This window comes from Adiantum capillus-veneris, chromosome 6 (genome assembly GCF_014529385.1).
Source record: "Adiantum capillus-veneris isolate H3 chromosome 6, ASM1452938v2, whole genome shotgun sequence".
NCBI classification, from domain to species: domain Eukaryota; kingdom Viridiplantae; phylum Streptophyta; class Polypodiopsida; order Polypodiales; family Pteridaceae; genus Adiantum; species Adiantum capillus-veneris.
In genome coordinates this window covers 108,264,963-108,409,141 of record NC_140936.1, presented here as the reverse complement: position 1 = coordinate 108,409,141, position 144,179 = coordinate 108,264,963, and the positions used below count along the sequence as shown (strand labels likewise).

The window sequence follows — 144,179 nt, the reverse complement described above, 5'->3', positions numbered from 1 at the left end:
ATAGTGCCCCATTTGATTGCAGCCATAGAACCTCACGTTTGGGAAGGTCTAATCCAAATTCACTACTGCAGCTACTCCACGTTGTTGATATCCTTGGTTGAAAGTTCCCCTGGATCTTCCCCTAAAGTTATTAAATCCATTATAGTTCCTTATAGAGTGAGTTCCTTCACCTGCAAGAGGCTTAGCCCTGAGAAGGGCATCCTGTATTGATGTAGGCCTCATGGCTTCGAGATGTGTACTCAGGGGTTTGTTGAGGCCTTGATAAAAACGGGCAATTTGTTGCTCCATGGTCATCTGAGGAGCATAGCGTCGTAAAGACACAAACTTGGTGTAGTAATCCTCTAATGAACTTCCTAGCTGGCGTAGACCAAAGAATTCGTTCATCTTGGTAGCCTGATGTGCAGGAGGGAGATAGCGTTCTTCGATTGCCTGCTTCATTTTCTCCCAAGATGGACTACTCGTGGGATTATCTCTGCAATGTTGCTTCCACCAAAGTTTGACATCCCCGCTGAGACGGAACATACCCAACATTGTTTGGTTTTTCTTGAGTAGTTTCTGCAGTTTTAAAATAGTCGTCCATAGCATCTAACCATTCTTCGGCATATCGCTCTAAATTGGGTCCCTCTCCCTTGAAAGTAGGGAGTTGAACTTGCTTTAGTAGTAATTTTTTCTCTTGAGCAACAGTGTAAAGGCTATTTACACGAGTACTTCCATGAGATTAAATTAGTGGAACTTAGTACCAAATGAAATATCTCTTACTTATGCTTTTAAACTTATTTGCACACAGGATGAAGACAATTGTCAAGCCATAAATAAAACTGCTTATAGCATACCCATGAGAACCATAGTATGTACAAAAGTTAATACAATCCATGAAGGTCCTACTATGTACAAGGGTGAAGACAATCCTATACTAGAATCTTGTGGACTTTGGAGGGATCAGATATAGGATCAAAATATACAACATTAAAACTAGGGCCTACACCTATGGACCTAATTCTATTGAGGTAGATTACTTTAGACACCTGATGAAACACCCCATTTTGTGATACATGGACATCATCTATTACAAGGGTTTCCTCTGGATTCTCCGTTCCAATGAAAAAGTATATTTCAATCACTTGAAGATCTTCGTCCCATTTGAGTCTCTTCATCTTTAGTTCTAAACCTTCTAACTCTCCCGCATCAATGAAGAAAATTCCACTAGATCCTGACAAGCTGATCCTTCAAGTGGAAGGAGAAAATCTCTTATCTAGCCATTTCATCATGCTTTTTTGGATTGAATAGTGTCGGGATAGGCAAGCTCTCATAAACCTAATGTTAAAATCCATGGATTTATGGTAGACCTGATGGAAATATACTTGCAAAGATGGGATCCTTGATAGGTCTCTAGGTCTGATAAAAATCAGAGTCTCTAAACAAGAAAAATCCAAGGAATAGACCTTTACCATTGACAATGGCTTGGGTCTATAGCCTTAGAAGAAGACCTTGTCCTGTCTGGCAGTGAAAATGCGACAACGTATCAAAAGTCCAAAAACTATTCCGGCCCTATAACTTCCACAAATTTGGCTAAGGTATCCTCAACCAACGCTTTTTTCCCCCTAACATATGTGAGAGCACAGCCACTGGTGGACTCCTCGTCCAAGTGAAGATGTTTTCCAAATGTTTTTAGTACGCGGGGATGGATAGTGAACTGACTAATCAAGTCCACCCGTCCATGATTGACAACCTTAGTCAATCCCCACTTACCACCCCGCACTCACACATGATTCTTTTGTTTTCTAATTACTATCACATTGTTTAAACACTTAAAATAATAGTTTCTTTTAACTTTCCGTCACAGTAATTCCTTCAATCAATTCTTAAAGACAGCATTGAAAGCATTCTTTAGAAAAACAGACATCTTTAAACTTAAGATAGGGTAGTGTCAATCAAAACATTGTCCATAATAACCATGACCAGTACTCTTCTTGTCTCAAGATCACCTAAGGGTGAAAAAAACGGCACCTATTCCTTATTCACAATCTGGAGTGGATAAACCCCCACCCAAGGTTCCGAGTGCCTATACACTAAATCAGTTGCCCATACAACCGGGCGGCTGTATCCTAACTTATGTAGAAACATCAAAACATGACACGGAGTAGAAACTCATTGTTCATGGGGGTAATCGACTTATCCATGGCTAAAAAGCCATCATTATCATCAATTTATACCAAGGAGTGGGAGGTGTCTTGAGACAAGTTGTCTTAAGGATGATCAATCATATCTTTCCTAATTCAACCAATTTTAACCCAAACAATTCTTTTCTACATTATAAACAAATGCACGTTGGAATTTACCTTCCGTTTTTGGTCAATTATTCCTTTTTTGATTCTTACTCACTCCTTACGTATGCAATGCTAACTTATAAAAGAACTTAAACTATTTAAAGACTTAATTGAATAATGGGAAACCCACCTGGGGTTGATCGGCCATCTGTTGTTGCGCTGGCGTCTGAAGACTCTCCTCCATAGGCCTACTACTAGGCCTAGCTTCATCGTCGTGTGATGCTCTAGTTCTTTTTAGAGCTCTGCCCTCATCATCAAATGTAGGATTGGCTCGGGTCCTTTTAGGTGCCATAACTTCTTATTCCTTATAAAAAGGACGTCTAATCATTAGGTAAATTATCTGAAAGCTAGATTTAACCTTTGTATCCAATTTTACCCAAATCTAGGTTAAATTTATAGTTTTAATTGGTAAATTCTTGACCTAGTAATTTCTTATTTTTCTATATAGGCATGATAACTTTTTCCACAGCTTCCCTAAAGGTTTTCTAAGCTATCCTAATTTTCTTATAATTTTGTATATCTTTTTCTTGATTTTTCCATGAAATTTTAAGCTTGGAATCTGCTTCTATTTATTTTCTCTCAAAGATTTTATTTTCTCAACTTCAAATCATAGGTTTACACTTACTATAATTCTCATAAAAACTTTTGACCGCAAAGTCTATTTATTTTAATTAATCTTTTGCTAAAAATAGAACTTTTGGACAATGATAATTTCTTAAACTCACTAATTAACTATGGTATAAATATCACAAGTAGATAAGGATGTTTGTGGCCTTTGGTAATTATTGGATAATTATATGAATTTATTTATTAATTTTCTCTTCTTGATTTATATGCACAATTGGTTACTATTAGTTAAATTAATTAGCTAAACTAATTATCTGAGCTTAAGATAATTATCATGGGTTTTGTAAGATGTATTTTACCTAGCTATTTTTCCCTATTTAGTTTTCCTTAAAATTAGTGTTTTTTTGTTGAGATAATTAGTTAAAATAATTATCTGAATTAAGATAAATATCACGAGTTTCTTAAGATATTTTTCACCTCTAATAATTATCTCAAAGCTTTTTGGATTAGTTTCCTATTTTTCCCCGTTTATTTTCTCTTAAAAATAGAGTTTTTTTGTTGAGATAATTAGTTAAACTAATTAATTAAGGTTAAAATATTTATCATGGGTTTTGTAGGATATATATTATCTCTGATAAGTATATTTAAGCTTTTGGGATTAGTTTGTTATTTTTTCCCTTTTATTTTCCCTTCATAATAGTGTTTTTATGCTCAAATAATTAGTTAAACTAATTATCTCAGGTAAAAATAATTATCACAAGTTTTTTAAGATGCGTTCTACTTCTGATAATTATCTTAATGCTTTTTGGATTAATTTGCTATTTTCCCCCTCTAAGTTTCTCTTAAAAACAGTGTTTTTTTGCTGAGATAATTAGTTAAAATAATTATCTAAGATTAAGATAATTATCACGAGTTTTTTATTATGTATTTTATCTCTGATAATTATCTCAAAGCTTTTTGGATTATTTTGATCATTTTTTTTTTCTTTTCCCTTAAAAACAATGTAATTCTGTTTAAATAATTACAAAAATTACTCAAAAAATCAAAAGATAATTTTCCTAGCATATTGAGAGTTTAACACAGCTTTGATAATTATTTCATCTTAATCTAAGTTTAATTAGTATAATTGTCATTAAGTTATGGTTAAAATGAGTAATTTCAGTCCTAATATAATATAATAATTAATTAAATTAGTATATCTAAGCTTAATCTTGATAATTAGTAGAGAATTTAGAATTAGGAGAGAATTTTAGAGTATAAATAGGTTTAATTTTCAATTAATTAAGAAAATATAAATAGATTAACATGGTTCTACTAATTAAAAAGGGTTAGTGCTAATTACCATTGATTAACCAACTAGAGCTTTGCTCTGTACTGATTTTTGAGTAGAGATCCCTCTAGATGAGAGAGTATTTGGCAAGGCTCCGAGTCTGCCTGAAATTGTGAAGCAAGGGGTCCTATTTATAGGTTTTTGGCACTCACAAGCTCTCATAGGCTGAAAAAGGCAGCCCCCAGGCTCAATATGGCATCCCCTGCTACTAATTTTGTCTTGGGCAGGTTCCACACAGCTCCACAGAGTCCCCCCAGCTTCCAGAATCGATTTCTGCTATTTTTCTTGACTTTTAATGATAAACTTGAAAATATCTGCAATTTCTAGAATCTTAGGATAAAAAGTCTTTAGCAGTAATAATTACTGAAACCATTCAATTTTACTTAACTAATTAAATTCATAGTGTAACCTTTCAGAGCCCGTAACTTTTTCAAATTTTATCGAAATTCGGTTCTAAAAAATTCTAACCGGAGTAAAGCTCTAGTTACGGTTTCAAAAATACCAATATTTGCCATAGTTGAATCATTCTACAGTTTTTTCTTAACAACCAACTTAATTTGATCAGACTTTGTACAATTTCTAAGGTTTCAAAAACTGGAAACCTTACATTAAAGAACATTACAGTTAAAGGATTGCAAGTAGTTCTAAAATTTAAAAGCAAAAGTAGGTATCCTTACATACATAGAATTGTTTTTCCAAGATAGCTTCAAAAGGAGAACAATCACATATTTTCAAAATGAATGGGATTGTTGCTAGTAGTGGTGTTGACTTGGTCAATAGTGGGTAGACACTTGGAGAACATGTGGGTGTGCTTTGACCATGTTCATGTTGTCAATGGTTGGAAAACAATTTCTGGTCATCTATATGATCCATTTGTGCATAAATTGATGACCATAGCAATTTGTGAATTTATGTGAAGAGCTCAAATTGGAAATCGTATCGTCCTTGACCAATGAGACGGCAACGGATGGACATGAAACTTTGAGGGGCAATAAAATCACCCTACTCCTTGCCCCTGCAAAGTTTCATGATCATCGCAATCTGTCTCATCGGTCAAAGGCGGCACAATCGTCGATTTTTTATCGTTGTGTCACCCTTGACCATTGAGATAGCTTGCGATGGCCATCTAGCAAGCAAGAGGGTGCTTTCCCCACCCCTGCACAATTTCATGGCCATCCGTTGATGTCTCATTGGTCATGTGTGCACAATCACCAATTTTTGGTTGTTGGACTCGCAAACAACCCAGCGGCAAAAAATTTGCGATTGTGTCCTCCTTCACCATCGAGCTAGTTTGCAATGGCCATGAAACTTTGCAGGGGTGGGGAGTAGGGTTCTTTTATTTTCCTTGCAAAGTTTCATGGAAATATGTTGCCATCCCATTGGTCAAGGGCGGCACAATCACTAGTTTATGTCATTGCGCTCGTCAAGGATCCAACGGTAAAAAAATTACAATTGTGCCGCCCTTGACCATCAAGACGGATTTCCATAACGATGAAACTTTGCAGCAGTATGGAGTAGGGTGCTTTATTTGCCCCTACGAAGTTTCATGGCCATCCATTCTCCATTTTTTTGTCATTGGGCTCGCCAAGGGCCCAACGGCAAAAAATTTGCAATGGTGCTGCCCTTGACCATTGAGATGGGTTGTGATGGCCCTGAAACTTTACAAGGGTAGGAAGTAGGGTTTCTTTTTTGCATGCAAAGTTTCATGGCCATCCGTTGCCGTCTCATTGGTCAAGGATGACACAATCGCCAATTTCCAGCGAGCCCAAAAGTTTTAAAAAATGACAATTGTTCCGTCCTTGACCGTCGAGACGGCTTGCAATGGCCATGAAATGTAGCAGGGAAAAGGAGTAGGGTGATTTCCCCACCATACAAAGTTTCATGGACATCCATTGTTGTCTAGTCGGTCATATGCGGCACAATCATTTGCCAAGGGCCCAACGACAAAAAAGATTGGCAATTGTGACGTCCCTGACCATCGAGACCGACTGCAATAGCCATGAAACTTTGCAAAGGTAGGTACTTATGTGCTTCCCCTATCCTTGCAAAGTTCACGGCATTCCATTTTCGTCTCGTCGATCATGCATGGCACAATCACCAATATTTTGCCATTGAGCTCGCCAAGGACACAACGGAAAAAAATTTGCAATTGTGCCATCCTTGACAGTTGAGACGGCTTGCGATGGCCATGAAACTTTCTAGGGACAGGGAGTAGGGTGATTCCCCCACCCCTCAAAAGTTTCATGGCCATCTCAAGTCGTCTCACCGGTCAAGGGTGGCACAAATCACCATTTTCTTTCGGTTGGGCCCTTGGCAACCCAACGACAAAAAATTGACGATTGTGCCATGCCTAACCATTGAGACGGAAATGCATGGCCATGAAACTTTGTAGGGGTGGAAGAAGCACCCTATTCTATGCCCCTGCAAAGCTTATGGTCATTGCAAGCCGTCTCAACAGTCAAGGGTGGCACAATTGCATTTTTTTTGCCGTTAGGCCCTTGGTGAGCCCAAGGGTAAAAAATTGGTGTTAGGCCCTTGATCGATGAGATGGCAACGGTGGCCATGAAACTATGCAAGGGTGGGGGAAGCACCCTACTTTCCACTCTTGCAAAGTGTCATGGCCATCTCAATACATCTTGATGGTCAAGGGCAGCACAAATGCAAATTTTTTTACCGTTTGGCCCTTGTGAGACCAACGGCAGAAAATTGGCCAACGGCCCAACGGCAAAAAAATTGGTGATTGTGTCGCACTTGACGGATGAGATGGAAACATATGTCCATGAAACTTTGCAAGGGTGTGGGAAGCACCCTACTTCCCATCTTTGCAAAGTCTCATGGCCATCGCAAGCCGTCTCAAGGGCGGCACGGTTGCCAATTTTTTTACTGTTGGGCACCTGGCGGGCCCAACAATAAAAAATTGGCGATTGTGCCATCCTAGATCGATGAGACAGAAACATGTGATCATGAAACTTTGCAGGGGTGGGAAAAGCAACCTACTCCCCATTCCTACAAATTTTCATGGCCATTTCAATCCGTCTTGACAGTCAAGGACATCACAATTGTAATTTTTTTGTCGTTGGGTCCTTGGCAAGCCCAACGTCAAATTGTGTCTCCCTTGATGAATGACACGGCAATGGATGTCCATGAAACTTTGTAGGAGATCTAGGGTGGCACAATAAAAAAAAATTGCCATTGGATCCTTGGCAAGCCCAACGGCAAAAAATTGGTCATTGTGCCATGCATGACCAATGAGACATTAATAGAAGGCCATGAAACTTTGTAAGGGCAAGGAAAGCACCCTCCTTCCTACCTCTGCAAAGTTTCATGGCCATCGCAATCCGTCTTGACATTCAAGGACGGCATAATTGCAAGGTTTTTGGCGTTGGACCCTTCGCAAGCCCAATAGAAAAAAATTGGTGATTGTGTCGTCCATGACGAACAAGACGGCAATGGCTGGCCTTGAAAATTTGCAAGGATGGGGGAATCGATAGAAAGCTTGGGAACGCAAGCAACACTCTAGAGGAAGACTATGTGCGGATTTGTTGCAAGAGCCCATTACTCTCCCTATGATCAAGGATGATGGGGATGTTCACATGCATGTATCACCATATGAGGGTGACACTTCTTCTCTCCCTCTATCGCCTAGCTATTCACCTTACTCCCCTTCCTCGGTCCTTGTACCATTGAGCTCAACATCTAAAATCCCACCAGCGACACCCGTTGGCAAGCTCACATCTCCCATGATGGATGCCTTTGGCGAGTCTCATATGGTATTGTCAGTTGTGGAACACTTCAGCAATCCATCGATGCAGCAGTCACCTCATTTCTTTGAGGGGATCTCCCTCAATTTCTCTTGGGGCACCCTCTAGAGTTGGCATGGAGGCATGTGTGGACCCTACTTTAGCTTTGAAGCTTGGTCCTTTGGCAATGGGATGGTCACTTAGCACATCTAGAACCAGATATCGTGCAGGAATCATTGTAGAGACCTACGAGTCGATGACATCAATCTTCCCTCACATAGTCAGATGCTTGAGTATTTGTTTCCACACCCTTGTGTCATTGAGGCCCACACGTCTATCAAGATTTGTAGTCCAAGGACCCATCAGGCTACAATGGCACTTGTAAATATTGTCAGGTGCTCTTACATTAAACTGTCCCGACAAGGCTCCAGGGATGTACTTGCGTCACCATAGTGGTGGCAACTACATCTGTTATAGGTAGTTCTCGGGCCACTTCTTGTGTGTTGTGCATATGTCGGCCCACCTTGTATGCTCGATTCCTTAGGAGATATCCACTTCATTCATTAGGAAATTTCGGAGGTCATTTGGAGGGCCTTCTAAGAAAATGTATTTTTTGCACTCTCTCTCTAGAAAAAATGACAAATAAAAGAGCTGGGTCTTTCATAGTAAAAGTTCAAAAAGTGTACTTTAAGTAGATTCCTTACTCTTCTGAACATTCGTTCGTAGTGATTGAGGGATAATCCTCTTTTCAGTTGCATTGAATGAACCTCGTCAATATGGAGGGAATGAGGCTAACATGGAGGGACGAAGGCGCAGCCGCTATTCACTTTCCATTAAACCTGCACATTTGGCTAATGGCGCACTCCTCAAATGGCACAAATGTTACCCAGAAACGAGCCAAATATCACCTTCACATTGATTTGGACAATGAGTACCAACCATTGATTAAGCGCAGTAAAACAAACACACATATACCTCCCGCTTCCATAGACACGCTCAGAGCTCAGGGAGCTAAACACATAGATATCTGGACGAGAGGCTCTCTCTACCCTAAGAATCCAATGACTAATGCGTCTCCACCGTTTGTCAATCCTACAAGCTTATTGACCTTTGCTGGTGATGGAGAAAAGGGCCTTCTGGGTTATTGTAAATCTCTTACAAGAGAAGCTAAAACTTACAAGAGCATTCTCCAAGCTCAACAATGTGAGATTGTTCGCCTTTCACATTTACATTCTACAGATCAGGTTACCATTTTGCAACATAAAACAGAGGTACAAGAACTGAAAGGAAAGGTGCAAAGTTGTCAAATGAAGGACACCATCTTGGGTGGTCGTATCCGAAAGAAGAAATTGCGCAATCTTGAAACATTGCAGGTTGTATCAGGAGGTCTCAAGAAAAGAATCCGAGCATTAAGGTGATGCTTCTTGGTTGGCTACATTGTCTTAGTTAAGTAATCTTTTTGTTTTTTCTTGTTATGCATTGTTTTCATGTGCCTAAATAGTGTTAGTGAAGTAAATTTTCTGTTATTGACTTATGCATTGTCTTCATGTAGAGATTCAATCTATCGTGACAAGGAAAACATTGATCCCAAAGCCAATATAGGAAAGAGATTGAAGCCACTTATAAGTAGAAGCCTGGCAGCAGATATAGTACATGACAAGAAGTTTAAGGTTCACTACAACGAAATGTAGTGGACCGCTTTATTTCAGAGAACTCAGTGCCTGCAAAAGAGATACAAGGCACACTTGATTCACTTGGTGTAAGCAAAAGAGGATATTCGGCTATCCAAAAGTCTGTCTCATCCATCTTTGTTAGGAAGGGTATAAAATCCAAACTTCTACCATCAGCCTCAAGTGTTTGGAAAGAGAGGCTTCAGCTTAACGAGGCACAGGGAGACTATCTTGGACAGCCCTTTCATATTAAAGCAACTTACAGTGGCCATGGAGCAAACATGGCATATGATGAGTTCAACAATATTTTTATGGACCTACGGATATTACAGAAGAGAATGGTGGAGTTTTACAACATCACATTTGAAGAGTCACGAGGGGTATTACATTTTGTGTTAAAACTGGATGAGTGTGAGCTTGTTAAAGAGAAAAAGCTAGAGCGTGTTACTATTACTTTAATGAATAGAGCCCTCTCAAAGTGTCCCAATGATGATCCTTTATATTTTAGTGTTCAATCAAAATCTAACATATGGTGGCTCGGTGCGTTTGAGGTAAGCGAGATTCTCAGGTAAGCTCAAATGTTCACATCTACTTAAGTCTCATTTATTTTGTGTTGCAGGAAAAGAAAGAAGATCATGAGATTCTATATTGGGTGTTCCATCGAACTAATATTCCGGAGGTGATTGATCGACAGACTAACGAGGGAGAGGTACTACGTCTAGATGGAAGGGGAGACTTTCAAGTTTAGTGGCATCTTGCAGGTGACCTCAAAACATTAAAGTGCATGTATAATTGTGGAATGGGTGCAATGGCAAAGTCGCCGTGTTTGTTCTGCATGGAGCCTGCAAAGGTCATGGACCCAAAGTGGTGGAGAAAAGCTCCAACACGTCACATTGAGGATCCTGCTTTTTGACCGGTTTTGAAAATACCACTTGTGAATGTCCACATTTGTACAATGCATGCCCATTGTAGAATTGTGGAGAAATTGGTCTACTTATACATTGGGTTTGCTTGGAAGATTAAGAACTCCGCAGAGCAACAAGTAGCCCTGCAGTGCTTAGAAATGGTACTGTCGGATATGGGGCTTCATGGTGGCAATGTGAAAATCCAGCGGGATGAAAAGAGATCAACTGCTGAGAAGGATGTCCCATGCAAACCATCCATCGGTGGGGTGAAGGCACGGAGGTTTTTATCTAAGCCCCAAGGTACAAGAGATCCGAAGCTAACAAAACATGGAAAAATATATAACACATCTTATGTTAGCAAGGTAGAGTATCAGAGCTGGAAAAAGCTACATATTGCAGTCAAAGACCACGAACCAACTACTCTTAACCCGAAGGCTGAGGTTTGGCGATCAATAGACATCCTATTTTTGATATGCAACAAAGATGACTGGTCACAAGGTGATATGAACAAGTTCAAGGAAAATCTCAACCTTCTGAAAAAATCATTCAAGACAGCATGGACAGACACCCAGATTACTCACTACATGGTATTATCATGTATTTCTTTCTCTCTTATGTGCAAATATGTGACTGTAAAACATTCTAACTAATCTGTTTTCATATCCAGCACATCATCTTCAATCATTTACCATATTTTATACAAAAGTATGGGAACCCGGCAATATGGAATACCCAAGGGATGGAAAAGTCTCATTACATGGCGAGAAATGCTTATTTCAAGCACACACGACATGGTGGCTCTCGAATCAAGGCTAATAGTTTGAGAGAACTATTTGAATGGTTCTATCGTAGAATCATTCATCGAATGCAGGCAAAAGAAGTCTTGGCAAATTCAGCAACAGCACAAGCCATCAGACATTTACAACAACAAAAAGTTAAAAGATCAATGGCATACAACAACTCCGGAGCTCGTGAAAGTCAACGAAGGTGGAGAGAGACAATGGTGTATGTGAATCACAAGTGGAGAAAGATACTCTGAGTGGATGACATTGTACAAAATTTATGTAATACATGATCTTATACAATTGCTACTTGAAGTGTATCAAGATTTTGAAGGTTCAATTTTGTTTTTTGGCACATCACCCTTGTAACGAATCATGAGATGTTTGCCATACTCTAAAAGTTCATATGGGTTTTGTCTACCAAGAGCTAGTGCCATTGCTGTGTAGGTGTAGTAATACGCTGCCCAACCACCTGTATAGCCCGGGCAGTAACCAAAACAATCTCTAGCAAACACTTTGTCCACAAGAATGACTTTATCTGCACTTTTGGGCAGCACCGGTCCACCCAAGAAGCGTGATAGTGTCTGGAATGTGTAAGTTGCTATTGAACCCTCTTGTGACATGGAATTGTGAAAAACTACTATCGGCGACTCGCAAAGCTTTGAAAGGTACTGTGCTAGGGCCGCATCCCTTCCTCGATACTCTCGAGTCCGGCGCCGAAGGAAGTCATCCTTGTCAGCAATCCAAGACTGCACATACCATGTCAGAAGTGACACAAGAGAGAGAGAGAGAGAGAGAGAGAGAGAGAGAGAGAGAGAGAGAGAGAGAGAGAGAGAGTTACCATGAAGCTCTCATCCTGTAGAAAGAGGTTTTCTTGCCACAGGTCTACAGATGTAGTTGACCCCTGACCTGAATGGTTAAACCAATCCTCCACTTCTTTGTTACTTGTTGATGGTCTTAGGCTTTGTCTTATTGCTTGGAAGGTGGCTTCATCAGGTAGTGTCTCCTTGTATTTTTCAGCTTTCTCAAAGCATCTTCGAAGGCATTCCATTGGATTGCTAGATGTTTCCATTGCCTCATCATCACTACTATCCTCTGAAACAAATCCACTCCTCTCCTCTTGGACTTTGGAAATAATAGCCAGGGAGAAATCCTCCCTTAAATAAAAGATACTTTGCACATCATGTAAGAAGATATAGGTCCTGTCTCCAATCCTGAAGTCAGGCACATCAAGCAACATCATCTGAGCATGCTTCTCAGTGAAGTTACTGACATCCAATGGAAGTTTGATTTCTGTGGTTTTCACAGAGAGCATCTTACTTCTTTGTACTTCAATTGCCTCAACCTCAAGGTCGACTGTGTCTTCAACCTCCTCGACTTCTTGTATATGAGTTGTCTCCTCGCATTCTTCATCTGGTGCTGCATCCTGCTCCTCTAACACCTCATCAGGATTCTGCATGAGGAATCCAAACAGGCTGTTCAGGTAAATCATAAAGCCAAAGGCTTCCTGAATGAGTTTGCATTCTTTTTGATGCAAAGGGCAGGCTGAATGTCGGCAAGAAGGTGGTAATTCCCTATACTTCTTCAGTCCCTGTCCCTTTCCACCATAGTCATTTAAATGCACAAGAGTCATAGTAGGCAGAACAACCCTCCCTACCTGCACCACCAATTCAAACTTATCTCTGTAGGACTGCAAGAAATTACTGTGCTGACCTAACAGGTCTTCAATGTCAAACTTTGGATTAAACATAGAATGAACTAGATCAAACTTGTCCCCAGCACCACAAGATGCTGCAAAATCAAACAGCCTCTCATCAGTTGCAGCTGGGTCTTCCAGAGAAGACACATCCTCTTTGGCTTTACATTTAGTTGCACAGGGACTACTTTCTAGCACATCTGCATCATCTGAGAAGTCTATATTCCTCTTTCTTGTATTTTTCTTCAGAAGTACTGTACAGGGCACCACAGCCTTGTAGGGTGAGGGATCCTCTTGCCCTGGTGACCTCTCTGATTGATCTTCACCAATTGAATTTTCTTCAAATATGTCCTGACAAAAGTCAACAGTTCTTTTGGCAGAAACATTAAGCAACTGAGCCTCCAAAGGTTGAAATCCTGACACAAGCTCTGGGTCTGGTTTCAGCCTCTTCTCCCTACTGGACCTTAATCCTATTCATCAGGAAACATGACAAGTCTCACTCTCTCTCTCTCTCTCTCTCTCTCTCTCTCTCTCTCTCTCTCTCTCTCTCTCTCTCTCTCTCTCCAGATAGATATATATATATATATATATATATATATATATATATATATATATATATATATGTATGTATATATATATATATATATATATATATATATATATATATATATATCTGTCTCTCACCAAAGCACAAACAAAAACACACATAGTCTCTCTCTCTCTCTCTCTCTCTCTCTCTCTCTCTCTCTCTCTCTCTCTCTCTCCAAAGAACACTAAAAAAATACACATAGACTCTGTGTGTGTGTGTGTGTGTGTGTGTGTGTGTGTGTGTGTGTGTGTGTGTGTGTGTGTGTGTGTGTGTGTGTGTGTGTGTGTGTGTGTGTGTGTGTGTGTGTCTATTTGTACTAAAGGCACGCAAGGACGAAAACGTGCTTTTTGCAACTCTCTACGCGTGCCTTAAGTGCAATTGAGGGAAAGGCGTGTAAGGATGTAAACGTGCCTTTTGAGAGACTCATAACGATACTATAGGCGCGCGGAGAGAGCTGCAGCCAGTGTTTGGTTGGCTCTGCGCGCCGTTAGTAACGGGGACAGAGAGGGGAGGGAGAGAGAGAATGTGTATATCTCTGTGTGTGTCTGTGTGTGTCTCTGTCTATGAAAGTATGTGTTGAGGTGTGTGTGTGTGTGTGTGTGTGTGTGTTGAACAACAGTCTGGGTTTTTCTTTGTTTACACACACACACACACACAATTTGTAACAACTGTTGGAAATACAGAGAGAAAGAGTGAGAGATCACCTTTTGTTGGTGGGGTTTGCAGGAACTCCAAGGGAGGTGTCTCCTCCATTGCTTTTTGTGTGTCAAACTGACTCTGTCTCTCTCCCTCCCTCTCTCTCTCTCTGAGAGTAAGGAGTCCCTCTCTCTATCTCTCTCTCAATCTGTGTCTCTCCCTCTCTCTATCTCTCTCACAATCTGTTCTCTCTTTCTCTCTCTCTGTCTCTCTATCACTCTCTCTCTCTCTTTATCACTCTCTCTCTTTCTATGGCTCTCTCTCTCTCTCTCTCTCTCTCTCTCTCTCTCTCTCTCTCTCTCTCTCTCTCTCTCTCTCTATTGTTCTCTCTCTTTCTCTCTCTCAAAATCACACTTATAACGGATACACACGGCGGCGCCCCACGTGTCACTATAAATTAGAGTATAATTGCATGTTGTCACACGTGCGGTCATTATTGAGACCGTATACTTTTGTACGTCATATATAGAGGTCAAGAGAGAGAAAAACCACACCTCGTGAAAGAGAGTGAGTGAAAGAGAGAGAGAGAGAGAGAGAGAGAGAGAGAGAGAGAGAGAGTGCAAGAGCCGTCGTCTGCGTCTCCGACAGCAAGCCGACCCATCGACATAACGAAGGTCTGCCTCTCCCTCTGCCTTTGCCTCTATCACTCTATCTCTGTTTCTATCACAGTACCAAGCTCAGTCTTAACAAACAACACACACAAACAGTCACAAGCACAACACACACACACACACTCTCTCTCACAAACACACAGACACACATATAAAACATACACACACACACACACAAATATAACTTACACACACACACACATAGCCTCTCTCTCTCTCTCTCTCTCTCTCTCTCTCTCTCTCTCTCTCTCTCTCTCTCTCTCTCTCTCTCTCTCTCTCTCTCTCTCTCTCTCTCTCTCTCTACCAAAGGCGCGCGTAGAGAGGCATAACCGGTGTGCATGTCTCTATGCGCGCCGTTAGTACTGTGCATTTACCGGTGTATGTCTGAGTGTTATAGAGAGAGAGAGAGAGAGAGAGTATTTCTTTTACCTTATACTAACGGCGCGCGGAGGTGTTTGTTGAGGTCAAAACGTGCTCCACGTGCGCCTTTAGTAATGGGCTCTCTCACTCTCTCTCTCTCTCTCTCTCTCTCTCTCTCTCTCTCTCTCTCTATTTAAATATGCTAAGCTATAGAAAGGAGAGAGAGAGAGAGAGAGAGAGAGAGAGAGAGAGAGAGAGTGAAAGAGAGAGAGAGACTCTTCTTTTTGTGTACAGTGAAATGGCTAGAACAAAAGCCACTGCAAGGAAGGCAGGCAAGGGACCAGGATTAGCATCTAAAGCAAGTAGCAGATCTGCAACCCCAAAGAAAAGACCTGGAAAACCCAATAAAATTCTGAAAGGGCCAAGGGTGAAGAAGTTACAAACCTGCATGGGACTTTTCAGAGAAATCAGAAAGGCACAGAAATGTGTAGATTTATGCATACCAAAGCTGCCCTTCCAGAGGATGGTGAGGTCCATATGTGAAGAAGCTACCTGGGGCACCAAAAGGTGGAAGGTGGTGGCATTAATGGCTCTACAAGAAGCAACAAAGGACTTCCTACTGGAGTACTTCAGTGACATGACCATTGTTGCAGCCCATGCCCACAGGGTTACTATAATGGACAAAGATAGTGAGACACTAAAAAGAATAAGGTGGAGGTATGACAAACTACTGGTCCCCAATGTCTGCAAGGATAAGAAAATGAGGGAAATTTTGTTATACCCCCTGGAGCTAGTGCCACAACTCACAGTTGTAGATGTCACACATGATGTGAATACAAGGGCAAGGGCAGAGACTATTGCTCGCCAAACAGAGGACATGAGGGAAGCAGAGCTTAAGGAGAAAGCAAAAGTAGCAGTGGAGTCCCAGAGGCAAACAGAATGCAATGTGACCCTGTCCATAGAGGCAACCAATCAAGAAACTCTACTTTCAATGAAGGATGGTTTGCTTGCAAAGATACCATTTGTAGATGGAGCCAAAAAGCTAGCTCTGGAAAAAGTGGACATTAATTTATTGCAGAATCCAGATGCTCAGATTTCAGACACAATTATCTATGCTTGTCTTAAGTAAGTGTTACTATCTTGCTAGCTTTGAAAACTCAGATAATAGGTTTGCTAACTCAGGTAAACTCTCTGCAGCCTGATCAAAAGTCAACTCCCACTGCACACCCACACAGAGGTGTTTCTTCTTGATCCACAAATGTCAGTGATTATTAGACAAAAGAACAGTCCATCTGGGACCTTTGAGAGTTGGTTTCTCCACTGTGCTATGCTGGAAGTTACTGTCATCATCTTTCCATATGAGAACAACCATCACTGGAGTCTCATATGCCTTGATGGTAACCAACCAGCAGTGTGGGTGTTCAATTCAATAAAAGGAACCCACCCTGAAATTAGGTTGTAAGTGTGTTGTATCAGAAAGTGTTTCTTATAGATATCCATGTAAATTTGAAGCCTCATGCTAACATCTTGACATTGCTTTGTGCAGTTGTATAAAGAGGTTTTTGCTTGCCTATGGCAAGCTATGTGGAAGGTATGAACTATACAAGGCCCCAATCAAAGATGTACCTGTCCCAAATCAAACCGATGGAAATTCTTGCGGCTGGAGATGTCTTCTCCATGCAGAATATGTCCTGCAAAGCTACTTTGCATTAAAACCTTTCATGACTAAGGTACCCATTTGGCAATACATTCAGTTAGTTTTGGTTTAGTCTATAAAAGAATTCTCACCATGTGGTCTTTCAATTTTGCAGAGTGCTTTAAAAAACTACACATATGATTATTTGCAAAGATACCGGGTAAGTTTAATACAACACCTGCTTACTATGTCTAGCCCCAGAGAGCTTGAAGATAGTGGCTTGGATGACCACACTATTGATCTAACAAAACATGACGTGCCACCACGACAAACCCCTGCATCCGATACAGTGGAATCACAACGGGCCGAGGGGGTCATATCAGCAGAAGATGAAAGAGCCGAGGATGAGGAAAGGTCAAATGAGCATATGGAAGGTGCTAGTGTACAACCAGAGGAGACAATGAAAGAGCCAAGTCAGCCAGTGGAGGAGCCAAAAGAGCCTATGGCTGAAACCCAAGATGAGGAAAGCAGGCCTATAGATGAGCAAAAGGATATGGATGAGGAAAGCAGGCCTAGGGATGAGCAAACTGATATGGATCAGGCAAGGATGTATGAGGCAAGCCGATCAACCGAGGGAGAGGAAAATACCTTGGAGAAAAACTTGAATGAAGCAGAAAGAGCCATGGGGGAGACCCCTGATGAAGATGTGAATGATGACTATGAAGATAAAGCAGAGGAGAGCAACAACGACATGAACACTACAGAGACCCAGTATGGACCCTTGCTACCTGTAGATACGGTTGTTCCGGTAATGTCTATTCAAGTATGGCAAAATATGTTCAGCTTCTAACTACTTATATGTACTTGTCAACTTTTACAGAGGTTGATTATCTTGGACGTCAATGGATTGCTGCTGATGCGGGTGCCTCTCGGTGACAAAGAACCCTTTGAGGATTTGCAAATGTTTCGGATGGGAACTTGTCGAGTCGTGGTTCGTCCAGGAACCAAGGAATTTATTCAGTTTCTTCTTCCGCGCTTCAGAGTTTCCATATGGTCTTCAATGCAAAGGCAAAACTTGTTGCCACTAGTTAGAATAGTTTGCAGTGTATGCCACGCTCACACGTCAGATTTTGCCTTTTTGTATGATCAAAGAAAATGCGTTACCGTTGAGGGCCACTACCACCCTAAAAACCACACTTACCTCTTTTGTACAAACCGTTTAGCCAAGTCGGTGTACCCTTTGATGCAACTAATACACTACTGATTGATGATACTCCTGAAAAGGGAGAACTAAATCCGCCGGGAACAACTATCTGACCACCTTCTTTCGAGGGGCATTCCTTCGATTTTTACCTTGAAGACATTCTGATTCCATACTTACAGAAATTGTATCTCAGTCCATTGTTCACGGACGAGTTTGTACTTTCTAATGAATTAAGATGACTCTTCTATCATGTCTTTGTCTTGTCTAACATTGAGAGAGAGAGAGAGAGAGAGAGAGAGAGAGAGAGATTTGACATGGTAAAGAAATGTATTTCAAGCACACTTTTTCACAGGGCACAATTGAAAAATGAGCTCAATAAACTTCATGTCTTGAAAGTCATTTGCATACACTTGGGTTCACAAGAATATCTGTTACATTGACACTACTTCAACCCGACCATCCAACTCTTTGCACAAAATATCTTTTTCCCTTCGCCGCATCACCTTACGGCCAGCTAGGAAAAAGGAAAAATATGATAGGTCCTTGTCCATTGACTCTTCAATTATGTCATGCCGAAAATGCTGAAGACTGCATAGCTCCCTTATTGTAACCACCAACAGTAGGCCATGCTCTTTATCAATCACTTCCACATCCACAACAGGATTATCTTCCAAACCTGCAGAAACCTGGTCCATAGGAATGTACTTACCGTTGAGCATTTGTGATCGCATATACCAAAACGAGAGTAACAGTGATTGGCTTGCAGTCATGTACTTGACAACTAGAGTATCAAGCGCGACCTCGCACCGTAAACCAATCTCTTCCTTTGCATACCATCCTCTGTCAAGAAGTTTGTCACAGGATGACTGCTGAAATGACTTGCACATGAACATAGTTTTCGTAACACGGATGTTGTACCTATGAAACAGCTCTATGAAGAGTGCAACAGGACAGAAGTTTGCAATTCTAACCAGTTTGGTGGGAATAGAGCTACGTAGAGACCTTTGTACATCCTTGTAGAGCTTACTTCGCATTGCCTCCACCATTGTTTCCTCGGGAACTGGCCAGTCCACACTGTTCCAATCCGTTGGTAGAGGCACTTTCACCAACATGCCATTCTTATTCCCTAAGCTGAGTTGGTAGAAGTGGTCATAAAAAAATATTCCCTCATCAGCCAGTCTTTTGCTGCTCCTCCCTGAATACTGTAGAGAACCAATGTGGGCATGAACAACATGGAAGAGGCCTATTATGCACTCCACAGGCTCCCATTGCTCATAAGAAGAGGGATAAACATCTGCAATATATATAAGAAGAGTTAAACTAAGAGTATCAATAAGTACAAATGACAAATCTAATGTAATTGAGCTGTGAAGAATGGAGACATTGCTCATAACAAGCGGGAGAAACATTGCAAAATATATAAGAAAAGTTATAATGAGAGTATCAGTAAGTTCACATGTCAAGAGTACTTACAATTGCAACGTGGTTGATGTATATCTGATACATTTCCACCGTTTGCTATCACCTCTGGATGGGTAAACACATGCTGAACAAGAACTTCCTTTACAGATCTTTTGCCAATTTCAACTTTGAAATCCAACACTCTGGCCTTCCATGCTGAGCGGTAAACGTTGATACCACTAGACCTCTTGGGTCTTCTTGGTTGCATGAGGACCCATGAACCTTTGTTTATCCTTTGTCCAACCCATTGGTTCTCTGCACTTATTGAAGCTGGTATTGTAATTGAGGATATGCTACTACTTGGCCTTCTAGGCAAAGTGCAGTTGTTGGTTGTTGGTGTGAGAGACAGTAAACACCTGGAGCCTCTTGGGCGAGAAGACGTGGAAGCCATAGCTCTCAGAGAAAAGCTTTAGTGGAGGGAGATTCACTTTGAAAGCATTCTAATGGAGGGAAAGTGTTTTAGAATTCCAATATCTTGTGCAAGCTTAATGGTCACCCTCCAGTACGTTAATGACCATAAGAGAATATCAAAAGTGGGACCACATGCAAGCACCTAAAAGCTCGGTAAAAGGAAGGAAATTACGATGCTACAATCCTAGATTCGTGAAAGTTTTATGCTATTTTCTTATTTTTTGAGTCTTTCCACGTACTTTCCTACGTAACGTAGCCTTCGTGCTCATTGGACGCGCTCTATTATTCTCTCTCTTCATATGGCCCTCCAAATGACCTCTGAAATTTCCTAATGGGGACATAGTGAGGAGCGTTGGGCGAGCAGTGGGAATACTCCACGATGATCACACATTCCAGATTCACTCATGAGGGAACAATAGCCATGCAGCTTTACAGGGGCAGGTAGGAGGGTGCTTAACCTATCCCTACAAATTTTCATGGCCATCTGTTGATGTCTCGTCAGTCATGCGTGATATAATTGCCATTTTTTTGTCGTTGGGATCGCCAAGGGCCCAGTGGCAAAAAAAAAGTGCCACCCTTGACCGTTGAGACGGCTTGTGATGGCCATGAAACTTTGCAGGGGTGGGGATCAAGGTGCTTTACTCATCCCTACAAAGTTTCATGGACATCCATTGCCATCTCGTCGGTCATGCATGGCACAATCACCAATTTTTTGCCATTGGGCTTGCCAATGGCACAACGATAGAAAAATTGACAATTATGATGTCCCTGGCCATTGAGACGGATTGCGATGGCCATGAAACTTTGCAAGGGTGAAAATTAATGTGCTTTCCTTGCCCATGGAAAGTTTCATGACCATCCATTGATGTCTCATTAGTCATGCGCCACACAATTGCCAATTTTTGTAGTTGGGCTTGCCAAGGATCCAACAACAAAAAAATAACAATTGTGTCGTCCTTGATCGTCAAAATGGCTTGTGATGGCCATGAAACTTTATAAGAATAGGGACTAGGATGATTTGTATACCTTTGAAAATTTTCATGGCCATATGTTTCCATCTCATTGGTTAGGCATGGCACAATCGCCAATTTTTTGCCGTTGGTTTGTCCAAGGACCCAACGATTGTGTCGTCTTTGATCATCAAGACGGCTTGTGATGGCCATGGAACTTTGCAGGGGCGAGGAGGAGGATTTTTTCCTACCCGTGAAAAGTTTCATGACCATCCATTGACGTCTCATTGGTCATGCATGGCATAATCGTCAATTTTTTGTCGTTGAGCTTCAACAACATAAAATTTGATGGTTGTGCTGCCCTTAACCATTTAGATGGCTTGTGATGGCCATAAAGATTTACAAGGATGGGAAGGAGAGTGATTTTCCCACCCCTGCAAAGGTTCATGGATATCCGTTGCTGTCTCATTGGTCAAGGGTGGCACAATCGCCAAGTTTATGACCATTTGGATGGTCCTTGGTAGGACCCATCCAAATGGTCATTTGCCTTTTTTGTCCTATACATTAATAAATTAAAAAACAACAATTTCATTGCACAAAAACTTTGGGCCAAAATCAAATGTTTAATTATATTGGAGAAACTGTTCATTACAAAATTGCCCAAATAGGCGATGCATGGCGGCTATACAACTATGGCCAAAAGAAGAATTTGGGCCAAAATCAAGTGTTTAATTATATTGGATATTACAAAATTGCCCAAATAGGCGATACATGGGGTATATACAACTGTGGCCAAAAGAAGACAAGCCCAAAAACACTCGGAGGATTGAGCTACTCGGATCTTGGGACCTCTCGAGGGACTCCCTGACTCTGGAAAAGAAAAAAACAACAAAACCTTTATTAATACAAATGGATACATAATTCTGCATGCACTCATTTTTTTTAAAAGTTCACACTTACAGGCTGTAGTGTACGACATGAATTTTCAAATTCTTCGCGATTGATTTTGTTGTTTTCATACAGCCAGCACCATGTCTGATATTCGGAGTGGCTCTCTCTGTATCTCTGGATCTCTCGGCTTGGACGGGTCATAGTAATATTTTGTTATATATCAATTAAAAAATATCACAAACCTAACCATATTACCACAAATTAAATCAATTCAAATGAAAATACGCGCACTCATAAATTTATCTTTCCATGCTGCTTTTTCACCCGAGCCGTAATGCGTGGGCGTTTGCTGCGCCCTCGCCTCCACCTGCCGAGTGTGCGTCCTAGCACCTGCCGCTCTCTCGTCCTCCAGCTCGCCCTGGGCTTTCTCCCACTCCTTGTCGTGAACATTTCCAGGGCGATAGTTGTAACCCTCAGATTCAAATGTTCGCTTTGCCACCCTCTGCACACTGGACTTCTTATTTTTCAAGAAATTCTTGACGTACTCCTCGAGCCACTGCCTGGAGAACTCTTCCACTTCCGGATTAGGGAACCGCATGAGCAATGTCGTGTGAATGTACGTCAAGTCGGCTGGGTCCTGATCTTTGAAAGATTTAAAGCAATCTTGGTATGTCGATTGGATCAGCTGGTTAAGGTGCCCTCGAAATGTCCTTCCCAAAGAGGAACCTAGATCCACCTCCCCCCCTCGATGTATATAATAGTAGTAGCCACGAGCGTCCGGGGCGGGCGCATCGCAGTCCTCATCCTCATGTGGAGCTCCAAGGGGTGAGCGAGGAGGTTGGGGTGTAAGAGGAGGTGAATCTGTAGCACTGCCCCCTCCACCACTAAAGCAGCACGAGCCACTACCTCGACGAGAGCGTGAGCCACCACTACGGGAAGAGCTCTAGCCACCCGAAGAGCGCTAGCCTGAGCCTGAACCGTTGGGTGGTGTAGGTGACGGATAACTCGACGGTGCGGGCGTGGATCCCTGCGAATGCAAGGTGGAGGGAGGTGCGGGTGACGGGAAAGTCGAGGGTAAGATGGAGGGAGGCGTTGTGGGAGGCACACTCTGCACGATCGGAGTGCCGGCGCCCGGTGTCGCAAGCGGTGAGAGCCCATAGGCAGCCAACTGTGCGGATATGTACCACCCTAGAAGACTCTGCTGCGAGGATAGCCACTCTGCCTGGGCGCGGTATGCCCTCTCGAGGTTGGAGTCGTGTATTGCATCTCGGAACCATCGAAAGCCGAAGGACGATTGTGGCTGGTGGGAGGAAGACTGCGAGTAGTAAGCATTACAAGCATCCTCGTAAGAGAGGCCCTCGGCGAGAAAATCCTCTATGGATCGATAGCCGGGCATGGAAGAGGATGCCATATCCTACAATTTCACAAAAAAAAGGGACCCTAATTAACATTGGATTCTAGTCAAAGTGAGATTCTTTATTGCATAGGATTCCTCCTTGCATAGTATTCCTCCCTCCATAAAATTCCTTTTATCTCCTATTTAAGAAATGGTTTGTGTGTTTATTTTTTTTGCATCCATTTAGAGTGTGTGTGTGTGTGTGTGTGTGTGTGTGTGTGTGTGTGTGTGTGTGTGTGTGTGTGTGTGTGTGCTTCTAATTAATCTATTGTGTGTGTGCGTTAGTGTATGGCAAAGAAATTAATCTAGTGTGTGTGTGTTGAACCTTAATCTACCGTTGGGCTTCTCGGTGACCATTGGGGTCTCAATCAACATCATCGCACACCCACATGGAGGTATGTTTTGGTATGCTTGTAACGCATGCACACTAATGCTTGCATTAATGTGTGCTTGGGCAAGCATTAGTGTGAAAACACACTAATGCATGCCCAAGCACACACTAATGCAAGCGTTAGTGTGTGCTTGTAACGCATGCACACACTAATGCTTGCATAAGTGTGTGCTTGTGCACTAATTAGTGTGTGAACCAATGCATGCACACACACGCTAATGCAAGCATTAGTGTATGCAATTTTTTCACACACCAATGCTCACAATAGTGTGTGTATTAGTGTGTGCTTGGGCACAAATTAGTGTGTGGAAACACACTAATGCATGCACACACTAATGCAAGCATTAGTGTGTGTGTGTGTGTGTAATGCATGCACACACTAATGCGGGCATTAGTGTGTGACTGTGCACAAAATAGTGTGTGAAAACACACTAATTTGTGCACAATCACACACTAATGCAAGCATTAGTGTGTGTATAATGCATGCACACACTAATGCTTGCATTAGTGTGTGCTTGGGCACAAATTAGTGTGTGGAAACACACTAATGCATGCACACACTAATGCTTGTATTAGTGTGTGATTGTGCATAAATTAGTGTGTGAAAACACACTAATTTGTGCACAATCACACACTAGTGCAAGCATTAGTGTGTGTGTGTATAATGCATGCACACACTAATGCAAGCATTAGTGTGTGCTTGTAACGCATGCACACACTAATGCGGGCATTAGTGTGTGATTATGCACAAAATAGTGTGTAAAAACACATTAATTTGTGCACAATCACACAGTAATGCAAGCATTAGTGTGTGTGTGTATAATGCTTGCACACACTAATGCTTGCATTAGTGTGTGCTTGTAACGCATGCACGCACTAATGCAAGCATTAGTGTGTGTATAATGCATGCACACACTAATGCTTGCATTAGTGTGTGATTGTGCACAAATTAGTGTGTGTGTGTGCGTGTGTGTACAATGTGTGTGTGCATGTTAGTGCATGTGTGTGTATGCATTGTGTGTGTGTGTATGTGTGTGTGTATGTGTTTGTGTGTGTGTGTGTGTGTAGAAGAAGGAGAAGAAAGAGAGAGAGTTCAAGCACTTACAGTCGTGACCTCGATCGCTTGGATATGGTGGGATGGAGATGAAGAGAGTAATAGAGCTTGGAGATGGAGAGGGAGAAGGAGAGAGAGCTTGGAGATGGAGAGGGAAACAAGCCCGTGCAAAGAAGGAGCTCGTTTTTGAATTTTTGGCATTCAATTTCGCGGGGGCACGTAGGTGCCCCCTTTATATAAAAAACTTTGCTAGAAATTTTACCGCGCATATTACCGCATCTGCTCCCGCGTGTATTACCGCAAAAATCTCTGATGAGACATTAAGGTTACGCCAACTAGATGACCTCTTGTACCGACCTCTTTACCTTACAGCCCCCTCTATCTTTAATGAGTGTCAGTCATGTCAGTACCAACATGCTTGATTCTTCTTTTTCTTATTTTATTTTTTCTTATTTAGTGTGTGGTCGTGTGTGCAGGTCAATTGGGATGACGTGGGTCCGCCGGTTGGCGTGGAACGAACTCGATGGTTGAGCGAGCGACTACCATGTCCATGTACACGATGTAAGCGTACGATTGCACAGCTTCAGCGTTATATGCTTGGCTCACGTGGATAATTATGGACTATGGGACGATCCGAGAAAACGCGCTCGAATGGAAACTAGCAATCCGAGGGTTTTGGCATCCATTGATGTCGCTTCCCATTGGAGTGTGATCGGGGGCAAAGGCAGGAGGAGGACAGAAGAGCGATTGTGCCAGGAAGCAGTCATGGGAGGGGGGTCACACCCGCCGTCCGATGTGGGTGGGTCCACACGAGCGCATGCGCATCCTACATCCACCACATATAGGGATCTCCCCACCACCCCACCCCACCTGGAGGTGGAGGACAATCATTTGCACAATATGGTTGAGGATCTTTTTGCACGTGAGGCGGCGAATGAGTGTGAGCCTGAGTGTGCATGTGAAGAAGCCGCCCAAAAAACCAAAGATTCATTGCTAGAGGCAGGACACACCACTCTTTACGAGGGATGCTCCTACTCCATATTACGAGCATCTCTTGAGATCTTGAATATTCAAGCAATGTTTGGATGGAGCAATGCAGGGATCGATGCACTATTGAGGTACGTTTAAGTGTAATAAGTGTTAGTTGTGAGTTTTTTTCGTGGTTATATGCAATAACGAGTGTTCTTTAATTATGTCATAGGCTACTAGGCAAGATGATGCCTAAAGGCAATCATCTTCCAGAAAATCGAAGGAAGGCACGACAGGTGGTGACAGGGCTTGGGATGGACTATGATCGCATACATGCATGTGTCAATGATTGCGTGCTATTCCGCAATGAACATGCAGGGCTTGATGCTTACCCCGAATGTGGAGAATCAAGGTACAAAGAGGGAATGCAAGGAACCACAATACCTCACAAGGTTCTTCGTCATTTCCCCCTCATTCCCTGCATCAAGCACATGTTTAGCACCAAAGGAACAAGCGATCTTCTTACATGGCATATGACAAATCGCTCCACCGATGGGGTTATGAGAGTGCCGGCTGACTCGCCGACATGGCAACACATCGAGCAGACATGGCCGGAATTTAGAGAAGAGCCTCGTCTCTTGAGGCTTGGTTTGGCTAGTGATGGGGTAAACCCATTTGGGCATCGGTCTACCTCATGGAGTACTTGGCCAGTGGTTGTTGTGAACTACAACATTCCACCATGGGAGTCAACCAAGAAGGGGAACATTTTTCTCTCTCTTCTAGTCCCAAGAAAACACAAGGTGAAGAACATGGATGTATATTTAGCACCTTTGATTGAAGAGCTTCAAGAGCTATGGAACGGCATAGATGTTCTTGATGTATCAAGACCACTTCGTGATCGGCGCACAATGATCAAGTGCATTCTCATGTGGACCATGCATGATTACCCCGGGGTTGGAGAGATTTCTAGTAAGCTTATACTTTGTGACGCTCTTTAATGTCTGTGCATTGGTCACTTATATGTGTTTATGTCTTTTGTTTTTGTAGGACTATCGACATCTGGACATAGTGCATGCCCAACTTGTGGACCCTCACTCGTGACAGAGAGACCCGCTCTACTTGGTAAGGTGATCTACCCCAATAACCATCGCTTCTTGCCGCCCACACATCGATTTTATGCTCCACCGTGCAATGGGATGGAGCCACTCCATTGGACCATGGCCGATTGGGCAAGACATTGGAACGAGCATCACAACACATTGCCTCCTCCCAATGATCCACCTAGGGATATGTCTAGGTACTCTATTTTCTTATCACTGCCCTATTGGGCTTCATTGAAAATCCAACACCTATTGGATCCAATGTATGTGTTCAAAAATGTTGGGCAAGCTATATGGGATCACATAGTAGGCAAGAAAGATTCATTCGAGGCTAGAGAGGACATGAGGGCCATAAGGAGGCTCCCTCCTTCGGCCACACCTCGCATGGGGCCTCGGGGGAAGATGGTTCTTCCAAAGGCACCTTGGATTCTATCAAGGGTGGATCAAGAGCGGATGAAACAAGTCATTGCATCTATCCGTACTCCAACAGGTTATATGTGTTCGCTCAAGGGTGCCTTCACTAAAACTAAGAAAGGAGGATCCACACAACTGTATGGGCTAAAATCCCATGATTGGCACAAGATTCTTCAGGTAATGTGTGTGTGTATGTGTGAGTGAGTGTGTGTGTATGTGGTTTAGGGTTCTGGATACTAATAAGTCTTTTTGTTTGTGCAATAGTTTGTGCTTCCAATTAGCATTAGTGGATTTGCTGACACGAAGGTAAAGGCTGCAATATTCAAGGTGGGAGAAGTTGTCAGGTATCGCACATTTGATCCTCCCTCCTAAACTTTACTTTGAAGACTAACTTTACTATGAAGATTATGAAGGGTTTTTTGGTTACACGTTTGTGAGTTCCAAAGAAATTGAAGTTTCAGCCATTCCAATAGCTCGACTTCTAGCAATTGAAGCAACTTGTGCTATTGAGGATGCATTCCCACGTTCTATCCTTGTTAGCCAAGTTCACCTATTGCTCCATCTTGTTGAGGAGATAGCCATTTGTGGTGTGGTTCACTCCAGGTGGATGTTCTTTCTTGAGAGTTCCTAAAGACCTTGAAAGACTTTTTAAGGCTACGATTACAACCAAAGGGATTCATCGATCTTAAGCTTTAAACCTTATTAGTATTGGATTGTATTCACAACGCTTTTTATTGGTTACTTTAATCACTAATGGTTTCATGTGTTCAGGCAAGCATGGAAGAGGGTTGGATTGTACAAGAGGCTTTTGTGTATGTCTCTCAATATCTTTTCACAATAGACCCATCATTGCCTCGTTTAAAGACAGAGGAAGAGGATCCAAAAAAACACGCAAACATTCCAAGCGGGAAAGGTTCTCTCTTGATTTTGGATAGGGAATTTCAAGCCATAGTCAACAACCATTGTCTACTCAATGCTCCCATCATGGACAAATGGGTGGATATGTATGTGGAGGTGCGTACAACGAGAGAAAGGGAGAGGGAAGCATGGAAGAGGTCGCATGGCGGTAGGCGAGCACCTCCCTTTTCTAAAGAGCTTGCCAAATACCCTAATCTAATTCCAGTTGGGTGGATACACAATGCCATGACCAAGGCCAAGGCACAAGGAGAACAAATAAGCCCTAAAGAATGGGAGTACAAGCGAGGATGTCTACCAAGGGTAATATTCTCAATGTGTTTAGTGTGTGTGTGCGAGTGTGTGTGTGTGGGTGTGTGTGTGTGTATGTGTGTCATCTCTCTCTCTCTCTCTCTCTCTCTCTCTCTCTCTCTCTCTCTCTCTCTCTCTCTCTCTCTCTCTCTCTCTCTCATCTATCCTGATTGGTTTTTGCACGCCTTCACATTCAACTCTATTTGGTCCGAAGGACGTCATTTTCGAACCCGCAAGATAGATGAGCGTCAAACCACTCACGATAGTGGAGTTATGGGCAACTTTGACACGACAACACAAGAGGTGAGGGAATGTGGAACAATAGAGAGGATAATCAAAGTGGATTTCAAAACATTTCACAAATATCTCTTTGACTGCCGATGGTTTGCGGGTGAGGTTAAGAGACATGAGAATGGGCTCTATATGGTAGACTCCGGGCAATTTCATCGCGGGAAGACTGACAACTTGGTGCAACGTAGTAGTTGTGAGCAGGTAAAGTCCATGTGCAACTCACTAAAACATTATATGATACATATAAAACTACATTCATGTTGTTGTTTGTTCTATGACCTACAGGTGTTTTATGTGCCTTGTATGTATCGAAGACGACTTTGGTATGTTATTCTAGTCACACCACGGAGCAGATCTATCTTTGCAGATACGAACATAGAGATTTTGGTAGATCCCACCATACCATCTCAAGAAGACGCCAATGACGATGATGCAGTTGAGGTCGAGGAGAACCAACCATTCCCAATAACCAAACATAGTGAGGAGGAGGACTAGGATGGAGAGGATGATGATGATTCAATAGGAGAGGCTGTAGAGAATGAATCAATAGATTTATTTATTGATAGCTACCATAGGGTTGGACATGGATGTAAGCACTTGTAGAGATCTCTTGGAGGATGAAAATTAATAAATATCTTTTGGATTTTGTCTTCTTTCTCTACTTATGCTATACAAAAGGGCTATTTGTTTATGAACGCAAGACAATACAATTTTGATCATCATTCGCTTGCCATTTCCATATGAATGCATAGTTGACATAAGATTTTGAGGTGGAAACAAAATATTTTTTGATATAGAATCTCATGGAGTACAAATGAGTAGAGTAGGAGAATCATACCAATAGATGAGGCAAGCAAAGAGAAGAGAGGCACTAAAAATCCCAATGAGAATGGGATTTCTTACCCTCCATGCAAAAAGGGGGTACCAACTTCTGAAAAGTAACAAAATAGAATAGAATTTATAGAAAGGGAAAAGTGGGAGAGGAATGGGGGCAGCCGGCCAAGTGGATTCTTTTTTTTTATTGCGGTAATTTGCGCGGCTATATGGGCGGTAATACATGCGGTAATAATCGTGGAAAAAGCGGAAAACCGCCAACAGGGCTGCCGCATACAATCTCTCTCTTTCTTAAACCTCTCTCTCTCCTCTTATGCGGTAATGTTGTGCGGTAACAGCAGCATTCTCCCATAGTGCCATACTTAGTTAGGAAAATAAGTGTTAGAATAGTTAGTGATTGAATCAAAGAGGCATAAAGGCTCCAAAACTCACTCATGCTCAAATTCTCAAATGAAGTTAAGTGAACTCAAATTAAGGGTTCATACATTTGCTCCCTAATGTAATCTAAAAAGGTATAAATCTTGATAAGATTACACCAATCTCATCATAGAAAATTAATTTACATAAAATATTAGTTATCTCTTGATTTATATGATATACGTAAATAGAAAATATATTTTTTTGAAAAAAAATCATGATGTTTTATTTCTTATCCAATAATAATTTAAGCAGATAGAATTGTGATATTAATTTATAATATTATAAAATAAATAATTAAATAATTGTTATGAAATATGACATAGCTAAGTAGATAATTGAGTAGATTACTTAATGGAGAGAGATAATTTTTCCATGAGAAAGCAGCCACTCAATGGCTTTAGTACTTCAAAATAAGAAGTACATTACAAAGGGATTATACCCTTTTGGAGCTCCCGCCTTGCTTCACTCTCACCACCTCACATCAACTTCACAATGCTTCACAATCCATTTTTGTGTGTAGAAGAGGCCTTCTTTATAGGCCAAAAGGGATGCCCTCTCTCATGAGAGGCAGCCATGTGTAGCCACCCTTGTGTAGACAAGTCCAAATCAGACCCTCCAATCCGCCCATGTGTGGCCGCCCTTGAGAAGACAAGTCCTCCTTTGAAATTGGCCACTGGCCATTGAATTCGGCCATCGGCTATCGACCATCAACCATTGACTTCCAACCACCGGTCACGGGCCATTGACTATCGGCCACAGGCCAACCGGCCAACCGGCTAACCATTTTTTCGACCACTTCTCGGCCGCCGTCCGGTCATAATATTTCGGCGAAAAGGAATATTCCGGGGTCGTGAAAATTTTGGTTTTTGGCGAGTGATTTTGGTTTCCGTGAGTGATTTTTCTTCACGTACCATGGCTTCTCCTCATAAAAGGGGCCTTACAAGTGTGCTTTTTTAATACAAAAATTACAAGGGGTAAATCAGGCTCCATACTTAACAATCTCCCACTTGGAGACTGATCTCCACACCAAACCTGTGACTGCTTTCCATCCTGCCTTCTTATTCTTGAATGCCCATTAAAGATGAGCAAAAGCTGAACTTCTCCTTGTTGACCACTTTTGTAAACATGTTTGCAGGATTTTCACTTGTATGCACCTTTCCTAGCTTTAGCTGTCCTTCTTCCAAAAGAGTGCGTATAAAGTGATATCTCACCTCAATGTGCTTTGTCCTTGAATGAAAGGCTGAGTTCTTTGCAAGGTGGATAGCGCTTTGGCTATCACTGTACAAGACACAATCGTTTTGTTTGAATCCCAGCTCTTCTAAGAATCTGTGAAGCCATAGAATTTTTTTGCTTGCCTTCGTCATTGCTACATACTCTGCTTCCATGGTAGAAAGTGAGACCACTTTCTACAACTCTAAAGCCCAACTTACTGTTGTGCCTCCAACCGTGGAGACATAGCCAGTAGTGCTCCTTCGAGTATCTTTGTCACCTGCCATATCTGCATCAACATACCCTTGAAGAAAAATATCAGTTCCTCCAAAATACAAAGCATTTTTTGTTGTCCCTTTCAGATACTTAAGTATCCACTTCACAGCTTGCTCTTTACCTGAATTTTCCATGAACTTACTTACAACTCCCACTACATGTGCAATGTCTGGCCTTGTCTAGACCATAGCATACAGAAGAGAACCTACCATTGCAACATATGGAACTTTAGACATATAGGCTATCTCCTCTTGTGTCTTTGGACACATATCCTTGGTTAGTTTAAAGTGACGAGCCAAAGGTGTAGAAACCGTTTTTTCATTTTGCATTGCAAACCTTTCTAGTACCTTCTTGATGTAATCCTCTTAAGATAGCTTTATTGTCTTCTTCGTCCTTTCCCTTGATATCTTCATACCAAGTATCCTCTTTGCAGCACCTAAATCTTTCATTGAAAAAGATTTAAACAGCTCCACTTTTAGGTCTTTGATGTCTTGCATGTTAGCACTTGCAATCAGCATGTCATCAACATACAACATTAGGATGATGAACTTCCCATCTCTAAAATTCTTGGTATAGGCGCAATGATCTGAGCTGCACCTTCTGAATCCATGATCAAGCATCCATCAATCGGACTTCAAGTAACATTGTCTTGGTGCTTGCTTTAAACCATACAAGCTCTTCTTTAATCTGCAAACTATTTTTTCCTTACCTTCTACTTCCTACCCCTTTGGTTGAAGCATGTAAATTTCCTCCTCTAAGTCACCGTGAGGGAATGCCGTATTTACATCCATTTGCTCAAGATTTAGATCATGAGAAGCCACAAGGCTTAAGACAAGCCTAATTGAGTTCATTTTTACATTAGGAGATAATATTTCATTGAAGTTGATACCTTTCTTTTGAGAAAACCCTTTTACCACAAGCCTAGACTTGTACCTTTTCTTCCCACCTTCTTCTTCCTTCAGCTTATACACCCATTTGTTCTGAAGTGACCACTTACCTTTAGGCAACTCAACCAACTCCCATGTTTAGTTGCGATGTAATGAGTCCATCTCCACTTGCATGCTCTTTATCTATTCTTCTTTGGATTCGTGTTGCATAGCTTCCTCGTTTGATTTTGGCTCTCCAGAATCTGAGATCAAGAGATGGTTGAAGGAAGGAATAAACCTTTTTGGATGTCTACTTGCTCTTGTAGATCTTCGGAGAATAGGTTGAGGTTACTCATTTGATTGACGTTGTTGTACGTTGTCACCGTTTGTACTCCTTGAGTCTTCACCGTCCTTCAAGCTCCATGTACTCATCACCTGTTTCTTTTGTTTGTTTTCCTTTCAAGTAATCTTTGTACATATTTTGTTCGTTAAAAATTACATCCCTACTCCTAAAAATTTTACCATCTTCAGGATTCCATAGGCGATACCCAAAGTCACCTTCTTCATAGCCAATGAAGAAACACTTTTTGGACTTTGCATCTAGCTTTGATCTTAAGCTTCTATCTATGTGCATGAAAGACTCACACCCAAACACTTTGAGAAATGATAATTCACCGGTTTACCTATCCATGCCTCCTCTGGAACTCCCCCATCCAATGCCATTGAGGTGACTGGTTGATCAAATACATAGACGTACTTATTGCTTCCACCCAAAGCTCAAGCGATAAGCCTGCATGTAGCCGCATGCTTCCTGCTCGCTCCATGATTGTCATGTTCATCCTTTCCGAAATCCCATTTTATGAGATGTTCTTGGGGTTGTCTTTTGCCTCCGGATGCCATTGCTAGCACAAAAGCTTTCAAAAGCTTGGGTTGCAATATTTACCTCCATTGTCGGATCTGAAGCATTTAACCTTAGTACCTGTTTCATTCTCCACAAAGGATTTCCACCTTTAAAATATGAAGAACACATCGAATTTATTCTTCATTACATAAACCCATGTTTTTCTAGTCGCATCATCTATGAATGTTACATAGTACAATGAGCCACCAAGTGATGGTGTACTTGCAGGACCCCAAACGTCAGAATGAGCCAGCTCAAGTTTTTCATTTTTTCTTTCATTTCTTGATTTTTGAAATTTTACCCTCTTTTGTTTACCATAAACACAATCTTTAGAGAACTCTAAGTCCACTTCTTTCAAACCTGGTAGAAGCTTCTTTGTTTGAAGGATTTGCATTCCTTTGGCACTCATATGCCCAAGCCGATAGTGCCACACCACACTGTCGACTTCCATAGCTATTGCACAAGTTGAAGATTGTGTGCTAATAGTACACAAGTAAAGTGTGCCGACCTTTTCTTCATTGGTAACCACCAAAGATCCCTTTGAGATCTTCCACCGTTTGTTTCTGAATGCAATGTTGTAACCTTCATCGTCCAATTGTCCCGTAGAGATCAAATTTTTGCAAAGAGAAGGAACATGCTTAATATCTTTAAGATTCCGCTCATTTTCGTTAGCAGTTTTGACACAACCTGTACCTTTGCCGACAATTTCACAATCTTCATCATCTCCTAAGTATACATACCCAAAATTACCTTTGGTGAATCTTGGAAATGTTGCTTGTGTGGTGTCGCATGGAATGAAGCCCCGGAATCTACTATCTAGGAATTATACACTTTGTCTAATGAGACAATTAGAGCATCTTGCTCTACTTTACATGCCACATTGGCCTCCAATGTTGGCTTGATGTCTTGAGAATCCAACTCCTTCTTCTTCTTGGACTAGCAATCCTTTTTGACGTGGCCCTTCTTGCCGGAGTTCCAACATTCAAGAACTGACTTTGTGCGTGACTTGCTCCGCCTTGAGCGATCACGTCCCTTTTGCTTTTTGAACCTCTCCTTAGGCCTTCCTCTTGTTTCCACTGATAGTGCAGCACTTGATGATTCTCATGCTCTTCTTGTTTGCATTTCCTCGCTTAGGAGAACACCCACAACATCATCAAACTTAAGAGTATTTCTGCCAGAGATAGAATTACTTACAGCCATCACAAGCATGTCCCAACTATCCGGTAGAGATGATAGTATAAGGAGAGCTCGCACTTCGTCATCGAAATCGATTTTCACCGATTGAAGTTGACTTATGATGGTGTTAAATTTATTTAGGTGTTTTGCAATTGAACCATTCTCTGTCATTTTTAGATTGAACAAGTGCTTCATGAGAAATACCTTATTGGATGCCGATGGTTTCTCATAGAAGTCGTCAAGTGACTTCATCAAGTCCTCCGTGGTCTTCATCTCTGAAACATTGAAGGCCACCGTTGACGCCAAGCTTAACCGGTTGCTCCCAGTGCCTTTCGATCAAGGACAATCCATGATTCATCTGCCATCGTTGCTTCTTTGCAAGACCGCCTAGTGGAAAATAAAGGTCCTTCTAGTAGAGATAGTCTTCAATCTTCATCTTCCAGTGTTGATAGTTCTTGCCATTGAACTTCTTGATCTTGAGCTTCCCTTCCTTTGCCATTACTCCCACTCAATTCAAGGAATCCTTTCCTTGAGATACTTTAGGTACGAGGAAACCTTGCTCTGATACAAGTTGTTAGAAAATATGATGTAGCTAAGTAGATAATTGAGTAGATTACTTAATGGAGAGAGATAATTTTCACACATGAGAGATTATAGAGTAGAGAGAGAGAGAGAGAGAGTATACACAATATACGTGGTTCACCCAATGTGAGCTACGTCCACGAGAAAGCAACCACTCAATGGCTTTAGTACTTCAAAGTAAGAAGTAGATTACAAAGGGATTATACCCTTCTAGAGCTCTCGTCTTGCTTCACTCTCACCGCCTCACATCAACTTCAAATGCACCACAATGCTTCACAATCCATTTTTGTGTTAGAAGAGGCCTCCTTTTATAGGCCAACAGGGCTGCCCTCCCTCATGAGAGGCAGCCATGTGTAGCCACCCTTGTGTAGGCAAATCCAAATCGGACCCTCCAATCCGCCCATGTGTGGCCGCCCTTGAGAAGACAAGTCCTCCTTTGAAATCGGCCACTGGCCATTGAATTCGGCCACCAGCCACCGGCCATCAGCCATTGACTATTGGCCACCGACCAACCGATCGGTCATTTTTCGACCACTTTCCGGCCACCGTTTGGTCATAATATTCCAACGAAAAGGAATATTTCGGGGGCGTAAAAATTTTGGTTTTCGACGAGTGATTTTTCTTCACGCACGATGGATTCTCCTCATAACGGGAGCCTTACAAATGTGCATTTTTAATACAAAAAATTACAAGGGGTAAATGAGGCTCCATACTTAACAATAATAAATGAGAACCAATGGTTGTTTTTTCACTTCATATTTCTCAATCCATGACTTTTGAGTTGAGAAGACAAAATCTCATAACCTTTTCACACATTTTGACATCCATCTTCCTCATGATGATCTGCCCTTGTGCCTCCTCCCCAACTTCCTTGGTGTTTGTCTTAGAAGTCCACAATCAGGGCAACCCCGGGTCAATTGATCCCAAGAACTCACTGATAAAAATAAGAGACTCCTACACAAGCCACCCTTCGGCTATGCTACCCTCAAGGAGATCCCTTTGACAAATGAATTCTTTAAAAATCTTCATGAATCTCTCCAAGAAGAACATCCACATGTAATAGACCATCCCAGCTTCTACAACTTCATCAACCGCATGCATAAGTGAATGAATTTGGATTGTAAGAATTTTTGTTGGAAAATACTTCTCCACCTTATACATTGCCTCTATAACATTCATGCGAGTTGCATCTATGCTATCTCTCCTGATCTCTGTTTGGTGGATACAGAGTATGCACACCAAACCCTGTAAACACTGCTCGATTTTTTGAAGAAATCCATGTAATTCAACCTATGATGATTTGTAATTACGATGTAATTAGGCAATACCCTCTCTACCTCCCGGAGTCTACACCCTTGTAAGTGGCCGGATGGCCGTGGGAAAGCTCCCTTAACTTTTAAAGTCAAAACCCTTAGTTTTGAGGGGAGAATTATCATTAGCTTGAAGGATTTGAAACGTACACTGTGGGAGCCTCTTACTGCTACAAATTGTAATCTTCTTTTCTCCTGGACTGGTAATCAGAATTCGTTTTCGAATAGCACATTGCGTTCCTTGTCTCTTGCTCTACAATCTAAGTGTAATCATTTCAACTCTGCTGTGGTTTACGACACATTATTTGTGAGGTAAATGCATTGATTTGGAGGTTAAAATGGTTTTTTTTTTTAATGTTTTGACCATGGATAAGTGTTTCTATGCTTAAGGAGGACCTTTCCGAGTACTTCTGTTTCAGTTTTCTACACATTTTTTGTGATGGATCATGATTTATATACCTTCCCAGATGATGACAGAACTTGTTAGGATTAAGCTCTTAAGTGTTGAGATACCTCTCCTTAAGTTTCATTGCATTCCGAATCCGTTTGGATGCCGAAAAGGCATGATGACCTAGAGTGGTGAGATTGGACGCATATTGATTATCTCACTAGGAAGTGGTTAATTTTCTTTTGTCATAGAATGAGTAGCCCTTTGAGTTCACTTTGGTGAGATTGACACTCTCATTAAATCTCTGCGCCCCATCCCGAGTCGCTTCCTTGCATATTGACATTATGTTAGTACAAAAGAGCTATGTTGCAGACGTCCGTCGCAGCGAGAGCCGCTAACATTGGCGTCGCTGCCGGGGAAACCGATCCTTAGGTGGTGAGTGACTCAGTGTACAAAAACAAAAATCTCCCTTCAAAGCTTTTGGCACCCATTCCACTTACACAGAGACAGTGAAGCAGCTAGAGGTAGGTTTAGTGCTTGGTAGAGACTGGAGTCCGAGACTAGAGAGTGCTACTCCTTAAGAGCAAAGAAAGCTGTGAGTGAAGTACAAGATAGTATTTTGTTCTTTGACTTTCACATGCTTGGAAAGGGTTGTTCCATCACACGCTTTGTTTTATTTTTGTATTGTTAAGTTCATTTATGTTTGCCGATTCATTCCAATTTATAGGAGTAGGTTAGGAAACAAATTACACCATCATTTGGGGCCAAAAGGATCAAGGAAAAAACTATTAAAAACCATATTTTGGTGTTGAAGACCATAACTCTGAAAAGTTGAAGAAGCTATGGTTAGAGCTTCAAAACTGGACCAAACCCAGCAAAACCTTCAAGAAGGGGATAAAAACACTTGCTGAAAAAGATTGTGCAAAAAACTTTCAAATTGCCTATCCAACATGGATCGCAATCCATGTACCTTTTTGGCAAAATATGCTAAAACTATTTCCTTTGCTTAGAACAGGCTCTCAAGCATCAGAACCTTGAGTTTGGTGAGAAATAGAGTGCTAGAAGATCATAAAAATCAAAAGATTGGGGTGAGCAGAGCAAAACCTTGAAAAAAGAGGAAAACATTGAAAAACTTAACTTTTACTTGTCCAAATTCAAAAAGGGATGAGAATTGGGATCAACTAGAAGCAGGGAATCAACATAACCAAATTTCATGTCCAGATGCTTTCCAACATGGATCATGATCCATGTTCCAAGTAGACATCTGACAGTAAGATTTGATCAGTGTACTCCTTATTACTAGTTGAACAACTTTTCCAAAAGGAGCCATAGACAAAAAGTGAAAAATTCTGATCAAAATACCAGAAAAGGAGTTGTTTGCAAAACACCACAAAACAGACACAAAATCTTGCTTTTCACTTGGAAAAAACTGATCAAATCCAAAAAGATCTGAAAATAGCATCACCATGCCTTGCGTGGTCAGCTCACAAAGTGTCAATCCAAAATCTTGCCAAACATGGATCGTGATCCATGTACCTTTTTGGAATTTTGAGCTACTAATAGGCAAGCAAAGAAGTGATAACAATTGGAACACTTTCTCCCAAAGGACCCTTATCAGAAAAGTTCAAAAAGAGGGCAAAAGGGGGCAAAAATCAGATCAAGGGAGAAACCACTAAAACAAACCCTAAAACTGACTTTTCTCTATCCTAAAAAGCTTTAAAACATTCAAAAACCATATAGCCAGCATCACTAGGCCAAGGACTAGCTGTGGGACAAATTTCAGTGCATTTTGACACAAAGGAACATGGATCACGATCCATGTTCCCCTGACACATTTTGACACCAAACTGGCACCATAGCTAGAGGGCACCATAGAGAGTCTAGTGGTCCTTCTAGAGTTGAATTGGGGTGCAAAAAACCATTCCAAAAGCTCAGGCAAAGTGACAAAATAAACTTAGCCTCCAACCTAGAGGTTCATTTCTAAAAATTTTGATACCATAAGACCTCTTAATCATGTTAAACCTGATGGTAGCAACAAAAGTTCAATTGGCTTCCCAACATGGATCGCGATCCATGTACCTCTGAGTCAGAACAGAGACATAAATTTACCACACAAAGAGCTAGTCCACAGTAACCTGGTGGTTCTTTCAAAATTGAAATTGGACCTAAATTGTTGAGGTTGTGTAAGGAATTGTGTGTTACTGAAAAACCTAGCTAAGTTTTGTTGATTAAAAGCAAGAACTAACAAGAACAGTTGTAAGCTCACAGCTATCAAGAAATTTTTTGACAGGTTGCACGTACTAGAGGATACTACCCAGCAAGCAAGATCAAACGAGAGATTCAAACTATTTAATGAGGTAACTCGGTTTGGATTTTGTAATACCAATCCTTCATGAATTTGCAATCAAGAATATTGTACCAGAATAATAATCCCAGCATCTTTGATCAGGGGAGTAATCACTTGATAGAAGAAAGTGTGAATGGGAGATCACTGCCACCTTTAGAACCCATTTTAGAGGAGAGCTTCTCTGACACTTCATCAAAGAGATCATACAGCCTCATGACTGAAGATTCTAACAAGTGAAACCCTAAGGGAACAGCTTCGATGGGTGCAGGTCCTTCTCAGCCTACATCTGATGTAAAATTATTGTATTTGAAGTTTCAATTTGAAAATGTACTTAAGGCCAAAATCTATAAGGATGGAATGGATCGCTACTATGTTAAGTTGGAAAATAAGCCGAGCGAGTTCAGAAACCTTGTAGATGCTGATTATGATGGGGATAGATATTTTGATCGAGAGGGAATAATCTAGTGATTCATATACCTTTTATTGTGGATAAATGGGGAATGACTGGCACCAAGGACAAGGTAGATAATAAGCTGGCCGATGAACCACCCAAAATGGAGAAACAAAACGTGGTACTTAGACTCACCAATGAGACAAAGCGCCTTAACCTAAACAACACGTATGTGGGGCTTTATAACAAACACTCTATTATAGATGTGAAGAGCCCCACATCAAGGAATTGATGGACCAAAAAAACTTGTATGTTTACACGTACACGGAGGGGAGAAGTATTCAGGTGGTCATAATAGACAAGTATGGCTGAAAGTACTCTCCAATGGATTGTAAGGAATTAGAAACATATACATATTTTGCAGGACCACTCCACCAATACTATGTACATCCGAAAGAGGAAAAAACCTCAACTACTCACACTAGACATGAGACTGTACCTGTGAGCCCCTTGAGAACCAGGGTGGAGGATTCTTATGGACATGAACGAGTCCCAAAAAGAGGACCTTTAGGATCGACGACGTCTACTAGGGCTTCCATGAACACACATAGGGGTAGTATTGTTCTTGACCTTCAAAAAAGTGTTGAGAGCGGAACAGGTAACTGATTTCACACTGAATATGAAGGCTTTGGGTTGACATTAGAAGGTATTGACTTGACTTGGTTCCAACAATTAAACAACTTGGAATTCCCAAGTATTGAGCAACTTCTCCAAGAATTCGCTGAGGAATTCTCAAAAATGGGGATCAAGCATAACACTGTCTCCCATATCTATGCATTTAGGCAAAAGAAAAAAGAGAAAGTGAAGGAAGCATCGCTTTGTTTCAAACAGTACATAGAAAGATGCCCTGCTCGGGAACTACCTCAGGATGAAAGACTATCAGTCCTTTTCATTGAAGGATTTTGAAATGACATGTTCAGAAAGGACTTGCACTTGAAGGCATGTTTAGCTTTTGAGCAAGTCACAAAAGAGGCGTTGTATCTGGTAGATAACTGCAAGGCACATGGGGAGGTGACTGAAGACACAGATCAAGGGACGAGTCGCACCTCTTCAACCACTAGTGAGTCCACGGCAAAATTGGGAGGGCAAAACCCAACTGTGCCGGATGTTGATCAAATGATCGAGGAAGTGATCAGGAGGATAAACCAAGGAAACAGGACGAACCCAAACACACGACAACCTCCCACCGGAAAATGTGACACTTGTAGAGGAGATCATCCAACCCAATGGTGCAACCTTCAACAAAGGCCAGGAGTAAATGCACGACAAATACTGAAGTGGTGTGCTACCGAACAAAAATGGACAAACCATGAAACTCACGAATGTTTCTATAATCGGAACCATGTTAGAGAGAGGCAATACGGACCACATGGAGGACAACAACTTCTACCCCCTCCAAGGTACCAAGTAGGACCGAATAACGCAATCGTAGGGCAGGAAAAAGCTCAACCTATGTTGGGACATCAACCTCCCTTATCCCAAGAAAATAGGGCTACGGTAAGGATTTCTCAACCCATAGAACCACCTTCTAATCAGAGTATGGTCCAAGTAGTCTCATACCGAGAAGATTCAAACAATACTTATGAGAGGGGATTTGATGGGAATGCATATGCCCTAGGGGGACATAATCCATGGATAATTCCAGAAGAGATGTCCGAACACTCATACATAGCTCAGCCAACTAAAAACCATTACTTGGTCGATGAGAATATGCTCATGTTCATGGAAAATCAAGGCTACAAACCTAGGGGCTACCCTCCTAGAGCAAGACAATTGATGGGGGCTCCACAAGCTTCTCCACCACCTGTAGGACCATGCTATGAATGTGGCGGTGATCATTGGGTGCGGGTTTGTCCAAACAAAGGAAAACGGGTGAAACTTTTTGGATTTTGTGACGATTGCACGATCGACCATCTCATTCCACACTGTCCAAAAAACCCTGAAAACAAAGGAAAAGAAACCATGAACAAAATGGGGATTGTGCCAAGCTCAAGTGGATCAGAAATAAAACCAAACATTCCAATAAACTCGGTCACTAGAGCTCAACCACATGAGGCAGCAAGGAATGTCTCGGCCAACCAAATAGAGATAGAAAACTTGTATGTCCGAATCCCTAGAAATCTTGGAAGGAAAAACGAGACAAGATGAAAGCTAAAAGAGAAAAGGAAAAAACAGCATTGGAAACCAAATTATTGAAAATAGAGGAACAACTTCAAGGGAAAGAGACCTTAAGGGAAACAACGAGATAAAAAAACCATTGGATCTACCATCAGGAGGGTCAGTCTTGGTAGACAAGGTGTTCGAACCTTTGGATGCAATTTTAAAGCTTACAAGGTAAGGCTGAAGGTGGTTAACGTACCCTCATCTGGGATAGGTGGTTAACGTACCCTCATCTGGGCTATGAGAAAGAGAGGCTAAACAAGGAGCTCATCCAAGCCGCTCAAGTGCTTATGGAACCATCAATTCCTACTGCTCCAAAAACCGATGTACTAATCCGAGAAAATATTCAAGAGTTAGAGAGATGAGGAATTGAAAAGAATAACTGACCAAATCCTGTAGACGAAATACCATTGGATACGAGGGTGGTAGCAATATAACAAATGGAAAGGACTGCACAAGACGAGGCATATATACCAGAGCTTTTCCAAAAGAAACGTTCGAACCTTTTGGATGGCAACAAATACTAGCCACTCTTGATGTTTGTGTAAACAAAGTGACCCTCACCAAATTCTGTGATAAGGAAGGGTATGATATCATTCCATTCCAGATGATGGGTGTGAGCCTAACCCCGAAGTCAGAGGGGGAAGTCCCTGACAAGGACGGGGTTGCCGAGTGTCGGCGCATAGTGTAATAGAACTAGTCTTTGAAGTTCTTAAAGTCAAAAAGAATGTAGCAGGACATATCTTTCGTTAGCACGATTTGAAAGATTGTTGAATAGTCTATTAAATAGAGCTTATACGAATGAGTTGAGATATTAAGAGAGAACATATATTCTTTTTTTAAAAATAATACACTAAAGACGGATTTGATAAAGATTAATGAATAACAGATAGTCTGTCTATGAACAGTAAAATTGAGATTTTTATTAATATCAATGTTTTATATTTATGTGTTTTAGCTTAAAATGCATGGGTAGGCTTAAAATAAGTTGTAAAAGTAGTAGAGACCCAAAAATAGAGGTTTTATGAGTCGCGACCTAAAAGTTGCGTTTTTAGCCAAACAAAAACGTTTTTTCGCAATTCTGTTCGCGTTGCCTTGTAGACCAGACCTATTCCCGTCGTTTTGAGTACCTGGATCGCTCTGTTCTGAGTTCGTTTGTAAAAGTTATGATGAAAACAAACAAAAGACAGCAGTAGTGTAATGTACACAGGGACAGACAGACCTACAACATCATACAGTTCTCCCTGCTATCAACCAAGAAGTGGATTGTTTCTTCATGGTAGAGTATGGAAATTGAGATTATGAAGGTATATAATTATGTTTTTTACTTTGATTATCATGTTGAATTGGTTGCACGAGTATGTTCTTTTGGCTATTTTGTAGGCGATGCAAAAATCAATGTGTGAAACACGATCTGTGCAAAGTGTCATGATAGAAATCTAACCTTTACGGATCGCTTAGCGATCACGTTCTTATATTATTCTCGCAGGTATACTTGGTACGAAAATCGTGCAGGCTTTTCGAGGAAAAGAAGGATAAAAGCACGACGGGTGGTGCGTTTGGGGATCATTCACCATTCTCTCTTCTGCGAGTGCGAGTGCGAGTGCGAGTGAGAGTGAGAGTGAGAGTGCGAGTGCGAGTGCGAGTGAGACGCTGCATGCAAGTGAACTGAAGCTCGGGGGTGGTCGGGAGGTTCGAGCTCCGTACAACGGAGTGCGCCCATATATTTTTCTCCTCTGTTGTATCAAAACTCTACAAAGATTCATCAATACAAAGATCTCTTTCTCTATCTTTTTCTATCGATCTCTATTATTCGGTTCCCGTGACAATTGGTATCAGAGCAAGCGGTTGATTCTGGACATAAAAGGATACGAGAGGAGGATGAAGGAGCAAGAAGACCTGATTCGGCGACTATGAGAAGATCTGAAAATTGCAAATCAGGAGTGTGTTGAGGCTCTACGGGGCAAAGCAGCACGAGAGCTTGATATCTATGTAGACCTTGATGGCCAACATGAAGGTGAAAACCATGCTAATCCACCTGGAAACAATAATCATCGTGGTGGCACTGGGGTACCGCCAAAAGAAACGATGACGATATGGGAGAAGCGACAACCAAATCATTCTTAACGAAGGCTAAGCTTAAAGAGTTTGATGGCATAAGAAAGATATGCGAAGATTTAGAAGCGTGGATTGAAGAACTCAAAGACTGGGATTATACTTTCAATATCGAGAACACGACCACGAGACTTTCGAATGCTCGAGCAAGGTGATCGATAAGACAATATGTACCAAGATGGCTCAATTAGAGACTTTTGGCGATGCGTACGATAAAGGTAAGTCATCTACCCCTTCTTTGTGATGTTTTATGTCTTTGATACGTCCTTTGAAAGCTTCTGTGAGATCGAATTTATGCGTAGAAGTTGAGATTAAAATTTGAATTTCTTAATTGATTTGGATAGTATTCATTGCTTCTTATCGTCTAAATTGATTGAGAAATTAAACTTGAAATTAAATCGAGAAGTTAAAAGTCTTGTGGATTTAACTAGTGGTAATAATAGTTTCACGAAAGAGTTAGTAGAAAAATTGTTTTTTTTCTTTGAAGAGTCGAAATCATAAAGATGATTTCTATAACATAAACATTGATATGCATGATGTTATCATTGGTAGCAATTAGATCATTGAAAATCATGTTTTGATTGATTGTTAAGAAAGAAAAATATATCTTTAATCATTTGATGATGATAAGTCACACTCTTTGTGGAAAGAAAGAGATTCTAAATCTAGTTTTGGCAATGGAATTGATAAGGTGACTTAGATAAGAGTGTGAGACGTTGCTTGTGTTTGCTAATGAGATTAAAGAAGAATCTGGGGATAAACATAAAGAGACAAATCCAGAATTTATAGAGGATCTCTTACATGAATTTAAGGATGTGTTTCCGGACGATCTTCCTGGTATGCCTCCGCCTTGAGCGGTAGACCACGCCATAGATCTATATCCAGGAGCAACACCTTATTCAAGGGCTCTATACAGGTTCAATATTGATGAGCTTAAAGAGCTCAAGATACAACTTGATGACCTTTTGAAAAAGGGTTTCATTAAACCTAGTGTATCTCCTTGGGGCAGTCCTGTGTTATTCCAAAAGAAAAAGGATGGTACATATAGGTTATGCATTGATTACAGGGGGTTAAACAAACAGACCATTAAGAACAAATATCCTCTTCCTCACATAGATGAATTGCTTAGCCATTTGAGTGGTGCCACAATATTTTCAAAGGTTGATCTTCGTTCTGGCTACCATCAAATCCGCATTAAGGTCGAGGACATCCCAAAGACTGCTTTTCGTACACGTTATGGGCATTATGAATTTACAGTTCTTGCTTTTGGTTTGACTAATGCACCAGCAACTTTCATGTGCTTAATGAATAATATTTTTCACCCGTACCTTGATGACTTCATTCTGGTATTCTTGGATGATATTTTTGTGTATTCTAAGAATGAAGAAGATCATGCATTGCACTTAAAGAAAACATTTGAGGTTTTGCGTGAACATAAATTGTATGCCAAAGCAAGTAAGTGTACTTTTGCAAAGGATCAGATTGTGTATTTGGGAAGAGTGATTTCTAAAGAGGGGATTCACATTGACCTTGACAAAGTTAAGACTATTGTGGAGTGGCCAACACCAAAGTCATTAAGGGATGTGAGAAGCTTTATGGGTCTAGCACAATATGAGAGAGCACACATTAAAGATTTCTCTAAGATAGCAAGTCCTTTGACCGAATTGACCAAGAAAGACAAGGGTTTTGTGTGGACTTCTACCTCTGAGACTGCTTTTGAGACCTTGAAGGCTAAAATAGCAGAAAATTGTGTTTTGAAAGTTCGTGAGATGGGCAAACCATTTGTTGTGTCATGTGATGCTAGTGGTGAACAACTAGGGTGTGTTTTGACACAAGAAGGAAGAGTGGTTGCATATGAGTCTAGGAAATTAAGACGACATGAATTGAACTATGCAACACATGATCTAGAATTGCTTGCTGTTGTTCATGCATTGAAACATTGGCGTCATCTTTTGCTTGGTGTCAAATTTGAATTGCGTACTGATCATCAAAGTTTGAAGTATATTTTCACACAGCCATTGTTAAACAACAGACAAAGGAGATGGATTGAATTGTTGGCTGAGTATGATTTTGACTTGAAGTATTTGTGTGGGAAAGAAAATAAAGTTGCAGATGCATTGAGTCGTAGGCCCATGTGTAATTTGTTGACTGTTGTGCGATCCAATTTGGTTGATGAGATACATGCCGAAGTTGAAAATGATTCTTTTTACATGCCTATTTTGAAATTCTTGCGTGAGAATATTGGTGAGATGTATAAGAACAGATATCACTTGTATAAGGGAAATCTGTATTATTATGACCGCTTGTGTATTCCTGCAAATTCTGCTTTTAAGAGTCAAATTCTGCATGAGTGTCATAACTCACCTTTTTCTGGTCATCCTGGATTTAATAAGACATATGAAAAGATTAAAAGTTCATTCTTTTGGCCACGTATGAAATTGGATGTTAAGAATTATGTGCGTGAATGCTTTCAATGTCAACAAGTTAAAATTGAACATAAGAGGATGCCTGGTGACCTTCAACCCTTAGACATTCCTTTACAGAAGTGGGAGTCTATATCCATGGACTTTATTATTAGACTTCCTACTACTCGTGGAGGATATGACTCGATCTTTGTGGTAGTAGATAGACTCACAAAACAGGCTCACTTCTTTCCCGTGAAAATAAATGATACTGCTTTGACCATTGCACGCTTGTTTGTGAAAGAGATATTTCGTTTGCATGGCATGCTCAAGAGCATAGTGTCTGACAGAGATTCTAAGTTCACTTCACATTTCTGGAGAGCGACTTTTGACTCTATAGGTACCCAGTTATGCATGTCTACTGCTTTTCATCTTCAAACCGATGGGAAAACGGAGAGAGTGAATCGTATTTTAGAAGATATGTTACGAATGTATGTCAATGAAAACCAATCTAATTGGAATGAATATTTGCCTTTGGTTGAATTTGCATATAACAGTTCATATCATTCATCTATTAGGATGACTCCGTTTGAGGCAATGTATGGCTATAACTATCCTACACCTATTCATTTTCTTAATTCGAGGAATAAGGTAGAACTGTCATGTGAGATGCTTGAGAAAATGGATAGCGAGTTGGTCAAAATCAGGGGGAATATTAGAGAATCTCAAAAGAGACATAAACTGTATTATGACAAGAAACATCGTGTTGTGGAGTATGAAACTGGTGATATGGTTTTTTAAAGGTTATTCCTGAGAAGTCTCGTTTGATTCTTGGAAATGATAGAAGATTGTCTCCACGATTTGTTGGTCCATTTAAAATTTTGAAGCGCATTGGTTCATTAGGTTACAAATTGGAATTGCCTTCTCATGTTAAAGTGCATCATGTATTCTATGTGAGTTTATTGAAAAAGTATGTTCCTAATGTGCATCATGTTTTAGAGGACAACTCTAAGTTGAAAGATGATGGACCATTGACTGTAGAACCAAACTTAGTACTAGATAGGCGTTTTAAACATCTGAGAAATAGAGACATTGTGGAAAATTTGGTTAAGTGGCAGAACTATCCAGTAGAGGATGCATCATGGATTGATCTTAGTGTTTTGCAAATAGAATTTTCCTCTCTTTAGACCAACTCTGAGGACAGAGTTAATTTTGATAAGGGGAGAATGTAATAGAACTAGTCTTTGAAGTTCTTAAAGTCAAAAAGAATGTAGCAGGACATATCTTTCGTTAGCACGATTTGAAAGATTGTTGAATAGTCTATTAAATAGAGCTTATACGAATGAGTTGAGATATTAAGAGAGAACATATATTCTTTTTTTAAAAATAATACACTAAAGACGGATTTGATAAAGATTAATGAATAACAGATAGTCTGTCTATGAACAGTAAAATTGAGATTTTTATTAATATCAATGTTTTATATTTATGTGTTTTAGCTTAAAATGCATGGGTAGGCTTAAAATAAGTTGTAAAAGTAGTAGAGACCCAAAAATAGAGGTTTTATGAGTCGCGACCTAAAAGTTGCGTTTTTAGCCAAACAAAGACGTTTTTTCGCAATTTTGTTCGCGTTGCCTTGTAGACCAGACCTATTTCCGTCGTTTTGAGTACCTGGATCGCTCTGTTCTGAGTTCGTTTGTAAAAGTTATGATGAAAACAAACAAAAGACAGCAGCAGTGTAATGTACACAGGGACAGACAGACCTACAACATCATACAGTTCTCCCTGCTATCAACCAAGAAGTGGATTGTTTCTTCATGGTAGAGTATGGAAATTGAGATTATGAAGGTATATAATTATGTTTTTTACTTTGATTATCATGTTGAATTGGTTGCACGAGTATGTTCTTTTGGCTATTTTGTAGGCGATGCAAAAATCAATGTGTGAAACACGATCTGTGCAAAGTGTCATGATAGAAATCTAACCTTTACGGATCGCTTAGCGATCACGTTCTTATATTATTCTCGCAGGTATACTTGGTACGAAAATCGTGCAGGCTTTTCGAGGAAAAGAAGGATAAAAGCACGACGGGTGGTGCGTTTGGGGATCATTCACCATTCTCTCTTCTGCGAGTGCGAGTGCGAGTGCGAGTGCGAGTGAGAGTGAGAGTGAGAGTGCGAGTGCGAGTGCGAGTGAGACGCTGCATGCAAGTGAACTGAAGCTCGGGGGTGGTCGGGAGGTTCGAGCTCCGTACAACGGAGTGCGCCCATATATTTTTCTCCTCTGTTGTATCAAAACTCTACAAAGATTCATCAATACAAAGATCTCTTTCTCTATCTTTTTCTATCGATCTCTATTATTCGGTTCCCGTGACACATAGTGGATGAAATCTCTGTGAGAGACCTTGACCAAACGGATGAAGAAGATTTCCAAGACTTGACTGATAAGATGCTAGAGGATAGTGCAGACAACGAGCTGTCTAGTAGCTCAAGTCAGAGCATCAAACGGAAGGATCAACGGGTGATCTACTTTGATTTTCCAAACCAAAATCCTCGAAGACAAAGCAGATATTGAGATGAATGCAAAAACAAGCGAGAAAAGCACAAGGAGGACTCAGTACCTCTGTTAACTGACAAAACGTAGTACTTAAGATTAGTAGAAGCGATTGACTGTCTCAAGGACAGGATATCAGAGAGATACATGAAACCTGACTCAACCAAAACAAAATCGAAGAAGGCAAACACACAAAAACCAGAAAAAGAGAGCAATATCAAAAAATCAATGAAGTTGTTCAAAATGGAGCGAAAAATCAAATACAATGAACTGAAGCGAGCTTTGAAGGAAGTTTGGATAACAGAAATGGAAACTGATGAGGAATCAAATGATGATAAATTCAATGCACCTTCCCACTATCAGAAGTATGCCATTCAAGATAGGAAAATCGTGGTGCAAAAACCCAAACCAGATCCCAACGAACCAGGAACTTCATATGATGGGCCTGAAAATGCCAAATGCATCAACTTAGTAGAACCAGGCGAGGAGCATAAACCGGCATACATTGGCATGGACCTTACTGACAAGGAAGAGCAACTTCTAGTCGATACGCTCAGACGATACAAAGATGTCTTTGCATGGTCATACAAATATCTAAAGGGGATAGATCTTGAGATCTGTCAGCACACAATTCCCCTTAAGAGTGATGCAGACCATGCAGACAACGTCCTTACACATACAATGAATCTTTTGCCAAGAAAATTAAGGAGGAGATAGATAAACTGAAGGACGTTGAGTTTATTTATGAGATTGAACACACTGATTGGGTGTCTCCGATTGTGGTGGTACCCAAAAAGAATGGCAAACTGTGTGTCTGTGTAAACCTCAAACAGGTAAATGAAGCCACCATCAGGGATAACTATCCACTGCCAATGACAGATCATGTTACTGAGAGGGTAGCAGGGAAAGAGGCCAATAGTTTCTTGGATGGATTCTCAGGCTACAACCAGTTGACGATTAAAGTGGAAGATCAACATAAGCTAGCTTTTGCGACAAAGTGGGCTGTATTTGCCTACAGGGTAATGCCTTTCAGCCTGACCAATGCCCCGACTACATTTCAAAGACTAATGAGCCATGCATTCAAAGATCTAGACAATTTCTGGAGATCTATATGGATCATCTTTGTGTTCATTCTCATCGACAAAGTGACCACATCACTCATCTGGGAAAAGTCTTTGAAAAATGCAGAACGTATCGTATCTGCTTAAACCCGAAAAAATGCGTCTTCATGGTAAGACAAGGTAAAATTTTGGGCCACATTGTGTCCAAAAACGGAATTTCAACTGATCAAGAAAAGGTACAAATAGCTGTTGCACTACCGAGACCAACGAAGATGAAAGAAGTGCAAGCATTTATGGGCATTGCGGGTACTACAGGTGTTTCATATATATGTATTTTGTAATAGCTAAGCTGTTGTACTCCCTCATTGCTAAGTTCCAATGGATGGATAAATGTGAGCAGGCTTGCCAAAAATTGAAGCAGCAATTAATTTCGGCTTCAATTTTGCAAGCCCCTAACTATAGAAAAATCTTTCATGTCCATGTGGATGCATCAGTCTATGCCATCGGGTGCATAGTAGCCCAGCCAAGAGAGAAGAAAATGGATTTTCCCATTTGCTACTCTAGTCGGCACTAAACAACGCAGAGAGAAATTATACCACTAAGGAAGGGAAGGTCTGGGAATGATCTATGTTGTCAAGAAATTTAGACACTACCTTCTAGCAAACAAGTTTGTCTTCTTCGTGGATCACCAAGCACTGTTATATCTAGTAAACAAACCTTGCAACACTAGAAGAATTGTTCACCGGTTTATACTACTGCTTGAGTTTGACTTCACGGTAGTCGTAAAAAAGGGAACCACACACAAAAGAGCATATTATCTTTCACGACTATTTCATGGGGAAGCACCTGAGGGTGTCGATGATGACCTTCCCGATTCATATCTGTTTAACATCGAAATGGTGCCGAGATGGAGCAAAGAGGTCATTCCTCTACTCACAATTGGCTCATTGCAAATAAAAAAGACAACCATCAATTATCCATCAAACACAAGATCTCCAGCTTTTAGCAAAATGGTTGTACAAACACGATAAGGATGAGATATTGACTATGTGTACAACCCAAAGATACCACCTACTACCTCAAGCAGGCTCATATACAAAATACGGGATTTCACAATGATGAAACACAGACAGGCCAATGGCTACAGAGACTGGGTGTCTATTGGCCAAACATGGAACACAATGTCCATACATATGTAAAATCCTGCGATAGTTGTACAAAACAACCCCCAGTGGAACATGCCACTCTGTTTCACGTAGTACAAGCACCTAAATGGAGTGCTCACATAGTTAAGTACTTAAAAAACCATACCTTTTCAAAGGAATGGGGCAAAGCAAGAATAAAAATTGTAGAAGAAGAGGCCAAAAAATATCTTTTTATTGCCAACCAACTATATAGGCGGAGAAAGGACAAAGAACTACGGTTGTGCACCACAGAAAGCGAATACTACATTATCTTAGAACAAGCACACTCAGGACAACCAGGGGGACATTTCTCTGCTGATAAAACGGCAAGGCTCATGCTACACTCAGGCATATGGTGGCCAACCCTGTTTATGGATGCAGAGACATATGTCAAACGTTGTGATGAATGTCAACGCACAAAACCACCCCAAAGGAGAGATGAAATGCCACTGAGGCCAATGATGGGAGTATGTGCTTATGCCAAATGGGACATTAACTTCATTGGTCCCATCATACCTCCAGGATACAGGACACATGCACAATACATCATAGTAGCAACAAACTACATGACGAAATGGGTGGAAGCAAAATCAACCCCAAAAAACGATGCAAGAACTACAGCTCAGTTCCTTTTCAAAAATGTATTTACGAAATATGGACTACCAATTAAAATAGTGAGCGATAGGGAAACACACTTTTTAAACGACATCATTGAAAGTCTCCTTGAAAAATTCATGGTGGTCCATCACAAATTGACGCCCTATCATCCGCAAGCTAATGGGCAGGTAGAGAGTACCAACAAAATCTTATGCACCGTACTCACCAAAATAGTCAGCGGCTCAAGGAATGATTGGGATCAAAAGCTACACACAGTCTTATGGGCTTACAGAGTAGCTTTTAAAACTTCCATCGGAACGACTCCCTTTAACCTGGTTCGGGATTAATGTGATCCTATCATTGGAATTTCTAATCAAAACCCTAAGAGAGGCAACACAATTAGGATGGACGGGCCATCAGCTATCGGAGAGACTAGACACCCTGGAACAATTAGATGAAACCAGACTTAGAGCGATAGCTGGGATATATATTTAAAAAAACAAATGAAAGCTTTCCATGATCAACACATGATAGGCCTCAAACAACACTCCAAAAAACTCAAAAAGTGAGGGATGGGGCCTTTTGTAATACATGTTATATCACAAAGTGGCACCATCAAGCTTGCAACATTAGTAGGAGAGGAGATGCCTAATTGGATGAGTGGCTACAAATTAAAGAAATATCTTCTTCTGTTGACACAAGAAGAACTCGCAACACTACATGCAGCAGCTCAGTGCAAATGTCACGCACGGGACATTCAGGAACAAGCACAGCATGAAGCCAAACTCAGAATATTAAAACGCAAAGACCAAGCAAAGTTCCAAAGGAAAGCACAACAGAATGTTTCTATTGAGACTGGTCCGATAGCATCCATACAAATGGCAGCTACATGGTTAGGAGGAATGGATCTACGCATTCATTTACAACTTGCCAATGGCACCACCGAGCAAGCCTTAGTGGACACAGGGGCCAGAGCTAATGTGGTTAACTACTCCACTTTCAGAAAAATCACACGGGAACCTCTAATGCCAAGCACTATGGGGTTGAAAATAGCAAACAAAGGCACTATGGACAGTCTGGGCCACATAAATTTATCAATCACCATTGCTGGAACAATTTATCCACATTAATTTCATGTGGTCGACGATCAGCATCTTAACGCAGCAGTTATTCTAGGAGTGACGTTGATGCGCACTTATCAAGCCACACCAAACTGACAAGACAATACCTTACTCCTCGAACACGAGGGCCAATCCTTCGCCATGCCATTCGTACAAACAGACCATGTATGGGAACCTCTACCATCGCCACATGAACAAGCTCAGCAATATTCCACAACAGTGGTCAAGACATTATGGGTTAAAAAATCCATCATGACAACCAATCCTAAGAAATTGTGGATACCAAAACAACAAACCAATACAAGTCAGCCTACATTGCTTACACAGAAATCAAACCTCCACAAATTGCCTACAGCTGTTGTCACACGACCTAAGCCAATGAACCACTAATGACCTTTGACAACCAAACATTGTCAAGTGGGAAACCAAAACAAACTCGCTCACACGATGCCTCTTATAGCGAATCCAAACCCAAGCAATTTCAGTGCCAACCAAAACAAAGCCAAAAAGCAGCACAACCATCAGCATCAAAACTTTTGCAGGTCACAGTCAAACACAGAGCGTGTCTTCTCCAATTACTATTGTTTGGACCATGCAGCTTCAAGGCAACCTCGCCACCAATAGCCACTGAACATATTTTTTAGAACCTCTCTTTGCGCAGCATTTAGTTTCCCCATGCATATCCTCCATTAGCATCATAGAGCCACACTATATGGCTATGCATAGACATGCGCTTTGTTCCCATGCACTCTGACACATGTTTGTCGAGGACGAATCACTTTAGAAAGGGGGGGAAATGCGATAGGATTATCATTTGTATATATTATCATTATCATATTACGTCTTTTCTTTTCCTTTCCTTTCTTTTTCTTTAAAAAACAAGTTTTTCAGAGCCTTACAAACTCTTAGTTGGCATAATCATGGGCCATACCGTCACCATCTAATACTAGAATGAGAGTATGTATATAAGGGAGGTGACAGTAATTTTGGCTAATTTTTGACCGAGTAATAATCATTGTAAATAATTTTCGTTTACAAAAAAGCAAAAAAAAATTGATAAGTCAAGCAAGGAAAGTTGGAATTGACTTTTGAAAGCAAACGCCGAAACTTCAAAGCAAGGACTTCGAACATGGCAAATATGAAAAGATTCAAGACAAGATGAATTTTGAGCCAAATTCTGAAGGATCAAAGCTGCAGATCAAACGCTATTTGTAAACCGAGTGTCAGAATGACGAACGGCCGAACTGTAGGTGATATGAACAACAAGATATGATCAATGGAGGTAAGTATAAATGGGGCATTTTGGGTAAACTAGGAATATATAGTCAAATGGGGCAACATAAGCTCATTTGCATTCACACACACACACACACACACACACACACACACACACACACACACAGAGCCACAGGGGCATAGAGTTTCCAGAGATGTTTCTGCCCGTTGCGACCACCTCAGTGGATCTTACTACACCAAATTTGACAGGTATGATCATTAACCTTGCAAGAGCATGTGTGTATGTCCCATACTGCATCAACATTGCCAAGACAACATATCAGAACAATACAAGGTCACAAAATTGGCAAGCTAACAGGGCCAATGGGGAAGTCCAAAACCCATCAAAAACCAAAAATATTTCACCAGTAGACCCCAATTAGCTAACAGAATCAAACAGGGTAAAAATAGTAGAAAAAAGTGGTGGAACATGGATCATAATCCATGTTCCCAAAACCCTAAAATGATAGAAATTTCTACAAGAGCAAAAATAGAGGGCCAGAAACAAACTCCTATGACTGGTTTTTCAAAATACATCCTAACATATCGCAATCCATGTTTCTTTTGGCCAAAATCAGGTAAAAGTGACTCACTAGTTGGACAATGTACAAATAGTACTGGTGTTGCAAAATGATCAACAAAAGGCTCTTAAGATCATCAAATCCTCTTGGATTGCTACTTTTAGTCTGCAAATGGTCTTTTGGTCATTTTCACAGGAAAAAAAGATGGGATCCCAGAGAAAAACTCATCAGAGGTTAAATGCTAGGATGCCAGCAAGACCTATAAAAAAAGGCTAAAGAAAGAGTCCTAACAAGTTTTCAAATTACTGCTAAAGTCAATTGGGAGACTTCACACTCTCCTCGGAGCCTATCAACAAGCAAATGTAACTTAAGGATGGTGGTAGGATCAAAACTAAGTAAAGTTTTACTTGCAAAATGGTGAAAATTGCAGGTTTCAATTTGTCTTCTCAAATGGATTCAATGTCTGGTAGAATTTGCCAGGGAGCGAGGCAAAGCTATGAACTACAAACCTAAATCATCAGAAATCAAAACAATGATATATCTCAAGCAAACATGAGTCCAAAAATGGTTGCCAGAAATAGATATGGTCAAAACGGAAAAAACATGGCCATAAACTGGAAATTGGGACAAACTAAGGAAAAACATGTCCAAAGTTGTAAATATTTTACCAGTGTACTAGGAAAACCTATAGGAACAAATCTGCACAAGAACTGTATCAAAATTATGTCCAACATGGATCGCAATCCATGTAACCTTTTTCCCAATATAAGTAAAAACCATGCCATCTGATTCAGTATGTTCAAGAAAGCCAAGCCATGGAGTTTCAAGCCATTTGAATCCCAAGATCCACTTCAAAATGTCAAAAACCTCTAAATCTACAAATGGTTTCCAAAATTTAGCCCAACTGTCAAACCATTGATCCAAATCACAAAAATTTTGGACCAAGGCATCATCTAGATGAACCCTACCAGATGGTATCATCTTATTTCCAAAATGTTGCCCAACATGGATCGCGATCCATGTACCTCCAACCCTAAATCCAGAGAAAATTGCCCAGTAGCATCCCCATATGCCCATGAATAACTTCCCAAAGTTAGAATTTCAAAATTCTTCCCAACATGGATCGCGATCCATGTTCCTTTTTGCCAAAATTCATATGTTACATTACATCCTTGTGCCTATAGTAATCCTAGATGCACTGGTGAAATTTGGTCAAATTTGGAGTAGTTTTGACAAAGTTATGCTCATTTTTCATTCTATGGTCAAGTTTACACTTTTTGACAATTTTGATCAATGGCCAAAACCTATTTTCAATGCTAAAATTGACAATAGGATGCCTTGAAGGAAAGCACAAAGGGAGTGGAATGCGGTACCCTATGAGATAACCAATATCTCATCAAATGAGAAAGCAACATCATCGAATAGGTACTTGAAGAAATTTCTGTGAACATCTTCATCGAAAGGTTTCAAGCAGCAGATGAAGAAATAGTAAAGGCCACAATCTTTCCACAGGAAATGTGGACTTTGCACCGAAAGCCACAAGTGCAAGCAGGGGGCAGGCGCCTACAGCTAGACAACTTCTTACGACTGCCTCCTTGGGGAACGGACTTTAGACGAGCTCACGAGCTCATAAGTTCAATTCAGTACAATGGAGAAGCAACTCTGATGGACAAGGATGGGGCAGTCGTCAAGGTAAAGATCGCAGTGGAAATTATCAATGAATCCCTCCACCTGCCGCAAGGGACGGACAATCTCTTGCAGAAGATGAAGGCAATAGACAATGATAAAGCCTTCTTAGAGCAACGAGGTCATAAGCTGACATATCAAGACCTGATATACTGAGAATCTGAACTGCCATTGCGCCTTATATCGCAACATTTCAAGGTGCAGAAGCCGCCCAGATATACCGACCTTTGTTGTACATGGCCGTGGTAATGGCAATGGGCTTGGCTGAAGGCAGGGTGGTCATTTGCAATTTTGGCAGCTATCTTCTTGACACTATTGTGGAAGCAAACCTGAAAGGGAGTCAAAGAAGTAAAGCTTACATGAACGGTGGACCAATGTTAACACGTATTGCCTATCAAGCACTGGGAATGATCGAGGATCTACCACCTACCGAAGCGCAAATAGATCTGATCCACATATCTAAAAGAGCTGGAAGACCAGTGGCAGAACCTTCTACAAGGCCAAAACCAGAAGTCAAACAGACGAGGCAAAGCGCATTGCTAAAGGATTCTGACAGTGAGAAGATCGAGTCAGATGCTCGGAGTAGCCAGGAAGAAGGTTCCCAACCTAGAGACTCTCCTTCAGAGTACCAATCTTCAGAGGAGGAGTAGGACAGTCCGTACACACTTGGATATACCCGGTTGAGAAAAAAAATTGTGCACGTGGCAGAGGCTATCCCCATTACTCATGCCAGGAGGACAATGGAAGAAGCTCAGGCATTGAGGGAAAGGATCCGCAAACAAAAGCAATATCAGAAACAAACCCAGGGAACAGAGGCGGATGATGAGAAAGAAGAGGATGAAGCAGAAAAGTTGCTGAGCGCATGAATCGTACGATTCAGGAAAGAGTCACAGCCATGCTTTCTAGGGCAAATCTCACACAAGGCTTTTGGGCAGAAGACGTCTTGACTGCAGTGAACATTACAAATTGCTCGCCTAGTACGCCATTGAATTATGAGATTCCAGAAGAGTTATGGTCTATCGCCGACTATGACCATCTACGTGTTTTTGGTTGTGAAGCTTATGCTCACGTGCCTAAACAACTTCGACAAAAGTTAGAGCCAAAGTCACACAAATGTATTTTCATTAGATATGGTGCAGATGGAGAGATGGGATATCGTCTCTGGCACCCGAAATCTCGTCAAGTCGTCCGTAGTTCAGATGTGATCTTCAATGAGTCGAAGATGTATAAACAACCTATCAAGGAAATAGAGGTTCGGAGAGTCACTTTTGAGGATGTTGCCTCAGAGACGGTGAAATCAAACCAACGGGCTAGTGATGTACCTTCCACTAGCAATGCTCCAGAGGGAACGGATAGTAATGGTCAAGGAGTGAGACGTTCTACTAGAGTCTCTTGTCCACCTTCGCATTTCGAGGTAGGTCTTGATTACATCATGTTGACCGATTGCAGTGAGCCAAGCTGCTACCAAGAAGCCATGATGACGGTGATGTTGTGAAGTGGGAGCAGGCTATGGAATCTGAGTGCAACTTGATTCTAGCTAATGACACTTGGGACTTGGTAGAATTGCCAAATGATGTGAAAGTTTTACCTTCCAAATGGGTTTACAAGAAGAAATTTATCTCACGTTATCCAAATCCAAAGTACAAGGCTAGACTTGTAGCCAAAGGGTTCAAACAGCAAAAGGGAGTCGATTTTGATATAATCTTCTCGCCTGTGGTCAAGATGACAATACTAAGAACCGCACTTGGTCTTCTAGCGATTGAGGACATGGAACTTGTCCAAATGGATGTGAAGACAGCATTTCTTCATGGGGATCTCGATGAGGATGTTTACATGCAGCAGCCTGAAGGGTTTGTTCAGGATAATGCATCTCGTGAGGAGCTAGTATGTAAGCTCAAAAAGGCACTTTATGGCTTAAAGCAGGGTTCAAGGCAGTGGTATCATAAATTTGATGCATGTATGAGGTCTCAAGGGTGTAAAAGGAGCGAAGAGGATCACTGCTTGTACACAAGAAAGCTAGATGATGGCTCGATGATCATTCTAGTTTTGTATGTTGATGACATGCTTATAGCTGGGAAATCCATTGCGGAAATTGCCAACTTGAAGAAAACACTTAGCAATAATTTTGCAATGAAAGATTTGGGGAATGCTAGACACTTTCTTAGCATGCGAATCAAAAGAGATTGCAAATGTCGTACTCTTGAGTTATCTCATGAAACATACATTGAGAAAATTTTGCAGCGTTTCAATATGCAGGGGGGGAAGCATTGAGTACCCCAATGCAGGCATTCTTGAAACTCAGCAAGGAAGATGCACCCTAATCTGATGGTGAGCGAGTTGGAATAGCTAAGGTACCATATTTTTTGGCAGTGGGCAATCTCATGTATGTTATGCTAGCCACAAGGCCAGACACTGCTTTTGTAGTGGGAGTGGTAAGCCGATCATATATGGCAAATCGTGGCAGCAAGCATTGGGAAGCAGTGAAGCACATTCTTAGATACCTCAAAGTTACGGTTCGTAGGTGTTTACACTTTGGGAACAGTGATGCATCCATCGTGGGTTATGCGAATGCAGACTATGTGGGTTGTGTCGACAATAGGAGATCGACATCTGGCTATGTCTTCATATTTGCTGGAGCAGTAGTATCTTGGAGGTCATGTCTTCAAGATTGTACGTTGTCTTCCACTACGGAAGTAAAGTACGTTGCATTGTCGGATGCAAGTAAAGAGGCTGTATGGTTATCTCGCTTGGTTAGAAATCTTGGCATTGATGAGACTCCAGTGATATATTGTGATAGTCAGAGTGCTCTTGTATTGGCAAGGAATCTCGTGTTTCACTCCAAATCAAAACACATTGAAGTCAGGTATCATCTTGTGAGAGATTTCTTGGCCAAAAAGCTCATTGGTTTGGTCAAGGTACACGCTAACAACAACCCAGCAGATGCTTTGATGAAAGGCTTAGCTTTGGAGCGGTTTACACATTGCAATGAGTTGACGGGTATAGGTTGAAGCCACTAGATTGCTTCACGGTTGTACATACCAGGTTACTTAGGCTACATTGGCCTTCAAGTGGGAGTTTGTTGGGATTCAGGCCAATTGGCCGGACATCCCACTTACTACTAACCCATCTACTAACTTAACCTATATACACTTATTCTTTAATACAAAAGAATAAGGAGCTACAACAATAGGGATAATGTTGCTCTGTGCTCCACCCAAAGTAGGTCTCTCTCTCTCTCTCTCTCTCTCTCTCTCTCTCTCTCTCTCTCTCTCTCTCTCTCTCTCTCTCTCTCTCTCTCTCTCTCTCTCTGCTCTCGCACTTGCACTCGCATACGCTTCCTGCGGCACCTTCAAATGTACCACAACGTTGGTTCAATTTTCGGGAGTTTTTTGGTTGAAGAGTTGAAATTCAAAGGGCGTACTGATGGAGAGTATGCAACCCGATTGTAAAAAGGGCAATCAAAAAAATTGAAGTTGTATCACTTGTCAGTTGAATAGATGTCTTGAGTCTTGAATCTATGTTTCTTATCGTCTTATCAATTAATAATGTTCCTATTTGCAGTCTTCTCTCTCAAACTCTCTTTAATCATCAGTATTACGCGTATTAAACCCTATTTAAGTCTATATATCTATTGTAAAATTTTAAAAAGCAAGACTCTTTTCAATCATAAGAGCCATACATGAGTAGCCAAATTGGAGGATTTCCATTACTCAATCCAAAAACGATGAGCATAGTACAATTCTGGGCAAAGATGACCAAAACCTTAATATTGCACCATCATAAAAGAAATAAAGACAATCACACAAAGCATGGTTGAAACACCCAAAGAGATGAGAGACTGTGTTGTTGCTACAAAAAGTGTTAACAATTCAATGAGAGAGAAGACACATGACCTTTGGAAACATATAGTATTCAAAGCCAATCTTCTTCTGCAAGAAAAATTATTTCAAGCAATTTCATCACTATTGATCACTATTTTCAAGCATTCATCACTATTGACCACAATTTTACAATGTGCCCACACAAAAGATGGAAGATGAATTACTTTTAGAAGCTATCCATTTTTTATTTATACAAACAAGATAATACTACAAAAACTAATAGACAATACTATATTCATAGTGTTACATGGTTTTATTAGAAGAACATGTATTATAGAAACACAAGTTTGAGTTGAAAACCAAAGGAATATTTGATCATTTTTACTTAGAAGGAAGGATCCATGTGTCTCACATATCACCCAGGGAAGAGATGTTCGACTTCAAAATGATATAATCCCTTCCTAAAATATCTACATTTATACAAACTAATTCATATATTTTTATGCATGACAATATGAGAGAGAGATAAAATCTAATCATCTTGACTATATTGTTGTATTTGAGATGTCCCAGAACCATAAACTAAATATCCATGCATCTCATTATAATCTTAGAGATGGAATTTTAGATTCAAAATGAAGTGAAAACTTTCAAAAAAGCTTTGCACCAGTCTAAATTTTTATAGTTGTTAAAATTTGATAGTTTTGACTATTCCAATGCATCCAGAAAACTCAAAAACCTTACCAAGATTCGCCTATGTGTCTCATTCTGACACCTAGATACCAAGTTTTGGAACAAAAAAGCTCTCAAAACCCCTTGAAAGAGTCATGTGCTAATGCAAAACCCTTTTTGAGTGTTTTTAAGACAATTTTGGTCACATGGTTGCATCCAAAATGGGCAAAAACCTAAAAAACAAGCATCCATATGCAAAGGCCTTGAGACACTCAAGATGGAACCTTCGCTTGGAGACGAAGTGCTTGCAACTTGGACATGTAGCTTAGAGGACCTGTGTTCTACTAACTCAATCACTTTTTGTTGCGGTTCATGGAAGGATAGGCCAAAAAATGGCACGTTATGACCTTTAGCCCAATGCGTGTGAAGGGTGTTCTGGCTCCACACATTCAATGCTGAACAAAATATGTGGAAGGGTCTTTTAAGATCTAGTTGGAGACAACAGATGATGGGGAATATTTTTGACTCATGATTGTTCCTCAATCAAACATCTTGGCTCATAGCAGATGCGTGGCTAGGTTTGAGAGTCTTGGTGCACTTTATGATGTGTTTGTCTATCTCGACACCCTAGAATCCTTTTTAGTTCATGCGGTATCTTTGGTGGCTCTATCAAGTCGACCAAAATCTCTTTAGAAACTATGTTCTCCATCTCGTGAATTAATTTCTTTAGTTTGTTTATGTGGATAATAAGGTGAACTTGAGAACTCTCCGATAACTCGAGTTTATATGCTATGTCCCCAATCTTTTCAATAACTTTGAAGGGACCACAATATCTAGGAGAAAGTTTGTCACACTTTCCCATTTTCATGGTTTATGATTTTGTAGGAACCTTTAGGAATACGAAGTCACATTTTGCAAAGGTAACTTTGCTTCATCCTTTATCGACATATGTCTTAGTACGATCCTATGAATGCTTTCTTTTGTTGTCTTAAACATATCATTCATATCTTCAAGGAAATCTTTGATGGATTGAATCTTCTACTTCTCTAGGCATATGGCCACTAGAGATCTCAATTAGAAACCATACACCAACATGAATGGTGTAAACCTAGTTGTTGAATGTTTGAAACTGTTGTAAGAAAATCCAAAAAAATGGTAAGTACTCTTCCTAGTTAGATTGCTTCTTACTTGCATAAGAGTCCAACATGTTCTCTAGGATTTGGTTAACCCTTTCGATTTAACCATCGAACTACGGATGATATGTTATACTCATGCTCAGTGTAAGACCGGAGGGACTCAATCATGCAACTCTCCACCCAACCTCACCATATATAGGCTCCTAGCATGCTAAATATGGCACCCCTTGACCGCATGTGAGTCTTGGCCCTTGGCTTGCCCGGTCTTACCCTAGGCCTAGCATTACTCCCGCCTTGGAGAAGCGCTTTCATCCTCAAAAACAAAAGTGGTGATATCTTATGTAATATCGCAGGGACTCAATCATGCAACTCTACACCCAACCTCACCATATATAGGCTCCTAGACTGCTAAATATGGCACGCTTGATTGCATGTAAGTCTTGGCCCTTGGCCTACCCGGTCTTACCCTAGGCCTCACACTCAAGGTAGTATCCAACTTTTTGAAGGCTTCTCTCCAAAAATAACTATTGAACTTTCCATCTCTATCTGAGACTATATCTGTAAGTAGGCCATATAGCTTGTAGAGATGTTCAATAAAGAGTTTTTTTAACTCTGGTGTTTTGACCGTTTTCTTCGTGGCAATAAACTTTGTCATTTGGTTAACCTGCCCACTACCACCCACACTAAGTCATTCTTGTGGGTAAACCGGTAATGGAAATGCTTTCCCATTTCCCTTGAGGAATCTCCAAAGGATGGAGTAGTCCTCCAACCTTTAGACATTCATGTTTATTGACATAACACTTATTACATTTTAGCACATATGGACATCCTTAAACAAACTAGGCCAATACAATTGTATGTTAACTAGCACAAAGGTCTTCTAATTTTGGGCTGTGACCAGCACTAGGAATGTCGTGACTTTGTTTAAGAATGCAAGCCCAAAAGTCACCTATAGTTGGTATGCACACTCTACCGTTGTAGAGTAAGTACCAGTCATCCATGGAGTAGTTAGCATACTTCTCCCCCCGATGAAGTCTATCACCCCCCTTTGAAGTCGTAGTTGTCAAAGGCGATGAAGGGTCTACATCAGAGCTCTTTAGCCCCAAACTATACTCAAAAGTCTCAATTAGCCTCTTTGTACTAACTCTCACTCACCTACTCATTGCACATATGGCTTGTCTCTCTCAACTAGCACTAAGTTGAAGAGGGGGAATGGGGAACACACCCATCACACACACAAATGCCTCTCTATATCTCACGGCATTCATAGCACCCCTATCCACTTAGAAACACCTTCAAAATATACAACACACACTAACATGCCACTGCCTGAACACCTCTCAATGCACACATGCTTAGCAGCACCACCATGCAACACTCACATGCCGCAACTCCTCATTACATCACTTTTGGAACACACCACAACTCAATTTCACACTCTTTGCACCACAAAGCAATCTGTGGGCACACACATCCGCCGGCATCGACACACACTCAAAGAGAAAGAGAAAAGAGGGGGAAGGGAAAAACAACGCCAAAAATTGTGGGGAACGGCTTGATATTTTCTTCGTCAAAATTTCCAATTGGAAACTAATCACAAGAGTTTAAAGTGGATCTTGACCCAACCTTACCTCAATATGTGACAACAAAGATGGATAGAATTGCTTGCAAGAATATGATTTTTACATCAAATTTAGACCAGGTAAAGATAATATTGTAGCAAATGCCCGAAGTCGCAATATCTTTCTAGAGGCTATTTCAATGGCCAACAATCCTATTCTCAACAAGGTCATGGATACTATTGTAAAGGATGCAAAGCTATTTCAATCTTATGTAGTGAGAATGTATCCAAGCCTCTACATTATACTCTTGAGGATGGGTGAATTTATTATAGGGATCGTTTATGCATACCTAAAAACTCTACCTTAAGGAATACTATCTTATATGGAGCGCACAATAGCCCAACTTCATGACACCTGGGATATGTCAAGACACTCAATGTTGTTTGCAAAAGCTATTATTGGCAAGGGCAAACGAGCAATATCCTTTGCTATGTCAAGCTATGCCTTTCATGTCAAAAGGTTAAAGCTGAAATTTTAAAGATGTCAGGTAAATTACATCCCTTGGATATTCCTCAAATGAAGTGGGAATTCATCAACGTAGATTTAATTAATGGACTGCCCATTGTTCAAGCTGGCTATGACTCGATTATGGTAGTAGTTGATATGCTCACTAAATTGGCAGATCTTATACTAGTCAAGCCTACTTTCATGATGTTAGATATTAGTAGTCTTTTCTTGAAGGAGATCTTCAACTTCATGGTTCACCCAAAATGATTATAAGTGATTGTGATACCAAATTAGCTTTATTGCTTTAGATATTAGTCGTCTTTTCTTGAAGGGGATCTTTCAACTTCATGGTTACCCAAGTGGAATATAAGTGATCATGATACCAAATTGCCTTCAAGGTTTTGGGTATCATTGTTTCAAGTCATTGGTACTCAGTTATGCTTCAGCACCGCCTAACATCCTTAAACCAATGGCCAAATAGAAAGGTTTAATCAAGAAATTGAACATATCCTCCGAGGTTAACTACAATCGAGAGCCTAGTAAATGGATTGAATATGCCTACAACTCCTCTACTCATATGAGTATGGGATTACACCCTTTAACACTATCAATGGTCAAGAGTGTTCCTTTGAATTTTTTAGGCCCTACTATAAGGGTAGAAGCATTAAAAAAAAATGTTAGAAGGGATGGAGGCCTAGACTAAAGCTATTCACAGAGATATCAAGCAACTCAAGACCGTCAAAACAAGTACGGAAATCTTAACAAATCTGACAGGATTTTCAAAGAAGGCAACTAAGTTTTCTTGAGAGGAAAGCCCAAGAAAATTAATTTATCCATGAGGAAGTACAAGAAGCTCAACTACTGCTATCGTGTACCTTATGAAATAATCAAGGTCATAAGTGATCAAGCCTACAAGTTAAAGCTTCCACCTCATCTCAAAGTTTATGATGTATTTCATGTTAGCTTGCTAAAAGAATATGTGTCTAACCCAAATCATATCCATGATGATGAGAAAATCATCTTATCTACCCAAGATGTACTTTAGCTTCAATCATATTCTATCTTGGAAACTCGAGAGAAGAATCTCATAAACGGATATATTCAAGAATGCCTTGTTTCATAAATGGCTAAATGAAAGGCCAAATTGGGTGAAGTCGAATATTTTATGAATCTTAAGTTGAGCATTATATCACATAAAAATTTGCTCTTGAATTGCACTAATCTAGACCCTTGAATCCTAGGACTAGAACCTTAAGACTTTTGCAAAAATTCTTAAGTTGAGAAAATTTTATGAATCTTAAGTTGAGCATTACTTCACACCAAAAAAATAAAAAAAAATCTCTCTCGAATTGCACTAATCTAGAGCCTTGAAACCTAGAACTAGAACCTTAAGACTTTTGCAAATCTTTTGGAAATTGTAAGGGCTGAAAAATATGGAATCCTATTGGCTAAAATGGATAATAAATCACATGGGTTGCACATGGAGTCAGATGGGGTGTAGTGTGGTTCACAAATGAAGCATGGAAGCTATTGCAAGGCCTGCAAGCCCTAGAACTTGACCAACTTGTAATGTAGGAGCACTAGGTGACCTCCAAGACCTCACTAGTACTAAATTAGCATATTAGGACTAGCTACCAAGCTAGGGGCTTGCTTCTATAGTGGGGGGTAGCCTATAGCCGATCCCCCTTGACACAATCTATAAAAAGGCATTGAGGTCTCATATATTTACACATCGTGTTGGGAATACTCTATTGCACTCGAGACATTTACTTCTCCCAAGAGAAGGGCATCCACAAGCCACTTAGAGATCAAAACCTCAAGTAGATTTACAAGGTAGTTACGCATTATTATGGTAACGTTTCTTTAGAATCTCTATGCAATTATGTTAAGTCTTTCTCTATGATAAAATCTCTATTAATTACTCACTTTGTCTGCTTAAACAAGAGTGATTATGCTAGACAAGCTTAGTACATGCATGATTGAGCATAATTGAGTAATTAAGAATGGTAATAATGCTCTCATTAAGCGCAAAGCATTGTTAATTAAGTATTATACGTACTTGTAATTAAGAAAAGTAACGTTGAGCTAAATTTTGCTTAGTGAAAATTAACTAAATGATAGCTTAATTAGAAATATTAAAGTTAGAATTATATTCTCTATTGCACGATTAGGATATATGTATTATAAGTTTTTGTCAATTTTTAGCCACGCCTAATTTTTGGGCTATTAAAATTGAGGAAAATTTATTTCTGTGAAATTTTCAGAACGAAAATGGTACCATTATGCTACTCAAATTTTCACCTTTTTATTTTAAAATTTTTAGGATGCAAGAAATTACATTAATTTTTGGGTATTTTTAGTTGAAATAATGCTAAAATTAGACTTAAGAGTTAGAAAATTGGCTAAAACATTCAAATCATTAAGATCTAGTAATCCTATATTAATAACTAGAGATAAATACAAGAAGCTTGAAATCCTAATATTATTGATCAAAATTGTCATTTTTTACACATAAAGTGAATAGAAAAATCACAAGTTTATTTTACTTAATTATGAGATAATTATGGTGGATAGCTCTTAGCTATATCTACCTATGGTTGTTATTAGAGAGCCTATTTTACTCAAAGGAATTTATAACTAAATATTTATGTTAAAGCTAGCTATAAAATTATGGAATTAAATAGAGAAAATTACGTAAGGCTTATGAGAGTACATCTAATAACCTTACTGTATTCTTGGCCACCCTTAGAAAATAAAAGAGACTAATAGAGTATTCTAAGTGTATTATTTATGGCACCTCACAAAAGAGTTTGAAATCAAGCGACGAATGATAGTGAGGCCAGTCCTAGCAACTTGGTGGCACCAGTGGACTATTTATAAAGAGGCGATATCGCCTATACTTATGTTGGATGTTGCACAGGTTAGCAATGTCATTCAAGTTATGCATACATGGCCCTAAAAAATCAATAGAAAATCCATCTTAAGAAAAGCATTGGCCGAAACATAGGCTTTATCCTTGGAAGCACAACAATTGGTCATAACTAGGAAAGAAATGTTTGGGACAGACTAACTCACTAGGAAAGAACGTTTGTCGAACCTTTTGGTATAGTTTCTCTTAAACCCTCTACTTACTATCATTAGTACCAGGTGACAATTGTCGTGGCGTGAGATGATGCCTAGGGTGCACCTTTGTCGTTGTGATGGGAGTACATTCAATTTGGCCTAGTGGAATACTCTTCTTGTTTTGTCATGGCATGAGACGACGTCCAGGTTAGTACCATTGCTACTTTGGCGGGAGTATGCCCAGGTCAGCCCACTGAGTTACTTGTTGAGTGATATGGGGCGCTACACTAGAGTATGCACTTTTCAGGTTGCCTTCTGTTTAGATGTGTAACATTCTAGGCTATAGATAATTTTTATAGTCAATAACTCTTTCTTAAGGATATGCAATGTTGAGACTCACGAACCCATGGTGTCTATGTAGATTTAGAATGTAGAAGTTATTATTGGGTTATATTCTCCTTTAGCTCCGCAATGCAAGATGAGATCAACCCTTTACTAGTGGTTCATGCATAAACAACAAGTGTAGCAAGGTCAATGTCCACTCGTTCTCTCTGATTCTATGGAAATAGGGTTGGAAACTTATCAAAGGTACCCCATAGTTCATTTGGATCCAGCAAGGACCTCACAGACATGGTATAATTCTTTGTTCAAGTGGGTTGACCATGCCTTCAAAAGAGCTTGGTGCAACTACTTGAAGACTCAACATGTGAGCTAGGCTTAACTTTTGATTGAAAAATGGTTTTTGAAGTAGTCAATAGAAATATTTATTGTGGCCATTGGTTACACTAAACTCCACAACACTCCATTGATATGCAAATACTTTGACTAGGGTTGGTTCTTCATAACTAACCACAAATTTGGACTTGTACAATATTGATTTGATTCCTCATACTAGCATACGTGGCAAGGGCAATAGATTGTCTCATACCCTTACAATTCTAAGTTCTTCAAAAATCAATCACAGAAGAGGACTATCACCTTTTGTTTTAATTGATTGCAACTTTATTGTCAAGCATCTTCTTCCATGAGTTCATCCTAGTGACCATCTTATAGGGCCCTTCATAAATCGTGGTGCTATGTAGAAACATAAGAACCATAGATGCTTTCATCTAGTTCAAGAGCACCTCCTCTTCCTTGGTATCCTCATGGACTAGGGTTGCCTCATGTGTAGACTTTGCCTTTCTCCTTCTTAGTGTCATTGAGCATAAATAGTGCCAATTACATGTGAAGTTGGGTGTAAATTCTCCCCATGGTGAGATTCATGAGTGCATCCTCTTCTTTCACCTTGTAATGTCTCTCTTTGCACCCTTTAAACAATCCAAGACAAGCATCACAAGGGACAAAGTGCATGCTAAAGAAAAGTCGTGCAAGAGGAATTGAGAAAAATAATGAGAAAGATGTAATATAATTATTAATGTACTTGGACAATGACTTAAGGCCCACAAATTTCCAAGAAATGTTTAAACTAAAGTTTCGTAAATAATAGCACCACTAAAATATTTGATAGAATTAGAAAACATGCTTCTCTACACAAGCTTAACTACTCTTTTTTATGGCAAAGGTGTGTTGCTTTTCCAATTTGTACGACAAGTTTAAGTAGTAAGAGAAAATCCCATTTTAAATCTATCCCAAAGCTATCACAGATGCAGTGGAGTACAAAATATCATATTATTACAAATAAATGTCATAATTGAGCACTAGCTTGCTGCAATGCAACTTCTATCAAACATGTACTCCAATACTCATCACTTTCAAGCAGTCCTCTAGCAATGGAAGCCTCCTTGAAGGAAGAGCATATACGTCCATCAACAATGTGCAACTTCTCAAAAGATCTACATCCCTTGCAAATTGTCAACAATACCCATACATAATACTTTTCACCAGGGTAGAAGCATGGTTAGGTGATACCAAAATTCCACTATTTTGGTGGTCTCCAAGAGTGATCTTAAAAAGGGCATTTTTCCTTGCCCATGGGAATTTTAAGTTGAAGGGCTTTTCCATTTAATTGTAAAAAAATAGATTACATGCGAATGAAAATGATGTTTATTTAAGGTCTAGTTAGGACCCCTCACACTAAAGAGATGAGAACAAACGAAGACCTAAGCTATATTTTGAAGTGAAAAAATCATAAAGATGAAAGAGAAGGATTTATGGTTTTGAGGGTGACCTCGTGGGAGAGGGAGGATGAAAAAAAATCCTTTAGATTGAAAGAATTAGCGATCTACTCTCCACACCTCTAGGCCTACAAGTGTGAACAATACCTGTTAGGCTATCTTCTCACACAACATTTGAAACCGCATGGTTGGTAACCAACCAATTGTCTTTCCTATCTCATATTTTATTCTTATGGGAAATAAAGTGACCCTCCTCCTGTTCCATACCTCTCCAATAAGAGACTTCTGTGGTTATGAACGTAGCAAGCTAGTTTATTTTGGGATCTTATAATAAAATAATTATTGTTTCTGGTAGAAATGAATGAGAGAACTAATTTCTTGATTTTAATAATTGTAAAACAAAATCTGTGTGTGTGTGTGTGTGTAAGATATTCAATTGGATGCGTAGGGAGGTACATTTTTGAATGGTTTTTAAAAGGGGAATCTAATGAAATTTGATTTTGCTTTTATGGAGAAGTGATGTTCAAGAGCTAAGGCTCGGTTCAGACTACTAGGAACAAGGCATTCCCATGGGTGGGCAAGTGTGTTGGCATGCTCTAATGGTTTAGAGGGGAACCTGTAATCTTTGGACCCACCACTAAGGCACGAGGCCTCCCCCCTTGGACAAGAAGGAAGTCCACAACCTTTTCAGTGACGATTGCAAAGAAGCATTCGAGCATTCGGCTCCACTCAAACGTAGCCAACCACATAGTCTCAACTCCTTGTTGATGGTGCAATAACAGATTTGTGCTTGCAGAGATGGGTTTTGTGTGTGAACGGGATGAAGGCAAACACTCTAGGCATCAAAAGCTGGCTCACAAAAGTCTGAATGAACCCTAAATGTAAGGGGAGAAGTGGGTGGGATGAGTTGTCAAAGGCAATGAAGGCACAAGGAAAAATGATGCTCTAGCGGGTGGTGGGGAGAAGGTAATGGGAGAGACAGATGGTGTCTCAGCATAGTGGGCACACGATAGCATCATGTGGGTGGTGCACAGGTGTAGGTCAGTATTGAGGCAGGCCACATGGCCGAACGAGGGTGGAGCGGTTGGGGGAGGTAGTAAGAGGATGGTTAGCATAGAACGTAGTGCTTCAATACGCCAATAATTGGGTTTGATTGCTGCTACTTCTACTTGAAACTGTGAGTTAATTGTTTTACAATTTGTCACACTCCAAATTCTTGTTTGTACATGCAGTGTGCACATGTGTGCGCCAAAGTGCTTGGAGCATAGAGCTAACTAGCATGCATGACCACCCTTCAGCGGGTCTCGCTCGCTCTTACCAATGGTACATGTATGTGTGTGTGTCTATCTTTATACATGTTTCCATGTCATACATACAATCGACACAGAAGGCATTCATACAAAGGTGTTATGAGAAGGGCTTTCTATTGTTTTATAGGGCCTTCTCAAGAGAGAGGAGAAACCTTAGTCATACACCAGCTAACATCAAGTCGTCACCAAATGCCTTTTCCCCCCACACTAAATCAACACATACCCACACACACCTACTTCTAAACTATAGTTGAATCTTTAAGTGGTAAGCGAAGCACTGTCAAAATATGATAATCACATTTGACATTGTGCATGTTTTACTCGTCAGGCTTCTCATCAACAAAACTACTTGTTGAAGCTTGTTACTTTAAACATTCCATGTATGCAACTCTACAATAGACACAGAGTAACATGAATCTAATAACACTTACATGACAAACAATCATCCAAACATTTAGTGCATGAAAGATAAGGTGGCCAAGGACATTCACAATAGATGCATCACAAGAAGATAGACCTCTCTAAGGGATGCATCGACGGCCTAATGAGGGCACCTACAAAGAGTTGCTTTCTTACCCATCTACATCGCAAGAAGGTAGACCTCTCTAAGGGATGCATCAAAGGCCTAATGAGGGCACTTACAAAGAGTTGCTTTCTACCCACCTCTAGACTCTACTTGAACTTGCATCCAAGGATGCAAGCATTTCACATCAACTTTGCACTTCGGCTTTATTGATTGAAACCATATCTAATTCAGTTTGGCTTTATCTTCTCCTTCTTGCTGTCTGCTCTTGCTAATAAGACATTATCTCATGCAAAGAGCAATGCGTGTACATGACTGACCTTTTTGGATTGGTAACGCATTTTTATAACGTTATGAAAGTCATCATGATGATGCCATCATTTGATCATCCTTCCATGGGCGAGAATCCATGATGAGATTTCTAGTTAGGGACCGTTGGAGAAACATGGTGATCTTGGCAATGATTTGGTCAGTATGTATGCCAAATGTGGTGCCCTCACGAAATCACAGAAGTTATTGATATTCTTTTTAGTTTGAATGTTGTCTCTTGGAGTGCATTGATTGCACGATATGCCCAACACGGCTATGGCAAGGAAGCCTGGGGCTGTTTTAACTAGATGCGAAGTGTGAGCATATCACCAAACAAAGTCTCTTTGAGTGCTCTTTTGACTGGACCTAAAGGCTATTCTCAAAATAAGGAATGTATCGTGTTAGTAGGATAGATACATAGGGAGTTGGGTTACTTCAATGTATTTGTGAGTGTGTATGCCAAATGTGATACCCTTATGAATGCCCGATAAGTTCTTGACGGCTTCTTGTCCAAAATATCGCCACTTGGAATGCGTTGATTGTAAGATCTACCCAACATGGCTATGTCAAGGGAGCACTCAACCTTTTCAGTGGATGAAGAGAAGGCTTCTCACAATGCTTTGCTTTGGTTGATATGTATGCCAAATGTGCGGCCCTTCCAAAAGCAAAAATCTTTTTTCATGAACTTCATGTCCAAATTGTGTGATGTGTTCCAACATGGTTGTGGCAAGAAAAGGCTATGCTATTTCCATCAGATGTGAATGTTGGCCATGTTTCAATTGACATATATGTTTAAAGAGATATCTTGGAATGAATTGAGTGTGATGGATATACCAATGGGAACAAACTAGGAAGTATGTTGACAAACTCATTGACAAATCTTCAGTCAACAACATTGCAATGGTTACTACAATTGGCAAATGAATGTTGAAATAGAATAGCATGTAAAAGCCTTTGAACTCTTTACTCGGTACTAAAAACGTACAAAAACGAATGCACTCAAAATTTGATGCTACTGTGGGAATGGAACCTTCCCAAGTATCATTGAATTTGGGGAGGACTGTGCAAAGTCCCTCATGCAAAGAAAACTTGCATGTTTTTTATTTTCAAGCATAAAAGAGGAAACACCATTTAATTTAAATACATAGTACAAATCATCAAGATCATCAATCTGCATAAATTCTAACCCTTCTTATGGTTCTTTTATTGGGTACACATAGCAAGATTGGGATGTCATGATTGTAGTGTACAAGGTATTGTACCAAGTAAAAAACAAGGTAACATGATTTCATAGAAACAAAACACAAGCTCTCTCTCTCTCTCTCTCTCTCTCTCTCTCTCTCTCTTCCCAAGATTCTTGTTTATGGATAAATGCTATTGTTGAATGCTGAAATGACACAAGCACAAATTATTAGGCAATCCTAAAATGAATGACAAGAACGCACAATGTAGGGAGATGTAGTTAGAGAAATAATTCTTTTTTGGAAGCCAAGGACAATACATATTAGACATGCTCTTTTCTAATTCATTTGGCTTGATTTCAATTGCTAGGTGGGCGAGCCGGGCTGCCCATTGCAATGTCCATCCCAAATTTTGGGAGCCTTTTTGGCCATGCACTCACCATGTTGGCTTACACACGTGTTGCCCACCTTTGGACAATGGTGTGTAACCCCATGGCACTAATTGACACTCAAGCTCCAATGAGAATTGACAACACATGAGGATCATGAGCCGTCCATCTCCGTGGAAAGGAAAAGAATGTCATCCGAAACTCACAGTGTCCGCTTTGCTAGGCCAATGCTCGCGAGTTGATATGGAAAGGGAAACTATAAAGCATGAAGTAAACAAGCGGGTTTTGTCTTTCTCACAATTTACACATGGTTCACATTATGTTCACACATAGTTTACATGTTGTTCACACACTGTGTGTAGCTCACATCAAGATTACATTGTGATCACAACAAGATAAAATTTTGATCACACCCTTCTAGTGCACATTGTGATGACAATAATGCACAACCATGATCTGACGGTTTCAATAAATGCCACTCATGCCTTTTGACAATAGTGCTGTTCAAATTGCACACTCCCTCCCTCTCTTTTTGATGAGCTCGACCGATGAGAAGAGGTGCCCTTCCTTTATCCATTGACACTACATTTCCACGCTATGCAATTTGAGGTGGAAGGTTGAGTCACGCCCAAGAATGTGATGTGTGCAGGTAGTCTGGCCTCGACACTATCTAACAAGGGGTCTTAATGACCCCCAAGCGATGAAGGTGGGATCTATGGCACGGGTACTCTGATTTACTTTCGGCGTCGCCACTGGGATCTACGACCCACAATGCCCCCGTCGTAGATCCCACCCTCCCATGCCCGTGCCACTTAGTCTTGAGGATGGTGGACACCCATTTTGTGCGGTCGGAACGGGGCATTAGAGGAAGGCAAAAGGTCTAATGGTTTTGTGTGCTGACGTTCACACTTTCTGGCACTTTTTGATGCTTGACGTGTCACCGTCTATGGCGTCAACAGCAAAAGTTCTAAAACGTCTCGTAATTTATGTGGTGGGAAAATGCTATTGTGTAGGCGAATGAAGAACTGGTGTTTGAAATGCTGTGAGCCCATCTATGGTGATGCAAGTGGGCGTCTGCAGCCGTCTTCGTCTCGTCTTGTAAGTGAGTTAACAAGCATAACCGTTGTGTTATGCTACACCTGGGTGACACACGTGCTCTCACACGTACATGCCACTTCAGTTGTATGTGTATTGATGCTTTCTGCTCTTCTTTTGTGCTCGTGACTTGAATGCCGATTGTTCATCAGTGCAGAGGGCTTCCTTTTATTCCCTTAAACATCAATTCTAATCTCTTATTTGAGAACTTGTGTTTGTCGATGGTTATTTCAGTGCAGGGGACTCCCCTTTTCTCCTCTGAACATCAATACAATCAAGGAGGTTTGATATAAATTTCCTCTCCTAGGTTTAATTCTTTCAATTTTTTAGCTATGGCATGCAGGTCTCTAGACTGAATGCATGCTTATTTGTATTTTAGTTTTCACTTGGAAGTAATTTCAATCATTCACTGGTAACCAAGAGGCATTTGACCACAAGTCCCAGAGCCCTTGACCATTGGAGGTGTATGAGCACAACCTCACTTAAAGATAAGATGGCGGGGGTAGGCGTTCTTCAACATCTACATGACCCAGACTCTTTGTCTTATCTCACTCAAGCTGAAGCCGCTGCCATTGATGAAGAGCTTATGGGATCCTTGGGTTTTACTATCGACCAGTTGATGGTGAGCTTAGAACTAGTGGCCACTGAAATTGTTCTTTTGCAAATTGCTTTGTGCCACTCCTGATATTTGGCACCACCTTTGCAGGAACTTGCAGGTCTCAGTGTTGCATCAGCTATCTTTGAGGTAATACATGTTTGTGATCCCAATTGTCCCTGATGTCATGCCTCTGTCATATCATATTTTCGTTTTCTTATGCCAGCATCATGCTCTGAGTGTGCTAGAAGAAGTGCTTTTGATCCCCATTTTCAAGTAGCAACAACGGGGAGGTGCACCTATGTGCATTAGTGTATCTGATCATGGCAATCAACGTCTGTCTACCCACGTGCAGGTATATGGAGTGCAGAAATACAATCGGGTCCTCGTCATTTGTGGGCCTGGAAACAACGGTGGTGATGGCCTTGTGGCAAGTCGGCATCTATATCACTTTGGCTACAGGCCTGCAATTTTCTATCCAAAACGCACCGACAAGCCGATATACAAAGGTTTAGTGACTCAGGCATGTACATTATTTATGCACCCTTTTCTTGCATTGGGAAGAGCTTTAGGTAGTTTGGATGAATTAGGAAACTGTTGCATCTCTTTAGGGTCGGAAGCTTCTTTCATTTGGAACTGTATTCTATTTGAGGGCACTCCTCGCCTTAAAAAAAGGCAACTCTGTCTTAACATTTTTTGGGGCTACGTAGTTTTGGTTCCTGGCCTCCTTTAAAAGGTTTCATAAAGTTTTCAATAGGAGGGTATAACCTCCTTTCCTAGTCAGTTACCTTGAGGCACAGTGGCAAGCAATGCAAAATTGGAATTATGAAGTTTCAGAAAGGCTATCCTTGTCACTAAATATGTTTATGCAAGTTCAACACGTTGATAGACCGCTTTTGGCATGTACAAAGTAGCGTTTATATGCATGGGCATATGTACAAGAAGATGTAAGTACATGCATTTGGGAGCTTTGCATAGTGGTTTTGAGTTTCAAAAAAGATGCGACGTGTACACATTGTAAGTAGTCATGCTTGCATGGCAGCAGTCGGGCGCATGTACATGTCTGGATAGGGTATTGAAAGGAATGTGTTTGAGCTTTTTAGAATGTAAATAGCGCAAGTGGGAGGTGTGGGCACCCTCGTCCCGCTCGGGAAGTTTGGCACATGCGGTAATTGTCTATTTGCGGTGCTTGATCTACGGTGACGCGTGCATCACCCTAAAAGTGGTCAAAAATGGTATGTGAGCATGTGGCAATGATGTTTGGGTATCAAGAACCAAGCCTACAAAATCTGGTGGATTTTGGAGTCCGTTTGGTATTTTTCCCGCGGAAAATGTCTGTCTGGGGTCAAAATTGGCCAAAAGTGGGGCTAAAAAGGTCAAAAAATGGTGTGAAAGGGCTTTAAATTGCCACATCACTCATGGTGTTGTGAGTGTTCAGGCTGAGGGAGTACTTTTGAAGCCAAGAATCAACACTTTCACCTCTATGTGTGTGGGAGGAAGCATGGTTCCTACAGGTGGTATGGTGCAGTCCTGTCGCATTCGCGTCCTGTTTTTGAGTGTGTTTAGGAGTGAATGAGAGCTTTTTCGCTTCAATTTTGCACTTGGGAGAGTGTATGGAAGTTTTGAGGTTTCCATGGATGTGTGTGCGCGAGGAATCGAGGGAAGAAGGTGCGGCTTTTTGTAAGACAATGTGACCCGGCATCGGTGCCATTAGGGTTGGGGCTACTCCAAAGAGTCAAACAAAGTGGAGTTTCGTGAAGGTTTTGCAATGGTTTGAGAGAGGCCTTTTGTGGCTTGAGTTTTCGAGTTTTTGATGGTTTTTCTTGTATATTTTGGTCACCATCAAGTGTGATTTCAAGTGTTAATCAACTCGAATCACCTTGTAGTGTCTGCGGGCAAGCAAGGGCTTGTACGTCGAGGTGTTTGGAGTTTGAATAGGGATTGTGGGGAGAACTTTTATTGAGCTCTTGAGTGGTGGTGTGTGTGGGGTGGAATTTAAGTAAATTCCTTGTGTTGTATTGAGTTGTCCGGGTATGTCTGTGTGCACACGGCGTCTTTTGCTCCATCATCCTTTGGCGATCCCGTTGGGGAGTAGAAATTTACCGGTTGTGCACCCAGGTGAAACGGTTTTGCTGGGAAGTTTGAACATCATTGAAGAAAAGTGGTGGTTTGGTTAGAGTGCAAGACTTCAACTTTTGTGGAGTTACTCACGCAAGGGAGAAGAAACTTCAAAGGGATGACGTATAGTCGGCCAATGTTCACAGGGAAGGAGGATGGCGTATAGTCGGCGAGTGTTCACAGGGAAGGAGGATGTGAAAGACTGGATTGCTGACTTTGAGTAGCATACGCTTGGTATGCACATTGTGAATGATGAAGCAAAGCTTCATGTATTTCCTCTTGCACTCAAACAAGAAGCTCGTGAGTGGTTTGAAGGTTTAGAGGAAGACAAAAAACAAACATGGGAGCAGGTGAAGTAGGCAATTTTTGACAGGTTTGGAAAGAGACTATCTGCGACAAAAGCAACGACAAAATTGAGAGGTTTGCAACAAGATGTTCATGCTAACTTTCAAGAGTTTTTGCAACATTTCAAAGGACTTTGGATGCAACTAGAGGCAGCATCCCAAGTACCTCCGAGGGATTTCTTTAAAGTGCGTCAGTTTATGGATTGTCTCCACCCAAGTGTAAGGGAGAAGGCCGATCAAGAAGAGCCTGCTATATTTGAAAGAGGTGTAGAAATTGCGGAGGCCAAGAGCAAAAAGATCAAGCAAAGGTGGGAGCAAGGTGTGACACATATTGAGCCAGTGGTGGTGCAACCAATGGTTCCTATGGCAACGGATAATAGAGTGAAACGAATGGTTCAAGTTCAAGGTCTTGATCCTGTTACAGCCAGGGCTTTGCATGATCTGCTAGTCAGTTGCAAGAATTAAGGATTATGGATAGAATCTAAAGAAAAGAACGGCCTGTTGGGAGAGGTAGGGGATGAGGCTATAAGATAGATGCTACAATTGTGGTGAAGAGGGTCACTACGTCCCCGATTGTCTTGAATCACCAAGAGAGAGAGGAGGGATGTACCCTTTATATGGGCGTGGTCGAGGGAGAATAGAAGAAAATCATCCAGAGCGGGCACTAGGGGTCGAGCATAGAATCAATCTAAAAGAAGGTACCAAACCAAAGGTTCAAAAGCTTAGGAGGTTGAGGGTCATTCATGAGAGGGCACTTCGTGAAAAGGTGATGAAGCTTTTAGAAGCAGATTTCATCTTGTGAGTGGAGTCGTCTGAATGGGTCTCTCCAATAGTTATGGTGTCCAAGAAGAATGGAAGATTTAGGATATGTGTTGATTTCAAACTTTTGAATGCTGCCACTAAAAGGAATCATTATCCACTACTTTTCTTGGATGAAATCCTCAATCAGGTTGCAGGTCGTGAACGCTACTCAATCATGGATGGATTTCAGGCTACTTTCAGATCTTGATAGCGATTGAAGATCGATTGAAGGTGACCTTCATTACTCCTTGGGATTGTTTTGCCTACAAAAGGATTCCTTTTGGGTTGGTTAATGCATATGCTACCTTCCAAGGGTGGATGAATAGAGTGTTTGGTCCCTCTTGGGTAAGTTCATTCGAGTTTTCATGGATGACATTGGATGTTATAGCTCCGAGGTCACATTTGGAGAAGCTGAGAGTGAATTTTGAAAGGCTCGAACAAGAGGGTGGGCAACTCGACCCAAAGAAGTGTAAGTTTGCTCATGCTAGAGTCCATTTGCTAGGACATTTGGCTTCCCATAATGGAGTAGAAGCTGACCCAGAGAAAGTTAAAGCTTTACTGCTTATGGACCCGCCCAACAACACAAAGGATTTGGCATCATTTATGTATAAGCTCAAGTACCTTTTTGGATGCTATGTCAGTATGTGTATCCTCTCGAGAAATTGAGTCAAAGAGTTCAAGGGTTTGAGTGGAATGAAGACATGCAACAGGCTTTTGATGGTATCAAGGAGGTATTGTGTGCTTTACCAACAGTGAGTCCTCCTGACTTGCAATCAATTTTTTATGTATCTATTAGTGTGGGGTCAGTAGCTTTTGGGTCGGTGCTCTTACAAAAGCAGGGAAGGAACTTCAAGCCAGTCTATTTTGAGAGCAAGATGAAGAATGTAAGCGAGTTCTCCTACACAGAAATGGAACAGTGGGTATTCGCCTTGGTTCTTCCTTGTCGCAGGTTCAAAACATATGTGTTGCCCCAAAAGTTCTATGTGCTCACGGCATTGAACCTTTTGCCGGATCTAGTACAACATTTGAAGCCTATCAAGCGCATCTTAAAGTGGACTATGGAGCTTCAAGAGTATGAGTTTGAGTTTAAAGTGGATCATTTTGTTAAAGCTCACTTGGCGGACATAGTCGTACACAAGGGAGCGGAGCTGCCGTCTTATCCAAGAATTGACAAGGATGATCATGAAGAGGAAGTGGATATTACAAATGCGTGTACGACGATGTTTGATGGTGCATACAGGAAAGTTCTTCAAAAGGCAAGTGATGGGGTAATCATTAAGAACCCAAAAGGCAATGTAATATTTTCTAGAGCTTACGATCTTGATGAAGCTGAAAGTAAAAATGAGACTGAGTATCTTATGCTTTTCCTTGGGTTGAAGCAGTGTGTTGAGTTTGGATTAAAGAGGGTTATTGTGAAAGGGGATGCGTTGCTAGTCATGAATCAGTTGCTTGGTTTGTGGAATGTTAAGAAAGACAATTTGAAGAAGTGGTTCTATCAAGGGCCCCCACACCGTTGCCGGTGTGGTATTTGCTTTAGATTGCGTAAATAAAATGTATACACATGCAATATCTTAGCTTTAGATTGCGTTAAGAAAATGTATACACATGCAATACCTCAAGTGCAGACTCTACTGACTTGAATGATGACGGTTGTTTGATAACTCCTCAAGACGAAACACCTCCGAGGCTGATTTGATGCACCTTTGAATCCTTTTCGATGTGGGATTGCGGATGGCCACCAAGGGGAAGATTTGGGGCTGAATGCGCTCGTGATGTGAGAGGAATGAAGGGCTGAAAGCTGGCTGCAAGAATGCAGATTGTGACGTAAAACGCAGCAGATCTATCGCATAAAGCAGGGCTGAAAATGCAGATCTCGATGAGGCCGATGATGAGCAACAATGGAGCACTCGATGCCGGCGAGGGAATGGCTGAGGGGAGGTTCGATGGGCTGCCGAAGTACTTGACTGCAACGGGAAGAGCTAGCGAACACAGATGCGAGCCAATCCAGCGAGGGAAGGGCTGCAAATTGAAAACGCTAGGGCTGAATTTGCCATAGTTACCCGGAAAGGGAACGGGGAACGGGAGGGTCCGGAACGGATGGGAACGGGGAGGAGGAGGGGAGGACGGAACGGGAACGGGGCCGGAACGGTCCACCTAGAGTAAGACTTGAATTACCTCCATTCAGCTTAGTCCCAAATAAACTCCTAAACAACCCCAAAACTGCCCTTAAATCTGCCCCCTAACCCGCCCTCAAAGCGCACCAAATATGTTCCCCGAACAGTCCCAAATCTGCCCCCAAAAGCCCACTTTTTTCCCCCCAAATGCCTACTTTTGCCCGTTCCGCCCCGCGTTTCGCCGTTCCGCCTCATGTTCCATCTCGTTCCCCCCATTCCGAAACACCACTGAAACACCGTTCGGAATACACCGCGTTGCGGAACGGCGTTCCGTTCCCATCTCCATTTCCGGAACAGGACTCGTCCGGAACGCCGTTTTGGAACGTTTGGGCTGTGTTCCCCCCGTTCCCTGTTACACTGGAATTTGCAGATCTGTTGGCGCTAGGGCTGATTCGGCGAGGAAGATCAAAACACTGTTGTTGGATGAAAAGGCTAGGGCTGAATTTGGCAAAACGCTGGCTTTGCTCTCCACTAGTGCTATCTTCTTCTGCAACTTGCTCCAAGTGAGGGATCCACTGCAGAGTTACGGGGGAACGCCCCTACCAAGGGCCGGTTGCAGGTGCCCGGATTGGCAAGGCATTCCGACAGACCAGGAAATATCGGAACGGCAGAGGGAACGGGGCCGGAACGGCAGCAATGGTAAGAAAGCATAAAGGGACAGATTTTGGGTGTGTTTTTCCTTATAAATTGCTCCCCCCTCACCCCTTTCCTTCACAAATGCAACAAGCCTCAAGGCTCTCCCTCTCTTCCTTTTGCTCTCAAGCTCTACCCTCGCACTCGGGCCTCAAACTCTCAAGCTCTCTCTTGGGCTTGCCCTCAACTCTCAAGGCTTCAAGCTCTCTCCCCCTTGGTCTCAAGAAGTGAAGCCTCTCTCAAGCTCTCTATCTCAAGCATGCATTGCGTCTGTTGTGAACGTACTATGACTGCGCATCACCACACGATGCAATCAAGCCATAATAAGGTGGAATGGTCTTCAAATCATGTTTTTTGTGAGTATTAGAGTCAAAGGACTCTAATACTACTTGTATTCAATGTTCAAACACATAACGCTAAAAATTGCATTATTTGGGTGTTTTTTATGCCTCCCGTTCCGTGCCGTTCCCGTTCCGGACCCCTTGTCGTTCCCTCGTTCCGTAGGGAGGCTCGTCGCCGTTCGCATTCCGCGTTCCGGGTAACTATGATCTATGGCCCCCTTTATAGGTGAGGAGTGTTTGGAATCCTAGGAGGATTAGTACCAGAAATTTTGTGAGTCTCTTTGCAAGACCTGCATGTCCAGACAAGTCCATTAGATAAGGTTTTCCAGTTTTGGAACCCTCTTGCATAAATGGTTTGTACACGTGTTTTGACAGATGTTATTACACTACTCTGGGCATTTGACATGACGTGCATGTAGTGCTAGGTTAGAGGATCCAACGAGCCATTCCTCGCGTCGATCGGATTCCCGGGTGGTAGATGTGCAACAATTTCACCCAAATTGACCCCGCGGTCTTACTTATTAATAAATCATATTAATGATTTATATGTTGGGTATGGTGGACGGATTGCCCTACCTAAGCCTAAATAATTCATCAGGCCTATTCCTCACTTGTCGAGTTTTACCAAACACCGAGCGAACTTTTCCGAGCAAACAAAATACCGAGTGGGCCATACATCTAATCAAGGAAAAGATTGACTAAAAAATGTGATTTGTCCACTTGCTTGCAAAAGAAAGATGGTGTATATAACCAAAATTTAATTTATGTCCATATTGTCATCCAAGAGATACTGCGAGACCATGACATACAACCCAATCATCAAGCTTGCTATGGGGAGAGTAGAGACTACTCGTACTAACTAACGTGCATGTTGACATTGAAGCGATTCCCTTGCATATGACTTATAAGCCATCTCACTAGAGATAGTAAAGATTGCAATATAGAATCCAAATTGCAATAAAGTACATTTCAAAAATATTTCACTTCAATTTTTAGTGCAATATAAACTAAGAATAGAAAAATATAAACTGACAATAGAAAATTATAACTTTGATCTCACTTTGATATTCTCTGGATATACTTGTTCTAACACTTAACAAAAGAAATGTGGACGTGACCTAAAACCTTGCAAGGTATTTTGTCACAAATTGGTGACGTGAGTCACTCGGACAAACACACACCCAAATGATGAATGGGTGACTGTAAGGAATCTTGCCATAGGCGTTGACTGCTAACGTGGCACTCTACGGACGGCCACTTTTCGTGTTGATAGGTTGACGGGGCAGCAGTACGGAAGTCCGGAACTTACGCTGACTTGCTGACGTGACAGAGCGTACAAAATTCCGCAAATTACGTTGACAGCTTTTTGGGGTAGTTTTTAGACCAGTTGATTTTTGGACAGTTTGCTTTTGAGTTTGAAAGCTTCTGGGGCTTTGCTTTTAGCATCCCGTAACCTTTATAATGAACCCAAGGGGGGCTCACTCTGCAGAGCATTTGGACGCAGAGTCTGAGAGTGAGCACCTGCGGGAGTTGTACTAAAAGAAATACCAAAAGGGGTGCCAGTCTTTTGGGGTCAATATCTTTGCGCACCGAACTTTGCCGGGCCATGTCGACTCTCTCTCTCTCTCTCTCTCTCTCTCTCTCTCCCCATTAAAGTTTAGTGATTATGAAGTTTCGGTTCTTGTGTTGCTATTGCTTTCTCGCTTGGAGTGTCCAAGCTGGTTACAATGGTATCAGAGCACATAAATACTCTTCTTCTACGGAGGATCCGATCCTTTTTGTAGCACACACAATTTTTGTGAAAGAATCTTCGTGTCCTGACCCTGGACTTATTAGCCACTACCACCTTCATACATCGCGCATTGGACGCGCTCCCGTCTTCATCGCTTTGCCTTACAGGGCATAAAGCCATAAAGAATCCCAGATTACACATGGGTTCTCATGAAGAATCTGACAGAGATGACACCTCTCAGTGGGAAGGCAAAGAAAAGTTGAAAATCTGGCGCGGGAACTGAAGAAGGAAATGAAGATTTGGGCATTTTTTTTTTCAATGGACAAGTTTGTCATAACGGAGTACAAACGTCAACTGTAGATTGGCATATGTTTGAACAGATTGATTAAGTACTCCATTGTCCAGGGACTCCAGATTGGCGAAAGACCTGAAGAATTAACCGATCGATCAGATTTACTCGAGATGACATGTAGCCATTCCTTCTCCTCTTAGGTAGGGAGGAAAGCTGAAAGGACAGACGAGACAAAAAAGCGGAATGTGTACTCGCAAAAAGAGATGGACAAGAACTCTTGAAAAGACGCAGAACCAAAGGACCCCCAAAAGATAAACTTGAGTGTTACAGAGTAGCAGCCGAGTGCGGAAGAAAAGGAAAGATAAAAGCAGAACTTGATCCACATTGCGTGGGGCCCGAACCGAATCAAATGAACGAAAGTACAAACCTTTGCCGCACTTGGGACAAAATGAACCATCAGGATGCCCTCATTTTCTTTGATGGAGGAGCCAAGGTCAACTTCTTTTCACTTGAATTGGCGGCTTGACTTGGAATTACACCCGACAGGTTGAGGCCACAGGCGGAGGCAGTTCTAGCGGCACCCGGACGAGATGTTGCCATTACACCGACCATTGGCAAACTTCGTTTGCAATGTCAGGGGTGTTTAGGGCACGAGGACTGTTATATCATGCCTTTGGAAGGGTGTGATGTCCTCCGAGGAATCCCTTGGTACCACAAGAAGAACGCCATGGTTGACTATAGGGCTGAGAAAGCGACTTTGACAAATGAAGGGCAAAGAGATTGTACTTGATGACATTCAGTTTCTTTACTTGATTTTCTTGAGAGAACCGAATGATGATTGAAGGTCGAATATGTTTGACCTCGAAAAAGAACGACAAGATTTTTTGCAATAGGGGCTGATTGTTTCTCTGAAGGCGTACAAAGCGACTTGCCTCCTTTACGTTGTGAAGATCACGTGATTGATTCCTGGTAGTACACCACCGAACTGGCCACCTTATAGAGTTAGTCGAGGTCAAAATAAAGAACCAATGAACCAGAACAGATTTCCACCTTACGAGGATCGATGATATACTTGACAGACTTCAGAATTCTACTTGCCGAATTGATATGAAGAGTGATTATCATCAGATTTGTATTGCTCCTGGAGACGTCTACAAGACAGCTTTTAGGACGACTTTTTGGATTTTCAAAGAGTACCGATCATTATTGGGTTTTCCAGACACTGAGGAAGCATACATTGCTTACAAATGTGATAAAGAACGAGTTTTTCTTGTCTAATGTCACAAAATACGGAAGCGTTCATATTTAAATTAGTGCACACTTAAATGAAATTCAGATTGCACATTTAATTTGTACTCAAGAGACAGACACCACATTGGGGACGGGAAGATGGGAGATAATCTTTATCAATGGGGAATCTTTTGTGTTACAAGCACAAAAACCGGGAATCCCTCCCGTTTCTGATCCTTCTGCTGAGAGGAAGAAATTATATTCTTTCTATTTGAGAGGAAGCAGGGTGCTTACCTCTTACTGAATCCTTTTATTCTTATGGACCGGCGTCCCTACCGCTCTGAGGGTCTTACGAACCCAACGGAAAATTTCTTATGCTTATGCATCTATACTCTGGCAGAAACAACGAGCTTGCTGAAATTTACTTATCTGCAGCCCAATAGACTGACTTGACGCTTTTCCCTTCTCCTTGTACGTCACAGCTTTTTCCGGTTCGTAGGTCTACAACCGGTGCTCGTTTCCACACAACTTCTTGGCTGAATTTCGCTGTTTCGATGCTCGTTCGGCTGCATTTTAACTTTCAGCTCCGGACAGCAACACGAGAGAGAGAGAGAGAGAGAGGGGGGGGGGGGGGGGGGAGGGGAAGAAAGAGAAGGATGAGGTCTATGTGGGAGAGAGAGAAAGGTCCCATTACCCTCATGTTCCTTCTCTATGTACTTCTGCAGAACAATTTTCAGCTTGTTCTCTCTCTTCTCTCACTCTGTTTGAAAATGGTAAACACTTTTATATGCTATGAGGGGTGGCGATTTACCTTCAATAGGCAAGGGGGAGTGTTGGCGATCAATTTTGCCAAGTGTGTGGGCGTGTAAACCCTTCCATATTGCCCACGAAGTGCTCGTGATATAACCCACGCTGGCTCTGGGAAAGTGTCCACGTTTTTGAGTTTTGGGCCTTAATTAAACTTTGGCCCTCTCACATTAATTGGCCAAAACCTGTTAAAAACTCCCAATTTTAAAAGGTTTTTGACCCCCCTGCAAAAACATACATTAGAATCACATTTTCATGCATTTAACTTCACAGACTTCCCTGCGGACTTTACCTAGTAATTTCCTGCAGAAAATAACGGGAATATGAACATTTAAAAATACTTAAAATATTACTCGGGCGTCCCCGGAACTTAACATATCAATCTATTTCTGACCGAGATTGCACTCGGTGTTCTTAGAAACCCATCTTCATTTATTGCTTAGTCATTCTGGCCCGCTTTGTTCTGTGTCCGGCGATTCTACATTGCCCGGACGACGGGAAAATTCATAACGGTCATAAACTCCGTACGTCTTGTCCCGTAACTATGAATGCATTAATTCATATGTGCACATTAAGTCTTAAAAACCATTGAAATCATTATTTGTAAGGTGCAGCGGAAGTGAATGTTGAACTTTGCTCAAGATGAGTGCTCTGAACTGTGCTCAAGGTTCCTTTTACTTACGGAAGGGAGAGCCTTCCGTGCCTTTAGTGAGAGAGTGCAATGGACACAAACAAAGTGAATGGACACTGTGAATGAAGGTGCTGAGACTGAGAGATAGAGAGAGAAGAGAATACGACACCGGGAAGTTGTTAAACCCTCCTTCAAGGGCCCCACTCTCGATGGCGAGAGTCCATCGAGAGTGGTCTACTATTGATTGCACAATCTAGTACAATATGCTGATGCAAATCTAAGTGATGCTATGTCGAGGTCGAGGGTGCTAAGGCTGAAAACTGAATGTTGTACAGACGACGGGACGATGACTGTGATGGGCTGAACTGACTCTCCTTCCGCTACTCCGTATGGGCTGTTTTGCTGTCGCAAACGCTGGCCCTTGCTGGTCCCCAAAACGCTAACTATTGCAGGTGTAAAACGCTGGCTGCTGGTGTCAGAAACGCTGATCTAGGGCTGCTGGAATCGCCAATTGCAAGGGATGAAAACAGTGGTTCAAGGCCTGCAAACGCTGCTGCAAAACGCAGGTCTGATGGCTGAAAGCGCTGATGTCTTAAGGCTGAAAAATGCCAGGTTAACTAGGCTGAAAACGCTGGCCTTTAGGGCTGAAAAACGCTGGAGTTCTCTTGAGGGGGAAACGCAAGGGTTCTTAGGGGTCTTGCGTGAGAAGATGCCTGTTGAGCAATGCTCCTGTTGCCTCTTCTGCCAGAAAGTGCTAGCCGTGGTTTCCTTATATATTTCATTAGCAAAATTACTCTACCTAGTTCCCAACAAAAGTCACTTAAAAATAATAAGTGAAAAATGTCAAAAATAGGGAAAATAGGTCTATACACTGTAAAAATGCTCCTGATGGATTCTGATGATCATGCTGTGTGCAACCAGAGGATATGCATCTAATCTAAGTGTCTGGACATGCACAGTCTGCGAACATACTCACAAAAGTGCCAGATCAATTCCTATTCTAGACCGACTGAATTGAACTGACCCGTGGTCATGCTGTAGCTTGTCCATGGACACATAGGGTTGGATGTGTCACGTGACATCCCCTCCTTTTCAAAGTGAGGTACTGGTGCCGAACTGTATGGCATCGAGGGAGATCGCCAACAACATCCGGAATCCTGTAACGGACTCTTTGCCGGCTCACTCTGATGCGTGGGTCATGCGATACTTGAACTTCATAAAGGTCTGCAACGCTTGCTTCTTTGGGCCGCGCCGAAAGCGACACAAAGTCTTCTGTGGCTCCTTCAATGCTTCAACTTCGTCCATAGTCATGCGTCTACCTTCTTCAAGAATCTCTATGGCTGAAAATTCCTGAAACCACTTCCAACACAAAAACATGAACATACCCATTCCATGTAAAGTGACTGGAAAAATTCTTATCTTCTCTAAAGACTGTGCATGCAATGTAGATGAACATAGAGACGGAGTGCCAAACCGTTCATCAAACACATGCAAACAATGAGATCGAATCTTGACTTTCTGATCTAAATCTATCAACTGTGGCAAATCATAATGGAAATGCCGATGCTTGATGCTCAATCCTTCTTGTGCTCTTTCAGAAACTGTGTCATGCCAAGGAAGAGACATGGAATGTGAATTCCTTGAATGCATACTTTTCATCTTTTCATGAATCATCCGCATACATTCGTGCTCATTCATGAGTGAAATGTGCTCAACATACAATATGTCATGCCTAGGAAAAGGGATCACATAAAGACGTTGACTAAAATACAGGAGACGATCACGAATGAAACACTTGAACAATGCGTGCTCACGAATGAAACACTTGAACAATGCGTGCTGACAAATCATTCGAACACATAGTACTTCTTGTAAGGATTCTTTGGATCTAGGCTCGAGAGCCAAGATCGGTTTGTCGTGTTTGATCGAATGTGCCTCGGGAGGGGGTGCTGTGGACCTCGACTCGAAAGCCAAGATCGATTCTTTGTGATTGATCGAATCTGCAACGAGGTTAGCTTCGCTAGAAAAAACATCAACTAAACCATCATCCTTGTGAACAATCACGTCTTGATCATACAAATCATCATGATTGTGAGAAATCACATCGTGATCATCATGCAAATCATCATGCTTGTCATTGTCATTCAAATCATCATGCGTATCATTATCATTCAATTCATCATGCAAATCCTGTGTGTCATGCTTTGGAGAAGAAGAGATTGAGAGAGTCTCCTGCTTTTGAATCCTTTCAATCTTCGCCTGCACATTAGAAATGAGAGATGGAGAATGAGCAACTTGCTCTCCACGAATGACAAGGGGAGAGTCACTTTTGGCATTGAAAGTGAACGTATTTTCCACCCAATCAATGAGAGGGTTATGCTCACGAAACCATCGAATGCCCAAAATCATATCACATTTTGAGAGAGAAGAGACTAAAATTTTTCTACGGAAAGCAGCTTGTTGAACTGTAAACAACACATCAAGAGAGTCCATACCGGGAGTGAAGCCAGAGACCTCAAGAGGAGATTTCTGACTAACCTCTAGGCGGGCTCTCTCAACAAGAGAGAGACTAATCACATCATGCATATTGCCTGGGTCAAACAATATGACAAAACGTTGCCCCGTCGTATGACCATAACATTTTATGAGAGACTCATCAATGGGAGGGTCATGAGAAACTTGGGGCACACTCATGTTGTCATTTATTGCATTGACAGAGGAAGTGGGTTCTGTAGATTCTTTAGATTCATTAGAGTCAAGTTTAGGACACGCTCTTTTTATGCGACCCTTAATGTGACAATGTAAACAACGACCTTCCTTAGAATAAGTGCTTTGCTCTTTTGACGTGATGTATTCTCCTAAAATTCCTTGTACTACCTTTTTATATGGAGTGAGCTTAGGTTTAGCAATTGTGTTAGCTTTACTCTTAGGTTCATTGGAAGAGTTCTTTTCTGAGAGACTATTGGAAGATTGGTTAGAAGAGTTACCGTTCTTACCATTCTTACTGTTGTTGCCGTTATGAGGGTTCTGAGAGGTACTTGTTGAAGTCTTGTTTTCCTTAGGCTTTCCCTTGTTGTGCTTCATCTCCTGTGCGAGAGCAATCGCTACCGCCTTGTTGAGATCGATTGGATCGAGCACCTCGACATCATACTCAGCGTAACCGCGAAACGTTTCAAGGCCGAAACGTTTCACCCTGAAACGCGGCCTTTCACCACGAAACGTTTCAGTCCAAAATGAGAGCACAGTGAAACGTGAGACCGAAACGTGCGTTTATCAACTTCGAAACTAAAAATATGGTAACTTGCTGTTAATGAAACGGCTTGTGTTTCACTTGGTGAGTGAAACGTTTCAAGGCCCGAAACGTTTCACCTGTCCTGACCTGCCGAAACGCGTTCCATGGTGATGCTGATCATACTTGATATACTCGTCCAATCCATAAAGGATTTCCTCCTTGCGCTCCGCATCCGATTTGCGTAATTGAGTGCCGAGCTCAAAACATGATTAGAGAAAGACATAACTGGCATACCATTTTGCTTGAGACCGTGCCAATCGTCCTTCAATCGTGCGAGGTACTGAGTGGCATAAACCGCGCCTTGAGCTTGTCTTGAAAATCGGCCCAATTAAAGGAAATGGGTGTGAATTCGTCGGCTTCCTCTAGGTGCGCGGCTAACTGTGCCTCTTGCCATGCGTGGTACCAATAGATGGCATCACCGGCAAGGTACATAGCTGCCGTCAAAACCTTGCTATTTCTTGTCTCTTAGTTGTCGCAAAATAAGCATTAAATTGATGCAACCAAGAATGAATAAACGTAGCATCCATCTTACATACTTACTGAACTGGATCTTCTCTGTGACTGGGTTGTTGGAGTCCGAATCTCGGCTTGCACCACTTGATGAACTACCAACATCTTTGGCTGGCTCGGACTTCGAGGCGAGAACATGTTGGACCAACTCTTGCATGCGTCGTTCACTCTGTGCCGCGCGCTTGATCACGCTCACGCTCCAAGGTTTCTTGTCTGTGTTGGTGTTCACGCTCCAAGGCTTCTTGTCGTTCTGCTTTTCTTTCTAGTTGTGCCATCGCAAAGCGATTTGCTTCTTGTTGTTGTGCCATCATCTCCATCATCGACTTGACCAACGCCTCCATAAGATTTGGTACAACCTGTGGCGTAGATGGGAAAGGGGGAGGTCGCGAAAACCTCATGGTGGGGAAAACTCTTCTTCGCCACTCCCATGCTCACCACCTCCATGCGAAGTATCCATTCCGCTTCGGGGATGACCATACACTGTGATCTTTGGTTCTTAAGTTCACAAGGAACTTGGGTTCTTGGGTTCTTGGGGGTCTTGAGTTCTTGAGGTTCTTTTGTCGCTTGCCATCTGTGTTAGAGAAGGATCCTCTCTTCACCCGACTTCTGCTTTTTTCTACGGGCGCACCCCTTGGCGGCCTTGCGCTCCCACCAAGGTTGCTTTTTCCCACCTCACGTCGATTGGCCGGCCGCTAAGTGCATGGTCCGCTCTCAATGAGTGAAAAGAGGCACAAGGGGAGGCTAGACAAGCCCTTCTTTCTTGGGATTCTTGTCACTCTTCAAAAACACGATTAGGAATCGACACGCCCAAGAAGTCTTGGGTTACGTGGGATCGCAACAAGCCAAAAAAAAAACAAATCTTGTGATTCTTGTGGTTCTTTCCTTGAGTGAAACAGAACACTGCCAAAGCTCTGATACCAATGTAAGGTGTAGCGGAAGTGAATGTTGAACTTTGCTCAAAATGAGTGCTCCGAACTTTCCTTTTACTTAGGGAAGGGAGAGCCTTCCGTGCCTTTAGTGAGAGAGTGCAATGGACACAAACAAAGTGAATGGACAGTGTGAATGAAGGTGTTGAGACTGAGAGATAGAGAGAAGAGAATACGACACCGGGAAGTTGTCAAACCCTCCTCCAAGGGCCCCACTCTCGATGGCGAGAGTGGTCTACTATTGATTTCACAATCTGGCACAATATGCTGATGCAAATCTAAGTGATCCTATGTCGAGGTCGAGGGTGCTAAGGCTGAAAACTGAATGCTGTACAGACGACGGGACGACAACTGCGATGGGCTGAACTGACTCTCCTTCTGCTACTCCTTATGGGCTGTTTTGCTGTCGCAAACACTGGCCCTTGCTGGTCCCCAAAACGCTAACTGCTGCAGGTGTAAAACGCTAGCTGTTGGTGTCAGAAACGCTGATCTAGGGCTGCTGGAATCGCCAATTGCAGGTATGAAAAACCCTGGTTCAAGGCCTGCAAACGCTGTTGCAAAACGCAGGCCTGATGGCTGAAAGCGCTGATGTCTTAAGGCTGAAAAATGCCAGGTTAACTAGACTGAAAACGCTGGCCTTTAGGGCTGAAAAACGCTGGAGTTCTCTTGAGGGGGAAATGCAAGGGTTCTTAGGGGTCTTGCGTGAGAAGATGCCTGTTGAGCAATGCTCTTGCTGCCTCTTCTGCCAGACTGTGCTAGCTCTGGTTTCCTTATATATTTCGTTAGCAAAATTGCCCTACCTAGTTCCCAACAAAAGTCACTTAACAATAATAAGTGAAAAATGTCAAAAATAGGAAAATAGGTCTATACATTGTGAAAATGCTCCTGATGGATTGTGATGATCATGCTGTGTGCAACCAGAGGATATGCATCTAATCTAAGTGTCTGGACATGCACGGTTTGCGAACAGACTCACAAAAGTGCCAAATCACTTCCTATTCTAGATTGACTGAACTGAACTGAACCCTGGTCATGCTGTAGCTTGTCCACGGAGACATAGGGTTGGATGTGTCACGTGACATTATTTCTTTTCATTATTAGAAAATAGCAGTTCTGCTATAGACTAAGTAATTACATCCCTCTGGCTTCTATACAATTGTTCTCAACTGTAAGGCTTCTAGATAGTTACTAAGGATGTCCGGGAATGATTGTAGACTTTTTTCAGTCATCCACTAAGCATCAAGAGGAGAGTAATTCGTAAACTTAACTAAATACTTACGATGAGTTTTTCCAGACTTCAGTTGACGCTCCTGATGATGAATGATTTGTTCTGGAAGAAGAATTTCTTTAGTTTCATCTATTTCAGGGGGATCTTCAATAGTTGGTTCGGCAGGAGGTTCGCCAACGAAAGGTCGAAGAAGACTCAAGTGAAAAGCATTATGGATTTTCCAATTTCTTGGGAAGATCCAATCTAAATGCTATGTCATTTATTTGTTCTGTAATCTTAAATGGGCCGTAATATCTGTTGGAAAGTTTTACAACTTTCCCTTTCTGATTGGCTCGTTTCTTAAGTTTGGCTTTATCAAACTTGAGAAGAACAAATTCAAATTGCCCTTCAACAAGCTTTTGATCACGACGATGTTTATCTGTTGCTTTCTTATGTTTCTCTTGAGATCGAAGGATCGTGCTTCACCTGAGGTAAGCAGTCTCTAAATCTCGAACAAATTTGTCAGCTGCAAATATCTTATCCTTGGTTAGAAGGATTGGAGGGAGATGTGGTTCACCATAAATAACCTCGAATTAAAGCTTTTCGTGTAGAGGAATGTACAAGTGTTATTATAGGCAAATTTTGCGAGAGGTAGATACTTCTCCCATTCTCGTTGGTTACAGAGACATAGCACTTTAGAATGTCTAAGACCGTGGAATTTGCAATTTCGCTTTGTCCATCCGTTTGAGGATGATAAGCTGAAGATAAGTTCAGCTTAGTTCCTAGGTTTGCAAAAAGGGCTCGCCAAAAGTTACTTGTCATTCGTGGGTTGCGATCGCTGATAATCGTTTTGGGCATAGCATGATGCTTAAAAATCTGGGCCAGAAAAATCTTGGCCATGTGATCAGCTTTGATGGTCTTCCTTACTGGAATGAAATGTGCTTGCTTACTGAATCTATCGATGATAGTCCAGATTGCATCATTTCCATTGGGGGTTCGTGGTAGATCCATTATAAAATCCATGGCAATACTTTCCAAGGGTTCTTGTGTACGGAAAGGGGTTGAAGTGAGCTAGGGGTCTTCTGGCGATCATACTTAGCTTTTTGGCATGGTACACATTCTCTGACATGTTTGTCTATGTCAGTATGTAATGTTGGCCATAAAAATCTCTTTCTAGGGCCTGTGTCGTAGAGATTATGCCTCTGTGGCGTGCGTAAGAAGAAGCATGTGCTTCATCCATTACCTTTGTTCTTAGTGGATGTGCCACACAGAGACTGATGGAAGTAAAGGTACCCATCCTTAATAGAGTAGGGGAAAAGTTCGGTGCCAGTTTGTAGCTGTTGCCAAATTTCACCAAAATCGGAGTCATCAGGATACATCTGGGGAAGAGGTTCTAACTCTTGATGATGTATACTTGTTATGGCATTTACTTTGGGCCTTCGGGAGAGGGCATGTGCCACCACATTCTTACTTCCAGAAGTGTGTAAGATTTGGAAGTGAAACATGGAGAGAGAATTGGCCCACCTCATCAAATTTTTAGACAACTTGCGTTGAGAGAGAAAGTATCGAAGGCTCTGATGGTCTGTCTTAATCGTAAAATCTGCTCCCAAAAGATAGTGTTTCCAAACTGAGAGAGCGTGGATAACCGCCATGGGTTCCTTCTCATAGATGGAAGCATGAAGTTCTACAACTCGAAGTTGTCTACTTTCATAAGCTATTGTGTGGCCTTCTTGGTTTAAAACGGAGCCAATGCAATCACATGAAGCATCACAATGCACTTCAAATGGTTTTCGAAGATCAAGCAGGGCGAGGATGGGTCCATGGGTGAGTAGGTACTTGAGCTTGTCAAAAGCTTCCTTCTGCTTAAACCCCCATACAAAAGATATCTTTTTCTTTGTGAGATCATGGATAGGTGCAGCTACATGAGCGAAATGGCGAATAAAACGTATGTAGTAGGAACAGAGGCCAAGGAAACTTCGGACGTCATGAATTGAAGCAGGTTGTGACCAATCTGTGATAGCTTGAACCTTTGCTGAGTCCATGCATACTTGATTATGGGAGACAATGTATTCCAAAAAGTGAATCTCTGTCAGGAAAAATTCACTCTTCTTAGCATTAACTTGAAGTTTATGCTGCTGCAATTCTTGAAACACACTCTGCAGGTGTCGTTTATGTTCTTTCTTTGTGTGAGACAAGACTAGGATGTCATCAAAGAAGATTCCTGTGAACTATCGATGAGGACCGAAAAATTCGGTCCATCATTCGATTGAAAGTTGCTGGAGCGTTAGTGAGGTCGAAAGACATTACTAGAAACTCGTATAATCCGAAAGTTGTTCGGAATGCAGTCTTATGTATGTCTTCATGAGCAATACGAATCTGGTGGTAGTCGCTCTTGAGGTCTATGCGGCTGAAAATTTGTGCCCCTTTTAGTTTGTCTAAGATATCATGGATTCGGGGAAAACCTATTCTCAATTGTAATCTTGTGAGAGAACGATAATCAATGCACTTTCGAAAAGTGCCGTCTTTCTTTTGAACAAGCAAGATTGCTGAACAGTAAGGAGAAGTGCTAGGTCGAACAAGACCCATCTCTAGGAGTTCATTTAATTGTTTAAGGATTTCTTCTTGCTGTAAGAGACTAACTTGGTAAGGTGGCTGATTTGAGGGTGAACTGCCCGGAATTAGATCAATATGATGATCTTCTGGTCTTTCAGGGGATAATTCGTATGGAAGAGTGTCAGTAAAACAATCCTTATACTGATTAAGAAAAGTTAGCAGATCATTATCTAAATTCGACAAGACATTTTCAGCACTCACCTCGCTATCTTTAACAAAAATCAAGTAAGCAGAAAGACACTTCTTTATTTCTCTTTTAACAGTGACGTGATTGACCATAGGAATAGGCCAATCGCTAGCACTTGCATCTACATCATACTGCTGCCCTTTGCAAGTAAAAGAAAGTTTCTTATTTAAATAATCTGGGAGAGGATGGATCATGTAATGCCAAGGCATGCCCATAATAACATCGCAACCTTGTATTGGTGCATCTAGGAAGGACTCTCGATCTGAGTACTTTCCAATCTTTAGATTCAAATGCCCTTGCACTGGAGTGGAATTCGTAGTCAACCCTTCAAAGGCTGATCCTGAATTGATTGGAGTTCCTAATCTCTCGGGAGTAAATCCAAGAGATTTTGAGGTATCCAATGAGGTGAAGTCGTCGGTGGAGCTTGGATCAAAGAAGATTAATACTCTTTGCCCATTCAAGCTTCCCCACCCTTTGAGTAGCTGTCTTTTTCCTTTCTCCTTCCTTGTGTTGGCTTGTATGTTAGGTACTGAATTCGATGCAAGAGGAGGAGAATCTTTCTTAAGCTGTGGACAATGTGGTTTCCTGTGGCCTTTCTCGCCACAATAGAAATGCTCCCAAGACCGCAACTTGCATCATTCAGAAGGTTTCCATTTAGATCTAAACGCTCCCCATACTGCAGCATACACCTCAGAGGCTCCAAGTACAACTAATGATCGCCTTTCAAAGGGTTCCATTTACATCTAAATGCTCCCCAAACGGCAGTCTGCATTGTTCAGAGGTTCCAAGTAAAACTAAACGATCCCTAGACCATAGTCTCCGTTGTTCAGAGGATTCCATCTAAGACTAAATGACCCCCATACCGTAGTCTGCACAGATTAGAGGTTCATCAAACAATATTAAACCAACATTTCAACCAACATCAAACAATTAAACTCCTCGAAGAGGTTCAAACAAGATTTAATTTAGTTCAAACAAAGCTAGTCTAGTTCAAACAGGCTCAAACAAGATTTAACTTAGTTCAAGCAATTCCCAAACAATATTCTCAAACAATATTTAAATCTAAATCAAAATCTCAAACAAGTGGTTCTTCTCAAACAAGTGAATCTCCATTTCCCGTTCTCCCAAATGCTGTAAATTCATCTTCCTCCATCGTCATACCTGTTGTCTCATAAGAGCATCCAAAACATAATTTTGACACATGTTGCAGAAACCTAATTTTCTACTTAAAACCCTAATTTTTCGAATTGTTGGAATTGAAATTTGTTCACGTCAATGCTTAGGGCTTGTCAAGAGGATTAATTTGACATCTGCCTCGTATCCAAATTCTCATCCGTTGAAGAGATTTTTAGAGGTCTCTGCTACATAGGGGCAAAAAGCATGTTTTTAGATCTTTTTGGGGGAAAAATGAACTCTTATTTTTATGTTGTCGTTTCTTCTTCTTCCAGTTGCATAGCTTCCCACTGTGAATTGGTGTAGAACTGGTTTGCTTGTCAGCAAATGGCTGATGCTCTGATCCCACGGTAACCATCGGGAGCAGCACGTGCCAACTGGAAAGAATAAACCGGGAATAGACTTTAGCACTTCAACACAACTTGAAATAGAGAGAGAGAAGGTCCACTGTATACAACACCAAGATATGTTTTAGAGTTTACATACTCCATTATCTTTTGTCCATATGTAAAAATAGGTGCTGATCTCTTGACCCAATGCGTTGTGGTATTGAATGCCAAGGTTGATGGAGAAGCATTTAATGCATTTAGATGTGTCTGCATACCCTCTAAAGAGTTTAAAATAAGCACATTATCATGGGCATAAAGCAATAAAGGTGTCCATGTACGTGACAACTGTGCCCCTCTATCCCATGTATTCTCAATATAGTCAGAAATCTCATCAATATACAATCCAAACAAAGTCGGCAAAAGTGGGCATCCCTGCTTCATCCTAGTAGTAGAGTGAATAGGGTTTGAAAGTCCTTCTGCTGTTCGTACTCTCCCTATAAGTGTCTAATACAATGCCATGATACAACATACAAGCTCTTGCAGGACTTCCAAGTCGTAATTGTTGTATCAACGTGGCTCTAGCCTCTTGGGATTGTGTCATATGCTTTGCGGAGATCCACAAAGCTACAATAAATCCTCCTCCTATGTGCTTTGGTCTCCTCAATGATAACGCGTGAAGATATGATTGAGTATAGAGATTCCCATCCTAAATCCAGGTTGCCCTAAAGCTCGTACACCCTCTCTCTCTGCCCATCTCCTCAACTCATGCTCAAGTGTAGATGCATGTAGCTTGCCAATTTGAGTGGCCAATCATGATAGTGCGATAGTTAGTTGGCAAGGCTGGATCTATAGACTCGAGTGGTGGTACAATCGTAGACGTACTCCAAGTCTCAGGAAACTCTTCACACATGGCCTTGTTGAACGTGAAGGCCACAATGCTCTGCCATCATGATCTTGTGCCCTCCCTTTGTGCGATTTGTCAATGGCTTTCCTCACCATCTCAGAGTGGAAGTGGGAGGACATGGGCTCTAGCGGGTCTAGCAATGGTAACTGCACTGCTACTGTGGTAACAGGGAATGGGCGGAACATAGCCCAAACATTTTGAAACGGCGTTCCGGACGAGTCTCGTTCCCGAAATGGAGTCGGGAACGGAATGCTGTTCCGGAACGGGGTGTACCCAGAATGGGGGAAACATGAGGGGGAACGGCGAAATGCAGGGCGGAACGGGCAAAAGTAGGCATTTGGGGGCAATAAAGTAGGCTTTTGGGAGCAGATTTGGGGCTATTTAGGGAACATATTTTGTGCAGTTTGAGGGCAGATTTGGGTGCAGTTTTTGGGTTGTTTAGGAGTTTTTTGGGACTAAGCTGAATGGAGGTAGTTCAAGCCTTACTTTACTTGACCGTTCCAGCCCCGTTCCCGTTCCGGCCCTCCCTCCTCCTCTACGTTGCCGTCCCATTCCGGACCCTCCCGTTCCCTTTCTTGTTCTGGGTAACTATGGTATAAAGGATGCATATTGTGTTCATGTCTCTATAGAAATGATGATTGGAGAGGGTGAGTGCTCTCTAAAAGATCGCCAAGGCTCCCTAGAGTCTTGGCTCAAGAGTATCTGATAAATATCTCTCTCAAGTTGGGCTAAGAAAGTTGTCCTCTTTCGCCGTATAAGGCGTTAGGAGAGTATACATGACGCCCCCTGCCCATGTGTGATCTATCAGAAAGCCACCTCTTATTGTAGTCGGGCTCTTGTCACTCAACACTCATCATCATACCATTTATTCTGAGGCGTGCTCCCCGACCGTGGTCTCCTAGTAGACTGAGTGGGGAAAAGCTGTGACTGCTACTGTGTGTATCGTCTCTGTCAATATCCGGGTGAGTTTTGGCAAGGGTCTATGGGGGTTCTCCCCCACTAGAAGACTATACAGCTCTTCTATATACACTCCATCTATCTCTCTGCAAAAGTGGTGTCTTGGATGGCTATGTGTTGCATGATGAAAGCCACCAATAGCGTAAGTACTGCAAAAGATATTTGAGCATGATCTACAGCCAATCCAACAGGTCTGGGCGAGACTGATAAGTCTTGAATGCATTGATGTGGGAGCCAAAACGTAATCCACAGTGCTAGCACCATGCCTATGAGGGAAGCAAGTGAAGTTGCCTGAACAGGAGTATCTATCAGGGCTATTCAAAATGGCCAATCCATGTGTTGTGCCCATCTCAATTGGGTATCTCTCATACTCCGTAAACTCTTCCTCTGAGGTCTTGGAGAGCCCTATCTCTTTGGAGTCTAGCTCTCTCAACATCTCCTTGGAAGTGTCAAAGAAGGAGGCCTGATGATATGTTGTCCTAACATTGAAATCCCCAAGTAAAATGACATCTCCATCCCTCGAGAGCCCCATCTCTCTGAAGTCTAGCTCTCTCAACATCTCCTCGGAAGTGTCAAAGAAGGATGCCTGATGATATGTTGTCCTAACATTGAAATCCCCAAGTAGTATGACATCTCCATCCCTCGAGAACTCCGAAATATCCACATCTAGTATCATGGATGGTGATTGTCCCTTAAGTGAAGCATAATGAGATGTGCTAGGAGGGAAGTGACATATGGAAATGTAGAGAGCTATGCGGGCACTCTCATCTCTACAAATCACCTGGATGATAGGGTGTAACTCCTCCGTAAATAACACTATTGCTACTCCTAATCCTTTGCTACTGTGCTCATTACGAGCCACCTGTCTACATGCGCTCTCCCATTTGTATCCAGTCACCCTCGGGAGTGTGCTCTCTGGGCTTTGATGCATCTTTGAATAGAAAATGATGTCCCTCCTTCTGAAGGAATCCTCGAAGGCTCCGACATCCAATTGTAACGACCTGTTGCAATTCCATCGAAAACTTTAGGTTGGCATCATGCGGTGGGTTTGTCAAGCACTATCACTTTGCCTTCTCTATAGAAGGCGAGTTTTCCCTTCTCTCTGGCAGCCAGAATCTCGGGCATGCATTCTTTCACGTGTGCTAGTTGAGACAATGTAAGATCATCTCTTTAGAGAGAGAGAGAGAGAGAGAGAGAGAGAGAGAGAGAGAGAGAGAGAGAGAGAGAGTTCGGTGACGTGGCATCACCAAGCTCCCACCAGGCCCTACAGGCTACGTCATGTCATGTTTGTTGGTCTTCGTGGAGGTGTAGAAGTTGCTCAACCTAGCAAATCTCGTGGTTTCTTCAACTTGCATTCCTTGTTTTGGTCTGTGTGTGTATGTGTGTGTCGGAAATGTGTGTAGAGTTTGGTTTTTGCATGCTTTGTTTTCCTCGTGCTCTTAAAATTGACTTTTGGTAGTGTGCGTATGTGTGGGTGGGTGGATGCATGGGGGTGTGTGAAATCTTGTGAAGTGCAGTGGAAGGGTTTAGGGATTTTAGCTCGGATGTAGTACTTCACACAAAGACAAGGTTACTTTACTTCATCGAAGAGAACTGAACACAATGTGAGAGAGAGAGAGAGAGAGAGAGAGAGAGAGAGAGAGAGGAGAGGAGAGGAGAAGTGAATTTTAATGTCGTAGGAAACTATTCCAAGAGACTTTAAAGAGAGAGAAATGAAATGATATATTAACGTCTTCAAAAGGCCAAAATGACCTATGAGTCCAAGCTGTTACAACATAGTGAATTTGATACCATGTCTGGAATAAAAAAGAACTGATTCAAAAAATACAACTACTACAAGCTTGGACTCTATGGATGTGCCAGCTAATACAAAAGGTGCCCAGTACAATGTGTAGTACAATGAGAGAAAGGGGGAAGGGGGGGGGGGGGGATATGGTAGAGATCCATCCTCATCTGCACTCTGGACGTCGAGAAAGTATGGCTCGAATCCTCTGCTGTAGTCTCCGTCGATACTGTGTAGCTCCTCTCCTCAATCACAGTCGTCTAGATCTCCCTAGCTCCAATGCTCGGTCTATGAGAATGCCAGTAGTGGAGATCTGGGACAGTCTATGGGAAGGCACAACTGGCACAACTAGTACAGGCCTCTCAGTGGAGGAGTGCACCACTCTACTGACTGAGACACCACATGGTGTTGCATCAGTGGCAGTTGGTATGATGAGGAGTGCAGTGAGATGAGAGCTCAGCTTTAGAGGGATCTTCTCTTAGGAGTCGTCACTTACAGACAGTCTCGGATTGCTTCCTGGCGCCTTGTGCGACGGAAGAAGCGAGCTTACCTGGCTCAGATGGAGCGAGACTTATATTAGATGTTCTTGAGTAGGGACTCAAAGAGGCCTGGCGACTCTTTCATGAGCACTCCCCTCCCCTAGTGATTACTTCACCTGATGTGTGGGGCCAATATGCGACATCGTTATATACGGTTCCTAAACAGGAACCCCTTCCAGACCCTACGGAGCCATGCTTAGCTACGAGCACCTTCTTTACCACTAGGATGGTACAAAGGGCCATTGACAGGATGAGGACCATGAGGGCATATGATCATGACGGTCTAGTAGCGGAGCACTTTATACATGGTAGGTATATGTTGATGGAGGTTCTTGCAGTGTTGTTCAATTGTGCCATGTGTGAGGGGTTACCTGAGACTTGGAGGTTGTCTACTATTGTGCCTATCTTCAAGGTAGGTGATCCTACAGAGCCTAGGAACTACCGCACTACTATGGTTGGACACATATTGGCACGGTTGTATGCATCCATTCTTGAGCAGCACTTGAGTAATTGGGCAGAGGGTGAGGGTGTACGAGCAAAGGGTCAGGCCGGTTTCAGGAGGGGTTTCTCCACTCTTGATCATATTCTGACACTCAGAGCCATCATTGAGGAGGGCAGGTCACATGGGAGACGGATTTATTGTAGCTTTGTGGATTTCCGCAAAGCATTTGACATGGTACCAAGAGCTCAATTGATGCATAGACTACAGGAGATGGGGGTGCCCATAAAGTTGATTTTTGGGATTATGGCTTTGTACAGATCAATGATGGGACATGTACGCACTCCAGAAGGGGTATCTGATTTAGTTCACTCTACTATTGGGGTGAAATAGGTCTGCCCATTGTCTCCTACTCTATTTGGTATGTATGTTGATGAGGTGTCTGATTACATTGACAGAGAGGGTGACAGAGGTGCCCAGCTGACAGGGACGTGGATCCCATTGTTGTTATATGTTGATGATATTGTGTTGATATCTGACTCACCAGAGGGTATGCGACGACATTTGGATGCACTACACAGTTTTGCATAGGATAGTGGATTGTGTGTAAACCTTGCTAAAACCAAGGTTATGGTGTTTAAACACCACATCACAGTGGATCAGGACATCAACACCCACTTTCACATATGGTCAAGAGATTGTGGAGTATACAGATGCATACACTTACGTGGGGGTAGTCTTTACTGGGCCAAAATTTTCTTTAATTAGAGCAGCAGAGACTAGACTGACTAGAGCTTATGCGGCTTTGGGAGGATTGGAGAGGATGTGTTTGTAGGTTCATTTCTAGGAACCTAGGACAAAGTTATGGCTCTTTGATACTTTGGTTGCCTCTACTATGCTATATGGGGTGCAGGTTTGGGGACCTTCTGCAGGCCAGGACGGCTGGAGACGTATAGAGAGGCCCTTGGTATCTATGATCTCTCGGCTGATTAGAGCCAAGGCCTCCGTACCGCATGATATCATTCGAGCGGAGTTAGTTGCCTCCCATGGAGATTGAGGCGCTTACCAAATCAGTCTCCTTTTGTACACAACCTATGGGATACTACCAGAGATAGATATGTCAAGTTGGCCCTAGAGTCCTCCAGACATTTAGCTCTACAATGGGATACATCATGCTGGTATGCATAGATGACATCATGGTTTTAGACACATGGCTTCACCATGGATAGGTTGCCTCCTTTTCAGTACTCTCTATAGGCACCCTTGATGTCTCTGACATAGGTGGAGATTACTAGACTCATTCGTCAGGATCTGATCCAGCTGGACACGAGGAGGACATGGATAGAGCCGGTACAGGAGTTGGGCACGAAGATGGATTTCTATAGAAAGCATCTTCTCCACCTCACAGGGGTTTGTGATTCGACCTAGCTATATGGACACACATCTTTCCCATGGTTTGCGTTGTGCCATTGGCTAGATATGCACATCCTCACATCAGCTCGAGATTGAAACTGGCAGATCGAGAGGGATGCCAGCAGATTGCAAGATATGCCGCTTATGTCATCTAGAGCTAGAGACAGAGTTACATTACATATGTCATTGCACAGTGTACTATGAGTTAGAGACTGTTTTCATTGTCTATTCAGAGAGGGTTTTGGGCCTCTATCTAGGGTCATGAGTTATGAGGATTAGAGATGTCTTGGGCTGTATCTACTTGAGTTACACAGGCAAAGAGACAGTTTACTGAGGAGAGCTAGAGAGAGACAGTCCCAAAGACAGATTACAGATTTCTTTACACTAGATATTGGACACCCAGAGGAGCAACCACCATTGCAGAGCTCTGCCCGCACTGAGAGAGAGAGAGAGAGAGAGAGAGAGAGAGAGAGAGAGAGAGAGAGAGAGAGAGATGACACTGCATGTCGGGTCCTAACCACCCTCAATGGCCCCCTTGCTTTGTTGCTAGAGCAAGTACTTGCTTTAATTAGTTGCAAAAGCTGCTACAATGCTGAATGCTAAATGGTTCGTGCGAATGACTGCAAAAACGCTACGGCTGATCTGATGCCGAGGCTGGATCTGATGCTATAGGCCGAAAACACTGATGGTACATGGCTGAAAACACTGGTGGTAGATGGCTGAAAACAGTGGTGCTTGATGGTACCGGGTACTGGGGTACTACTATTAGCCCATGCAAGGGGTACTAGTTTTGGTGATCTGATGCTGCCCGAGGGGGAGCCCCTAGGCTTGCTTATCCCTCTATCTCTCTCTCTCTTTCTTTCTGTACCTCTCTATCTCTCTTTTTCTCTCTTTCTATCTCTTTCTATCTCTCCAACAATGCTCTAGAACCCCATGACTTCATTAAAAGAGGTTTTTTTACTAATAAATGACTTTAGTGATTGTTCATAATACATATGCCTATATGCTCAAGTGACTTTATAACCATATTGTGCAAGTGAGGGTATGCAACTATTGACCTGGCAGATCATGCACGTCTTTCTAGAGGCTCACAAAATTGCCAGGCTCGTTTGCTAGATCCTAAGCTATACTAACTATAATTGATGCTGACCTTTAGTAGTAGCTTGTCCACATGGCTCAAGTGAATAGGCACGTGGCAAGTCTGTTTTTAGAGCATGTTTTTTAATTTGATTTCACTGGTTTTTATATTTTTCAGTTTTCCTTCATTGGTTTTCTTGTCTTCTTCGATTTCTTGTGTTTTTTGCATTGAGTTGTTTGGGGTTGTGCTGTTGGCTTCTTGCTTTGCTCTCTACTCGTGCTACCAGGTTTTTACATTGGGTTCTAAAGGTTGTTGTCATCAAAGCCTCCTTTACTGTCTTCTTGGAGTTCCTTCCCCAGTCTGATCCCAAGAGCCACCTTCAGCAAGTGGATTGACTTCTATCCTGGCGGATAGCTCCTTGTTAGCTCCCAGTGCACTGCGTTGTTGCTCATCTTATGGCAGCCTCTTGCAGTTTCTTGGTGATGTCAGTTGCTCTTCTTGCTCATCTTCGATTTATCGACTGCTTTCTCCCTTCTGTTTATCCATTGCCTTTTGCTGTCAGATTATACCAGTTGGTGGGCAATGCTTGACATTAGAGCTCTTGCCATTGCAAATTTTTAACCGTTGGTGGCTTTTGTGGGTTCAGGTTTTGATATACCGTAGCAGAGCATACTTTTGGTGGAGGTGCCTATCTTTCAAAGGCTGTTGTCATCCTCTCTCCACTTAGCTTGCCAAGGCACTTTTTACCCTCTTTAGGAGAGGTTTTTTACCATGGCTATCAAGTTTCTACAGTTTGCCATGTGGCTAGTTGTATCTAGTTTTATACTTTCTAGATTGTCGCCTTCGGGCCTGCTTTGTGATCAGTGATGTACTTGCCCTCAGAATCAGCACCATTTGGGTGTTTTGAGGGATTTTTCAAGTAATAGAAACCAGCCTCTTCTTTGCAAAGAAATGAAGAGAGAGAGAGAGAGAGAGAGAGAGAGAGAGAGAGAGAGAGAGAGAGAGAGAGAGAGAGAGAGAGAAATGAAATGTTATATTAACGTCTTCAAAAGGCCAAAGTGACCTATGAGACCAGAAAGTTACAATGCGGTGTATCTGATACAAAGTCAGATTAACAAAATAAATTAAACTAGGATAACAAAATATAAATACTACGGGATCCTAAACTAAGCAGTACAATGTGAAGACAATATGGGAGGGGAGTAGAGATCCATCTTAATCTGCACTCTGGACGACGAGAGAGAGAGAGAGAGAGAGAGAGAGAGAGAGAGAGAGAGAGAGAGAGAGAGAGAGAGAGAGAGAGAGAGAGAGAGAGAGAGAGAGAGAGAGAGAGAAATGAAATGAAATGTTATATTAACGTCTTCACAAGGCCATAATGACCTATGAGACCCGAAAGTTACAAAGTGGTGGATTTTATACAAAGTCAAAGTAGCAAAATAGCCTTATAACAGTACAAAACAAAGATATCTACTATGGGGGCCTAAGTTGGTCGATGTGAGCCAAGCATAAGATTAAGCGGGAAAATTTGGGTGGCTTGTTGGGATGGTTGAATCACAAGAGATCTAGCATCGGTCGTTGGCGAATCTCATCAATTTCCTCCATGGTTAGTAGTCTGACCGGACGTCGTGCATGCCTAGCCAGCGTGCTCCGAATTTTCTGTCGTAGAACCCGTCGATGCTGTGTAGTTCTTCGCAGTCGTGGGCGCCTGGATTTCCCTAGTTCAATCACTCGGTCAATCAGTGTGCCTCTCGTGTGAGACGAGGGGGAGCTCTGTTGTGGGAGTGGCTCTTGCGGCCGTCCCGTGCCTGCTTTGAAGAAGTCTGTGATCCGTCTTTGAGACTGGCTAGCCTCGCCATTCATCATGCTATCTCTGTGTCTGCGCAGCTCGAGTAAGAACAAACCCAGACATCTCTGATCTTCGTATCCCATGACTCTTGAGAGTGGTCCAAAACCCTCTCTGAACAGGCAGTGGAAGCGACCTCGTATCTCGTAGTAGACGGGGCAGCGGCATGTATAGTGTAGCTCTGTCTCAGGTTCCGTGTTACACAAGGGGCATGTCCTGTCCTCTGCTGGTACTCCGCTGTACCTCCCAATCTCAATCCGCAACTGGTGAGAAGATGTGCGTAACTGGCCAATAGCATATCGTATCCCATGAGACAAGTGGGTATCCATGTATCTGGGTCTCGCCACAAAACCATCTTGTGTAAGCTGGAGAAGGTGGTCTCTGTAGAAAGCCATCTTCGTGCCCAACTCCTGTGCTGGTTGTATCCATGTCCTCCTGGTGTCTAGCTGGGTTAGGTCTTAGCGGATGAGCTTGGTGATCTCTGACTGTGTAAGAGTGAGAGATGGTGCATCCAGTGAGTAATGGAATGGTGGCAGCCTGTCTATGCTGAACCCATGTTCCCGAAACCATGATGCCATCTCCCCATACCAGCATGTTGTATCTCCTTGTATGGCTAACTGTCGAGAGGATTCAAGTGCTATGCGAGCATATCTGTCTCTAGGAAGTTCCCATGTGCGGTTTATGAAGGAGACCGATCTGGTGAGCGCCTCCACCACAAGTGGGGGGGCCGCTAGCTCTGCTCGGATAATGGCACGTGGTAACTGATGCCTTGGCTCTAATGAGCCGCGAGATCATAGAGACGAGAGGTTTCTCCATGTTCCCCCATCCGTCTGAGCGACCCGGCCTCCCGTGGTGATCCAATGAAGGTCCCCATATCTCTGTTCCATAGAGAAGTGCTGAAGCCACCAAGGTGTCAAAGAGCCAGAGCTTCGTCCGGGGCTCCTGAAACTGAACCTGCGAACACATCCTCTCCAATCTACCCATTGCTGCGTGGGCTCTAGTAAGTCTGGTCTCTGCTGCTCTTCTGAGTGAGAATGTAGGTCCGCTAAAAACCACTCCAAGGTGAGTGTAAGCGTCGGTGTACTCCACAGTCTCCTGGCCGTATGTGAATGTAGGTGCTGACCTCCTGATCCACTGTGGGGTGGTGTTAAACACCATAACCTTGGTTTTACCTAGGTTGATAGACAAACCACTTTCGTGTGTAAACGTGTGCAAAGCATCCAATTGACGTTGCATTCCCTCTGGGGATTCGGAGATCAACACTATGTCTTTAGCATATAACAAAAGTGGAATCCATGTCCCTGCCAACTGAGCACCTTTATCCCCATCGCTGTCAATGTAGTCAGAAACCTCATCCACATACATACCGAAAAGGGTAGGAGAGAGCGGGCAGCCCTGCTTCACCCCAATAGTGGAGTGAACCGGTGCAGAAAGTCCCTCCGGGGTGCGTACATGCCCTACTACTGTTCTGTACAATGCCATGTAAATTTCCTGTAATCTGCGCATCAGTCTAGCTCTTGGTACCGTGTCGAAAGCTTTGCGGAAGTCCACAAAGCTACAATAAATCCGTCTCCTATGAGATCTGCCTTCCTCGATGATGGCCCTGAGTGTTAGGATATGGTCAAGAGTGGAGAAGCCTCTCCTGAATCCTGCTTGCCCAGTTGCACGTATTCCTTCCCTCTCTGCCCATCTACTCAACTGTTGCTCAAGAATGGATGCATACAACTGTGCCAGTGTGTGCCCAATCATAATAGTGCGATAATTCCCAGGCTCCATGGGGTCTCCTGATTTGAAGATAGGTACGATTGTAGATAGGCTCCAAGTGTCCGGTAGGCCCTCACACATGGCCCGGTTAAACATAACTGCTAGGAGCTCTGCTAGTAGGTCTTTGGCATGCATGAAATGCTCTGCGACTAGGCCATCATGATCATATGCTCTCCGAGTCTTCATCCTGTCAATAGCTTTCTTCACCATCTCAGCGGTGAAAAAGCCACATGCATGTGGGCATGGATCGGGGGGGTTGGGGAGGGGCGGCTGTCCAGGTACTGTGTACAAAGATGATGCGTACTGACCCCATGTCTTTGTGGAGGAAATAGCCGGGGGGGGGGAGGGGACTGCTCATGAAAGAGCCGCCACGCCTCACGCGAGTCCTGACTCAAGAATAGCTGATATAGATCCTGCTCGAGTCGAGCCAAAAAAGCCCTCTTCTTTCGCCGCACCAAGCGTCGGAAGTCAATTTGTGACTGTCTGTGAGTGACGTCCCCCAACAGCACCTCCCTCTGGAGTCTGGCTCTAGTCTGGCGGCACTCCTCGTCATACCAGCTGTTCTGAGGCATGCTCCCCGATCGGCGGCTCTGCTCAGGTTGGGTGTGTGGGTAGGCTTCTGCTGCTGCCTCATGTAGTGTCTGTGTCAGTATAGTAGTTAGCTCCTCCAGAGGTCGCCCCGGGTCCTCAGTGCATAGGCTTCTATAGAATCCGTCTCCCGTGTGAATGTGTAGCGAGTAGGGGCTACTACTCGTGGCCTGTGTGCTACACTGAACTGGAAGGAGACGGTCATTGACACCAGAGCATGATCCACTGCCACCCCGACCGGTCTGGGCCCAACTGTGAGATCCTGGATACTGGAGATGAGATTCGGCTGTGCCATGACATAGTCCACTGTGCTGGCTCCATGTCTATGTGGGAAGCATGTAAATCCTCCTGCTGCAGGAAATCTCTGTAGGCCGTTCAAGATGGCCAATCCATGTGCAGTGCCCATGTCTATCAGGTGTCGCCCATACTCAGTATATTCCATATCGTGTGATATTCTGGAAAGGCCAGTCTCTTCAACATCTAGTTCTCTTAGCATCTGCTCTGAAGTATCATAAAACACTGCCTGGTGATGGGCAGTCCTAGCATTGAAGTGCCCTACCGTCCCTAGAGAACTCCCATATGTCATCATCATCCAAAATAGAGGAAGGGGACTGTCCTCTGGGTGATGCATAAACTGATGTACTCGGGGGAAAGTAGCAAATAGCTACATAGAGGTATCTGCCTGTCTCTACTTTCAGTCTCACCCACATGTACCTAGCCTGCTCGTCCCTGTGGACTATATGTATCAGTGGCTGCAGATCCTCTCTAAATAACACTGCCACTCCTCCCGAGCCCCGCCCTCTGTGCTCTGAGCGTGTCTCCTGTCTATAGGCTGTCTCCCACCTGTATCCGCTGATGTGAGGCATGGATTGCCCAGGGGCCTGGTGTGTCTCAGAGTAAAAGATGATGTCTCTTCCAGTAAAGCTATCCTCAAAAGCCCCCACATCAAGACGCATAGATCCATTGCAGTTCCAGGCAGCTACTTTGAGAGAGAGAGAGAGAGAGAGAGAGAGAGAGAGAGAGAGAGAGAGAGAGAGAGAGAGAGAGAGAGAGAGAGAGAGTTTTCTGGTTTTTGCAGCTTGAAAGTCTTTCCACTCCTTTTTTGACCGAGAATATGCTATCATCAGAATCCTTGAAGGATTATGACTTAATTGTGGATGCTATTTTTGGCTTTTCATTCCGTGGTATACCTTTTCTTCGGCTTAAAATGTGCAAAATTCATGAGCTTCTTAATTTTTTCAGTCGTAGGTGTCATGATGTCCCTCATGTAGGTGCACTTGTAGGTTAGAATGTAAGAAGCATACACGAGGGGTTCAGTTTTTAGTGGATTCATAAGAAATCAGGAGTACATAATATTTTTATCGTCTCAATGTAAATAACAAAAGGTAAAAGCATGTGTACATGTTGAAGCTTTGCAATTGTACAGTTTTAGGTCAAGAAGAAGTTTGTCTGCTGTGTAAGGAATGAAGAGCTTCTCTTGCTGCTAGCACAGGCCTTACACACATGGTGCAAGCTTTGCCAATCTCAACGTGCATGCTGCCTTTTTCAGCTTGACATTTCTCATACAAAAGGATGCCAGACTTGATTTTCGTCTTAAGATTTTTGTATAATTTTTTTTTCCCCAGGTAAGCCCCGACCACCATTTGATAAGTTGCTTCAAGAACTAGCAGACATTAGTACGGCGACAACACCAGCAATTCCAATTGTTTCAGTGGATATTCCATCGGGCTGGGATGTTGAGATTGGTGATAAAGATGGGCTTGGATTAAATCCAGATATGCTGGTAGAGTGGTCATGATCAATATTGATTTCTTTATTTTTTTGATGGGAGAATAATTTTTGTTTATGGTAAATACTTCTGGGTCAGGTATCATTGACGGCTCCCAAGTCATGTGCCAAAATGTTCAAGGGCTACCATCACTATCTAGGTGGTAGGTTTGTACCCCCAGTCATTGTGGAGAAATACAACTTGAAGCTACCATTGTATCCTGGCAGTTCACTTTGTGTCCGTATTGGAAAACCTCCAACAATTGATGTAGCAGCATTAAGGGAGAATTATGTAGGTGCAGTTCTTCTTGAAGAACAAGTCAATAGTGATCCTTTTAAGCAGGTGACACTGAAAAATAATGGAAGAAATGTTGTACTACTTGAAAGGTCATGATCATGATCAAAGTTAAAGATGGGAAATTTGTATGCTGCAGTTTCAAGAGTGGTTTGAAGATGCTGTTGCTGCTGGTCTCACTGAACCAAATGCCATGACCTTAGCGACAGCCAACAGTGAAGGGCATCCGTAAACATCAAAACTCAATTACTCATAATATGTTTTTTGGTACATAGTCATATAAAGGATTACTTCTTATCGACATATTATATTGGTCCAGGTCTGCCCGTATGGTTTTGCTAAAAGGTTATGACAATCGCGGTTTTGTTTGGTAAGAATGGATCACAAGAAGCATCATTTTTTTCTTTTTTGTTTCTAGATATTTTCCGGCATATGTTGTCCCTTTTGTGATAGGTATACGAACTATGGGAGCCGGAAGGCCTCTGAGCTGCTTTCAAATCCATGGGCCTCACTTGTCTTTTTCTGGGATAAGCTTCATCGACAGGTCAGTACCTTATTTTGGCCTTGTTTGCCGTTTGGTATAGAATTTCACAAGGCTGTTTGCCCACTCTCCCTGGCTTCTTTAGCATTCAATTCAATGGTCCACTTGTCCGTACCTAGTGATGTGCTGGCAGACAAGTTGGAGCATACGCACACCACAGTCCGCAGTATGTGAAAATTACTTCAAAGCAGTTCTCATACTATTCTTATGTGAGGGAGTCTCTGACCAAGTTTCTATTCCCAAAAGTGTAAAAGGGCTGAGAATGCTAGTGCAGTAACAACGGAGAAAAGAGTGTTAATGATGGTACTGCAACAGCAGTAACAGAGAAAGGAATAAAGAAAAAGAAAAAGCTTTATTAGCGTCTTCGGAAGGCCGAAGTCAGTTTATCAGACAAATCAATATACTTGAGTGTGTAGTCTGGCTATCCAGGAAAATGGCTGAAGGTACATAGTGAAAGTACGTTGTAAGGCGAGCGTGATGCATACATGTGTGAGGAGGACGGTGAGTATGAGGGTAGGGTAATGAAACTAAATGCTCGGGAGCAGAATCATGATATGCATCTGTCTAGCTAGCTCCATCCGGCACCAAACTGGGGATGTAAGATAAGATAGCATGCATCGGTGGGTAGGGAAAGAAGAGCCCAGGAAGGATGGCTGCAGGAGCTGAGAAGGCCTGCTCCACCCACTCCTGTTGGCTAAAAGAGAGTTATGCAAAACAAACAGATAGAAGCCAAACATGAGTGGCTAAGATTTTATGGGGAGAGAATACTGTAATGCAGGTAGGTCTTCACAAAGGTAGGTTTTGGAGTTGCATTGAGATGTAATGGACAAACACTAACTTCCTCCTGCTTTTGTCGCCATGCTTTTTCTAAATAGAGAAAGTTAGAATTTGTCCTAGTTTATAGAAACTATTTTTTTGAATTCTTTGCTCATCAACTTCTTCTATTCTAAGGTTTAGCATTTGGGGTGCTTTTGTGTCTCTCTTGCCATTCACACTAAATGTACCATGCTGGCCTCAATTTTGGGGCAAGCAGGTGTTCACCATGCTGCCCTCCTCCTCTGCTCTCTTAGTTGCCACCTCCAACCGCAGCCTCTTCACCCTACCATCCACCTGCAGCTTACCTGTCTTTCCACACACATGCACGCGTGCGCGTGCACACACCTTTAAAAAAAAAAATCTTGATTTAATTTACAAGCGGGAACCCTCAAAGCGAGGAAAACCCACAATAAAGAAGTACAAAAGACGGAGTGTTGTGATGCTCCGAAAGCTAGAAACAATCAAAGAAAATCTTATAAGCTTCAAGAGAGATGTCTCCCACATCATAAGCATAGTGTAATGCTTGTCCAAGCGAGAACTTGAAGTAAGGGAAAGGGTCAATTTCTAGTGCATGAAACATCTAAGAGTTACATTGGTGCCAAATGGTCCACATAACCCAAAATCTGGCCCAAGTAAAGAAGATCTCAAACAGAGACTGTGGCTGTTGGAGGACTCCAAAAATCGAGAACCGTATGTGAAAGATTTTGGAGGGGAAATGAAGGCGGAGAGCAGAAGACACTTGCCTGATGAAAGTTCGGGAGCAACGGCAATCCCAAAGGAAATGCGTAACAAACTCGGTAGCTCCATATTGCAAAGTACCGACCAGTAGAGCACCCACCATGCATTGCCATAAGAAAATGCGTTCTTTGAGAGGTAGGTGATTCTTCCAAATGCGAGACAACGTCCTTTGCCACCACAATTGAGACTTGAAGAGTGACCACAATTGATTTCTAGGAGACACAATCCATGCATCAGATTACAACAAAGCATAAATTGACATAGCCGATTTGCAATCCAACCTAGTATGGGCGAGATGCCAATCAGAAAGCCGAGAGTCCCTAAGTAATGGAGGCACCGGAGAAACATTGGCAAGTAACTGCTGAATTTGCTGCCACAACTAGCTCATAACGAAGAGCGGGAGCAGGAAAAGAAAGAACCTGTTCAGAGTCATCCACCACTTGATCAACCTAGCAAATCCCTGTTTGCGAAAGAAAGTATGCTTGTCGAGGAGAGCACTGAACTAGAGTAAGAGAGAATGCTTTACTCCAGTGGATGCTCTCCACCCGAAGTGAGTTACCTTGAGGGGATTGGCGACCATGCCAGGATAAGTATGAGGTAACAACCTTCCAATCTGCAACAACAGACAAAGTGAAGGGACATCCCGGAATGTGGCCAGCTTGTGGCCATCAAGCTGCCCAAAGATGACATCCCAATACGAAGGGTGCCAATGACCAAAAGACGGCGTGACAATACCATCACATAAGTGCGAAACCATGATTTTTCAAGGCTGTTGCTGATCCACCAAAACAAGCAAGAGCATAGTTTTCGGGGCCAAAACATGCCGACGTAAATCTAAAATGTTAATCCCTCCCATTTGCTTAGGTGTGCATAATTTATCCATGGATGAAAACCGCAACCCCTCCTTGTGGGAGGATGTGCACCAGAAATACTTCAACGTAGAAGACATAAGAGACCCAAGGTATTGTTGAGGCCAGGATAAAAGTGGTAGATAGAACTGCACATAAGCCATCATAATGCATTGGACAATTCTGAGAGGCACATGCAATGGCCAGGTTGAGTATTTCCAATAGCTGAGCTTTAATTGCAATCTTTGGAGCACCTAGTCAAGTTTCTACGCCGCGGACACATTCCAACTGATCGGAAAGCCGAGGTGGCGTACTATGGCTTGAGGGGGAACAAACTCTCCTAGCCATAGAATCTTGTGCCTATCAAATTCATTCAGAGACAGTAACTTGGATTTACGAAAATTAACATGCAGTCTAGTTGCCAAGCCAAATAAATGTAGAGCATACATAATCTGCTGTACATCCTCCTGATCGTTTCTGGGCATGAAAATAGAGTCATTAGCATAGGTTGTCCTATGAATTGTTTCCCATAACCATGCAAGTTGCGAGGAAGTAAGAGCCTCAAGATGCAATAGTAAGGGTGCGAAGCAATTGCATAAAGCAAAGCACTAAGAGGACACCCTTGTTTGATTGAACGCCCTAGAGCCCAAACATTTGTGAGAGAACCACCCAACAAACCTGCACAAGTGCTCTGAGCATACAGAAGAAAAGACCATCCGGTGCTAAATTGGCTTTATTTGACAGAAAAATAATTCTAAATGAATTATTGGATTTATAAGTGAGAGGGTTTTCTCGCTTGGGACACCAAGAATAATAATTCATTTATAATTCTAAATGAATTATTGGAATTGTAAGTGAGAGGGGTTTTCTCGCTTGAGACATTCGAGTACAGAGTATTCCTAGTACGTCATTTGGAGTAATGATGGGAGCACTGTGAACGGAAATATTTGTAAGGCCACCAGGAACGCGCACTTCTGATGCGTCACATCGGATGGGTGACAGGGAGGGAGCATCGGGAAGAAGTATCCGACCATCCAGGAACGGACGTCTTTGATGCGTCATAGGATGGGTGACATAGAGCATGGCGAAGGAGATTGTGTCACAAGGCGGGCACCACGTGCCAATAGAAAAGAACAGACTGAACAGACCTTTAGCACTTCATTAACAACTGAACTGAAAGAGAGAGAGAGATGACACGCGACACGGAGTGGCGGAATTCCACCCTAGAGAGTATTGGCCCCAAACCTTGGCGCCCCTTTCGGTATTTCTTTATATTGCATCATCAAAGTACAAGCCGGTACTCTAGACTCTGCACCTTCTCCAGGAAGCATGCCAGAGAATGAGCCCTAGCCTCATATTTAAAGGCCCTTGGCCTGAAAAGTAGTTTATATGAAAAGCTTTCAAACTCAAAAGCTTCTGGTCCAAAAAGCAATGCCAAAAGCTGCCAGTGCAATTACAGAAATCCGTACAGCCTGCCACGTCATCAGCCAGCGCAAAACGCGGAAATCCGTACAGCCTGCCACGTCATCAGCCAGCGCAAAACGCGGAAATCCGTACAGCCTGCCACGTCATCATGTCAGCGCAATTTTCGGAATTTGTCTGCTGCCTTAGGGTTAGGGTTTCTGGCAGAAATTAGGGTTTGCAGGTTTTAGGGTTAGGGTTTCCAGAATTAGGGTTTCAGAAATTAGGGTTTTCAGAATTAGGGTTTCTGCATAAATTAGGGTTTGCAGGTTTTAGGGTTAGGGTTTCCAGAATTAGGGTTTCTGGCAGAAATTAGGGTTAGAGTTTTCTGCACTCGGGCAACCACGTCCTCACTCTGTGACACTTCTTCTGCTGCTTGTTCTTCTTAGGGTTTAGGCCCCTCGGCCGGCATCAGTAAGTTGGCTCCATTCTTTAGGCTTCGACACGTTAGCAGTTTGTTACAGATTGTATCATAAGTTAAGTAGGAAAAGACTAGGTGATGGGTATTCCTGATGCAAGGTGGGTGACAGGTGCATCGGAAAGCGAATATCCATAGGAAATTCCGGATTGTGTTAGAATTGTGCACAAGGAAAAGCAAGCACTTGAATGAAGATGGGTTCAGAGGAAACGTTGAGGAAACACAGATGCTTTTGGAGAAAGCGGGATTGCTTTCTGGGAAAGCAGATGTTTTCCAGCGAGGAAGTCTATGTCTGCATTGCAACTGTGCATGTGATTGCATCCAGGGACGCCTGGGAAGTGCTGTGTAAGCATTCTTTTTTAACTTAGAAGGTTTTATTGAGTTTTTGGGCAGATTCAGACTATTTTTAAAATACGTCAAATAAGTGGGCAGCCATATGATAAATAAGGCAACAGATCAGCCAACACTCTCTCTCTCTCTCTCTGGCAGAACAACGCAAAAAAACAAAAAAAGAAAACGGCCACGATCTCTACCGAGCAACAGTGCTCTGCTATCTTTGCCATGGCCAGGGAGCTATTAAAGCATCACACACCCTCTCGCAGCGGGAAGACGAGTTTTCGCAAGGAGGAGATGCTGCTGCAGATTTCAGCCGCAAAGAAGACGTTGGCGGTGATGCCCATGGCTGCCCCCAAGTGTACCAGATGTCGCCAGGACCTAGTGCGCGAGTTCCCTCGCGAAGAAGTGCCTACGGAGCGTGTTTCCATCGCGACAAGCTACTGTTTTTCTCTTTTTTTTCAGCCTATAAATGTCGTAGACGGGGTTGATTTACGAGAAGGAACGCGAGAACACACCTCTTTTGTGTGTAGGATTGGAAGAGAGGATTTTCTATGTAGAGATCTCTTCCGAGGGAGTTGTTTTTTGAGAACCGAGTTGCGTTTTGAGTGTCGAGACTTTGAAGGTAACGATTTTCATGTTATGAACTCTTGAGTATTTGTTTGTAGGTGTACTTCCTCTTAGTGAGGGAGTAGGAGCAGAGGAAGGCACGAGCCTCTGCAGGAGAAAGCGCTCTGAGGAACTAGAGCCAGATCAGCTCAAGGGTTTTGTACTCGAGTTTGGGACGTAGATCCACGGATCCGGGATTGGTAGACTCTCGAGTTGGGATTCGGAAGTTGAGATTCCCAAGGAAGGACTTCGCGTCCGGAAAAGCAGAGTTGTTCTGTGGAAAGAGGACTCTGGAAACAGAGTCGGAAAAGAGCTGCAGGGATGCCATCCCCTGAGTCTGGATTCTGGAAGGTGAGATCCAGAGGCGAGAACCTTGATTCTCGAGGATTTGGAATAAGGAACAGAAGTTCCTTGGAATAGGGTTTTACCCCAGGAATAGGAAGCTAGGCTTCTGGGAACCATCAAGTCTTATTCTAGAACGAACGTGGTAATACGTTTGGTTCAAGTGCTTGTATAGACTTCTCCTCAGTAATAAAGATACTATTAGGGGGGGGGGGGGGGGGGGACCAGCTCGTCGTCTGGTCCCAAGTACTCTATTGATCTTCTCACTCTCTCTCTCTCTATGTATTCCTCTCTTTATCATCTGGCTTCAATATTAAATGATAAATTCTATTTATCCGAATGTATTTTATATTGCTACGCGCTCCCGCTCCCGTTTGTGACACCACCTGTGAAATTTTCGGCCCAATACCTAGCCTCTACATTGTTTCTGCAATATAATCCCAAAACACAGTATCAAAGGCGTTTTCAATGTCGACTTGCATGACCAATACATCTTGTTGAGTGTATCTCGCATGTTCCATGCCAATGATGACATTCACCAAATTGTCAGCAATGTGCCGGCAAGGTATGAAACCATACTGGGATCGATGAAGTCCTTGATGCAGGTAATCCTTAGAACGGTTGACTATCATGTTGGCTATCAATTTGTAAACCACCAGCATAAGAGTGATGGGCCGCTAGTGGGAAAACTGATCACAAAAAGCATGTTTTGGCATTAGCTTGAGCAGCCCTTCCTTCCAAGAAGGGGGGACATCTTGCTTCTCCCACGCGGAATTCATCATCACCAGTAATGGGTCCCTAAGGTAGTCCCAAAAGGACAAGAAAAATTCAATAGTAACCTCGTCCCAACCAGGAGATTTCCATTTACCCAAGTTCCGTAAACTTGCATGCAACTCTGTCTCAATGAACGCTACTTCCAAACTTTGTACTTGCTGTACAGAGATGATGGTAGTAACATGCGAAAGAGAAAGATTGCGTGCCTGTCTGGCTTCTTGGGTAAGAGGGGGCGGTGCTTCAAAGATCTTCCCATAGTGCAACCAAAGCCTCTGCCAAGTGCTGAGGGGAAGAAGTCCATTTCCGAGAGGGAAGTTTGACTTTTTTGATGTCTTGAGATTGACGAGAATGATGCAGATGCTGGAAAAGTGTTTGGAGGCACATCCTTAACAACAAAAGCATGTTGCCTTGCACGAGTCTGTCAATTAGCCAATTTCCTTTCATCATTATTCTCTATAGGAGTCAAAGTTACACGGAATGGGAATGGGGGCCTCTGGGACGTTTCCAGAACAGGGTCCCCCCGGAAAAGCGGAACAGGAATGGTGGCGGGAATGGTAAGCTTAAAATATGCTTAAATTAGGTTGGATTTAACCTATATGTTGGTAGAGAGCCATACACACCCATTAGTCCAAGTAGAATCCTATTAAGGCATGCTTTGAAATGATTCTTTAGCCTTAAGGCTTACACGCAATTGCGCTTACAAAGATGGAGAGGTTGTGGCGTGGAGCTTGAATGTCACGTGACACATCCAACCCTATGTGTCCGTGGACAAGCTACATCATGACTAGGGTTCAGTTGAGTCATGTCAGTCTAGAATAGGAAGTGATCTGGCACTTTTGTGAGTCTGTTCACAGACCGTGCATGTCCAGACACTTAGATTAGATGCATATCCCGTGGTTGCACACAGCATGACCATCAGATTCCAGTTAGATCCCATCAGCAACATTTTTACAGTGCATAGACTCATTTTCCCTATTTTTGATATTTCTCACTTATTATTTTTAAGTGACTTTTGTTGGAAAGTAGGTAGGGAAAATTGAGTAAGTTTGTATATAAGCAAACCTAGGCTAGCACTAATTGGCAAAAGAGGCAGCAGGAGCACTCGCTCAACAGGCAACTTCTAAGCAAAACCCAAGAGGCCTAGCGTTTTCTGCATCAACAGGACAACCCTAGCGTTTTTCATCTACAAGACCAGCCTTGGGGATTTGTGCACAGCAGATCAGCTCGGCGCCATCACGACACAGCAGATCAGCTAGCGTTTTGCATTTGCAGAGCCACCGGCGACAGCAAGACAAATTTCAGCCCTAGCGTTTTTGGTTTGCAGCACAACCTCAGCGTTTTTGCAGATCATCGCGACAAAATCAGCCATAGGACCAGCATTTTCAGTTTTCAGCCCTTAGCGCTCGTAGAACAAGTCTCGAACCTCGCAGATCTCACCTTCGCGCAGCAGATCCTCGCCGCACGGTGGGATCCATTGAAGTTTACAGTTTCAGCCCAGAAAAGGCAGATTTCAGCATTTGCGTTTCAGTGCGTCGTCGTCGCATAGTCGTCATCGACATCGTCACCGACGTAGAGTCAGAATTCAGCAGATAAAGATTTGTAGATTTCAGCCCTTAGCATTCTCAGATTTCAGCCCGTCTCGTCGTCGTCCTCATCGTCGTCGACATCATCGGCAAGTCCAAGCATTGTAGAGATTTGTGCAATCATAAGAAGACCGCTCTCGCCATAGAGAGTGGGGCCTTCGAAGGAGGGTTTGACAACGTCTCTGGTGTCGTATTCTCTTCTCGCTCTATCTCTCAGTCTCATACACTTTCTCGCACAGTGTCCATTCACTTTGTTTGTGTTCATTGCACTCTCTCATTAAGAACGGAAGGCTCTCCCTTCCATAAGAACAAAAGGAACCTTGAGCACAGTTTGGAGCACTCATCTTGAGCAAAGTTCAACATCCATTCCGTTGCACCTTACATTGGTATTAGAGCTTTGACAGTGTTCTGTATCACTCAAGGAAAGAACCACATAATTTTTTTTGCTTGTTGAGGTCGCACGAACCCAAGTTCGCTTGGGCGTGTCGATGCCTAATCGTGTTTTTGAAGAGTGACAAGAATCCCAGGAAAGAAGGGCTTGTCTAGCCTCCCCTTGTGCCTCTTTTCACTTATTGAGAGCGGACCATGCACTTAGCGGCTGGCCAATCGACGTGAGGTGGGAAAAAGCAACCTTGGTGTGAGCGCAAAGCTACCAAGGGGTGGGCCCGCGGAAAGGAGCAAAACTCGGGTGAAGAGAAGATCCTTCTCTAACTCAGATTGCAAGCAAAAGAAGAACCCCAAGACCCTCAAGCACTCAAGACCCTCAAGAACCCAAGAACCCAAGAATCCAAGACCCACAAGAACCCAAGTTCCTCGTGAACTTAAGAACCCAAGACCCCAAGAACCCACAAGAACCCACGACTTCAGTGGATAGTCATCACTCGAAGCGAAATGGATACTTCGCTTGGAGGTGATGAGCATGAGAGAGGCGAAGAAGAATTTTCCCCACCAGGAGGTTTTTCCGACCCTCCCCCTTCCCTATCTAGCCAAGGATTGCACTAACTCCTATGGAGGAGTTGGAGCAGATGTTTATGGAAAGACAGTTAGAACGCGAAGAAAGGAAAGCAGAAAGAGAAGCAGAAAGAAAGGCCTACGAAGAACGAAGGGCAGCCATAGATCGTGAATACAAAGAAAGAATGGCAGCCATAAGGCGCGAAGCACGATTGGAAGCCAAAGAAAGACAAGCATAATTTGATCGCTAGAACAAAGCAAGACAAGAGAAGGGCGACCAACACATGAAAGAGTTGTGGCGACTTTTTTCTATTGTGCAGGCACAGTTTGCACAAGATCAAGAAAAGGAGACTCTCTTAGCATGACACACATGATTTGCATGATGATGATTTGAATGACAATGATAAGCATGATGATTTGGATGATAATGATGAGCATGATGATTTGCATGATCCAGATGTGATTTCTCACAAGCATGATGATTTGCATGATCAAGATGTGATTTCTCACAAGCATGATGAGTTGCATGAAGATGATGTGATTGTTCACAAGGGTGATGTGTTAGTTGATACTCTCTCTAGTGAAGCTAAACTCATTGTAAATTCGATCAACCACGAAGAACCGATCTTGGCTCTCGAGTCAAGGTCCAAAGAACCCCTTCAGGAAGAACCGATCTTGGCTCTCGAGCCTCGGTCCAAAGAACCCTCACAGGAAGTACTATGTGTTCGCATGATTAGTACGCACGCATTGTTCAAGTGTTTCATTCGTGATCGTTTCCTGTATTTTCGTCAGCGTCTTTATGTGATCCCTTTTTCTAGGCATGACATATTGTACGTTGAGCACGTTTCCCTCATGAATGAGCACGGATGTATGCGGATTTTTCATGAAAAGCTGAAAGGTATGTATTCAAGGAAGTCACACTCCCTGTCTCTTCCTTGGCACGACACAATTGTAGAAAGAGCACATGAAAGTATGAGCACCAAGCATGGGCTTTTCCGTTGTGAATTGCCACAGTTGATTGCTTTAGATCATAAGAGAAAGATTCGCTCTCATTGTTTGCGTGTGTGTGGTGAACGGGTTAGCACTCCATCTCTTGGTTCATCTACATTGCATGCACAGTCTTTGAGGAAGACAAGATTTTTTCCACTCACTTTACATGGAATAGGTATGTTCATGGTTTTGTGTTGGAAGTGGTTTCAGGAATTTTCAGCCATGGAGATTCTTGAAGAAGAAAGAAGCATGACTCTAGACAAAGTTGAAGCATTGAAGGAGCTACAAAAGCCTTTGTGTCGCTTTGGGCGCGGCCCAAAGAAGAAGACTTTGCAGACCTTTATGAAGTTCAAGTACCGCACGACCTACACATTAGAGTGGGCCTGCGAAGAGTCCCTTCCAGGATTCCGGATGCTATTGGCGATCTCCCTCGACGCCATACAATTCGGTACTAGTACCTCACTTTGAAAAGGAGGGGATGTCACGTGACACATCCAACCCTATGTGTCCGTGGACAAGCTACAACATGACCAGGGTTCAGTTCAGTCAAGTCAGTTTAGAATAGGAAGTGATCTGACACTTTTGTGAGTCTGTTCGCAAACCGTGCATGTCCAGACACTTTGATTAGATGCATATCCTCTGGTTGCACACAACATGACCATCAGATTCCAGTCAGATCCCATCAGTAGCATTTTTACAGTGCATAGACTTATTTTCCCTATTTTTGACATTTTTCACTTATTATTTTTAAGTGACTTTTGTTGGAAAGTAGGTAGGGCAAATTGAGTAAGTTTGTACAGAGGCAGCAGGAGCACTCGCTCAACAGGCAACTTCTCAGCAGAACCCAAGAGGCCTAGCGTTTTTTGCATCAAGAGGACAACCCTAGCGTTTTTCATCTACAAGACCAGCCTTGGCGATTTGTGCACAGCAGATCAGCTCGGCGCCATCACGACACAACAGATCAGCCTAGCGTTTTGCATTTGCAGAGCCACCGGCGACAGCAAGACAAATTTCAGCCCTAGCGTTTTTGGTTTGCAGCTCAACCTCAACGTTTACAGATCATCGCGACAAAATCAGCCATAGGATCAGCGTTTCCAGTTTTCAGCCCTTAGCACTCGCAGAACAAGTCTCGAACCTCGCAGATCTCACCTTCCTGCAGCACGGTGGGATCCATCGAAGTTTACAGTTTCAGCCCGGAAAACGCAGATATTAGCATCTGCGTTTTTAGCGCGTTGTCGTTGCATCGTCGTCATCAACATCGTCACCGACATAGAGTCAAAATTCAGCAGATAAAGATTTGCAGATTTCAGACCTTAGCATTCTCAGATTTCATCGTCGTCCTCATCGTCGGCAAGTCCAAGCATTGTAGAGATTTGTGCAATCATAAGTAGATCGCTCTTGCCATAGAGAGTGGGGCCTTCGGAGGAGGGTTTGACAACGTCTCTGGTGTTGTATTCTCTTCTCTCTCTATCTCTCAGTTGCATACACTTTCTTGCATAGTGTCCATTCACTTTGTTTGTGTTCATTGCACTCTCTCATTAAGAACGGAAGGCTCTCCCTTCCATAAGAACAAAAGGAACCTTGAGCACAGTTCAGAGCACTCATCTTGAGCAAAGTTCAACATTCATTCCACTGCGCCTTACATTGAAACCTAAGCCTTGAGTAAAAGAGGGAGAGAGGGAGAGTGAGGGAGAAATGCCAAATGGAGCTTGAACTTTGAAGCTTGAGGCTTGAGGCCCAAGAGAGAGGAAGACTCGAGAGAGATGGAGAGAGGATTATGAGGGGAAAAGACTCAAGAGAGCTCCAAGCTTCAAGCTTGAGCCTTGAGGCCCAAGGGAGAAGGAGAGACTCGAGAGAGCCTTGAGGCTTGAAGGAGAGGCTATAGCATGTGAGAGGTTGAGAGCTTGAGGGAGGGATGAGCTTCCAAGGAGGCATAGTGGTGTTATATAGGAGTCCCCCCCCAAAACCCCCTCTCGTTGGCCCCAAAGTTATACGGAACGGGAACGGAACTTCAACGGGGGCCTCCGGAACGTTTTGGAACGCCTCCCGCCCCCCAAAAAAAAGCGGAAGGGGAACGGGGGTCGGAACAATAAGCTTAAAATATGCTTAAATTAGGTCGGATTTAACCTATATGTTAGTAGAGAGCCATACACCCACATTAGTCCAAGTAGAATCCTATTTAGCGTGCGTTGAAATGATTCTTCAGTCTTAAGGCTTACACATGATTGTGCTTACAAAGATGGAGAGGCTGCGGCATGGAGCTTGAAACTTGAGCCTTGAGCAAGAGAGGGAGAGTGAGAGAGAAATGCCAGATGGAGCTTGCACTCTGAAGCTTGAGGCTTGAGGCCCAAGAGAGAGGAAGAGACTCGAGAGAGAGAGGGAGAATGAGGGGAAAAGACTCAAGAGAGCTCCGAGCTTCAAGCTTAAGCCTTGAGGCCCAAGGGAGAAGGAGAGACTCGAGAAAGCCTTGAGGCTTGAGGGAGAGGCTAGAGCATGTGAGAGGTTGAGAGGTTGAGGGAGGGATGAGCTTTCAAGGAGGCATAGTGGTATTATATAGGAGAGCGCACCCCCCCCAACGTTCACAAGCACTGCCCCTAAACGGCCAGGTTTTTTAAAAAAATGCTCATTTTTAATTTTTTTTTTGAATTTGCCGTTCCGCCCGGCTGTTTCCGTGTTCCGAACTGCGTTTTGCCCGTTCCGATGGCCGTTCCGTTTACACATCGGGACGGAACGCCGTTCTGTTCTCGTTTTCGTTCCGATTGCCTGACTGTGGTGGGAACACGTTCCGGGAACGGGAGGGGGACTGTTCCGCTCGTTCCCTGTTACTATGATAGTAGTACAAGCTGAAATCAATGCATTAAGTTCAGCCTCCAAAAAGAAATCAGCCATATGCATTAAACGTTGATAGATATCCCTTGCCTGCTGAACATTGCCCCGTAAGTGAGACATATAATGCTTGCCATAATCACTAACAACACACTAAACATGTATAACAACCAATTGATATTGTGCTAATTCTTACTATCTTTTGTGGTGCGTATGCCCTATCAACTACCTCATTTTTGTTGTAATGTTTCTATTCAATGCTTTTTTTAGTGCTACGCTTCATTATGGCCGAGTCTGCCCTTGATCTCCGGAGTCATGACAAAAACTCAGTACGCTGAACTTTGTGTTGATGTATGCTCATGTGTGCGTGCGTGTGGTGTATGTTGTGTTTGGGAGCATATGTTAGTACCTAGTTCGACACCCACTATTGGGCACTGGCGACGTTAATGGGGATGTCGTGGTATTTAGTCAATACTATGCATGATGGAGCTGATGGTTATATTGTCTTGTGGGTGACTACCATGGGTCTATACCTTGCACTTTCCTCCAAGGGTGAATCTGGGCTTATCGTGGATTCATCTAGGTATATGTATAACAAAGTGGAACCACACAACATTCATATCTATATGCGTATGGGAGATCAAAGGCGGGATTATATTCATAATCATGTTGCGGAAAACTTCATGCGTCAAATATGCATTATTGACATGCAAAAGCCGTTTCCTAGGCAAAGAAGCAACATCTGGAGACGAGCCAAAATGGAAAGTCAAACATACAAGAGCATGATCCGAAAGGCATAAAGTTTAGTCAATCCTTATATCACACACAAAGGCATCATATTGATCCCTATGAAAGAGGTACCAGCGGTCAAGGCGAACTCTGTAAGAGGATGAAACACTATGCAAGAGAGTAAATCCTACACCCCCATCATGTAAAAGCGGCCACGAATCCAATGCAAGGAACTCCTCATATAATCCCATGCTTGACGTTCCATACGCAATGTGTGCGACTGGCTAGTAGTATTGTCTGTAGTGTTTGGCGCATTGTTACAATCTCCGCAGAGAAATGCATTAGAACGCCAACAATATAAGATATCACTCGATAATCTTGCACGATCAATAGAGACTGTCAAAGCATATACCCCTCCAAATTCAAAGACTTCCTCATTAACAATACCTTGGACCACCATCCATCTTCCATTTGGGTCATTGTGAGCAACGATTGGTTGTAGCTCATGCCAAACAAGCATAAGCACTCCCGAGTAATTGGCATTGCCTGCATAAGCTATCCAATATCCTGCGAAATAGGATGTCTGACTGGCGAAATTATGTTGATTATGCTCTTGAAGAACTACCACATCTGCCTTACATGTATTTATGCAGTGCCAGGTTAGCCTCCACTTGTCATGATTGCATCACCCACGCACATTATATGAAATGCATCTCAAAGAACTATGCATACTGTTGGGTATGTACAGAGGACAAATGAGCAAGATAATTAAGTGTTGATGTCCATTGACACATCCACATCCGCTGCAGTAGCAACTATAAGAGTGTCACAACAAGGGGTAGAAGAGAAAGTCTGAAGGGCACCCGACAATGAAGTTGATTCTCTTGTAACCGCTTCCTTATACGAACGCACCACCTTATCCCATTCCTCTGCTAGAGACTTATTATCATCATAGGGAAGCTTCGATTGGGATGCAGTCTTGACCAGGGGCACATAATTACAGGAGGAGGCAGGAGTTCAAACCTTTACCGTCTTTTTGGGAACCATCCAAGCATCCTTCGGTGTGTCCTTGTCTTTGCCCTTTCCTATCTCTTTCTCTTTTTCTTTTGAAACTATGGAATGAGGTGTGGTAGACATCAATACCTGTTTCCCTTTCCCCTTATCCACAAAGGAAGGTGTTGCTGAAGTCGAAGCACCAATATATCTAAGTTCTTGGGGGGACTTTGGGGGTGGGGAAGGTTGTGGAGGCGGTAAGGCTGAAGGAGGAAGCTGCAAGTGTGGCTTTGGACATTCTGACCGAATTTACCACAATGAAAACATGAGTTGGCAAATTTGCCCTATTTCGCCTTAAAGGGGCGTTTCCCTACTAGTGGGTCGCTTGAATATATTGGTATACCTGTTGGCCTAGGGACATATGTATCCCACAAGGTGCAGAACCGATTAGTATTCGCATCCAACTTGGGAGGGCAAACCACTTTTCCCAACTGGGCAACCAACAACGGAAGAAAGTGACGCCATGTACGGGGAAAATCCACCACCTCCACCCATACTGGGCATTTATGTAGAATGAGACTCTGATAATACTTAAAAAGAGCCCATGGCAATACATGTGTCATTTGCGTGTTAAGACAACGGTGACATTTCAAGCAGAGCATCTCTGGCCTCAATTGTTCATCAACAAAACATCATAAAATCCTCGGGCTCCAAAATAAACTCCTTGAACCACTTGACGTTTAAGCATGACTTGACGTTTAAGCATGAAATCCACCCATTGTCCCGCATCTTGCGCTGTAGGCATTTTGACAGGAAAGAAGAAAAGTATAACTGCATTTAGCGCATATTGGGCGACATGATCCATCAGCTGCTGAACGGGAATGATGACTTCTTTCTCAGGTTCTGGACCCTCCGAGGCCCTACAGGCATCTTCCAAATCTTTGTGTAAGCATTCCTTGATGAGGGACATCGCATTAGCCGATGAAGAGTCCATCGCTTTGCGTCTTTTGTAGATGTAGGGGTTGTCCAACATGAAACTGCAACAGCCCTAAGAATAAGCACTTTGTCCAATGTGGAGGTATTCACACCACTCCTCACAAGCACACGTGTGCGCCCACACACACACAAGGAGACGGAAGCAAGGGAAAAAGGTTGTACAATTACGCCTCACACGCTTTTTTTTATAGTAATGTGAGATAGAATTACTAATGGGAAACCTCAAAAGTAGGAAAACCCATAGAAAATATTATAAGCGATAAATCAGAAACAATCAAAGTAGAGCTTGTAATGACTGAAGGGGAGCTCATCCAAGTCATAGGCAACTTGAAGAAATTGTTGAAGAGATGTTTTGAAGAAGGATACATACTCTACTTGAATCTGCTGAAACATGAGGAAATTACGTGCTATCCACACTGTCCATAGCACCCAGAATCTAACCCAGTTGAAAAAGTATGCATATGGCGGAAGTAATGGTGGAAGCATTCCAAAGAGCTAGAAAAATCTACCAAAATGTATCCCAGGGAAACGCATGTGAAGAGGTGTAGAGATGCATCCACAAACTGTCGCGTACGAGAACAATACCACAATAAATGTGGAATATTTTCAATGCCTACACCACTACGAACACATCGCGAGGAGGCGAGTCTTTTGGAGCGCAAAAATTTATGATTTGGGAGAACCCCAACGATGCATCTCCACAATAATCGCTTCTTTAATGGTAGCTTAGCATGCCACTCTTTCATAACTTTACTCCGCCACCATGTAGCACCCTTATCCATATTCCACACCTTATTATAGTGTTCTTGTATCCATGAGGAAGATTGCAAATGACAATACACCTTCTTTGCAAATATAAGAGTGTAGCAGGCTACAGTGTCACTGCTACAGGACACAGTTACAGTTAGTACAATTGGTCTGGTCTGTTCACACTGGACGGACACTCTGGGCAGCGACACGTGGCAGGGATACGGATGGTGGCCTAGTGGACATGTGGCCAGGTCACACTTAGCTGGCTGACATTTATGAGCCGTTGGTGGCCCGAGTCCACATGTTCTGGTCCACTGTTGTGTCTCTGTTGTTCTGTTGTTATCCATTGTTTCTGTGTTTCATTCTGTTTGAGTGAGTTTCCATTTGTTTGAGTGAGATTGTCACGCACATTGCACTGAGGGGCACCCACACTGTAGAGAGCACGACACATTATCCGCGCTACAGGTGCTCTCATTTTGGCGATCACGGTGGGACCTCAACTGAAGTCTCACTCTGTTGAGTAGCTGTTTCTTCGCTTCGCCTGTGCAGCCTGTTGGTCTGGTCCAGTTTCACCCTTGACAGCTTAATCTAGCTGGTCTAGTCTCTCGCCTTGCTGGTCTGGTCCTCTCTCGCCCTAGTCCACCCAGTCCTCGTCCTGGTCTAGTCCTTCTCGTCCCTGGTCTAGTCCTTCCTCGTCCTGGTCCAAGCCAAGTGGTCTAGTCACTTGCCCTGGTCTAGTAGAGTCTAGACCAATGTTCAGCCAAGTGAAGGTTGTCTTGCCCAAGTGAAGGTCTTCTTGCCCAAAGCTTGGTGGGGTCGGCGGTTACTACATGACACATATAAGGAGGTCATTGGAGCGTCAAAGTGCACTACTGAGTCCTCTGAAGTACTACCACAGACGGCGTCAACCCTTGGTGCCCAGTAGAAGCATATTAACCCCATCACCCATACCTACTCTTACGGCTACCTCCATTCCTTCGACCGGTTCTACATCCTCCAGGTCACCTTCTCCGGTAAGGCTCTCCCCCATTTTGTTACAGCAAGCTAGTGAGCAACAGACTCAGGAGCAAGAGGCCAAGGAGGAGCTCACAAGTGTTCTGGCAAAGGTGAACATCAAGTTCCCTACCTTTAAAGGTCTCTCCACAGAAGATGCAGATGACCATGCTCGGAGGTTTGTCTCTCTTTGCAGAGGTCGTGGCCTCAATAGAGAAGACACATACTTGGTGCTCTTTCCGTCCACCTTGGATGGTCTTGCAGATAAATGGTATAGTCAGTTTGCTGAAAACCACTTTACTACTTGGACCATGTTAAGACAACAGTTCTGTGAAGCTTTCCGACCAAGGGATTATCAAGAGAAGATTCTAGATGAGTTGGCCAACCTGTTGCTCCAGCCCAAGGAGACATTTGCAGAGCTCATGACCAGAACAAAGTCCCTAGTCGCCAAGCTGCCTCAACAACCAGGGGAATTCATGGTGAAGAAGTGGGTAGAGAAGGCTCTGCCTAAGACTTCTCAACAAAAGCTCAGAGAAAGTCTCCGTCCTGAAGCCAGTCTGGAGGACTTTGTTGCTACTGCTACTAGAATAGAGGGAGCAAGAAGGCAGTTCACTGACTCTCCTCAGTTAGATACTGCCCTTGTACTCGTGGACAGTCCATCAGACCTCTTGACTTCTTTACGAAGGGAACTGGAAGCCCTAAAGTTACAGCGGGCCCTTCAAGAAGAGAGATCCTTCTCTCTCAGACAGGAGAAGCCTCCACATCAAGAGGCTTATGATCAACTTAAAAGAGAGTTAGAAGAGCTCAGGTCTCAGCAGGAGACTAAGGCTATGGTATGGTGTAGTTCATGCCGCTCTCCAGGACACCCTCCACAGGATTGTCCCCTTCGCTCTTATTGCCACTTCTGTGAAAAATCGGGTCATGAAGATAAGGATTGCTACTATATAAAGGGATTGCACAAAATACAGCAAAGTCTTGGTCCTACTCTCCAACAGGGGTTAGCACCAGCATCCAACATGGTTTCCTACTACGGCCATCCCAACTACATGCCACCTTTGCTCAATACCCCTGCTGTCCAAGGTATGTCCAGTACTTTCCCGACTCAAAGTTTTTATAATGCTAATGCCACCTCAACCCCTCAGAGCTTCTACACTTCAACCTCCAACTCCATGCAGCAACCACCTCGTCCCCCGTTTCGTCCTTCCAATCGGCCCATACTCTGCTACAGATGCGGAGAATATGGGCATTATCAAAGCAAGTGTCCTGTACCTGAGGGGTCCCCTCCTTGTCGTCATTGCCCTGATTTGAAGGATCACTACAGTAAGGATTGTCCCACGCAAAGGGCATCCACGTCTTCAGGCTCGACTCAGAACCAGCAAGATTTCACCTTCCCGAAGATAAACTTGATTACTGTGAACACCGTGCCTCAACCATCACCTGCTACTCATGTGGTTAAGCCACTGCAAGTGGAGGAGCCTACTGGTGTCCTTACTCGGGCACAAAGAGCAGCTCTTGGTCTCAGTTTGCCCACAGGTCCACCTCGCCAGTCCCCACTTCCTCAATCTGGTCTACCTGACCCAAAGGACGAGTCCTTCAAAATTGTTCAGAGCAAACCAACTTCCCTGTTATCTGACATTTATGGAGCCTTCTTGGAAGCAGTGGCTGACTTGGAACAGATTAAGGTCCCAAAGGGAGCCCAGTTCGAAGGCGCCAAGCCCACAGTAGAAGCCATCTTGAAAAATACTTTTCAGCAGGTGTCACTATACGACATGCTAAGGCTCGACGCAACACTCAGAAGTGACACCCTGTCAGTCATTCAGTCTCTGTACCCGGGGGCTGGGCCTAGTGGCGGGCACCTCCTTGTACAGCCCTCAGAGTCTTATTTGATTTCCTATCCAATTGCCCCCCTCACCGATTATAAAAGTCCTCGTCTCACTGTATCTATTCTTGGGCACCAGCTATCCGGCGTCATCGTTGGTGGTGGATCTGGAATCAATTTGATGCCCGAATTCACTATGATGGCCTTAGGTCTACAGCCTACCCGACCTGCTCCTTTCACTGTTACATTGGCCGATCAGAGAACAGTCTACCCAGTGGGCATAGTCGACAAGGTGCCTCTGAAGGTACAAGATTTCACTTTTAACTTGGATTTTGTGGTAGTTAATCTTCCCCAGGTAGAGGGAGGTTATCCCTTGCTGATTGGTAGGCCATGGTTGCGACATACGAAAGCACTTCACGACTGGGGAAACGACGCCATGTGGATACATACTCCTGGCTCTCCAATGCAACAAATTCGTCTCGAAGGAGGTATGGATCCGGTCGTTCAGCATAGCTCTTTGTCAGTAGAGGCCAACCCTGACTTGGAGCAGCCGGTCCCTCCTGATGGGTCCGATGAAGACTTACTACAGTGGTTAGAAGCTACCTCTTCGATGCCATGCTATGTAGTCTCTCTTCAACCTTTGCCAACAGATTCACCCTCTTCCCCTGATCCTACACCTTAAGCTACACCTGAAGCCAGTAATCCCAGTCAGCCAAGTGCGCCAGAACCGAGTGGACCGGTCTCTAGTCACCATCCTTCAGAGGGTCCCTTGATGGAAACCGTCGGCTTGGGTGAGCCTTTAACACACCATAGAAGGGGGAAAAAGTCTCCCTTGCAAGAGTTGGCCAACACCCCAGCTCCTTCCTTAGCCTCTACTCCATCTGACTCTCCACCTATGTCGGAGCACTTTGAGGTATCTGAGGATTTACCATTCGCAGAGCTTCCATCAGGATGGTTGCAGGAAGAGTATGTTGATTTCAACATTGATCAGACGCCAGCTCATAATGTCCAGAAGCTCACAGAGGTGGCACTGTCTCCTCTCCCTGACGCAGCCTCGCCCACTGCACCGCCTGACCCAGTCAGGGAGGTCAACCTAGGTGGCCCTGACAACCATCAGCCCATCTTGTTAGCTGCTTGGTTATGGGATCACGTCGCTCTACTCGACCTGGTAATCTCTTTCATGCGCTCTTTCAAGGATGTGTTTGCTTGGTCTTACCACGATTTGGAAGGAATCCCAGCAGAGCTAGGAGTCCACACAATTCCTCTGGTTGAGGGGGCTAAGCCGGTCAGAGGACGGGTTTACAAACTGAATCCTAAGTATGAAGAAGCAGTCAAAATCGAGTTGGAAAAAATGCAAGAAGCAGGTATTATTGTACCAGTAGAGCACTTAGAATGGTTGTCTCCTATGGTTATTGCCCCAAAGAAGCAGTCCAACAAAATTCGAGTTTGCGTCGACTACCGGGCTCTGAATAAGGTCACAATCCCGGATGGATTTTCGACCCCTTTCATTGAGAGTGTCCTCGAAGATGTCGCTGGTGGCCATGTACTGTATAGTTTTATGGACGGGTTCAGCGGCTACAATCAGTGATGAATACATCTTGACGACCAAGTCAAAACAGCTTTTGTGACTCCCTGGGGTATTTTCATCTACACTAGAATGTCTTTTGGGCTTAAAAATGCACCGCCTTCTTTCAATCGCATAGTATATCTCATCTTTTGTCCTCTGCTTACTGATCACCTTCGCATATTCATGGACGACTTTTCCACCTTCTCGGGTGCTCAATGTTCGACCCCAGTAGGAAATCTAAAGGAGCATCTTGCTCAACTCTTTGCAGTCTTCCTCAGGTACAGAGAGGCACGTTTGAAGCTCAATCCGAACAAGTGTCATTTTTTGGTCACCGAGGGCACATTGTTGGGCCATGTGGTGTCTGCTCAAGGTTTAGCACCTGACCTAGAGAAGATAGTGGCCATCTTGAAGTTACCTCCTCCCATAAATCCCAAAGGTGTTCAGAGCTTTGTGGGCCACACCGGCCATCATCGCAGGTTTATACGTATGTATGCACAGGTGGCTCAACCATTGACCCGGCTCACCAGTGCTGCTGTTCCCTTCCAGTGGTCAACACGTGAGGCTGAAGCATTTGCATACCTCAAAAAAACGTCTCACTGAAGCGCCTATTCTAGTTGCCCCGGATTGGGCCCTACCTTTTCATGTGCATACAGATGCCAGTCTGCTGGCTGTGGGTGCTTTGCTGACTCAGCCTAGCAAAGAGTTCAACTTGGATCGCCGTGTACATTATGCAAATTGCCTGCTCACCAAAGCAGAGCGCAACTATAGCACCATAGAGAGGGAAGGTTTGGCTATAGTGTATGCTCTACAAAAATTTCGTCACTATTTGCTAGGGGTCCACTTCACAATTATTACTGATCACCATGCCTTGCGCTATCTGCTTAATAAGCCACAGGTCGCAGGTCGAGTATGGCGATGGCTCCTCCTATTCCAAGAATTTGATTTTGAAGTGGTACTCCGTCCTGGTAAGCATCATGTAATGGCTGACCACCTCTCTCGCATTCACACAGGTGAAGCAGCTACCGGGATGGCGGATGACTTTCCAGATAGCAGTCTTTTTAAAATCGATACAACACCGGAATGGTACGGCGAGGTCTTACATTTTCTATCTACTGGGCTGTACCCAGAGAAGGCATCTCCACTGCAGAAGAGGAGATTGCTGTTGAAGTCCAAGCCTTTCACTCTGATTGGGGGCCAGCTCTACAAATCGGGACCAGATGGTGTTCTGAAGTGTTTTGTCTCGCCTCATGAGGTGGAGCATATTCTGGAGGATGCCCACAATGGTCCCACTGGTGGCCATTACCCTGGTCACATCACTGCCCAGAAGATTCTACAGAGTGGTCTATGGTGGCCCTACGTTTTTAAGGATGCAATAGCATATATATTCTAAGGTTTGTGATGTGTGCCAGCGCTGTGGGCCGAAGCCAAGTAAGCAATCCAACCGTCCTCTGCAGGTCTCGATGGCGTGGCTACCTTTTGAGAGATGGGGCTTGGACTTTGTGGGTCCAATATATCCCCCGGCTCAACCAGGTAATCGCAAATATCTGCTAGTGGCTACAGACTATGCAACAAAGTGGGCAGAGGTACTAGCGACAGTAGATTGCATTGGCAATAGAGTAGCCAAATTTTTATATGAAAATATTTTATGCAGATTTGGATGTCCCTTAGAGATCACCAGTGATAGGTGCAGTCATTTTGTCAATGACATGATCTCAACTTTGCTGGCCAATTACAAGATTTTTCATCGCAAGTCGTGCTCTTATTACCCTAGAGCCAATGGGCAGGCCGAGAGCACCAACAAGGTTCTGATCGCCCTCCTGCGGAAAGCATGTCATCTCCATCCAGCATCGTGGTCTCAGGCTGTGCACGGCACTCTTTGGGCATACCGCACATCTTTCAAAGCAACAACGAATCACACGCCTTTCCAACTCGCTTTCGGTTTGGAAGCCATAGCTCCATTTGAGTTCAACTCCGGATCCCCTAGGGTGGGCAGTGTGCGGGCAAGTTGGGGCATGGAATCTGCTTCTATATCCCGTCTCACCTTATTGGATGAAAGCCGCCGTTTGGCTTCACATGCTCTGCAAGCGGAGCAACTTCGTCGCAAAGCGTGGCATGATCTCCACCTCAGAAAGCCGAAAATAACGCAAGGCACACTAATGCTACTCTATCGGGCAAAATATTTGAAAAAAGCAAAGAAGCTGGTTCCAGCTTGGCAAGGGCCCTTAGTGGTGGAAGAGATTTTACCACAGGGGGCAGTCCAGTTAGTCACTCTAGAAGGTGTCTCCCTACCGCTGGTAAATGGATCCAGACTCAAGATTTACCATCACTAGAGCTGACTTGCCATCATCACTGGCCCTGGTGATAGTATACTTCATTGAATATGGTGGTATTATCCCTTCATCAGTAGCCTTATTATTGTTCCTCTTCATGATTCCCGTTTTTTACTATTTTCCAACTGTCACCGAGTCTTCTCCATCCCATCTAAGATGTAAGCAAAATTCAATCCTCTCTCTGATCTTCAATTCCCTTTTTCTCATCTCGACTGACTCCTAGTAAGGATCTCGGATCTGCTCTCATTTCATTCAACAAGTCACTTGATTTTGCCCCAGGATTCAGCGTGTCTTTTGATTTATTTTAACTCGGAAATCTCTCCACTCTTTCCAATCCACGGTTATCCAACTGTCTCGTCTCCACTCTCAGCATCTTTGCTTCTCTGTATCAGTCTCTCTCTTCCCTGTGAGTTCTTCAAAAGAGGCATTACCATCTCCACTCTTTTCTTAGATAAGGCTATTCTTTTGGAATATTATCAGCTCTGTTCTGAGTAGGAACATTCACTTTCCCTAAGTTCAACAATCGGTCAGACCAATCTTTGAGTTCTATTGGGCCGATTTTTAAGTAAAACTCCTTAAATCTATGGAAGCATATGATTTTGAGTTCTCTTGGCTAACTCTCTAACAATCTAACTCTCTGAGAGAGTTCTATACGTAAGAGTGCATCTGATAATCTTCCTCCACCCACTTTTCCCTGAGTTTCTGCCCTAGCCCCTAGTGCCTGAGTTTCTGCCATCTCCCCTACCTTGTAAAACTCACCTCAGCCCACCCTTGTAAAACTCGCCTCAACCCACCCTGCCTAGGCATACCCACTTCAATTCGCCCCATTCGCCAGGTTCAATTCGCCCCTACCCAGTTCCCTCTAAATTCGCCTCAGCCTCAAATTCGCCCCAGCCCAACAAAATTCGCCCCATCCTTATTCAATTCGCCCCAGCCCAACAAAACTCGCCCCAGCCTTATTCAATTCGCCCCAGCCCAACAAAATTCGCCCTAGCCTCACTTACTCGCCCTAGCCTTATTAAATTCGCCCCAGCCTTACTTACTCTCCTCTATCCTATTGCATTCGCCCCAGCTCAAGAAAATTCGCCCCTACCTACCCAATCGCCCCTATACCCTAAACTCGCCCCTACCCCATTGATCCGCCCTTAAACAATGCACCTAGACCCTAACCAATCTGCCTAGCCTCAGTTGAATCCTCTCGCCCCAGCTCACCTTATGTCCAGTCCCTCTGTCTAGCCCAATCCCAAATCGTCCCTACCACCCGGACCTCACCATGGTAGGAGGTAGCAAGAAACAGGAGAAACAGCCAGAAGGAAGTAGCAAGAGAAAGGTAGAGTTGAAGAAGAGGAAAGCTCTGGTTGCAGAATCAGAGAGCGAAGCAGAGGAAGTATCTGCAAGCAGCAGCCATGGCATAGATGATTTTACCTCCAGTGACCCAAGTGATGAGAGCTACAAAGCAGACTCGGCAACATCTGATGATGATTCAGATGTAAATTCCGAGTCAGGTGCTTCCAGTGATCAGGAGGAACATTCAAAAGTGGCTCAGAAGAAAGGAAAGCAACCGATCATCACTCATGAAATCAAGAGGCCTGCTTCTTCGAAAAATCGCACAGCATTCTCATTAAATTTTTATATGCAGCAACCTCGACCATCTCTCAGTGAGGTGCTTTCGACTGCTCAGCTACGGTCTCTGGGTCTCACAGCATTGGCTTATGCAGATTTACCTGATACGGTTCCAGCAGAGATGATACATCAACTGTTGAAAGACTTTCCAAAGGTCCGGGGCCACAAGCTAACAGCTACAAGGCTTGGCCATGCCATGGGTATGACCAACTTTCCAGCTGTGAAGCCTACTACTCGCACTTTCTCTTTGCTGTCCAAGGATGCGACAATTCAAGCATGTCAAGAGCTACTGAGTTTGGATCACCCGGATTATGAAACAGACGGCTTCTCGCAATCTTCAGGTATTACTTTCTGGCTCGAGATGCCAAAGAAGACAAGGAAAAAACTAATCTTCTCACTACCTTCTCCCACTGCGAGGGGCTCTATTGTTTAATCCACACCATCCCTTGTGGATTCCACCAGATTCTCTTCAGCTCTTTGCAGACTAGGGCTAAAAGATTTCGGGCCCAAGTGCAGTATGTGCAGTTAAGTTTTAAATGTTTTGCGGCACCTCTCTTGGCATGGGTCATAAACATACCTATTAACCCAAATGAAGTGGATGAGGAGCAGGGAACCTCGAAAGGGAAAAGGAAATCCGTGAGCATGCAGGTTGACCCCACAGTCACCAAGAAAAAGAAGATAAGGCGAAAGTGGTGAAGGATACAGTGAAGTCTCTACTCTCCTTGCCAGTTTCTGAGAGCCAGCAGACTAGGGTACATTTTCAGCGTCACACGTCTACTTCTACCCTTGGTTCTGCTGTGCCGGCGCCAGTGTCTACTGCCGCTCCTCAGGACAAGAGGGTCACTTCACCCATACAGGATCCTCTTCCTTCTTCTCCCATCTTCACTCATACACCGGTCAACATATCTCTCTCTCCACCTACAACAACAATCTCAGAGGCACCTACTACACCAACTGTACCTACTTCTAACTCGCCGGCTATGCCACATGTGCGCCCTCCAGCATCACATGCATCTGAGGGATCTTCAGGTATGACTGACTCCACTTCTCTGTTTCAGCTTTCAGAGAAGTTACTTCAGGACTCCAGAGCTGCTATTGCCACCATCGAGCTAGGCGTAGAGCAGCTAGCTGCAACACACCAGCGTCACTCCGCCCCATACGCAGCTATGGAGGGATCTCTACGAGTTGCCGAGAGTGCCATCGCAGATCGAGATGCAACGTTTTTTGCACTACAGCAAGCATTGAAGATAAAGTCAAGGATTATTGATGACCTAAAAGCACAAGTGCAGAGATTTCAAGAAATGCTTATGTATGGTAACAGGCCTACCCAGGCTCCTGTGGGATATGGATGGACTGGGCCAGGGATACTGGTCCAAAATCCAGCAGGCTTTGCAGCACCAGCAGGTCCCTCTCAGCAGTTCATGGGACACTACCCACAGCCCGAGTTCCAGTACTTTACTCAGTAGGGGTCTCAGGTCCAGATGCCACACATGCAGAGCCAGAGTGTTCCTTGCTATGACAGTGTTGCTGGTGCACACCGCCATGGTTGTGTTACTAGGCGTCCAGAGTTCACTTCAGGGCAGGTGCTTCCATCCGTCGTGCAGCAGATGGCTGCTCCAACCACAGGAAGCCAGGTTATGCAGAGCACAGTCCAGCAACCGCATCGTTACACAATCGATCTGATGGCTCCCCCCGATCCGGATACTTCTAGAGCAGCAGTGGCGACGACACTTTCCCTTGGGTGTCAGGACTGTGCTCATGCCCCACCTTTCATTGTACATATAGTTACTTTTGCAGTTTCATTCAATGTTTGGCTCACCGAGACGGTGACCAGTCTTGTGGCGGGAAACCTGTAGCAGGCTACAGTGTCACTGCTACTACAAGACACAGTTACAGTTAGTACAGTTGGTCTGGTCTGTTCACACTGGACGGACACTCTGGGCAACGACACGTGGCAGGGATACGGATGGTGGCCTAGTGGACATGTGGCCAAGTCACACTTAGCTGGCTGACATTTATGAGCCGTTGGTGGCTCTTTATGATTGTATCTATGTGTAGTAGCCGTTGGGTCATTACCATTATCTTTTATAGATGGTCAGGTCATCGTCGTGGGAGTGAGTCTTACACAGAGCACTGCTTCACCATCCCGGCACATCTGAGCCTCGACACCCCCATTTGTACCTGTGAGTCCTGGGCTGGAGCTGAGTGTGCTGCCACGCCAGAGTCTGTACATGGTTCTTTGAGGTAGTCGAGTCCACATGTTCTGGTCCACTGTTGTGTCTCTGTTGTTCTGTTGTTATCCATTGTTTCTGTGTTTCATTCTGCTTGAGTGAGTTTCCATTTGTTTGAGTGAGATTGTCATGCACATTGCACTGAGGGGCACCCACACTGTAGAGAGCACGACACATTATCCGCGCTACAAAGAGAATCGAAGAACCAACGTAATGCCAATCACAGATTCTATCCTCTACAACCAGCGGTGGAATGGGAGTTATGGAATCAACCAGATCCTTGATGGAGTTCCACATGTGCCTGTAGTGCAGAACTGAACCCAGAAGTGTGGCCGAGGGGCCTAAAACAAAGGGAGGGGTTTAGGGATTTTTATCCTAACCTCTACCAACTTATGGAGCACTGGCCGAGGGGCCCAACACCAAATATCAAAAGCTTGAACGCTGGGCCAGGTTTCTGTAAAACGCACTGACATGCTGATGTAGCAGGCTGTACGGAATTTCGTAAGATGCACTAGTAGTGCCACGTGGCAGGCTGTACAGATTTCCGCAAATTCCGCTGCTGGCAGATTTTGGCAGCTTTTGCGTGGTGCTTTTTTGCTAGTTGCTTTTGGGAGATGGTGCTTTTGGACTAAGTGCTTTTGTGGCTCTTCTTTTGGGCATCCCTTGTACTGTTTATAAGTGTCCCTAGGGAGGATCTGAGTGCAGATTCTTGGAAAGAGTTGGACCCTCAAGATGTACTTTGCTAGCATAATAATAAAGAAATACCGGAAGGGGCGCCAGTCTTTTGGGGCCAGTGCATCTTGGCTCGGAATTCTGCCGTGCTCTCTCTCTCTCTCTCTCTCTCTCTCTCTCTCTCTCTCTCTCTCATCAAGTTCAGTGATTTTGCAGTTTTTGTTCGTGTGTTGCTATTGATTCCTTGCTTGGAGTGTCCAAACATGTACATAGTAAGGCACCTCTAGGATACGAGTACGTTATACTTATCACGCAACACTTCGAGGAAGGCAGTAGGAACTAAGGTGGACTATGGTTGTCTCGACTGAATCTTGATGCGAGTTGGAGGAAGGCAGTAGGAACTAAGGTGGACTATGGTTGTCTCAACTGAATCCTGGCTCGAGTTGACCTAATTTCCCCTCTTGAATATGCTGATTACCCTCGTTCCCTCTCGCTCGAAACTATCAAATGAAGTACAAAGAATCATGTTTGTATATGTACATCTATACAGATGTTTACTACTGTATGTGGACTTCTGTCCATACTTGTTGGATGAGATCTCTCAAAAATCAATGGGACTAGGCATTTTGATTAGTGCAATGCTTCTTTTTGAATAGTGTAATGCTGCTTTTAAATTAGGAATAACAGCTCTAGCATGATTTTCATTCAGTGTGCTGAGGTCTAGATCCTGATAAGCTGCTCAAATGAGAGGGATGTACGCCTTATTGTGTGTACGGTATCTTTGAACATGTGGGGCTTTTCCAGGTCCGTGTTGAAGGACAAGTAGAAAAGGTTTCTCATAACGAGTCGGATGAGTATTTTCATAGTCGACCCCATGGCAGTCAGATTGGCGCGATAGTAAGCCCTCAGGTGAGTCTCTTTCTGTTGCCGGTTATATTTTTTTGTGAACGTTTTTATGGGTCCTTTTTAACATGTTTCTCCCTACACTTCGTGATTTGGTGGTACAGAGTGAAGTTGTAGATGGGAGGCAAGCCCTCGATGACCGATACAAGAAGATATGTGAACAGTATGCAGATGGGTGAGCGTACCTATAAATAGCTGCTTGTTTGTATTGTGTTTTTAGCATTAAGTGTGAACAGCAACCAGAATCTGTATGGGCAGAGGGTACATTCCAAGGCCTGATTGTTGGGGTGGGTTTCGATTGCGACCCCTTGCTATGGAGTTTTGGCAAGGCAGAGAATCTCGTCTTCATGACAGGTTTGAATAAGGACAACTGCTAGAAAGACAGATTGCCTATTATTGACATAATCCTTATCTCATTGTCTGCATTGCTCTAACTTATGCACTTGTCACGTTTTTTTCAGGCTGCTTTTCACACGTGAAGGAGTCGATGAGGAGAAATGGACCATGCAGCGCTTGGCACCATAAATTTTTTTAGTGTTGGTTCTGTACACAGATTTTGACTTTGTAGAAAAAAGCAAAATTCAGCCTAGATAGGGTACTACTAATACACATTTTTGTAGGCAAATGCAAGCACAGACTCTATTATTTTGCTTAAGTTGTTAAAGTTGTTATGTCAAGAAAACATTCTATGCAATTCATCTAATTAATTGTGTCTGTCAATTAGGTCTCCTTGATTTCTAGAAAGAAAGTAAACCTTTCAAAACATATAAAATGTAAAAGTGAAGGGGAAGAGAGTAGAAATTGAAAAGCCTCATGATGGCAGAAAGTCCAAAAAACTTTTACTCTATATAGAGAGGTAGCCTTGTGTGCTTTTTCCATTATGTATCTATTTATTTTTCTTTCTTTCTTGGGAGCCATTAGTTTTGGGTTTGCCAAGTATGTTAGCCCTTCTTGTTTTTGACCTGATGTGTGTATGTAGCTAGTCCAAATGCGTCATATTTCACATTGTTGGGTTTAAGAAGTGGTAATCATGAAAATTAATTTTGTTATGTGGGTGATTTAAACACAAATTGGGTGTTAATCTAAGTTCCACAATTGTGTGCAATCATGTGCTGTATTGTCCACATGTGTTACCAGCCAAAAACTCGGGAGGCATCTAGAAGAGTTTTCTCTTTGGCTTCATTTGGCTTGGTTTTACTAGCAAGCCAAGTATTGTTTGGGGGTACTCTTGTTGAGTTTATTGCTTGGATTCGAGAGTATTTTTGTGCAATCTAGCAATACTTTATACGAAAGAGCCTGTGAGGGAAGGATCTAAACAACATGCAAGAAACTATTTCAAGGTAATATAACTAGGGCTTTTAGTAATCAATAAATTTAAATATAATTTCTTAGCGAGTGAAACTTGTTTTGACGAAAGGTGAAGGGAAAGAGAGGTAAACAAGGGCAAGAGGGGGAGAAGGGGGGGGGGGGGGGGGGGGGAGAGGGAGCAAACACAATGTCTACACCAAATGCCTTTTGCTTAATTAACTCATTTGTGGGAGGAAGGAGGGGGGTTCAAATAGGGAGACAGTTCAAAAAACTATACAAGGTACTTCATTTAAGAGAGGAGAAGGCTAGTTTTAAGAACAGCTAATAACCAAAACTCTAGGAGATACTAGCAAAAAAGGAGGGAAAGGGAGGGAATTAGTGGGAGTTTTGCAGAGGTATAAAGAGTGTACAAAAAAGGAGGCTAGTAAAAAAATGTTATGAAGCTTGTTAGTTACAAGGATTGGGAAGGATTAAGAGGGGTAATACAAGAGGTGGAGCTAGCCGATGTTGGGCTCCATCGAAAAGATCGTTATGCAAGACCGGGTTTTTTCTAGAGAAGAGTGTCAAGGTTAGGCGCATTTAGCCAACAAACAACGGGTTTAGGTAGGTGTGCAAGCTCTGGATTGGTTTCAAGAAGTTTAGTGAGAGGTTTGTTAATGTAATGGGATAGGTTGAGCATATGGGTAAGGGGTGAAAAGGGAACTTTACAATGGTTGGCGAGGGTTTGGTTTCTCGAAGTTTTTGGAGGAGAGGTCTAGAATTATAAGAAACGAAAAGGAAGCAAGCTTCCAAGGTGGAAGGGGTGGGGGGTAAGGGTAACCTTTTTCTCTTAGTCGAGCAAAGAAGAGGTTACGAATAGAGATAAATCTCGAAAGAGAGCTTTCTTGAGTGATGCACCTTCTAAGCTCTGAAAGAGTAAAGGCAATTTTTTGGAATGGGGTGTGCGAAGACTGCCAAGGGATATAGTTGTAGGAGAGACCTTTTTGGTGACAATGAGTATCAAGGATTCCATAGGTGACAAACGAAGCCCCCTTGAAGAAATGGACATCCAAAATAAACGCCTCTTGAGAGGAGATAAAGAAGGAGATCTTCATATGCTCTTGGAGAGGCGTGTCCATAGCTTTGAAGAAGCTTACTTAAACTAAAAGAAGGGCCATCCCAAATGCCAAAATCGTCATCTATGAATCGCTTAAAATAGAGAAGAGAAGGGAAGGAGAGGAGGTTCATGCCTTCTTCTAGAGAACAAAGAACAAGGCAAGCATAAACAACCGCAAAATTGGATCCCATTGTCGTTTGTAGAGGAAGGAGAGGGAGGATTCCAAGAGGGATTAGGGATAGACGAGGAAAGGTGAGAAGAGGGGGAAGCATGTTTGAAAAACAAATAAGTTGTAAGCTTCTTTCTAGTTTAGAATAAGCTTCAAGGATTGAGGATGGTGAGGGTGGGGGAGAAGAAGGAATATAGTTGAGCTTAAAGCCTAAAAGTCTTTGTTTGGAGGAGGAGAGGGAACGATGATAGAGATTGGGAAAAGAGAGGTTTGGCGATGACGAGTTCCATTCAATCATAGAGAAAATAAGAGAGAGAAAATAAAAAAAAGGTGAGTGTGTTTAACTCTCCACCCAATGTTTGCTTATATAGGAGAAGATCTTTCCCTTTAGAACAACCAATGTGAACGTCATTCTCATTAGTTCCGTGTCCCATGTTTGTGACCTTTATTTCTTAACCCTGAAGTGTAGGGTGGGTTCGCTACTTGCCATCCATGGCTAATCTTTTTCTTGTGGTTTGTAGCACATACTTTACATGCTTAGTCATCGGCCTACTGCACTTGGTCTATCTTTAGGACTAAAGCTTGTCCAAGGATCCTAGATACTCCTGAATCACATAAATTCATTCACGTTTGACTGCTTGTCACTTTGTAAATATGCCAAGGTTTAGTAAATATCTAACATTCTCACCCCCTTAAATCATTGTCCTCAATTATCACTTTGAAGCGTATAATTAGAAAAGAAGTTTTTTCTAAAAAATGCATGCCAAACTAAGCAAAAATTAGTCATGGTCAACTTATCGTTTTCTAGCTTGGTTCTAGCTTGGTTTCTTGTCCAAAGTTGAACCTTATATTGCCCATTGCAATATCTACAAACTATAAAGCTATATCAAAAACACTAACGAACTAGTAGTCAATCTATGAACTCCATCACAAATCATTAATTCTTCTATATCGAGATTCTTTCAATGATTGTAATGATTGTGATATCTAGAGTAATTGTTCTTCTATGTTTTTCTATTATGCAAGGAGTCTGTTACTATTTTCTCCAACCCTTCAAAGGTTGCACTATCATTTAGGATAGCTACTTACCTAAAAGCTTAAGTTGCTGCTTAGCTACAAAGATACTCGATAGATGTGTCCCATACCACATTGTGAAGCAATTTATGCAATTAAGTGAACTCGTCTTTCAAAGATCCTGGTTAGCGACCAAAATAAGAAAAAAATAATCTAAGGAAAATTCCTTTTCAAATAAATGAATGCTCAAAAGATGTGTCTCATACCAAACTCTATGCAGCTAAGTGAACTTTGTCAAAATGTTTGCTCCTAAGGATAAATTGGATAGGGTTATTTACCCAATAATGTCTTATATGATGATGCATGCTCTTGTTTCAAAGGCTGTTTGGAATGTTGTGCAGGGCATTGAGGTACGTTCGCCTTCTATGGATACAGGCACCGTTGAGGATGTTGCAGGTTCTAGCAAATATATTGCTGGTAGAGTTGTTTTGCCTACAACTGAGCAATCATGTTGGGATGTTAAAGATGCACAAGCTCATGCATTGATTGCATTATTTGTGAAGCACACCATTACTCCTCACGTTTGCTAAGTAAAATCAGCAAAACAAACTTGGGATAATCTAGTAAGCCTTTATGCAAGTTGCAATGAGGCAACAATTGCATTGCTTTGTAAAGACTCGGAGTCTAAAATTATATAAAAGAAAGATGACATAGACATTTTTCTTGCTGGTTTAAGGATATCAATGAGAAAATCATTTTTGTAGGTGGTCATTTCTGACAATTCACTTGCATAAATTGTTTAGATGCATTGCCAGACTCTTACCAATTTTTTACTAGTACTCGAAACTTATGACCCAGAGAAACCCTCAAGATTTCAAGTTTGATGCATTATGAACTTTGCTATTATAGGAGTCACTTTCAAGAAAGAACATGGCTAAATATGGTGCAATTGAAAAATGCTTTTGCTGCTGCTCAAAGAGGAGGTGGTAACAACAATGCACATGGTTCTCCTATGAGTAGCATATCACATTGTCTAATGATTCTATTGGAAGCAACTTGTGTGGGAATTTTTGTGAAAAAAATCAAGAGGAAGATGTGTTGCCATTATTGCAAGGCTAATGTTCAAAAACCAAGAAGAAAGAGTCAGGATCTTCTACTAGCAGCAGCTGTCATAGAATCCCATATAAATGGAGATTGTGATGATGATGTAGATGCATAATAGGTATTTAGTGGAGAGTGTACTTATGATCCTTCTATCCATGATGCATGTATGTCTGTTACTGCAAAGTCACATGGTTTGTACTTTGATAGCGGTGCGACAAAGCACTTTACATCTTGACTTTTTTACTTCTCTAAAGGTTGTCCCTCATGGGAATACGATCACTTGTGCCAAAAATGCCTCTTATCTACTCATGGGCATTCAAAAGATTGTGCTAACCAGTATGAATGTCACTTTTTGTACTAAGGGATAAAAAGAAATCTTTTGTTTGTATCCACACTTAGGAGACTTGGTCTTGTTGTCAAATCTGTGGATAGATAGATGTATAGTTGATGATCTCAATTCTTGTGATAAATTTTTTGCATCAAGCATTTTGTATCACGGGATTTATAAGCTCACTTTGTATGATAAGAGTGGGATGTTTTTATGCAAATGTAGTTGTGGATTTGAAGGCTATTTTCACATGCAAAACTTTGGCATGCACATTTTGGACATCAAAATTTTGCTAGTTTGCTGCGTTTGTAGAAGTTTGATATGGTTGCTTCTTTGCTACCTCTTGAAGCACCTTCTAAGCATGTTTGTGAAGGATATATCTTTGGTAAAATATTGCGTACAAAGTTTCCAAAGGATGGTTCAATAAGAACTACATGCAGGCTACAACCTTGTGCATAATGATGTTTGTGGGCCTAGGAAAACTCCATCCTTGAGTAATTATGTGTACTTTGTGAATTTAATTGATGATTACTCTAAGCATGAATGAGTGTATTTGCTTAAGTCTTCATGTGCTTTAGGAAATTTTTGGTTATGGCTGAAAATGTCTCTAAATGTACTATGGACACCCTATATTTAGAGGTCACCTAGGGAGATGGAAAGATATACGGTTAGGAGTCAAGCTTTTCCATATTCATTTTGGCTTGAGACTGTCATGTGTGCTACTAATGTACTAAATCAGTGCCTAACCTAATCCTTGTAGTCTAAGAGTCCTTATGAAGCACAACATGATAAGAAGCCATCTATTGATTGCATGAGTGTCTTTGGTTGCTTAACTTATGCTTTGGTACAATGAAAGCAACATAGAGAATTGGATGATAAGGTTTCTAAATGAATTTTGTTGGTTACAGTCCTAAAAGCAAGGGTTGCAAGTTTTAACATCCCCAAACAAAGCACATCTTGGTTTCATGAGATGTATATTGTTGCCTCTTTTTAATGATGAAAGCTTGAATGTAATTCTCGTGAAGCGAATGTACAACCTATGGAGTTTTTTGAAAATTTCATAGGTGAGCCTATTATGGATGTAGATGTACATGATGTACTTGATGTGGAAAGGGCTGAGAATGAAGAGGCTAGGGTATGCTTAAATGGTTGGTGCATCCTTTGCATGACAATAAATTGGATGAACCTATGTCTATTGGTGCTTGTTTAGGTTCTCGCCTGCATCATATTTTTAGGCTTTGTTTGTTTCTAATTA

General features: G+C 42.7%; 1 protein-coding gene across 1 annotated transcript; it reads left to right on the top strand.

Annotated features, from left to right (window-relative positions):
• Positions 1–73,628: 73,628 nt before the first annotated feature.
• PPOX (pyridoxin (pyrodoxamine) 5'-phosphate oxidase) lies at positions 73,629–138,633 on the top strand. The gene is made up of 15 exons (XM_086514628.1): positions 73,629–73,767; positions 73,999–74,046; positions 74,144–74,386; positions 74,471–74,509; positions 74,715–74,882; positions 108,086–108,191; positions 108,633–108,790; positions 108,875–109,117; positions 109,209–109,297; positions 109,389–109,439; positions 109,523–109,613; positions 137,807–137,911; positions 138,010–138,080; positions 138,164–138,259; positions 138,367–138,633. Exons 1-15 carry the CDS (start codon positions 73,669–73,671, stop codon positions 138,428–138,430), a joined length of 1,671 nt encoding a protein of 556 aa, XP_086370754.1. The 5' UTR covers positions 73,629–73,668; the 3' UTR covers positions 138,431–138,633.
• Positions 138,634–144,179: the final 5,546 nt, after the last annotated feature.

What these genes read in the sequence shown, in the direction of transcription:
- PPOX (XM_086514628.1), top strand. Translation starts at nt 73,669, where the DNA reads ATGCTATTGTGTAGGCGAATGAAGAACTGGTGTTTGAAATGCTGTGAG. An exon ending in TTGCATCAGCTATCTTTGAG is followed by an intron (nt 74,510 to 74,714) that starts GTAATACATGTT and finishes ACCCACGTGCAG; the next exon opens with GTATATGGAGTGCAGAAATA. An exon ending in TGTGAACAGTATGCAGATGG is followed by an intron (nt 138,081 to 138,163) that starts GTGAGCGTACCT and finishes CTGTATGGGCAG; the next exon opens with AGGGTACATTCCAAGGCCTG.